Source organism: Dreissena polymorpha, chromosome 1, assembly GCF_020536995.1.
Source record: "Dreissena polymorpha isolate Duluth1 chromosome 1, UMN_Dpol_1.0, whole genome shotgun sequence".
In the NCBI taxonomy this organism is placed as follows: domain Eukaryota; kingdom Metazoa; phylum Mollusca; class Bivalvia; order Myida; family Dreissenidae; genus Dreissena; species Dreissena polymorpha.
Window position 1 is genome coordinate 8,454,995 of NC_068355.1, and position 144,179 is coordinate 8,599,173.

General features: G+C 36.6%; 2 protein-coding genes and 3 long non-coding RNA genes across 7 annotated transcripts in view; all 5 read left to right on the forward strand.

Moving 5' to 3' along the window:
- The first annotated feature begins 208 nt into the window (after positions 1-208).
- On the forward strand, positions 209-92,417 carry LOC127870323 (ubiquitin carboxyl-terminal hydrolase 32-like). Of its 2 annotated transcripts, none has more exons than XM_052412954.1 (33): positions 209-387; positions 6,127-6,254; positions 7,164-7,269; positions 10,288-10,406; positions 12,851-13,010; positions 13,675-13,806; positions 16,989-17,096; positions 17,704-17,819; positions 18,348-18,422; positions 19,583-19,666; positions 20,201-20,262; positions 27,435-27,543; positions 28,375-28,776; positions 30,012-30,152; positions 31,001-31,151; positions 32,504-32,673; positions 52,124-52,205; positions 59,015-59,089; positions 59,883-60,021; positions 60,302-60,407; positions 60,958-61,131; positions 62,526-62,700; positions 63,347-63,498; positions 73,546-73,720; positions 75,548-75,774; positions 76,164-76,354; positions 77,079-77,165; positions 87,578-87,698; positions 88,040-88,231; positions 89,967-90,225; positions 90,718-90,971; positions 91,411-91,503; positions 92,015-92,417. In XM_052412954.1, the coding sequence occupies exons 1-33, from the start codon at positions 330-332 to the stop codon at positions 92,183-92,185; spliced, it is 4,794 nt and encodes a 1,597-aa protein (XP_052268914.1). In that variant the 5' UTR covers positions 209-329; the 3' UTR covers positions 92,186-92,417. The 2 variants fall into 2 exon arrangements, with proteins under 2 accessions (XP_052268914.1, XP_052268922.1); XM_052412962.1 differs by lacking the exon at positions 209-387 and adding an exon at positions 3,416-3,552.
- Positions 44,798-45,480, forward strand: LOC127870410 (uncharacterized). Its single transcript, XR_008044805.1, has 2 exons — positions 44,798-45,140; positions 45,286-45,480. It is a non-coding gene; the product is annotated as an uncharacterized LOC127870410 (long non-coding RNA).
- Positions 92,418-99,078: 6,661 nt separating the features above from the next.
- LOC127870384 (uncharacterized) lies at positions 99,079-100,413 on the forward strand. Its single transcript, XR_008044789.1, has 2 exons — positions 99,079-99,856; positions 99,994-100,413. It is a non-coding gene; the product is annotated as an uncharacterized LOC127870384 (long non-coding RNA).
- An 8,768-nt stretch (positions 100,414-109,181) lies between these two features.
- Positions 109,182-110,855, forward strand: LOC127870418 (uncharacterized). Its single transcript, XR_008044812.1, has 2 exons — positions 109,182-109,333; positions 109,655-110,855. It is a non-coding gene; the product is annotated as an uncharacterized LOC127870418 (long non-coding RNA).
- Positions 110,856-133,929: 23,074 nt separating this feature from the next.
- Positions 133,930-144,179, forward strand: part of LOC127870341 (autism susceptibility gene 2 protein homolog) — a 254,849-nt gene continuing 244,599 nt past the window's right edge. Inside the window, exon 1 of one of the 2 annotated variants that reach the window (XM_052412969.1) lies at positions 133,930-134,061. Coding sequence is in view for 1 of the 2 variants with exons in the window: in XM_052412987.1 (XP_052268947.1) it covers positions 136,259-136,288 (30 nt within the window). In the remaining variant the exon portion in view is untranslated. Of the gene's footprint in view, positions 134,062-136,243; positions 136,289-144,179 lie in introns of those variants that run through there. The other variant, XM_052412987.1, reaches the window with a different exon arrangement.

Consider the following 144,179-nt stretch of genomic DNA (forward strand, 5'->3'; position numbering starts at 1 on the left):
TGTTATTTTGCCACGCAGTGAGAAAGACCCTTAAGGAAATGGTAAGTCTTATATTGTACCGTTAAAATCTATAGTCTTCAACGTTGTATGACATGCGTTGATAGTACATCTAGGAAGGCGATGGGGCAACTCAGAAATGATAACCGCATTAACCCTCATTTACATTTCCCATTACTGCTTACGGCCATATCGTTCATACTGAGATCTCGCAATTATGCACGAGAAAACATGGTCGCGTGATCAAATATGGCTGCCGCAGAATAATTTTGCAATGTTTACTTATTAAAAATAGTGTATTTTGCGCGTTAAAATGTAAAACAGAAAATATCATGGGCGGAAAGGACTCAAAATTATCATATATTACGCACGAGGAAGCTTTAAAACGGGGTAGGTCATATTGATATGATATTTGCCAATACAAGTTAAAAATTTCACTAAATTTTAGTCTAAAATAAATGTGGATGTCATCATTTCAGAGCTGTCAAATGTTGACACTCGAAATAACGCTTTGATAAAGTACTGTTATCAACTCATTGAGACAGTCCTGTTCAAAATGTCTCTACAGTGTATCAATATAACAGACATAATTGCTTAGCTAAACTGCTGTTTGTAAATGAAAACAAAAATCAAAACATCAGTCAAAGATTTATGGCTGTCGGTGTCAAAAGTTATAAAAGTTACAAATACTGATATTTGTTTAAATGGAAAAAATTATGTATGGGGATAAAGAGATGTTTTCACATTTTGTCTCATTAAGTTGTAAAAATAGCTGTTTCCATAAAGAGGATAAAGTCTATTTTATGGTGCCCATCCTAAAATTATTTGATATTCCAGATTGAATTTTAGATCAGTTTTGAATGAAATCAGTCATAAATATTTATCATGGCAAATTTACTTTTGACACCTCAACCAAAAAATGTTGAAAAACATTTTTTTTAGATAAACATACACTGTTCTCCATAAAAATTTGAGTTGCCAGTTATATTTTCAAAGTAGTCAGCGACTACTAAGGGTATCACGTTTAAACTGTAAACGTTTAAACGACAGTCAATATCAATATAAATCAGTTTAGTTCATTATGTTACGACGTTGCAAAGCTTGTTAACAGCTGCTGAAAAAGACTCTTATTAAAAACTATTTGTATCACGTGCACCACATGCCCCTTATTCACAATACCGTAAACATAACAATACACCATGTGCGGACGTGACGTCTTGAATATTTAACGCGCGTCATCACGTAATTCCCGCCTTTTGTTGCATGAGCATGACCCGAATCGTCTTGACCATTCGACGCTCGTCGGCACGAAGTGCACGAGGAAATTTTTCCGACGTTTCTTCATCGGCATTCATTTCAAGAGATATGGCAAACAATCTCCGTCTAGGAATATTTTTACCTAAATTGAAGTATGCATATTTTGATGTACATCATGTTAAGTAAAACATTGACAATTTTAAAATCGGTTTACTCTTAATTAGAAATGTTGGTTCGATATTAATTCGTCTTTGTTACAAAATATTACGGCATGTGAGTAGACAAAGTGTAACCCAATGGTTCGACAACGACGAGAACAGTTGGTTTTAATATTAAGTCATTGCGCTAGTGGGATATGCACTAAATGTGACTTCCGGAAATAATTGCTACTTTCAGTTTGGAGATGCGATGGCACTGATGCTTTTAAAACAGACATAGGGATACTGTTTAAACGGTAACGTTTCGTTTATTTAATTTCGTTTAAACGTTTAGAAAAATCTGTAAACGTGATACCCTTAGCGACTACTACTACTACTAGTACTAAATTGAGCCATGCTCTGGGTAAGAACTAAAGAAGTCAATTTTGTAGCACTGTTTTGATTTGACAGTTTTTTTAATCTGATTTTAGGGAAAGGGCCTGGCCTTTTTTTAAGAGGACAAAAAAATGTGAGAAACACCTAATTTGGGGGAAAAATAAGGAAAGTCTAAAATAATCAATAATAGTGCTGCAACAATACATCAAAATCCATATTGCAATATATTGTCAGTTCCAAAACCCGTATCGCAATATATTGCAATATATTGCTAGCTTGTACCAGAATTATTACTCGCCAGCTAATCATCAAAACCAACTTAATTACATGAAGTTGAACCAAAAGTTTTTTTTCATCCAAAAATCGGGTCCGGTAACCGGACCCATTCCCAATGGAATTTTTTTTATATTTTTCCCAAATGGGAGCTAAAAATTTGCAATGGAAGGTTTAAAAAAAAAAAAGATTTTTTTTTTTTTTTAGATCTCAATATTTTGTTCATCTCCCATCCATATAAGATCAACCTTAGTAAATATAATACTGGACACACTTGTATCCTCAGTCTTTAAGCATTTGTTGGCAAAACAACAACACTAATTTTCCAATTTTAGTCAAAACACTGCAAATTTTTCCCAATCCAAAGGGACCCGGCCCCATTCCCAAAATGGTGAAAAAAAACACTGTGAACATAACCTTTGTATTGTATGTTTATGTTTTAGTTATTGGCAATTCTAGCCTTTTTTACAAAATGCTTTATTTTTTTATTCTTCAATTATCTCTTTTTTTGGCTTATCAAAGCATTTTGTTATGAAAGATTATTATTGTCATTCTGTCCATTGGATATTCCCATTAAACATTAAAAATGTTGTGCAATTGTGCACTGAATACTGCATACAGCGTTCAGCGTTCGTTTCGTCTGCCATTTTGAAAAGTTGAGAACTATTATAAAAGCAGACAAGAAGAATAATAACCCAAAAGAGAATTGTGGATGTTTATAAGCCGGTTGTGTAACTTATCAGAATGCTTTTACATAAAAAAATGTTTGATCATTATTACTTCTGTTAGTAATAATATCAATTTACATTTTTATTATGTAATTAATTGTGGGTTTTTTCGTATTTCCATAACTTCATCTTAAATTTAACAGTATGACATGCAAAAGCAGATCTTGCGGACTCCCATGTTACAACGCTACTCAGTATAATAGACTTTTTAGAATGCTAAATTTACGTAACAATTTATTTTTTACTTAACACCGATTTGTTTTGTTTACCTTGATATCATTATTTCGGATGGCTTTTCTGGACAAAATGTGGATTAATTTTTGTAGAATTTTCGTACCGGTATGATGAAAGTGGTATCGCAATACAATATGCGGATTGCGTATTGCGATATATACAGATATATCGGTATATTGTTGCAGCACTAATCAATAATATATTTTACTGTTTTTCAAATTCAAGGCAACAGATAATTTAATTATGCCAAATTTGTATATTTTCTACACTGGATCAGGTTAACTTATATAATTGAAAGGTTTCCAAAAAATTTTTAGATATGTTTGTTTAGGGGAAAATCTCTGTAAGAGGGGAAAAATACGTCTTGGGGAAAGGGCTTATATTTGGCGCATCTCAAAGAAGGAATAAACAAATTTGATTGATATTATGGGGATAAAGTAGCGGGCGCAAAGATTGTAAGTGACCAGTGATATCGCCAGCTGTCGGTGCCTCCAGAGAACACTGAACATATACAGGTGGAAATTAATGAAGTGAGTTTTTAAAAAATAAACAAGCAATGCAAAAAAATTGTCAACTTTTTTCTTTAAGATCTTAGTGGAAACAGGTTTTGATTTGCATTTATGAACCTGCAGAAAAATTTTACAAATCATTAATGAGTACTAAGGAGCACAATGGTATATAAACTATCCAAATTCTTTTTTTTAACACTTGTTTATAGATTGACATATTTTTTAAGTTTCTTACTTTTGTCAAATATTCCAAGATTACATGGATAAAATAATTACCAAGAACTGTAAAACCATTTGTTTTAAGATTATCACCAAGTTATCAAGCATTAACATGAATACAATTATTTGGAATCTTTTTATAGTTATACTTAAATTGATGACACCAAGTGGATTGCTGATATATATAATGTAATTTATGTGTATATACATGTATCAAATAAAATCTCAATGGTGGCATTGTTGTTGTACTTAAACCTTTACCACTTCTAAAGAAACATATTTTGAAGTATTTGTAGACACCTAGAAAGTGAAATTAAAGTAAAGACCTTTCTTGCTAGAGTCAAGTTTTAAAGGCTTTATTTCCAGCCCTTAGATACTAATTAGCAGCAAACAGCATAAAATCTGAACAGACTGCGAGTAAGCTGTTCTGGTTTTATGCTCTTTGTACATAGCCATTTTCACTTTGCTTCTTAGTGGGAAAGGGTTAAGCTATAAATTGTTTACTGGTCTAATCCATATTCACAAACATTAACATGTATCTATTCAATGATCTGTTGCACCGCTTTAATACAACCATCCTCCTATTTTAATCACAGTGTTTGTTTTGGGAAAGCATTCAGGGATATTTTTGTGTCCCCCAGTCTATACTGGGGGACATATTGTTTTTTTCGCCCTGTCTGTTCGTTGGTTTGTTTGTTGGTTTGTTTGCGTCAAACTTTAACATTGGCCATAACTTTTGCTATATTGAAGATAGCAACTTGATATTTGGCATGCATGTGTATCTCATGGAGCTGCACATTTTGAGTGGTGAAAGGTCAAGGTCATACCTCAAGGTCAAAGGTCAAATATAGAGGGGGGACATAGTGTTTCACAAATACATCTTGTTTTATTTTGCTAACACGCACTATAAGCATTAGAACAAAAGTGATTTTCAGCTCACCATTTGATCACAATGTGCTCATGGTGAGCTTTTCTGATCGCCTTTTGTCCGCCACGCTTTCGAAAAAGATTACGGTTGTTTGAAAAACATGGCCACCAAGGGGCGGGGAATTTTTTCCTAATAATTTGCTATAGTAAAGCCTTGTTAATACTCTAGAGTAGAGGCCACATAACACAGTTTCATTTATTGTCTGATCTTCATGAAACTTGGTCAGAAGTTTTGTCCCAATGATGACTTGGATGAGTTTAAAAATGTTTTGGTTGGTTGAAGAGCATTGCCAACAAAGGGTGAGGCATTTTTGCTAATAAGGCTATAGTAAAAACTTGTTAACACTCTTAAAGTCACATTTATTGTACAATCTTCATGAAACTTGGTCAGAACATTTGTTCTTATGATATTTTGGACGAGATTGAAAATGGTTATGGTTGCTTGAAAAACATGGCCGCGATGGGGCGGGGCATTTGTCTTATATGGCTATATATTACTAAAATGAAACCTTGTTAACACTCTAGAGGCCACATTTATTGTCTGGTCTAAATGAAACTTGGATATAGGATTTGTGCCAATGATATCTTGGAGGAGTACGAAAATGGTTCCAGTTGGTTGACTAACATGGCCGCCAGTGGGAATCGCATTTTCCTTATATGGCTTAAGTAAAAACTTGTTAACAATGTAAATGTCACTTTTATAGTTCAATCTTCATGAAACTTTGTCAGGACATTTGTTCTAATGATATCTTGGGGATGCACTGTGCAGGTCCGTTCCTTTGTATCTCAGGTGAGCGACTTTAGTCCTTTCAGGCTCTATTGTTTTGTATTATATTTTCTTAAGTTCAAATCATAGAACTAGATATGCTTATAAATTGACATTTTCAATTCAATTTTAATTGTCTTTTTTGGAAATGTTAATTAAGGACTGTTGGGCAGTCATATTAGGAAAAATATTTACTTTTTGACAACAATTTGAACAAAAAACAATGCTCTATCACTTTACATACTCCTTCAAGTTGTTGTTTTAGCAGGGTTTGTATGCCCCTGGTAGAGTGGCATATAACATTTAAACTGTCTGTCCGTCCGTCCGTCAGTCTGTCCGAAAACTTTAACATTGGCCATAACTTTTGCAATATTGAAGATAGCAACTTGATATTTGGCATGCATGTGTATCTCATGGAGCTGCACATTTTGAGTGGTGAAAGGTCAAGGTCATCCATCAAGGTCAAAAGTCACAAAATACAATCCAAGGGAAGTAATTAGCTTTAAAAGGGAGATAATTTCTAAACCTGCCAAATGATATATTGAAATTTTATTTCAAAGCGGCACAATAGAGGGCATTGTGTTTCTGACAAACACATCTCTTGTTAAGTATCTAATATTATAATTCATTATTTATGAAATATAAATACACATGATGAGTATAACTAGCAGTAATATTTTCAGTGTCAGATGCAGAGTTGAAGAGGTTGAAGGATGCTTTCAAGAGGTTTTCAGTGCTCGGTGGATTTATAACAGAGAATGTCTTCTGTAGGGAGGTGTTGTGGGATTCGGTCCCACAGAAAGTGGCACAGGTACTTTGATAGGAATCGTTCTTAAAAAATCATAATTATAACACATTTAAATACTCTTTCATGTGTTATCTCGGCTCTGAAAAATGCAACATATGCTCAGAGATCACAATCAGAGTTTCAAGTAATTCACATACACTTGAATACATAATTAATTTAAGTTATCTGAACAGATAAAAAACTTTGAAGTAATGTAGCTAATAGTTAGGATTTAAAATGTTGTTATGATTTAAACTGTCAACATTACAACAGAGCATGTTTCATATGTTCATTAAATTGTGTAACTTTTCTCATGACTGTAGTTTGGAGATTTTGCTGTAAAAAATGGTTGAAACTCTTTGTCAATTGTTTATAATATAAATAGGCTAATACCCCCACCCCCCTTTCATCGCATTTAAATTAATGTGTAAAGATATATACTAGGAAAAGGCAAAGAAGTGTTAATCATTGGGTTGGGACACTATTTAAGACTTCAAAAACTAAATATTGAAGTGACAAAAGTTATCATTAAACTAGTTTATTATGATATAAAAGACAAAAAAGTAAAAAAAAAAACGTGTCAGGATCAGAAAGACATTTTAAAATAAAGCAGAGTTAAATTTATTAAACATAGTTTGAAATAACTAATTTTAAATGTACAGTCCAACCTGACTTAGCGGCCACCTGAAAAGAACTATCACCTGACTACAGTGGTTAGTCTGGATTCCCCGCAACGAAAATCCTTCAATATTACAATTTACACCTGATGATAAGATCACCTGTGTAAACCAGTCAATGGCCAGTATATGACACATATAAAACTTAATTCCTACTTTAATGAAGTGGAAATTCCGCTTTTTCTCATGTGTTTAGCATATAAAAAATGATAATGAAGCTCCACCTTTATAACCAATGTGCATGGTGTACTTGCAGCTGCTGTTCAAGGGGTTTGGGGGCACCTCCAAGGGGATCAGCTTCAAGGACCTGCTGGCAGGCATGGTGGTGCTCACCAAAGGTACCAAGGAAGAGAAAATCAAGTGTAAGTATTCTAGTGGTACAAGTTTATTTGGTTACTTCTTTCAGGTCATTTAAGTACTTACAGTTTAACTATCAACATCTACCGGTACTTTGAATTCAGGAACCACTGACAGTTCATGAAACCTTATAAGTTTGTGAAAAATGTAAAATATAAAAAATGGATTTATTTAATAAATTTTCCTTAATGTTTTATTGAAGTTATAGCATGTGGTTTAGATACATGTTTGTTCAATTAATGAGCAAGTTGATTGTTTAGTTTAATGATAATTTTAAGTGGTTTTCTTGAAATTATCATTTATTATAATTAAAGAATGACCATCCAATTATAAATATTGTAATGAATAAGCATGTTGTTTATTTAGTTTAATGATAATTTAAAGTGGTGTTCTTGAAATTATCATTTATTATAATTAAAGAATGACCATCCAATGATAAATATTGTAATGAATAAGCATGTTGTTTATTTAGTTTAATGATAATTTAAAGTGGTGTTCCTGAAATTATCATTTATTATACAGTCGAAACCAGATTGCTCGAACTCGTCGGGACCGGCAACAGCAGATCGAGCCATCTGGAATTCGAGCCATCCTATTTCTAATAAACTTTTATTTATGAACAAATCTGAAGTACATTTTTACCTCCAATTGAAGAGTACACATATTGCTTAAACTCCGTACTAATTTGTACTACTTTCTGCTTTTGCATTAATAAGAACCGAATATATACTTAATACTTGTATTTTAATACCAATATTTTAAAACAGTTACAAATACAATCAAACAAATATATATTAAATTATATCAGCACGTTTTAACGTAGCACATTTTTGGTAACACACAGCACTAAGGAACAAAACATGCATCCGCACTAAATACACATCATGTACATATGAGACAGTACTACATTTATTGATTTATTCATTTTTTTTTTAAGAATAACATTATGTCGGTCTATGACATAGACTATGTTGTGTTCCTTAGCTGTCGTCGAGAAACAAAGCCTTGTATTACATCCAGTTGAGATTGAACATGCTGTGAGTTTTGGCGCTCCTCGATATAATTTCTGATTACATTAATACAAAATGTCATCTTTTACCCAAATCAATTAATTATTTAGTTGATGACATGTTTGCAACCAGGGTTAAATCAATTATTGAGTGCCTTTAATCAAGCTGTCCTAATTGATTAACAGTCTATGCGACCCGAAGCGAGTTTGAGCCATCCGAACAAAAGAACATGTGAAAATTGTCACGGGGACCGTGAAAACAGTTCGAGCCATCCGATAATTCGAGCCTTGAGAATTCGAGCCATCCGACAAAACTTTATATGAATATATAGCAATACAAAATCGATGCTTTGGTGAGAGTTAGAGCCAACCGGAAATTCGAGCCAAGCGAGATCGAGCCATCGGGTTTCGATTGTAATTAAAGAATGAACTTCCAATTTTAAGTATCATAATAAGTCTAAGTTTTCGGACACTTAAATAATAAAAAAATTGTGTCAGAAAATTTTGATACAAAAAATATTCCAAAAAATACAGACGTCATAAAATGTAGAGACTTTCTAAAAAGATTGCATTGACAATAGGATACCAGTTTGCAGTATGCATAACGTCCTTATATATACAGGGTTCTCAATAAGAGCCGGCCGCCGGCCAAATCGGCCGTTTCAAATCAGATTTTGGCCGGTTGAAAATCGCTCAGATTAGGAAAATACATGAAGGCAATTGACTTTTTGAAATTTGCATGTCTTTTCAGTAATTTTGCTCCTATTTGCTATTAAGCAAAGACGTCGCTTCATTATCTCCCTTAACGCATTACAACAACAAAAATGAAAAGGCGTATATTGGAATCGGTCAAAAAGCAGTAAAATATTTTGACGTTCTGTTCATTACATGTTGAGTTAAAATTTTACAAAAGTAATAGAGCTTTTTCCATTTATCTTTTGTTAGTTAAAAAAGCCAAAATTCATAAAATGCACACACAAATGCTCAAATTTAAGTGCCTGGTTGACCACTAAAATAGCCATAAAATGGCCAAAATGCAGGAAATCAAGTGCTCAATTAAAAAAAATTCAGGGGGAGCATGCCCCCCGGACCCCCTAGAAGGCCTGTTGGTTTCACATTTGGACCTGTTGGCTCAAAAGTTATTGAGAACTATAATTATAATTAATTACATATAATATTATGTGCTTGTCAAATACCACGCTGTATATACGTATAAATTATTTAGATATATATGTGCACTTTATTAATCATACCTTTACAATCTTTATTTATGTACAGAATGTTAATCAACAAATATTATTTTGTTTACCGATACTCTAGTATGAACCTGAAATTTATGTAATAAAATTAAATTCTGCAAACATGGGTGCATTACGTTTTGAAGTGTTACGTATTTGTCACAGTTATCTTTCTGGGTTGCAACTATTGTTTATCACACGTAAACATGGAATATACCCAATAAGGTAAATGTTATGGTCCATTGCCTTATGACCTTAATCCGGTCATAAAATCACATGATGGCATCGCCACCAAATAATTCGAAAACTGGGAAGAAATATGGTAAAATTTGCTGTAAAATGTACTGTCCTACAATTTCTAAATATTAATAAGTACTACATTATTGACAAAAACCTGTATGTCGGAAAATTTAGAGTAAAATAAAGGATAGGTGTAGGAATGTTATATGCACTTATTCTTTTACTGTTTTTGGCCCCTACCGGTTTTACCAGAGGAGACTTATGGTTTGCGCTCTGTGCGTCTGTCTGTCTGTGAGTCTGTCTGTCATACTTTTCTAGATCCTGCAATAACTTTAAAAGTTCTTCATATCTTTTCATGAAACTTGAAAACATGGATAGATGGCAATATGGAAATTATGCACGTCATTTCATTTTGTTCCTACGTCAAAAATTTTGGTTGCTATGGCAACAAATATAAGAGAAAAAAATTCTGACATTGGTGGAACTGGTAGGGGACATATATTGCTCGGCAATAGTCTTGTTCAAATCTGTTTCAGTGATATTCGCCATGTATGCTGATGACAGTTATTCCCTTATACAGAAGGATGATATGGACAGGAAAATAGTGGCCACAGAAGATCAAGTTCCTGATGCTTTGTCTCATCTTTTTGCAGAAGTAAGCACTGTTTTTGCATTGATGAAATAAATGATATTTCCGCAGAAAAGTTCTTATTTCCTTTAAACATGCAGAAGTTAATTGTACAAGAAAAAAATAGTATTTCTTAAGTCTAATGGTACATGCACTGATCATCAGTGTGTTTTGACAACATGTCTCTAGTTTGAGCAAGATTTTGTGAAGGAGTTAAAATTAAAAGGACCCAACTGCCAATGATCCCTTTAAGAAATGTGCTTGTCCTCATTATCAGTGGGATTAATCTTGGTACTATACAGATATTTGTCTTATGTTACTAGACTGATGTAGCCTGGCATCAAGAAGAAGCTTTGCAAAAAAACTACTGTAAAACTGTTAACATTAGTAGGCTTGAAATGTCATGTGACTGTATTTGTATGCCCTCTGGGTAGGGTGGCATGTTGTAGTGGCACTGTATGTCTGTCCGTGCGGCATTCTATTTTAAGGAGATTGTTTATGCAACGCTTTAAGATATTGAGCTGATTTTTGGTATATGAGTCTACCTAGATTACCTACAGATGAAGTGTGAGTTTCGTTTTGGTCCTTTGATATTTGGCTATGTTATGGGCCTTGTTTTCTCTAAATTTGCTGCTGTGGACTTCAAAGTGCTGTAGGGGGCAAATTGTTTCACAAATGCACCTCTTGTTTATCTTTTTTGGCACTAAAATGTGTGGATTTCCAATTAAAAAAAGACTTGTTCAATAAATGCGCGTGTATTAAAGTTCCCTGCTTGTCACTCATTACTGTTCAAAATTGTTGCCTAATGACATATCAATTAACCAATTCACGCCTTGTTAGCAAACAAGGCACGTCACTGTGGGAGGTTGTGTCAGACTTCATTTGACGATAAACTTATGTTCAAACAACAAAGCCATGAACCAATTAGTGGCAATCAGTTGCAGTTATAAACATTTACTGTTCTAAATTAAGCACAACTATGTAACAATTGACAAAGGTTGGATTATCAGTTTAGTTTGTAAGCAGCACAGATTTGAATCCTCACTTAAATGTTAACTGAACAACATTGAACATGTTTACCATGAACATACATTGTTTCTGGGCTAACTAAAATAAGATGGTGTAAAAAATTCTGTGTAATTGCAACCAAGGGTAAGCAGCTGAATAGTATGTCAAGTGTCAACCAAGTACCTGTACATTGTGTGCTACCTCTTAGCAGATTACAAAAGTGACACGCAAATGAATTGGATATTTTAAAACACAAGTTTGTGATTAAAAATGCACATCCTATTTTGGGTAATGTGTTTCTATTATACACAAAACCTTATTCTTCATTTCACTGCTCAAAGCTCTTCTTATGTATTTTTGTGTTTTTATACGCCCGTCTATGACGGGACGTATTATGGTATACCCCGCGTCCGTCTGTCCGTCTGTTAATGTCGTACGCTACGTCAAATATCCTTTGACAGATTTTCTTCAAATTTTAACACAATCTTAATATTGATAAACCCTGATCCCCTTTCGTTTTTGACGGAATTCTGAATTGTCGTTCCAGAGTTATGGGACTTTGTTCGTCAAAATTTCGTGATTTCATTGAATGTCCTACTGTAGCTCAAATATCCTTCGATGGATTTTTTTCAAATTTCAACACAATCTTAATATTGATAAACCCTGATCCCCTTTCGTTTTTGACGGAATTCTGAATTGTTGTTCCAGAGTTATGGGACTTTGTTCGTCAAAATTTCGTGATTTCATTGAATGTCCTACTGTAGCTCAAATATCCTTCGATGGATTTTTTTCAAATTTCAACACAATCTTAATATTGATAAACCCTGATCCCCTTTCGTTTTTGACGGAATTCTGAATTGTCGTTCCAGAGTTATGGGACTTTGTTCGTCAAAATTTCGTTATTTCATTGAATGTCCTACCGTAGCTCAAATATCCTTTGATGGATTTTTTTCAAATTTCAACACAATCTTAATATTGGTAAACCCTGATCCCCTTTCGTTTTTGACGGAATTCTGAATTGTTGTTCCACAGTTATGGGACTTTGTTGAATGTCAAGGAGACGGCGCTCCATGCTCATGTACTTATAAAATAAACCATGTATTCAAATACAAATAAACTGAAGTAAAAAAATGATTCAAAGGGTTATTTATTACCTTACTACTTCATTGGCGAACGACGGGCGTATCATGCGCTCATGGCGCAGCTCTTTATTAGATATACATCCTAGGAAAGTTCACCTGTTGATGCTAATTTAGCCACTGTGAAAACAGCAAGCTGAGCTATTAAGCGTTGGGACTTGTGTGTACAAACAACAAAATCCAGGGAAATTAGTAACCCACAATTAGTTAATCAATGTTTTGCAGTGCAACATTATTGTGTTATACCAATGTTTGTTACATGCGAAAGATATCACATATAATTTAATGGACAATTAATGACCTCATATGGTTCCTCCATGACAGGGAGACCAGGTGAGCTATGAGCGCTTCCGTCGGTGGGTGTACTCCAATCCAGAAGCTACCATCATCACCAAGTGGCTGCTGACCGAGACCATGGCCTTCACTCTGTCTGATGACACAGAAACCCCCACCTTCTATCAGACTCTAGCCGGTGTCACACACTGTAAGAGCTCAGAAGGCAGTATGACAGTTTGGTACTGTAGAGAGTTGATTTGGAAAGAAATTTGCTTATCATTTCTTTATCTGTGCTCTGTAAAAAGGTGTTTAATACATGTGCGTCCGCACAGGCTCATCAGTGATGTCACTTTCCTCTTTTATGATATTTTTCTTTTAAAGCAAGTATCTTCTTAGTAAAAATCAATTTTAGTGATAAATTGTCATACCTGATTAGCCTGTGTAGACTGCAGAGGCTGATCTGAGACAACACTTTACGCACAAGCATTAAACCCCCTTTTCACAGAGCACGGCTCATATGGGATACAACAGCTTCACTTTCAACCCTTCATGTGTATGCTTGAATGCAAAAATGGGCGGTGATGCTACAAACATGGTACTTCTCTTCATGTGAATAAAATTTTGCTTATCAATGTTTTGTACTTACTTAACTCTGTAAATCAAGTGCCTGTGTAATTTGTCTTTTACTGTATGTCATGTACAATTGGTATCTGAAGTAAAGTTATTTTTTCCATAAAAAGTTAAAATTAGCCTCATATTTACCTTTAAGTAGCCATGTTTGATGTCAAGAATTTTGCAACCACAAACAAAGATGTTTTTTACGCCCAGTTCCTGAATAATATACATGTATTGTAAACGTTATATCTTAACAGTGGAGGAGGCTGACATCATTGATCTGGAGAGGAAGTACTGGAACTTGAAGGCACAGTCAAAGACAGGGAAGTTTGACCAGGAGACTTTCAAGTCATTTGTGTACCCAACCATCCCTGAATCACTATGTGAAGGTTTGTAGAAGAAACAATAATTGCTGGCCTATATTGACTAGCTATTTACTAACTTATTCTGGGTCCATATTGACTAACCTATTATGGATCCATATTTACTAGCCTATTCTAGGTCCATATTTACTAACCTATTCTGGGTCCATATTTAATAACCTATTGTGGGTCCATATTTTCTGACCTATTCTGAATCCATATATACTAGCCTATTCTGGGTCCATATTTAACCAGGTTTTCCGAAGGAAAAAACTGGTTATTAGATTGGCGAATGCGGGCAGGCTGGCGGGCTGGCTGGCGGGCGGGCGGAACAAGCTTGTCCGGGCCATAACTTTGTCGTTCATTGTGAGATTTTAAAATCATTTGGCACATTTGTTAACCATCATTAGACGGTGTGTCGCGCGAAAAAATTACGTCAATATCTCCATGGTCAAGGTCACACTTTCAGTTCAAAGGTAAAAAATAGCCATAAATGAGCTTGTCTGGGCTATAACTATGTCATTCATTATGAGATTTTAAAATCATTTGGCACATTTGTTCACCATCATGGGACGGTGTGTCGCACGAAAGAATCACGTCAATATCTCCAATGTCAAGGTCGCCACGACTAAAAATATATTTATTTTAAAATAAACTTACAAAGGGGGTTAATTTTGTTTGTTCATTTCAAAAGTTCAGTTTGAGTTGTCTCCCTTTATCAGATTTTTTTTCACAATGAAAACCTGGTTTTGTGACAATTTTGTCCCTTGTTACTAACCTATTCTGAGTCCATATTTACTGACCTATTCTAAATCCATATTTACTAACCTATTCTGGATCCATATTTACTAACCTATGCTGGGTCTATATTTACTGACCTATTCTGGGCACATATTTAACCAGGTTTTCCGGGCTGGCGGGCGGGCGGAACAAGCTTGTCCGGGCCATAACTATGTCGTTCATTGTCAGATTTTAAAATCATTTGGCACATTTGTTCACCATCATTGGACGGTGTGTCGCGCGAAATAATTACGTCGATATCTCCAAGGTCAAGGTCACACTTTGAGTTCAAAGGTCAAAAATGGCCATAAATGAGCTTGTCCTGGCCATAACTATGGCATTCATTGTGAGATTTTAAAATCATTTGGCACATTTGTTCACCATCATGGGACGGTGTGTCACACGAAAGAATCACGTCAATATCTCCAATGTCAAGGTCGCCACGACTAAGAATAGATTTTTTTTTAAAACAAACTTACAAAGGGGGTTAATTTTGTTTGTTCATTTCAAAAGTTCAGTTTGAGTTTTCTCCCTTTATCAGATTTTTTTTTCACAATGAAAACCTGGTTTTGTGACAATTTTGTCCCTTGTTACTAACCTATTCTGGGTCCATATTTACTGACCTATTCTGGGTCCATATTTACTAACCTATTCTGGGTCGGTATTTGCTAACCTATTCTGTATCCATATTAACTAACCTATTTTGGGTCCATATTTACAAACATATTCTGGGTCAATATTTACTAACCTTTTCTTGGTCCATATTCACTAATCTATTCACGGCAAGTATTTACTTATCTATTCTTCCCCCATGTTTATCAACCTATTGTGTGCCAAAAGTTACTTACCTATTATTGAGCCTTATTCACCTATCTATTCTAGTTTCATATTTGCTATCCTATTCTGGGTCCAAAATACCCAATCTATTCTGGGCCCATATTCATATATATATATTCTGGGTTCATATTTGATATTGTATGCTGAGTCCATATTCACCAATCTATTCTGGGTTCATATTTGATATTGTATGCTGAGTCCATATTCACCAATCTATTCTGGGTTCATATTTGATATTGTATGCTGAGTCCATATTCACCAATCTATTCTGGGTTCATATTTGATATTGTATTCTGAGTCCATATCCACCAATCAATTCTGGGTTCGTATTTGATATTGTATGCTGAGTCCATATTCACCAATCTATTCTGGGTTCGTATTTGATATTGTATGCCCAGTCCATATTCACCAATTTATTCTGGGTTCGTATTTGATATTGTATTCTGAGTCAATATTCACCAATCTATTCTGGGTTCGTATTTGATATTGTATGCCGAGTCCATATTCACCAATCCATTCTGTGTTCATATTTAGTATACTGATCTGGAATCACATTCCCTGCCTATTATGGAGCAGTTTTTGCTAACCTATTTTTAGTCAAGAATGAAGACTGGGTTTAAATATTTATGCCAACCACCCGGGTCATTTGTGTCATGATGGACAAATACTGATCATTAATAACTGTTTCAATACCTTTTATTGTTACATTGTTATCTGAGAAAAGGCTTGCGGATTCAAACACAAATCTTGAATTCAATGTTTGGGTATGTTAACAAGCATGAATAAAGTATATGTATAAATATATTTGGATTTTTGGTGAATTAATACTATTAAATCTCCTTGGTTGCTGAATGTTGAGCTCAGCAGATAATCAACCATATTTTTAGCTCACCTGAGCACAAGTTGCTCATGGTTTGTATTTTTCATCAACTTGTGTTCATGGTTTGTTGTGCATAGTCTGTCATTATTTGTAAATACTTACCTTTTGAACACTCCAGAGGCACACATTAATTGCCCAATCTTCATGAAAATTGGACAGAATGTTTGTCCCAATGATATCTCAGCCAAGTTTGAAACTGGGTTTCTTGGGGTCAAAAATGAAAGAAAGAGCTGTGAACACCCTAGAAGTCACTTGTTTTGCCCAATAGTAATAGTACTTGTTCAAAAATGTTTTTGTTGAAATCTCATTGGGGTTTGTAAAATTGTTTTAGTTTGTAAAAAACATAGGGAATGATGTGGGTAGTTTTTCATGAATGGCTTTATTTTAACCTACATGTACATGCATTGAACCCTCTATACATATTATTTTTGGCAGAGTCATCATGAAACTTCCACAGACTATAATTATGTTCTGATATCGGGGCTGAGTGATAAAAGTGTATAATTGCATTGATAAAGAGCTGTTGGGGTTGAACCTTGCCAGCTTTGATCAGTTAAGTTCCCTGTGGTCTCAGGTGATGGTCATAGGGCTATGGGCCATCTTGTCAAAGCTTATTGTTTTGTCTATGGGATAATATAGGAAGTCTTTTTTTTCCAAGAGTTTTCTTCGACAATCAATATTTATGTCTGACGTTTGTAAGGTTTATTTTCAGCTTTATTCATGGCATTTGATGAAAACCTTGACAACCACATTGACTTCAAGGAAATAGCCTGCGGAGTGTCTGCATGTTGCCGAGGTCCCTTAATGGAGAGGCAGAAATGTAAAACTAGTTAGCGTTGTAATAGTTTTAATTTTTTCAAATCAATATTAGTTGTTTGTGTTAACAAAAATTCCATTGGTTGATACTTTTATTGTCCATTTATGTTTAATACAATTAACCCTTTCCCGATTGGAAGCAAAGTGAAAAAGGCTATGTGCAAACAGCAAAATACCAGAACATCCTGCGAGTAACTCGCAGTCTGTTCAGGTTTCATGCTGTTTGCTGACCATCAGTATCTAAGGTTTGGAGATGAAGCCTTACAAACTTGAATCTAGTAAGAAAGGTCTTAAATAAAACTATAATTTTCTAAGGGACTACAAATGCGTGAAAATACGTATCTGAGTGGTAAAGGGTTAAAAGGGCATTACAATTCATGTTTGGACTCAAACACCCTGTCATAAGCAACAAGGCTATTGAAATTAACAGTAATTAAAGAAACATTGTCATGCAAACAGTTTTGCTTAGTATTTTTTCATGAAATGTTTTCACAAATTCTGTTTATCTGAAACTGGATATCATCCAATGACAAATAAATGTTCAATCGACATAATTTTTAATTCACTTAATAAAACATGCCTAAGCTTTTCAAGCCTATCATGTATTTCAGTCTGCTTCAAAATCTTTGATACAAAGCATGACAACAAGCTGGATGAGGGTGAACTCAGAGAGATGGTGGACGCGCTGGTGGCTATCAGGATGGACAACAAGGCTCCTGATGAACTGGTTCTTACATACTCTGATACTCATAGTTTGCCATCTTTTGATTTACATTGTGTTGTCATTGAATTCTATGAGCTTTTTCAATGTATTCCCTGAGGTTGTTATTAAATTCTATTTGGGTTTTTCGTTTAACTGTCTACTTTTTGTTATTGAATTCTCTGAATGTCCATTGAATTCACGGAGCTTCACTATGATGCAATCTGAATGTCCATTGAATTCACAGAGCTTCACTATGATGCAATCTGAATGTCCATTGAATTCACGGAGCTTCAATATGATGCAATCTGAATCTGTCTACTTATCAATGTTTAATGACTTGCTGAATTGTTCATATCTTGATGGAACGTACTTCATATAACATCACACTTAATTAAGGATATTCTTACATGATATCATTTTTTGTCAAGACACATTTTAAAACAAAAATGTAACCTTTATTGACAGCTTGGCATTCAATTTGACATTATTTGGATGTATGTCAGTTTTATTCACATATTTATTGATACAAAATGTAGTTGTTTCTGGCTACAGGAAAGTGACATGTACCTGAGACTGGACCCCGGCATGGTTGCCAAGGAGATCATCACCAGCCTTGACTCAGATCAGGTGGGGAAGAAATTAATGAACATTGCCATACTAATGTTTAGGGTATTTCAGTACATGTACTTATAGATTAACTTAAACTTAAAACAAGACAAATACAATAATGTAAACATAAGATGTTTGTACTATATAATGGATAATATATCAGTTAATATATAAAAAAACACACTCATGCAAATTTATTTAAACATTTTAGATCATCTTATCCCGTTTATATCCCTTACCTTACCATTTACCTGTCAAAAAAGTTGTTTTCATGTTGTTTGGATGTTTAATTGCTCTTGATGCCTGACCCCAAACTGGTTTGTGATACAGTATCACAAGATAAGCATATTGGCTGGGCTGTGTGAAAAGGGGGTTTAATGCATGTGCGTAAAGTGATGCCCCAGATGAGCCTGTGCAGTTCACACAGGCTAATCAGGGACAACACTTTCCACCTAAACTGGATTTTCGTGAAGTAGAGTCTTCCTTGACATTAAACATCCAATCAAAGTGGAACGTGTCGTTTCTAATTAGCCTGTGCAGACTGCACAGGCTAATCTCGGTCGACACTTTATGCAAATGCATTAAACCCCATTTTCACAGAGCGCGGTCCATGGCCCGTATTCACCAAACAATTCTTAGACTTAAGTCTAAGAATAAAGAAAATTCTTTAAATTAGAATATTCAAGAATTTCTTTAATTTTGAGTCAAACTCTGCAGTAAACATCTATCTATATTATTCTTCATATAGAACATGGTGTTAATGACATAATCACCAGTGGAGGCCTGTATATATTCAAACACTGAACACAATTTTCTTGGTTCAAAGTCTATTCTTTATTCTTAAGTCTAAGAATCGGTTGCTGAATACGGGCCCAAATCATTGCACACTGAAGTGCAAGGAGCGCAAGCACAGTTGTTTATGTATACGATTCCCCAGTCCATGTTGCTGATGTATTGATTGATCAGAAAATAGTTCATTTGAATATTCTCCCAGAATATAAATGGAGCACTTGTCAGTTCATTGCATAAATATTTGCTCTATGCACAGGTGAAGATAAGTAGAGCTTGTGAATTGAAAAGTTTAAATTGGTTAGCAGACAGAAAATATATGACCTAAAAACTAAAAATACATCATGACCTTCTTACAAAGACTTGTATAATATGTATACTTTATGCAGGACGGGTGTATCAGTATGGAGGAGTTCTTGGTATGGACTGTGAACAACGCCCTCTGTGAGGACTTCCTGGATCTCCTTAGTCAGGTAGCACGTTACTCTTGCTGTATGTGTCACATTCATTGCCTGTCACAATTACCATGGTTACATGGGTCACATTGAAAGTCGTAATATGTCAAACATGTTCAATCACGCATTTATATTTATATGTAAATAATTATAAATAGTATAAGCCATTTATTTGCTATTATAAGAAAATCAGTTTATTTTACCCCATTTAAAAGTGCAGAATAAAAAAGGTATTACTAACTATGACTTCATGTATTTAATAACTATTTTTGCATGTATAATCTAATTTGTATGGTTACATCAGGTTGTGTCTTATTCAGGCTTTTACCGCTATGCCTTTTAAACTTCCAAATTAATGTGTCACGATCTTCTTATCATGGTTATCCAGGGCCTGAAATTTTCACAAGTGCTTGCATGCCCTCAACGGATAGCTGTTTTCATGTTAATGTGAGGAATTAAATCACAAAAGCGCCAACCAGCTGTGCCATATGAATATGAAAATATTGTAGGTTACAGATATTCATGTGGATAAGACAATATTGTTCATTACAGATTTGCCATGTGCTGTTAGGACTGAAACCAACAAGCCCGGAAGAAGAAGGAAAAATTATTCTGTAAGTGCTTCTTTATTCTCTCCCATTATGCACAAAATATCAGTAAATATTTTTTTAGTGAAATCAGCTATTAAAAAGCTAATTCTGTTATGATCTGGGTAGGTTGCTTATTATTATACCCCCTAAAATTAATTTCGGAGGTGATATAGTAATTGGTCCTGTCCGTCTGTCCATCCGTCTATGCGTCCGTCTTTCGGTCCGAAACTTTGTCCAGAGCATAACTCCAGATCTATTCAATGGATTTACTTTAAACTTAGAATGTAAACAGATGGCAACTAGGAGAAGTGCAGTGACCAAGAACCATAACTCTATCTACCTTAGTTCTTGAATTGTTTACCTTAATTTTATTTCAAAGTAAATTTTTGTCTGGAGCATAACTCTAAATCTACTGAAGGGATTTACTTGAAACTTGAAATATTGACATATGGCAAGTAGGAGAAGTGCAGTGACTAAAAACCATAACTCCATCTACCTTAGTTTTTGAATTATCTCACTTTATATAATTTCAAAGTAAAAAAAATTCTGGAGCAAAACTCTAAATCTACTGAAGGGATGACTTGAAACTTGAAATATAAACAGATGTCAAGTAGGAGAAGTGCATTGACTAAGAACCATAACTCTATCTACCTTAGTTTTTTAATTATCTTCCTTTATTTAATTTCAAAGTAAATAATATAAATTCAAAATAACTCTAAATCTACTGAAGGGATGACTTGAAACTTGCAATATATACAGATGGCAAGTAGGAGGAGTGCAGTGACTAAGAACCATACCTCTATCTACCTAAATTTTTTAATTATCTCCCTTTATTTAATTTCAAAATAAATGTTTGTCTGGAGCATAACTTTAAATCTACTGAAGGGATTTACTTGAAACTAGAAATATAAACAGATGGCAACTAGGAGAAGTACAGTGAACATGAACCATAACTCTTTCGGCTGTAGTTTTTGAATTGTCTCCCTTTATTTTATTTTTATATATTGTTTTAATTATTTTATTGATTTATAATTTTAAATTATATTTAATTTAATTTCATAGTAAATATTGAAGCTTTTCAATTTTTTATATCTCTCTTTATCTAATTTTTCAATAATATTTTAATTTGAACACTGAATTTTTCACTGTAAAATGAATAGATGAGTTAAAGGAAAAATACAGTGGTCAAGAACAGTGACTGTTTAAAGTCTTCTTTTTTAATTACCTCCCTTTCTTTCATTTCCTGATATTGTATTCTTTACAGCATAACCCAAACACTATATAACTAATTGATCCTTGAAATATAAATAGATGACACAGATGCCATGTTTTAATATCATAAATACATACCAGTTATCTTTAGCTAATCCCTTTCCAGGGAGTTAATTATCCGGAAAACTTTGAGCGCTGGGAATCATCCACCTCTAACAAAGAAAACCAAGTCAGGTTAAACATAGTACAATGTAACCTAACTGGAAAACAAGAACAACAACTCATCTTTCCTTTCCGGACAACCACGAGTGCACGCCTATTTTGGCTCAGGACTTTTTCGTTGTTTAATCGTGTTTATTGTCGGAGTTTGAAGGAAAAAAATTTATTTATCTTTTCTGTATATTATTCGGTTTACTTTTTTATACTTTTTAATGCAGTTTTTGTTATAATTCTGCTTTTGCTGGGTATCTTTGTTAATAGTGCTCATGTACATGGGCACGTGCACCACGAGGTTTTCGTTCAATTTCCTTCTATAGGTAATCCACGAGGACTTCGTGCCTTTTTCCTCAATAAATAATTGAGGGCATTTGTACAGCGTTTGTTTATTTACTAGTTGTACTCTGCTTAAAAATAAGCGGTGTGCGATTTATGGTCTTACGACACATGGAAACAAGCTGGTCGCCGTCGGACGTCAGTCAGCCGCAAACGCCACAAACCTCTAACAGACATTGATGATCCGGTGACTTCACTGGTCACGGATGACCAGCTGACATTTCAGTCACCGGATACCGGGCACAATGGTGGTGTTGTCTGTCGGTTGTCATCTGACCGTATGACTCCCACCATACATACCGGCGACATTGATCGTGGACCTAAGGATCGATCAATGTTTGACCAAATGGCAGCCTGCCATTCTACGGTCTTTGGCCGGTGACGTAACCAGTCATGATATGATATGATATGACCGACCGGTCCGGTCCGGTCATGATATGACCGGCTGGTGTCCGGTCCGGTCATGATATGAAGGGCCAGTCACCGGTCCGGTCATGATATGACCGGCCGGTCACCGGTCCTGTCCAGTCATGATATGACCGGCCGGTCACCGGTCTGGTGATGATATGACCGGCCGGTCACCGGTCCAGTCCGGTCATGATATGACCGGCCGGTCACCGGTCCGGTCATGTTATGACCGGCTGGTCACCGGTCCGGTCCGGTAACCTTCACCGGTCCGGTCACCTTCACCGGTCTGGTCACCGGTCAACATTCAGAAGAAGGCATCAATCTTCATCATCGGATGACTCTTCTTCCAACTCATCATCGACGAAAGAATCTTCGTCATCAAGGAGTAGACATTGGACACGCTCATCTTTGTCGAGCGATTCTCATCGCCGCTACGTGCGTAAACAATCACGTCGTCGTGAGACGCTATTCCAGAAAATCCCGGTCCCATCGCAGTCGATCTACATCTTGACATCGCAGCCGATCCAGATCTCGACATCGCAGAAAATGAGGACATCGACAAACCTCACGTAGACATCGTACCTACCATTCGGATAGTCGATCACCGTCTTATTCCTTTATGGAATCACATGTTTCCTCACCACATGTGTCGGCTCCCAGCTAACAACAACTGCTACATTATCAGCAAAACGGGTGTCTTCGACCGTATCTAGTCATGTACCTTCATATGCTACCCATTCGAATCCTGATGTTCTATGGGTACAGAATGCGTCTGGTCATTTTGTACCGGTCAATACCGATAAGCATTATCAAATTGCTGACATCGTGGATGATAATTCATCTTTACCAGACAATCTGGCACAAGATAGTTACATTCCTGTTCCTGCTGTTTCTCTACACACCTCTGTTCCTGTAGAGAGTGGAGCTGAATCGGATGCGGACATTGATACTGATAAATTTTTGGCTTCCAGTAATCAAATTTACGAGCTGATATTCCAGACTCTGGGTGAAGAGTTGTGTCCACGACCTGTGGAGACTTCTTCTTATTCGACGATCTCGATCACTGAACAACTCGTTCGTACGTTTGATCCCACCATGGTTACTAAGGCGCGTTCCCGCTTGGATACACGCCTTCCGATTGGTACTACTGTCTTATCTGTTTTTCAATCGTTGGAATCAGTGAATAAAATGATTCCTAAACGAGGAGATATGTGGAAAGTACCGAAGGATTTTGCGGAGTCTAAACTTCAGGAACGTAACTACAAACCACCAGTACCCAATCCGACTTCCGGTTTAGATTTTTCTAAATTACCATTGCAGGATCCAGACATCAATAAGATTTTGCTTACGATGCCTAGTTCATCTACTTCAGTGTCACTTTCAAAATGGAGACTACTTCCTTCATACAGAACTCCATCAAATCCCTGCACTGGGGGTTGTCTTTGGAATCTCGAAGATGCGTACTTCCATTTTCATATACATCCCAACTTCCGGAAGTACCTTCGATTCGCCTTTCATGGCCAAGTCTACCAGTACCTGGCCATGCCATATGGTTTGGCGACCGCCCCACGAGTTTTTACCAAACTAATGGCTGCAGTCGGAGCTCACCTCCGAGTTCACGGGATTGTTCTTCTTCAGTATTTTGACGACTGGCTCTTACACCAGCTAGATCGTCATTTACTTCTGACCAACCAAGAATTCTCTTGGAAGGAACTCTTCTATTTAGGACTCCTTCTCAATGCAGACAAATCAGACCTCATTCCTTCTCAGGACTTCACTTTCGTGGGAATGAATTTCTTGACACACATCAATCGGGTCAGAGTGTCATGTCAACGTATATTAGACCTTCTGGTAAAGGTTAACTGGGTTTTGTTCCAATCTCATATAACAGCTCAAGAGTTCCTCTCTCTCAACGGTATCCTGACCTCAGTAACAGACTTTGTGCAGTTGGGACGTCTATTCCTACGTCCTCTTCAGCAGTATCTCTCAGCTTGTTGGAAATGGTCTCTGGGCAATCTGTTAAAACAGATTTCAATCCATCCTTCCATAGTGTCTCATCTTCAGTGGTGGCTAGACGAGGAGACTCTCTTTTAGCAGGAGTACCACCTTCTTCCTCAGCAACCGCCATTACATCTAATCACGGATGCGAGCAAGGAAGGATGGGGTGCTCTCCTGGAACCTCTCAGTCTAATAGTTTCAGGGTTGTGGTCTCATCAGGAATCTCACCTTCATATCAACAATCTAGAAATGCGAGCAGTATTTCTAGCTGTATCTCATTTCCAGTCACATCTTCGAGACTCTTGTGTGATGGTGTCAACAGACTACACATCGGTGGTGGCTTACATCCAGGCACAGGGGGTAACACATTCTCAATCCCTGTATCTGGAAACCAGGAAATTACTTGTCTTTTGCAAAACACTCAACATTTATATTCTGTCCAAATACATACCAGGTCGCCTCAACGCCCTGGCGGATGGGTTGTCTCGCAAACACCAGATACTTCCATCGGAATGGGCACTTCATCAAGAAGTGACCAACCAGATCTTTTTCAAGTTCCGTTATCCCCTGGTCAATCTATTTGCGAACAGACACAACTACAGACTACCTCTGTATGTGAGTCCAGTTTACGATCCAGCAGCCTGGGCAATAGACGCGTTTTCGTTCGCTTGGGACCAATTGGAAGCTTACGCCCATCCCCCACCCATTCTAATTCCCCAAATATTGTCGAAAATCAGGGTGAGCTCATGCCGGATACTCCTGATTGCCCCTTGGTGGCCCAGGAGATCTTGGTTCAACGATCTTCTCAGTCTCCTGTATGATTATCCCAGGAAACTTCCTCACAGGTCAGATCTTCTATCTCAAAGCGGCAGACTACATGCGGATCCAGTAATGTTCCACTTACACGTCTGGCCGTTATCAGGCAATCTTTGCAGAAGAAACATTTTTCTGTCAGGGCTTCAACCCTCGTTGCTTCTGCAAGGAGAAAATCCACCAGAGCAGTTTATGATGCAAGCTGGAAACTCTTCTCTAATTGGTGTATTTGAGGGAAAATTGATCCCATCAATCCCTCTGCTAGACGCATAGCGGATTTTCTCATCTATCTTTTTGATGATAAGAAACTTTCTCTTAGCTCTATCAAAGGATACAGATCTATGATTTCGCATACATTGGCTTTTACTAAGTCATCACAAATCTGTGCTGATCTAGCGATTTCGGAACTGATTAGAGCTATGGAACTTAAACGTCCTGTATCTCGAACACTGGCTCCTAAATGGGATTTAGCTTGTGTGCTTGGTTCGCTTACTAAGGCTCCCTATGAACCTCTTGATCAGGCTTCTTTACAGTTCCTAACCTGGAAGACCGTTTTTCTTCTTACTATGGCTTCATCCAAACGGAGAAGTGAAATTCATGCTCTTTCTATAGGAGATAACCATCTTCGTTTTGATGCTGTCGATGGATCTGTTACATTATTATGTCAGCCAGGATTTCATGCTAAAAATCAACTTCCCTCTATGGCTTCCAAATCCTTCAAAGTTCCAAGTCTTTCTAGAACTTGTGGACATGAAGATGATGATAGACTCCTTTGCCCGGTAAGGGCTTTGAAGTTCTACCTTAAGAGAGTAAAGTTTATTTGAGGTTCTCGTAAAAGACTTTTCATTCCATTAAAGGGGGGGGGGGGCGATGTGTCTGCGGCTTCTATTTCCCGTTGGATAGCCTCGACAATTAAGAAGGCTTATTCTTCTCTTTCATTCAGTGATTTATCCCTGTTTAAGATAAGACCGCATGAATTAAGAGCTCTTTCGGCTTCGTGGGCTTATATCAATTATACCCCACTGTCTGAAGTGCTTCAAGCTGCTTTCTAGAGGAATCCTACCACCTTCTCCTCTTTTTATCTTCGTTCTCTTGAGTGCCAACAAGACAATTTGTGTTGGGTCCTCTTGTTGTGGCTCAAACTGTAATTTTTTCTATGGCGTATGTACTCTAGGCCATCCGAGAATTAAGTACGTACAATATGGTACTAAAAAAGATAATCTGAGGACATGATCTGCTATCTCTGGCTGAAAACCCTAATATGGGTTCTGCTGTGATGGGAAAAAATATGCGAACCTTCCCGCCGCAGCTGCAAAATCAGCTAGAGATAACAGGTATGTATTTATGATATTAAAACAAATTTTTAAAGAAAATTTCTTTTTAATTATTAAATACTTACCTGTTATCATTAAGTCCCACCTCCCACCCCGCTCATGGACATTTTATGTTTTTGTAAAGGAAAGATGAGTTGTTGTTCTTGTTTTCCGGTTGTACTATACTACATTGTACTATGTTTAACCTGACTTGGTTTTCTTTGTAAGAGGTGGATGATTCCCAGCGCTTAAAGTTTTCCGGATAATTAACTCTCTGGAAGGGATTAGCTAGAGATAACAGGTAAGTATTTAATAATTAAAATGAATTTTACTTTAAAAATTTGTTTTACAAATATTATTCTACTCTCTGAAACAAATGTTGTCATACAAGCAAACACATTTCAGCGGGGATTTGGTACTACTGTTACAAGCTCTTTTTGTATCTACAAATTTCTGGTTTTTGGTAATAAGTTATCACATCATAGAACTACTTACAATTATGAACATGTTCAAAGTAATTATTGCAATTCAACGCAGGAAACATGTTGAACAGGTAAATTATTTGTGTCGCATTTTGAGAAAACTGGGCATTATGCATGTGCATAAAGTGTCATCTCAGATTAGCCTATGCAGTCTGCACAGGCTAATCAAGGACGACACTTTCCGCTTTTATGGTATTTTTAGTTTCAAGGAAGTCCCTTCTTACCGAAAATCAAGTTTAGGCGGAAAGTGTCGTCCCTGATTAGCCTGTGCAGACTGCACAGGCTGATCTTGGATGACATTTACGCACATGCATTATGCCCAGTTTTCTCAGAACGCGACACATTTATGTTACAAGCTCAAAATAATGATCTCTTTATAGTTTGTAGTTTCTTCAGCAGCCCTTGATGATATTTTCAGTGACTGGTTGGCTCGAGAAGAGCGTAAGAAGAAGAAAGTGGGCCAGGTTTGGTACCTGATCTCTATGCAATGGTGGTGTTCTTGGTCCTCATATGTCACCCATGACAAGGTGAGCTTACGAGTTTTGTAACTCTTCTGTTAGTTTAGGTTTATTAATGTCATATGTTTCCATTGTTGTATGAAATGGCAAAAACTGTTGTATGGTCTTTACATTTTGGAATCAGTGTTGGCAGTGCTTTGTGAAAAGGGGGTTTAATGCATGTGTGTAAAATGTCCCAGATTAGCCTGTGCAGTCTGCACAGGCTTATCAGGGACGACACTTTCCGCCTAAAATAAATTGTAAGAAGAGACTTTCTTTAAACGAAAAATCATAAAAGGGAAAAGTGTCGTCACTGATTAGCCTGTCAAACTGCACATGCTTATCTGGGATGACACTTTATGCACATGCATTAAACCTCCTTTTCACAGAGCGCTGCTCAATAAGTAAATAAGTATACATTTAGCTTCAATTTGTTAATTCTGTCAAACTTTTTTCTCACATAGCAATTGAAATTTAACCAGATATATTATATGACCACAGTGAAAATCTTGCCATTAATTGCTCATTAAAGATTCATATAAAACTGACTGAGTGCTTACCTTAATGCACTGAAAATTGAGCTCTTGCTCTTCTGTCAAGCGTATAAAACCTGACAATGAAGCCGTTTCTTCTCCCTGGTAGCCAATGTCCATGGTTGACTTGCACCTGCCATTCAATATTTGTTTTCATTAAAAAAAGCCATACGATTTGCCAAAACGTTTTATTGACATTTTGTTGAAAACGCTTGACAATTAAAGGTTAACTTATGCAGAAAATTGCCACCATAGTTTAGTTTTCCAATGTAATTTGACTTCTTTACTTACCATCAGGATTTTTGTTAATGACTTCACGCAATTTCAGCATTTAGAAGAAAATGGTGCTGTTCTTGCTATAGAATTGGATCAGCAAAGAAACTGGCATGACTCCAAGCCGAACATGCTCACTCAGTGCAGGAACCAGACGAGTTGTCTCGGATGGGACAGCGATTCAATGACTATGATCAATGTGAACAAAAGCATGGAAATACGTGAAACTCCCATTGTGGTTGGGGACTCGCGAGAACATTCCAATCATTTCAGTCCTACATTCCCCAGAACCTCACATTCCGTAACCAGTAGCCCCAGGAAATACCGGCTTTCACCTGAAACAGAAACACGCAGTGCTAGTCAAGGTGGATCCCCAAGAATCAAGAAGAGGACACTCCAGCATCAGAAGCCTGGTCAAATTGACAATTCTTCCCTAGTCATGCCAAGTCTGTACAAGGTAAGCAAGATTTCAGAGGCTGTTATACTGATTAAAGTGGGATTGGCAGGTCTGTGATTGTATGTCCTAATGTTACTTGAATTTGCTTGAAATGAAAGGAGTTATTAGAGCAGTGTTTCATTATGTCAATTTTCTGGTCATTTTAGTTACATGACCTGTAAGATTACTTACCGGTATAAAACAATCTATCTTGTTCATTCACACGTTCCCTACTTTAAATATTTTAAAGGGACCGTCAACCAGATTTACAAAAAAAAGAAAAGTGTTAAAATACCGGTTTTTTTTACAATTATTAGTTTGCATTGATTAAAATATCACGACTGGTATATAACATTACTTCATATTTTCAGTATACTGGTATTCGAAATCGAAAGTACATCTCAAAAAAAGGTGACATAACGATATACACACTATAAATAATGCAAGTAGATTGATCATTTCATAACAATTACAATTCATTACGAATGCACAATTTGCATTCCTGGGTTTACCACATGACGATGATGATTAATCTACTTGCGTTATTTATAGTTAACTGGTAGTTACCTGGTACACATACCCAGTAAAATTTTGACCAAATATACTGAAAATATGAAAACTTAACAACTTTTTTCAAGTAAAGTAATGTAATCTGGTTGACGGTCCCTTTAAAGGGATCTTTTCACGCTTTGGTAAATTGACAAAATTGAAAAAAGTTGTTTCAGATTCGCAAGTTTTCGTTTTAGTTATGATATTTGTGAGGAAACAGTAATACTGAACATTTACCATGGTCTAATATAGCCATTATATGCATCTTTTGACGACTTTAAAACCTAAAAATTATAAAGCGTTGCAACGCGAAACGATTGAATAATTTGGAGAGTTCTGTTTTTGTCGTTAAATTTTGTGAAACTACGAAGATTGCTTATATAAGGTATGAAATACGTCAAGGAAGTGTACTCGGCGGAATAGCTCAGTAGGCTAAAGCGTTTTTACTTCATGACTCTGGCAGGACTCCAGGGGTCTCTGGTTCGAAACCTGGTCCGGGCAATGTTCTTTCCTTTTTTTTATTTTATTCTTGATTTTTTACTGGAGCTTTTACGATCCAATGTTTACATTTATCGATATAAAGCATTTAATGAATAAGTTAAAAAAATGCCAAAATCTGTGAAAAGGCACCTTTAAGTGACTGGTGTTTTTGATAAATGTGTCACATTATGAAAGTTCAATTTTGATTGGTTATTATTCCACAACAGGTAATGACATTGACCAATGAGGGAGGGCGTCTCAAGCGGGATGTGATGATGGTGGATGGGACTGACTTCAAGCTAGTGTCTGAGCCGGTCTGGAAAGCTCTGTCAACGTGGTATGGGGGGTCACCAGCACTCCCAAGAACTGTGAGTGGGGAACCGGTGTCACCTTCGTAACTAAACGTACTTTTTAAAACTGGTATTAGATCAGAACAATGACATAACAATTATGAATGGTTTGAACAAATCTGTTGTGAACAGCACTTGTAATTGTCTCTCATGTCTTGTAGCGTTCCATTAATTATTTTGAAATTTAGTGTGATTGTATGCAATATATTTATTGACTTTTTTTATGTAAAAGTTCTTGATGATGAAAAAATGGATCAAATTATCTAAACTCTTACCCTATTTTCCCATGTATAGCGCGAAGTTTTTTACCTCCAAATTTCAAATTAAAAATTTGGTGCGCGTTAGACATCGAAACAAAGCTTTCCTGGTTGCTAAATTGTTAATTGTAAAAGTAGCTTTTTGTCATTTTGGTGGGAAATAATCATAGCATGAAAATAAATAGCCTTGTAAAGACCAGTGGCTATTATTTTTTGTATGCCCCTGAATCGAATGATCGGGGGTATATTGTTTTTGGCCTGTCTGTCTGTCATTGTATGTGTCTGTCTGTTATTGTATGTTTCTGTCTGTCATTGTATGTGTCCCAAATGTTTAACCTTGGTCATAATATTTGCAATATTGATGATAGCAACTTGATATTTGGCATGCATGTGTATCTCATGGAGCTGCACATTTTGAGTGGTGAAAGGTCGAGGTCATCCTTCAAGGTCAAAGGTCAAATATATGGCTTTAAAGCAGCGCTGTAGGGGGCATTGTGTTTCACTAACACAGCTCTTGTTTTTAAATAGTCTTGTAGGATGAGGCCTTGTATAATGAAACAATGCTAAAGAAGAAAAATATCAAAACCTCTGTATGTTTTGTGTGTGCAGGTGATACCAGGTATAGGTGGAGAGGTGATGGCAGAGTTGGAGCTGTACCCTGTGCTGGTACGCCTGTACAGACACCAGCTGCAGGTTCAACGCCCTGTACAGACTACCTCTTTCACCAGCATGATGTCTGGCATTGGGGGCATGGCAATCAGTATGTGGTGATACGATTCTGCTTGTAATTTCTCATGCCTGTGAGAGTGTTGCCAAGAGCTACTGGCAGCTGAAATGTTTCTAAGTTCCAATAATTTGACAATTATTTTTAGCTCGACTGATTTCGGAGAAAACTCCGAGGTATTGTCATAGTTTGTTCGTCGTCCGACGTCCGCTGTCCGGGCATCGTGCTAAAACCTTAACATTGGCTCTAAAATTAAAGTGCTTCCACCTACAACTTTGAAACTTCATATGTACATGCACCATGATGAGTTCTACACGCCACACCCATTTTTGGGTCACTGGGTCAAAGGTCAAGGTCACTGTGACCTCTAATATAAAACAGTAACTTTGCCTCTAACATCATAGTGCTTCCACCTACAACTTTGAAACTTCATAATTATTATGTACATGCACCTTGATGAGTTCTACATGCCACACCCATTTTTGGGTCACTAGGTCAAAGGTCAAGGTCACTGTGACCTCTAATATAAAACTTTAACTTTGCCTCTAACATCACAGTGCTTCCACCTACAACTTTGAAACTTCATATGTACATGCACCTTGATGAGTTCTACATGCCACTCCCATTGTTGGGTCACTAGGTCAAAGGTCAAGGTCACTGTGACCTCTAATATAAAACTTAAACTTTGCCTCTAACATCATAGTGCTTCCACCTACAACTTTGAAACTTCATATGTACATGCACCTTGATGAGTTCTACACGCCACACCCATTTTTGGGTCACTAGGTCAAAGGTCATGGTCACTGTGACCTCTAATATAAAACTTTAACTTTGCCTCTAACATCACAGTGCTTCCACCTACAACTTTGAAACTTCATATGTGAATTAACCTTGATGAGTTCTACACGCCACACCCATTTTGGGTCACTTGGTAAAAGGTCAAAGTCACTGTAACCTCTAAGGAAAAAAATATTCTGACAAGCTTTCGCAGCCGAGTGTGGCACTCGTTATGCGGTGCTCTTGTTACTGTTTCAAAAAAACATTGTTTTGTTACAAAGCTGCATGCAATGTAAAATGATTTTCAGCATAATTTTTGCAGGCATTTCTGTAACAGAAAAAAGACTATGTTTAAGAATTTTAACTCTAAATTTTCAAAATGTTTATTTAAACATATTAGTTCCTCAGTGTTGAAAAACTGTTCCAGCCCATACAAAAAAGCTCTCTCATAAACGCTTTAAATTTGGTAAAAAAAGTTTTTGAATGTTAACGTAATGAATATAGTTATGTTACATAAGTTATGCTATCTGCCTACCAACCTGAAGGTTCTTAGTAAATCCACACTCAATGCAATCGATTATATGTTTTGAATAAAAACCTTTCCGTTTCAGACACTGTTAGCACGCTGACTAATCATGTGCAGCAACCCAGGAGGATTCTGTCTTTTACCGCATGCTTTAGTCGCTGTCACACTATACAACAAATCTATGAATTCCTGTGCAATAAATTAAAACTTGCTCGAGACGATGTGAGATTGTGGAAAATTAATCCCAATGATGAGGTATTTAATATTTAATATTTACAGAATTTCTGTGCACAATTTATAAAGAAGACAACACAACAAGTGGTATTATTTGGCCTTTATTTATATTTCCTTAGTTGACCAATATTATGGTTAGAATGCCTAATATAAGTCCATCACGTTTACTTAAAAAAAGCAAGACAAAGGGTTGTTCTGTTGTTTTTAGCTCCACTGGCAAGAGGCCAGCGAGGCTTATGTCATGGTCCTGTGTCCGTCGTGCGTGCGTCCATGCGTTAACTTTTTCTTTAAACATCTTCTTCTCCTTAAGTACTGGTCCAATTCTGATGAAATTTCTCAGGAATGTTCCTTGGGTGAACCTCTTTCAAATTTGTTCAAATTATGCCCCTGGGGTCAAATTTGACCCCGCCGCGGGGGTCACAAAATTGAAAATTTGCTTATATAAGGCCTATTTTGTGAAAACTTTCAAAATCTTTTCGTCCATAACCATTGGGCCTAGGGTTATCAAATTGGTTATGTAGAGACATCTAATAGTCCTCTACCAAATTTCTTCAAATTATGCCCCTGGGGTCAAATTTGACCCTCCCCCGGGGGTCACAAAATTGAACAAATGCTTATATAAAGTCTATTTTGTGCAAACTTTAAAAATCTTTTTGTCCATAACCGTAGGGCCTAGGGCTACTAAATTCGGTGTGTAGTGACATCTTATAGTTCTCTACTTAGTTTGTTCAAATTATGCCCCTGGGGTCAAATTTGACCCTGCCCCAGGGGTCACAAAAATGAACATATGCTTAATATATCCGCGGCCCGCGAAATCTCTCCGCATTTTACACTGGTAGATTCTGCCTAAGTATTTTTAAAACGAGCGATATAATTGGCTGTCGTTTCCCAATCTTCCAATTAAAACTGGTTCATAAAATGTGTTTGGTATTTCGTATGCAAATGGCGCCGTTGTGAAAGGAAAATGAAGATTATTGAAATGACAAATATCATTCGAATTAATGACTGACATCATATAGTTTGATAGGAATAATGAAATGTGTTTGTCAACGAAAAAGACTACGTCTTAGATACAAGAAACACATATTTTGTTTAGAAATGTGCACAGTGAATTTGTGTCACGGAAACCAGTGTTTCTGTTTGCAAATTGGGAGTTCAGTCTACTCGCAAAGTAAAACAATTTAGAAGAGGATCTTTGAACATGGAAATAGACAAACATGATTTGATTTATATGATAGTGGATCTGTGTTTAATCAGATTCATATGCATATTCTGCTTTATTATGTTTGTCACGCTGTTCAGTTAATTGAAATAGCATTGAACTAAAGATGTGAAATGCAAGACATTGAAAGGTAAACAAATTATATATTAATTTAACTCGGTTTAATACATCTTTAACACAAGAAGAACACTCAAGTGTGTTTGTTTATATTTAGTCCATTAACCTTGTTTGTATATAACATTTTATAAAAAAAATTGTATTGTTTTGTTTGTTTTCACCAAATGGTTAGTATTATGCTTTTATGTAAACATTCTCAAAATTCTTGTTTTATTATAGGCCCTATTTATAAAAAAATAAAATAAATGACATCATTTTATGATTTATAAACAGATTGCAAACAATATCTGTTCAAGATAAACTTAACAACAAATTGTTACATTGAAATTATGTGATTTTAATATTCAGTTGCAAAAAAGTAAGGAGAATCCAACTTAAAAAAGATGTATCCATTAAAAGTATATTCTACCAATGCCGTGAACAATCCCCTTGTTTATAACATGACTGCCACTAAGTCTATTACTAGCAACCTATCAGAGAATAGGTCAGATACCTTATTTCAATATATGGCAATTCTAGTATTTTTAGCTCATCTATTTTTGAAAAAAAATTATGAGCTATTGTCATCACCTTGGCGTTGGCGTCGGCGTTGGCGTCGGCGTCCGGTTAAGTTTTGCGTTTAGGTCCACTTTTCTCAGAATGTATCAATGCTATTGCATTCAAACTTGGTACACTTACTAACTATCATGAGGGGACTGGGCAGGCAAAGTTAGATAACTCTGGCGTGCATTTTGACAGAATTAAGTGCCCTTTTTATACTTAGAAAATTGAAAATTTTGGTTAAGTTTTGCGTTTAGGTCCACTTTTCTCAGAAAGTATCAATGCTATGGCATTCAAACTTGGTACACTTACTTACTATCATGAGGGGACTGGGCAGGCAAAGTTAGATAACTCTGGCGTGCATTTTGACAGAATTCTTTGCCCTTTTTATACTTAGAAAATTGAAAATTTGGTTAAGTTTTGTGTTTAGGTCCACTTTATTCCTACAGTATCAAAGCTATAGCTTTCATACTTGCAACACTTATTAACTATCATAAGGGGACTGTGCAGGCAAAGTAATGTAACTCTGAATGGCATTTTGACAGAATTATGTGCCCTATTTATACTTTTTTGTTTTGGTCCACTTTACCCCTAAAGTATCATAGATATTGCTTTCATACTTGGAACACTCGCAAACTATCATAAGGGTACAGTAAAAGGACAAGTTGCATAACTCTGGTTGTCATTTTTACGGGATTATGGCCCTTTTTTGACTTAGTAACTTTGAATATATGGTTAAATTTTGTGTTTCGATCCACTTTACTTCTTAAGTATCAAGGCTATTGCTTTCAAACTTCAAATACTTTCATGCTATCATGAGGTTACTGTACCTGGCAAGTTGAATTTTACCTTGACCTCTGAATGACCTTGACTCTCAAGGTCAAATTATTAAATTTTGCTAAAATTGCCATAACTTCTTTATTTATGATTAGATTTGATTGATACTTTGACAAAACCACTCTTACCTGACATACCACAATAGACTCCACCCAAACCATCCCCTGTGCCCTTCCCCCCCCCCCCTCCCCCCCCCCTAATTTTTTTTTTTTAAAGATCATGTCGCAAATGACCACCACACCCTCACACTATACCCCCCCCCCCCCACCCCACCCCACCCCCAATTTTTTTTTTGAAACGGTTAAAAAACACAAATATTTATTTTTATTGTTTTATGTTTGAAATACCGTCCAACCATAACACCCAAGAATCCCCCCCACCCCCCCCCCCTCCCCCCCACCCGAATCCCCCCCCCCCCCCTATTTTTTTTTTTTTTTTTTTTTTTTAAGATGATCTCACAAATTACCACCACACCCTCACACTTTACCCCCCCCCCCCCCACCCAAATTTTTTTCTTTTAAACAACACAAATATTTATTTTTATTATTTTATGTTTGAAATACCGTCCAACCATCGCACCCAAAAATCCCCCACCCTCCCACCCCCGAATTGTTTTTTTTTTTGCGTTTTTTTTGGCATTTTTGGAAGATAATGTAATAAATTCCACACCCCCACATTCTACACCCCTCTTCACTCCGCTCTTCCCTCCTTTGTGATTTAAAATGAGAGTCCCTTCACCTTTAAAAAGAAAATAGATGAGCGGTCTGCACCCGCAAGGCGGTGCTCTTGTTAAAAAACAAACATGACAGGTAACCAATGTCAGATTGAAAAAGTAAAGGAAAGCTAGGTCAAGCTTATTGTTTGTCATGATATCTCTTTAAACCTCATGCCATATGCAAGTAGTGTTGCCATGATCGCAACATCTTGATGAATTATAATTCAATTGTTTGTCTCATAAACATTTACTTTGTTTAACAAACAACCTCTACAAAATTATCATTCCTACTGCCTTTCGGCACCTCATGAACCTGAAAAACTCGTTACTTTATGTTTCCTCAGTCAAATATCTTCTTTGTACAATAAACAATTTCTTCACCACGTTAACAATCCTGCTACACTCACTAATGCCCGAAGAATGAAGTAAAGTTCAGGTGATCTACGTCATTAGGTATTTTGCATATGTCATGAACTATATAAGTAACAGAAACTTTGAAACCTACAAACACTTTTGGAATTTTGGAAAAAGATATATGATTGAATGAAGGAACTTTCATTAATCTTGTAGAACATGCGTAGATTTGATCTTCAGCATCTAAAAATATGTGAAATTGAAAGAACAACAAAATGTTTTGGAGAGATAAATGTACCTAAGTTATAAGCAAAGGACCTGTGCGACAATTCCCGGACTTTTTAGTCTGTTTAGTTAACACCGTAGTAACATTTTCCATATATAAAAATGCTCACCCTTCCAACTTTAAGCGCCCAGTGGGACGAGGGATAGAAAGAGAAAGTCACATGCTTGAGTACATTTCAACCCATGCGCATTGCACGCTTTTTTCGCATAAAAAAACAGTGGAGCGATACAGGGCTACCATGGCCCTCTTGTTGATCCCATCTGATTATTTCTGAACCCAGATAGTTGGTTTTGATCACTGTTTGGTTTTTTGGTTCAACTTTGTTGAGTTTCTTATCCCAGTTTGTTGTGTGTGATTGAAGTGTGTTTTTTCGGAACCCAGTGTATTGTTTTTATTAGTTTGTTATTCAACTGATCCAATTGTGTTTTTCCTGATCCTAGTGAGTTGTTTCTGATCCCGGTGTGTTGTTTCTGATTAATTTGTTGTGCAACAGATCCTAGTTTGTTGTTTCTAAACCTGGTATGTTGTGTTTCTGATCCCAGTTGTTTGTTTTTCTGATACCAGTTTGTTGTATTTCTGTTGACACTTTTTTATATCTCTGAAACCTTTTTTCTGATCCATGTATGTTGTTTTTTTCTTATCCCATATTGTTGTTTTTGATCCCAGTTTGTTGTGTTTCTGATCCCAGTATGATGTGTTTTTGATTCCTGTATTTTATGTTTCATATCCCAGTTTTTTTTGGTTTTTGATCCAAGTTTTTATGCTGCTGGATCAAATGATCGGGGGTTATATTGTTTTTGGCCTGTCTGTCTGTCATTGTATGTGTCTGTCATTGTCTGTGTGTGTCTGTCCAAAAACTTTACCCTTGGTCATAACTTTTGCAATATTGATGATAGCAACTTGATATTTGGCATGCATGTGTATCTCATGGAGCTGCACATTTTGAGTGGTGAAAGGTCAAGGTCATCCTTCAAGGTCAAAGGTCAAATATATGGCTTTAAAGCGCCGCAGTAGGGGGCATTGTGTTGTTTCTGATCCTAGTTGTTTTTTTCTGATCACAGTACATGTATGTTCTTTCTGATTCCAGTATGTTGTGTTTCTGATCCCAGTTTGTTGTTTCTGATCCCAGTTTGTTGTTCCTGATTCCAGTGTGTTCTTTCTGATCACAGTATGTTTTTAGCTCGACTATCATATATGAAATATATATAGTGGAGCTATCCTACTCACCCCGGCGTCGGCCTTTCCGTTTCCGTTGCCGTTTCCAGGCAAATGTTAAAGTTTTCGTAGTACCCCAATTATTTTCATTGTCCCTTGCTTTATTGCTTTCATATTTTGCATACTTCTTTACCAACATGACCCCAACCTATAAACAAGAGCAGACAACTCTATCAAGCATTTTGTCATAATTATGGCCCCTTTTCCACTTAGAATATGCAGCAAATGTTAAAGTTTTTGTACTACTCCATTTATTTTTATTGTCCCTTGACATGTTGCTTTCATATTTTGCATACTTGTTAACCAACATCACCCCAACCTATAAACAAGAGCAGACAACTCTATCAAGCATTTTGTCATAATTATTGCCCCTTTTATACTTAGAATATGCATATTATTGATAAATCTATGTTAAAGTTTGCGTACTACCCCAAATATTTCCTATATCCTTTGACATATTGCTTTTATATGTTGCATACTTGTTTACCAACATGACCCCAACCTATAAACAAGAGCAGACAACTGTATCAAGCATTTTTACATAATTATGGCCCCTTTTACACTAAGATAATTGAACATTTTGCTTAAATTGCCATAACTTCTTTATTTATGATCACATTTTATTATTACTTTGACAAAACAACACTTACCTGAATACCACAATGGACTCCACCCAAACAATACCCCACGCCCCTACCCAGAATCCCTCCCCCCCCAACCTCCCCCCCTCCTAATTATTTTTTTTTAAAACATCTTATATATTACCACACCCCACATTATACCCCCCTCTCACCCCACCCTACCCCCCCCCCCCCCCCAAAAAAAATTTTTTTTTTGTCCTTTTTTTATTTTTGAAAGATCGTCTAATAAATGACCACACCGCACATTATACCCCCTCTCAACCCCCCCCCCCCCCCAAACAATTTTTTTTTTTTCCTTTTTTTATTTTTGAAAGATCATCTAATAAATTATTGAATATGAACAATTTCCCCATGATGACTTACGTTATACTGTCAAGCACTCGAATAGTCCAGCACGCTGACAGCTCTTGTTTCTGTTCCCAATTTGTTCTTTCTGATTCCAGTGTTTATTTCTGATCACAGGATGAAGTGTTTCTAATCGCAGTGCATTGTTTCTGATCTCAGTTTGTTGTTTCTAATCGCAGTGCATTGTTTCTGATCTCAGTTTGTTGTTTCTAATCGCAGTGCATTGTTTCTGATCTCAGTTTGTTGTTTCTTAACCCAGTTTGTTGTTTCTGATCACAGTTTGTTGTTTCTGATCTTAGATTGTTGTTTCTGATCACAGTATGTTGTTTCTGATCCTAAAAATTTTGGGGGGAGCATATAGTCGCCGCTTTGTCTGTCCGTCCGTGTGTCCGTCCGTGCACAATTTTTGTCCGGGCTATTTGTCAGCAACTAATGACCGGAATTCAATGAAACTTTATGAGAAGCTTCACTACCAAGAGGAGATGTGCATACAGTAGACTCTGCCAATACCGGACTCTCTGAATACCGGAACTCTCCCGATTCCGGACGGTCGGGCCAGTCCCGTATTTTCTCCTTCTTTTTCTTTGTTAAAAAATGTTGAATAAACCGAACTCTCTGAAAACCGGAAACCGGACGGGTATCTCCGTAAATTTGGTCATTTTCAACGTAAAATACATTGACTATACCGGACGGTCTAAATTCTCAAGATGCCAGAGGCGTGAAAATAACAATACCTAGTCAGCACAGCTAGTGCGGTGTCACACATTTTGCTCGCGATATTATCGATAATCGGATTAAACATACCATAAAGGTGTCAAGTCGTTACCGCGCTATGGGAGTCCGATTATACTGCAACACGGTTGACTCGCAGTACTTGAGAAGTATTCACCTGCGTCTAGAAACGATCTTCATATATCAGATAAATGATTTAAAGGACAATTATATTTAACTGAACTTTATTGGACAAAGGCCTTTTTATGGCAAAAATCCTTCAGTATTAACTGCCGTAGAAACAAATCTAACACCACTGTCCGCAATTGTTGTTTATTTTTTCTCCCGGTAGATTCGCGGTAAATAGATTAAACAGCACCAATTTTAAATTAAACATGAATTATCAAAGCTCTGACATACTCTTCAAAATAAGAATCAATAAAGTAAATCACAATTTAAATATATGGAATTTAAGGCATCAAATAAAATGAATAGCAAAGTTATTTTTAGGCAATGTCGTATTTTTTAGTTAAGACAATTTACTGAACTATACAAATTCAAATATTGTTAAAGTCTGAGTTTTACGACATTTAATTACCAAAAATCGATTCCAATCTGTAGGGAGACATGTTTTCTGTCAGATTTGACAAGTAGGTTACGCAGGATTGTTAATAAACAAAATCCAGAGGGCGCTAATGAAATACCGCGACTCAACCAGACCCGCGACTTAACCGGGTTTGAGTATAAGTAATGTAAAACAAACTGTGAACGTCTATAATAGACGTGCGGTAACACCAAAAAGTGATTGACTCGATCGTTTTATTAATTATTTATTATCGCCTATGATAAACAATTAATTAAAAAATTAATGCATGCCGTTGCGACGATCACTTTCTTGTGTTTTTGTCAGGTATTTAAAAAGATCTTATAGCCATGTTTTTAACGCTGACATGGTTGTTTGTTTGTTTGTCAGATAAACTGTTAGAAATATGACTGTTAAATATCCGTCCATCTGTATGCAAATTCATTCATTGCCGTTTTCTAATTGCGAACGCGTCTAAAATGTTGCAGCCTCCAGCTCACTTTGGGATTAATCAAAACAAGTCGGTATGGATTTGTTTTTGCTTTTAATCGATTAAAAACACATTTTTAAGAATGCAATTAACATCATCAGTATCTGCGTACAGTTATCACATGGTACATGTAAATGTATATGGTTTGTTTTATTTTTATGTACTTCTGTACACAATGCATACCATGTATATTTCGGCAATATGCATACTCTTGGTAAACCGGAACTCTCTGAAAACCGGACGATCAGGCCGGTCCCGAGACCGTCCGGTTTACAGAGAGTCTACTGTATTATCAGCGGGTTCTGGTTGGATGATTTTTCACAGAGTTATGGCCCTTTGAAATTTTCCATTAACTGTACATATAGTGCAATTCTTGTCTGGGCTATTTCTCAGCAACTAATGACCGGAATTCAATGAAACTTTATGGGAAGCTTCACTACCAAGAGGAGATGTGCATATTATCAGCGGGTTGTGGTCGGATGATTTTTTCACAGAGTTATGGCCCTTTGAAATTTTCCATTAACTGTACATATAGTGCAATTCTTGTCCGGGCTATTTCTCAGCAACTAATGACCGGAATTCAATGAAACTTTATGGGAAGCTTCACTACCAAGAGGAGATGTGCATATTATCAGCGGGTTCATGGTCGGATGATTTTTCAAAGAGTTATGGCTCTTTGAAATTTTCCTTTAACTGTACATATAGTGCAATTCTTGTCCGGGCTATTTCTCAGCAATTAATGACCGGAATTCAATGAAACTTTATGGGAAGCTTCACTACCAAGAGGAAATGTGCATATTATCCGCGGGTTCTGGTCGGATGATTTTTCACAGAGTTATGGCCATTTGGAATTTTATATAAAACAATTCTTGTCCCCCCAATTACTGTGCCCTCAAGACGTTACCTTTTATCTGAATATATAGTGCAATATTGTGACAAAAAAACATTTGGGGAGCATCACCCGTCTCCGACGGTTTCTTGTTGTTTCTAATCTCAGTACGTTCTTTCTGATCCCAGGGAAACAAAGTAAAGGGGCGTATACTGGAATTATCTTTTACATCTGTCTAAAGGCATTCTCCTACATGTGCAAACATAAAGCATTTAAATGTGCATTCATTGTTCCACATGCTATGTAGTTGTGCATGTAAGACTATCATATTAAGCATTTCTGGATAACTATAAGAGGTATACATTTTAACCTTTGTGGTAGGTATATCTTATTGAGGCGATGTGAAATTTTGGCCAATCCATATCTTGACTACCCTTTTCCCCATAAGAAGCCAAGTGAAAATGGCTTCTGCGACCAGTATAAAAACCAGAACAGCCTGCGAGTAACTTGCAGTCTGTTCAGGTTTTATGCAGTTTGCTGCTCATCATTAACTAAGAGTTGGAAATGAAGTCTTTAAATCCTTTAATTTGGTAAGAAAGGTATTTAATTTAACTTTCTATGGGACTACAAATAAGTCAAAATACGTATCTAAGTGGTGATATGAGGTATCATCATGAAACTTCATAGGTAGGAAGCTTGCATTGCTGGGAAACTAGTTCTGAAAACTCAACTGCACATGCCCTGTGACATGATGGAGTATGGGGTGTTTAAAGCGAGATTATACGATTTTTTATATGTGTTAAATTGTAATATATTGATAAAATATGTAACAATAACATAAAATAGACAAGAAAAATTATACATTGAAGACGAATTTCATAAAATGCAGCAAAGACAAATTAACGCCCCGAGCCGATTGTGAAGAAGATATTTCGTACATATTTTCCTACAATAACCGAAGCATTCGTCTTTTAAGTTAGTGTTCGTGTGTCGTATGAATAGATATTGTTGCAGGAATTTAAAATGAACAGTTAAACTAAATTTAGATTCACATTGTACATGCATGCTTTACATGCTGGCGAATTCGACTGTACAAATATTTTCGATTTCAGAATTAAATATCTGGTCTATTTCGCATTTTCCGACACATGTTCTTCTTAACTTTTATTTTAATTTATATTGAAATATATGTTTAATACGTTTTTATGCCCCCGGTAGGGTGGCATATAGCAGTTGAATTGTCCGTCAGTCCGTCTGTCAGTCTGTCTGTCAGTCTGTGCGTCCATCCGAAAACTTTAACTTTTGCAATATTGAAGATAGCAACTTGATATTTGGAATGCATGTGTATCTCATGGAGCTGCACATTTTGAGTGGTGAAAGGTCAAGGTCATCCTTCAAGGTCAAAAGTAAAAAAATACAATCCAAGGGAAGTAATAAGCTTTAAATGGAGATAATTATCTGACCTGCCAAATTATATATTTTTAACCAGGTTTTTTCGAAGAAAAAAACTGGTTATTAGATTGGCGAATGTCGGCGGGCGGGCTGGCTGGCAGGCGGGCTGGCAGGCGGAACAAGCTTGTCCGGGCCTTAACTCTGTCGTTCATTGTCAGATTTTAAAATCATTTGGCACATTTGTTCACCATCATTAGACGGTGTGTCGCGCAAGAATTACATCGATATCTCCAAGGTCAAGGTCACAATTTGAGTTTGAAGGTAAAAAACGGCCATAAATGAGCTTGTCCGGGCCATAACTTTGTCGTTCATCGTCAGATTTTAAAATCATTTGGCACATTTGTTCACCATCATTAGACGGTGTGTCGCGCGAAAGAATTACGTCGATATCTCCAAGGTCAATGTCACAATTTGAGTTTGAAGGTCAAAAATGGCCATAAATGAGCTTGTCCGGGCCATTACTTTGTGATTCATTGTGAGATTTTAAAATCATTTGGCACATTTGTTCACCATCATTAGACAGTGTGTCGCGCGAAAGAATCACATCGATATTTCCAAGGTCAAGGTCACAATTTGAGTTTGAAGGTCAAAAATGGCCATAAATGAGCTTGTCTGGGCCATTAATATGTCATTCATTGTGACATTTTAAAATCATTTGGCACATTTGTTCACCATTATTGGACGGTGTGTTGCACGAAAGAATTACGTCAATATCTCCAAGGTCAAGGTCGCCACAACTAAAAATAGATTGATTTTTAAACAAATATGTAACTATGAACAATCAGTAACAATTAGGGCTGTCACGATACGCAGTGAGCGTACCGCGGTATATCGTGGTACGGCAACACTGTATCGCGGTACGTACCACGATATTTTACAGAATATGTATCTGTGAAGAAAACAGCAGAATAACAAGTTTTACAAACTTTATTAAACTCATTAATCAGAAAACACTGGTATCATAGTATGACTAGAAACTGTAAAAGAAACTGTAATAAACTTGATAGAAGTAGTCATTGTTATTGTTATTCGCGTCTTTTTCTAAAATGTCTGCCATGTTGTTTACAATAGCTGTGACTACGATCTGTGTAAATCGAACGCTTCAAGGGCATGTTTAAAATGCGGAGTCAGCAGGCCCAGAATTGAAAATCCGCAGCGTTCTGACTCTTCCTCGACTTATTCATAATCTTAAGATAACATGATTCGGAAGTGCCATACTTTGAACGATCGATATACTAAAGAAAGAAAATAAGAAATAGAGTAAACATCTTTTGGATAATTATGAACTAATTTGCAAAGGAAATATGTCCCAAATTCCAAAAAAGGTACGGACCCATACATCGCCGTATTTTAAACGTGAAAGTTAAACATCTACCAGTGGAAGCGCTTGCTTGACCTGGATATTAATGGATTATTTATTTAGCTCTTTTGAATCGCTTCTACAGTTTTCAAAACGATATATCTATATCAAAATAATTATGTAATGTATTTATATCTGTGCTAATATAATGATATTTTAAAAAAAACGGTGCGGCAACGCCGTACCGCGGTGCGATTTTTTTCACGACATGCACCGCGATATACCGATATACCGGTGAATCGTGACAGCCCTAGTAACAATGCACATTTTGATTTTGAGTTGTCTCTCTTTATCAGACATTTTTTATTCCCCCCCCCCCCCCCCCCCCCCCCCCTTCGAAGAAGAGGGGGTATATTGTTTTGCACATGTCGGGCGGTCCGTCCGTCGGTCCGTCCACAAGATGGTTTCCGGATGATAACTCAAGAACGCTTAGGCACTAGGATCATGAAACTTCCTAGGTACATTGATCATGACTGGCAAATGACCCCTATTGATTTTCAGGTCACTAGGTCAAAGGTCAAGGTCACAGTGACTTGAAATAGTAAAATGGTTTCCGGATGATAACTCAAGAACGCTTAGGCCTAGGATCATGAAACTTCATAGGTACATTGATCATGACTGGCAGATGACCCCTCTTGATTTTCAGATCACTAGGTCAAAGGTCAAGGTCACAGTGACTTGAAATAGTAAAATGGTTTCTTGATGATAACTCAAGAATGCTTACGCCTAGAATCATGAAACTTCATAGGTACATTGATCATGACTGGCAGATGACCCCTATTGATTTTCAGGTCACTAGGTCAAAAGTCAAGGTCACAGTGACTCGAAACAGTAAAATTGTTTCCGGATGATAACTCAAGAATGCTTACACCTAGGATCATGAAACTTCATAGGAACATTGATCATGACTGGCAGATGACCCCTTTTGATTTTCAGGTCACTATGTCAAAGGTCAAGGTCACAGTGACTTGAAACAGTAAAATGGTTTCCGGATGATAACTCAAGAATGCTTACGTCTAGGATCATGAAACTTCATAGGAACATTGATCATGACTGGCAGATGACCCCTATTGATTTTCAGGTCACTAGGTCAAAGGTCAAGGTCACAGTGACTCGAAACAGTAAAATGGTTTCCGGATGATAAATCAAGAATGCTTACGCCTAGGATCATGAAACTTTATAGGTACATTGATCATGACTGGCAGATGACCCGTATCAATTTTCAGGTCACTAGGTCAAAGGTCAAGGTCACAGTGATTCGAAACAGTAAAATGGTTTCCGGATGATAACTAAAGAATAATTAGGCCTAGGATCATGAAACTTCATAGGTACATCATGACTGGCAGATGACCCCTATTGATTTGCAGGTCACCAGGTCAAAGGTCAAGGTCACAGTGACAAAAAACGTATTCACACAATGGATTCCACTACAACTGACTGAATTTTACACAAGGGGGTTAACAATACACATTTTGAATTGTCTCCCTTTATCAGACTTTTTTTCAACTGAAAACCTGGTTTTGTGACAATTTTGTCCCTTGTTTTTAAATAAATCAAAGCGGCGCAGTAGGGGTCATTGTGTTTCTGACAAGCACATCATGGTAAAAGGTCAAGGTCAAGGTCATCCTTCAAGGTCTAAGGTCGAAAATACAAATCTAAGGGAAGTAATAAACTTTAAAGGGAGATAATTATTATATATAATAATATGAAACCATTCAACTGAAGCATATAAAAAATGGCATTTTGTGGTCAAGCCAAGCACACAATGATACTTTTGGGCATACAAGTATCTTAGGTACTTTAAGGACTTTAAGGTTACTTTTGAATCTACAGTCACGGTAGTGGCTTATAATTATTATCCCCCGCCATAGGCGGAGGAATATTGTTTTGGCGTTGTCTGTCCATCCGTCCGGCCGGCCGGCACTTTTGTGTCCGGAGCCATTTCTTGGAAGTGCTTTGGCGGATTTCATTGAAACTTGGTATGAGTTTATATATGGAAAAGAGCATGATGCACGCCAAATGGCATTGTACACCATTTGTAAATAACGGAGTTATGACCCTTTGTCTCTTGAAAAAATGCTTTTTTGAGTGTCAAATATAACACTTTTGTGTCCAGAAGCATATTGGCTGGAGATATCAATTCAAAGAATTTGCTTGTTTGCTACTAAAAATAGAGATTTGTTAGAGACAATTATTTTCAAGGGAAGTAATTTATATAATTATAAATCTCAGATTATATATTACCTTACTAAGAATTGAAGTTCTTTTCACAGTTACTGTACAGATTTTGTATTTTGTTTATTTATAACTTAAATGATTGATTAGTCAAAGTTTTTTTTAAATGATATAACTACCATTTCTTTCCTGTACTATTTTGTGAATAGTAGGTTTCATGACTTACCTGTGGACTTATGTCCATAGATACATGATGAACTGTGGCTATGATCTCTTTGAAAAACTACAGTCCTTGGTAGTCAGCAAAGTCTGACTTGGTCATTTTTTCGGCGTAGCTGTTTAACGTCACTTTTGACCTTACCTGACCTTTGTAAGTGTCCAATAAAATTCAAATAAAATTTCCCGCGGCTAGACACGAATGAATACACTTCATTTATTCCATTGGCTGATTTGAGCATACCACTAGAACATTGGAAACATGAACGCGTCTTTGTAACACTGTTTAACTGCGTGTTCAGCATGAAACAATTTTATCTCTAAAATTGATAGGTATACCAGTTTTACACTCAACTCTTGACATCAATACAGTTTGTGCATGCACCTTTTATTTTCAGAGGATTGCCAGTGTCAGAGTGTTTGTACTCAAAGGCTATGTTCTCATATTTAGTAATTAAGACCATATTTCTGTCTGTGTACTAGTATATTTAAGTTCATAAAAGTATCGTTTTTCCCTATCCTGATATTCGTTTTAGCCAAACCATTTTAAATTGTTTTCGAAATTGAACATTAAACATGTAAAAGTATAAAGTTTTAATCAAGCCGTCGTTCCAGCAGTGGAAGCGTGGCCTCACTTTAATGCATTGCATTCCAACCCACAAGGTATCAGGGTCAGTTCGCGACCAGTAAAATAATCGTTATATAATATAAACGCTATCGCGTGAACTAGGTGAACTGGTATTTTTTTTAGACCAGAAATATGTTAAATAAAGATATTCAGCGATATAATTAGGTTACGCCAATAATAGATTCTTAATATGTTTTTAACAATACCATGATAAATATTATTTTTGATTAATTTAACAAGAATTATTCCACCATATTGACTAATGTATGAAGCGCGTATAAATATTTAAAATATGTACAGATAAGGGATGCAAAAGGTTACAAAAATCATTAACTGGTTAACCTTTTCCCGTAACCGGTTATTAACCGGTTAACTGAAACGCCTTATATAGTTAAAAAATGATTTAGAGTAGGTAACAAATGTCATACCTCTCGAACCCCGCTGTGGAAACTAAAGTAATTTCAAGTTTGAAATCGCTTGCGTTGATAACATGCCAGTTTCGTAATAAAATGTATTATACAATTTATTTTAATAATTTTGTAAATGCATGCTATGTTTTTAATTTATTTTTCCTGCGTAAATGCGTAACAGTAAAAAATTAAAGAACTACACAATGTTTGTTCTCACGTGTTATTAACTTAGTTTTGGTTGGGCTTCTTATATTACGTTCGTATCGCTCACAAAAATGGTGTGTTCCTTTGTTCATTCTGTTTAATTTTTAAAACTCAAATTGGCTTAATATATAAAAAAATTCTCTTTCGATTCGGCATAAAGTGGGTCATGTATGTTCAACGAATCCGCATCTCTTCTTATTTGATAATTGCATATTTTGTTGTTTGCATTTAGCGTTTGTAGCCAAAGTAGTATTGTTTGATTTTCATTATACAATTTAAAAATGTGGGTAAAATAAAGGACACGAATGCAAATTAAATTAATTTTGAACGCAATGTAAGTTGAATATTTAATATTATCAGTACATTTATTAAATAGCGAAGTAACTTAGTATTATGATCTCAAATACTGATAGTTACGTGTGTTTGTTAACATAACATAGCGCGCAAATTGTAAGCAATTACACAAATTTATACTAAATGTAACGGTTTCATTTTTTAATTAATTTTAATTGATGTTTAATTTTTTAATTAGTTAATAATTTGCTTTCTCAAATAAACCTTGCATCGGACGGTAATGATGGAATCGTTGGACGTAAATTATCATAATGATATTAATTTTTTATAAACAGAAACAACATTCACTAGTCAAGATTTTAACTATGAATGCAATTCTTGATGAAATTGTTACTTATAAACACGATATTTTTGCGAGCAATCAGTGTTGGATATTGGTTAACAAAACATCAAAATAAGCCGTCCAATGTCTCAACTGTTTTTTAATCGCAAGTTCAATAAACGTGTCAATTACGTCTTCGCTAATAGCTCCCACTCATCGCAGTTTGCTAGTTAAAGTTTGGCGAGTCACATAAACAATAGCGTCAGTTATCAAAACGTACCCCCTATTTGTTATCACAAAGGTATTGATTAATTGCTTTATTACTTTGATTGTTGACATGTTATTTATTACCGTCGATGGTGCGGCATGTTGTTCTAACTAGTCGCCAGCCCAAGTTGGCAGTATGTCAAGCGAAACAAATAAAATCGTACGAATTATTCCATGAAAAAAAACATAATCAAATATTTTTTCCAGGTTAACCTATTCCCGAAAATGTAACCGGTTAACTGGTCGTTTCGGTAGGTTAACTGGTTAACCTCTTACATCCCTAGTACAGATACTTTGCGTGTGGCCGGTTGACTCGTATGCTTTAATTTCACTTCCATTCTTCTTTTGGTTTTCTGTTTTGTATATATATGTTTATGATCAGCAATATGTAATAATGTAAAATAAGCCGGGAAAACTCCGCGTAACATCCCGTACTGCGTGTGATGCAGCTAAGAACTGCACAAAAAAAGACATTCCCTATCTTTGATCTCATTCATTGAACTCTTTACCTTTCACCAACTCCAACCACAATCAACGCCGTATATCTTTTAAGCTCACCTGAGCACAACGTGCTCATGGTGAGCTTTTGTGATCGCCTTTTGTCCGTCGTGCGTTGTGCGTTGTCCGTTGTGCGACGTCAACATTTGCCTTGTTCACTCTCTAGAGGATACATTTATTGTCCAATCTTCATGAAATTTGGTCAGAAGATTGGTTTCAATGATATCTTGGATGAGTTCGAAAATGGTCACGTTTGCTTGAAAAACATGGCTGGCAAGGGCCGGGGCATTTTTCCTTATATGGCTATATATGGCTATAGTAAAATCTTGTTAACACTCTATAGATTCATCCCAATAATATCTTGGACAAGTTCTTGGCGGGGCATTTTTCCATATATGGCTATAGTAAAACCTTGTTAACACTCTAGAGGCCACATTCATTGTCCAATCTTGATGAAATATGGTCAGAAGATTTGTCTTAATGATATCTTGGATGAGTTTGAAAATGGTTACGTTTGCTTGAATTACATGGCCGCCAAGGGGCGTGGCATTTTTCCTTATATGGCAATATAAGGCTATAGTAAAATCTTGTTAACACTCTAGAGGCCACATTTATAGTCCGATCTTCATGTAACTCGGTCAGAAGATTCATCCCAATAATATCTTCGACGAGTTTAAAAATGATGCCGGTTGGTTGAAAAACATGGCCACCACAGGGGCGGGGATATTTTCCTTATATGGCTATAATTAAACCTTGTTAACACTCTAGACGTCACATTTTTTTCCGATCATCATGAAACTTGGTCAGAAGATTTGTCCCAATGATATCTTGGATGAGTTCGAAAATGGTTTTGGTTGCTTTAAAAACATGGCCACCAGGGGCGGGGCATTTTTCTTTATATCAGGGTTCTCTCTGGGCTTTAAAAAGTTGTTGCCACTTACTTTCGCCAAATTAAAAATGTTGTCGCCACACTGGGGCTACATTTGGGCAATGAAGATCATATTATTATGATACAAACAAAAACTGAGCATTTTACAGTATGTTAAATGAATTGATTTAAATTTAATAACATAATTATTTATAATAACAACACATTTAACAGTGTTCATTTACTAAAGGCACATTCAATCAGTTGTAAGTCTTGTTGACTGACACCTTCTTAGCAGCCTGAATATGTTGCCACAGTTTGGGTGCTTCAGCAGCTTTCTGGTAATCTGAAAATACAAAAAGGAAATATAATATTAATATAATACTAATAATAATCAATCAATGTGTAGTATATAAATAATATTAATGTGTGCTAGCATAGATTGTGTGTTGGAAATCATATTGAAGGAAAGGAAATTCTGATTAACAACTGTCTTCGTTTGGTTTTTGTTTGTTAGCTGGCGAATGTTAGCGGGGGACCGTTTGCATTTTTGAATGAGTCTCAACATTATCAGAATCTTATGTTCACTTTCTAAAAGTCGTTATACACACTGAACTTGCCACGAGTAAAACAGAAATATCATGTCACTTTTCAATAGAACCAATACATGTAAAATGTTTCATTATTTTCTATAATTACACCGATTTTTCTAAAAACGATCGATACTTACCTTTTTGATTGTCATGGTTGTCAACGTAACGGTCTTGAATCGGCTACGAACACTGTGACAAACACTTCACATTTAAGCGCAAAGTCGGTATATTTCTATGTTGCCTTATCTCTGAAGCAATAAAACTGCCGACCAATTAAGATAACTTGTCACAACACCCCAGATAATCGCAATTATCACCATTGCGTGCCACTTGGCGACAGTCGCATGCTCCATTGATTTCAGCAGTGTCGCTTACATCATGGAAATCGATTGCATAAAGCGGCTGGTAAACAGAGCGTCTTATGTCATTTGAAGAAATATTAAGCAGAAAAAAAATGCGGATTTTTTTAAAAATCCCTTTTTGCGAAAATTAGTCGCCAGAATATTTATTTTGTCGCCATTGGCGCCAATGGCGATTGACAGCGGGAACCCTGCATATGGCTATAGTAAAATTTTTGTAATCACTCTAGAGGCCACATTTACTGGAAGTCCGATCTTCATGAGACTTGGTCAGAAGATTCATCCCGATAGTATCTTAGATGAGTTCAAAAATGATGCCGGTTGGTTGAAAAACATGGCTGCTAGGGGGCGGGGCATTTTTCCTTATATGGCTTTAGTAAAACCTTGTTAACACTCTGCAGGCCACATTTATTTTCCGATCTTCGTGAAACTTGGTCAGAAGATTTGTCCCAATAATATCTTGTTATCTCAGGTGAGCGACTTTGGGCTGTTCAGGCCCTCTTGTTTTAAAGATATTTCTTGTTACTGTCTACAGTAGGTAGGGTGGCAAATAGCAGTTAAACTGTCAGTCGTCCGTCCGAAAACTTTAACTTTGGCCATTACTTTTGCAATATTGAAGATAGCAACTTGATATTTGGCATGCATGTGTATCTCATGAAGCTGCACATTTTGAGTGGTGAAAGGTCAATGTCATCTTTCAATGTCAAAGGTCAAAAAACAAAATCCAAGGGAAGTGATAAGCTTTAAAGGGAGATGATTTCTATACCTGCCAAATGATAAATAGAAATTTTATTTCAAAGCGGCGCAGTAGGGGGCATTGTGTTTCTGACGAACACATTTCTTGTTTACACATGTTATATAAACTAATAAATATTTGACAAAATCGTATAATCTCGCTTTAAGACATCACATTGACATATCTAGTTGCCTCTACTTACAGAGCATCATGAGTCTGTTAGATGATGAGGCGATGACTGTAGACCAGGCTGGTGTAGAGGACTCACAACAGATCCTTATTGAAGGTAGGACCAGCAATTCTTATGTGTTATGTTGTCTTTTTAGCTCACCTGAGCACATTTTGTGAGCTTTTGTGATCGCCTTTTGGCTGTCCTGCGTTGTGCATCGTGCCGCGTCAACATTTGCCTTGTTAACACTCTAAAGGCCACATTTATTGTCCGATCTTCATGAAATTTGGTCAGAAGATTCGTCTGAATGATATTATGGACAAGTTCGAACATGGTTACGGTTGCTTGAAAAACATGGCCGCCAGGGGCCGGAGCATTTTTTCCTAACATGGCTATATATGGCTTTAGTAAAACCTTTTTAACACTCTAGAGGCAGATTTTTTATCCAATCTTCATGAAACTTGGGTTAGAAGATTTGTGCCAATCATACCTTGGAGAAATTAAAAAATCATTCCGGTTGGTTGAAAAACATGACTGTCAGGGGGCGGGCATTTGTCCTAATATGGCTATAGTAAAACCTTGTTAACACTCTAGAGGCCACATTAATTGTTGGATCTTCATGAAACTTGGTCAGAAGATTTGTCCCTATAATATCTTGGATGAGTTTAAAAATGGTTCTGGTTGGTTGAAAAACATGGCCGCCAGGGGGCGGGGTATTTTTTCTATATGGCTATATTTAGCTATAGTAAAACCTCATTACCATTCTAGAGGCCTTATTTATTGTCCGATCTTCATGAAAGGTGGTCGGAAGATTTATCCCAATGATATCTTGGACGAGTTCAAAAATGGTACTGGTTGGTTGAAGAACATGGCCACCATTAGACGGGGCATTTTTCCATATATGACTATATGGCTATAGTAAAACCTTGTGAACACCCTAGAGGCCAAATTTATGATCTGATCTTCATGAAACATGGTCAGAACATTTGTCTCAATGACATAGTAAAACCTTGTTAACACTCTAGAGGCCACACTTATTGTCCCGTTTTCATGAAACTTAGTCAGAAGATTTGTCCCTATGATATCATGGGCAAGTTCCAAAATGGTTTTGGTTGGTTGAAAAACATGGCCACCAGGGGATGGGTCATTTTTAGGTATATGGCTATATATGGCTAACCTTTTTTAACACTAGAGGAAAAATGTATTGTCAGATCTTCATGGAACTTGGTCAGAAGATTAATCCAAATAATATCTTAGACATGTTTACAAATTGGTTCAGTTGGTTGAAAAACATGGCCACCATTGGGCGGGGCATTTGTCCTTATATGGCTATAGTAAAACTTTGATAACACTCAAGAGGCCACATTTATTGTCGGATCTTTAGAAACTAGGTCAGAAAATTTGTTCCATTTATATCTTGGACGACTTCGAAAATGGTTTTGGTTGGTTGAAAAACATGGCCACTACGGGGCGGGGCATTTTTTCTAATATGGTTATATATGGCTATAGTAAAACCTCGCTAACACTCTAGAGGCCTCATTTATTGTCCGATCTTCATAATACTTGGTCAGAAGATTTATCCCTATAATATCTTGGACGAGTTCAAAAATGGTTCTGGTTGGTTGAAAAAAACATGGCCGCCATTGGGCAGGGCATTTTTCCTTATATGGCTATAATAAAACCTTATTAACTCCCTACTGGCCAAATTTATGGTCCGATCTTCATGCAACGTGGTCAGAACAAATTGCGCAATGATATCTTGGACAAGTTCAAAAATGGTTCTGGTCTTTTGAAAAACATGGCCACCAGGGGCGGGGCATTTTTCCTTATATGGCTTTATACATGTATTGCTATAGTAAAACCTTGTTAACACTCTGGAGGCAAAATTTATTATATAAGAAAATGTAAGCAAATGAAGGGAATAACAATTGACAATGAAGAATATAAGATATCACAATTTGCTGATGATACCTATTTATTAATGGACGGGTCGGAAGAAACCTTGAATACTGCATTACAATTGTTGCACTCCTTCTCACAATATTCAGGCCTGAATGTAAACTTTGAAAAAACTCATGTTGTCTGGATAGGATCTTTAAAATACAGCACACGGTCCATAAAAACAAGATGGAAACTAGTGTGGGGATGTACCCAATTTAAATTATTAGGTTTAAATTTCGATGTTGATCTACCTAAAATGATTGAGCTAAATTATAATGACAAATTAGTTAAATTAGACAATATCATTGCACATTGGAACAGAAGAGAGCTAACTCCCTTAGGTAGGATAACTGTTGTTAAGACCTTGATACTTCCAATGTTTATTCACCTGTTTGTCTCCTTGCCACAACCCGGAGAGGCTATTTGTAAAGTTTTAAATGATAAAGTACTCAAATTTGTGTGGCAAGGGCCTTCAAAAATCAAAGCAAAAGTCATAACAAAAGATTTTGATGAAGGGGGACTCAAAATGGTGGACATATGCATTTATGAAAAGTTTAAAATTATCATGGATAAGAAAAGTTATTCAAGGCCAGAACAAATTTACATCCTTGGCTAGAAAGTTAATAGATTTTAATATACTATGTAATACAGGCAGTTTATACGCAATTTCAGCTGTTAAAAATATAACCAACGCTTTTTGGATAGATGTTTTAACAATATATTCTGACTTTGTTAAGAGTATTAATATTGACTCTGTTGATAAACTTGTAGATATGCCTTTGTTTTTTAATAACTGTTTATTAATCAACAATAAATACATTTTTTGGAAATATTGGTATGATGATGGCATTCGGTTTGTTAAAGATATTATTAAAGACAGTGGGCAGATTTTGTCACTGCAAGAGCTACAAGCCAAAATGAATAAACCGGTTAACTTTTTACATTATGAAGGTATAAAAAAGGTTCTTTCCACATACATTGTCTCGGTGCAAAATGTAAAATTAAAAGATTACAAAGTACATTCATATCCCATTTTGTCGACCTATATAAAACCTATCATTCTAAATTCTTGTAATAAGTTACTATACAATATGTTAAAAGAGAACTCTGAAATCCCCACAAGCCAAACAAAATGGAATGAATACTTTGCAGATGACTCCATACAATGGAAAAATGTCCATGGACAAGTGTTTAAAAAAACGAATAATACATATATTCAATGGTTACAAACTAGAATTATCCACAGAATATTGGGAACAAACACACTCCTTTTTAAAATGGGCTTGTCCAATAGTAAAACATGCACTTTTTGCAAAATGTCAGAAGAATCAATTACCCATTTATTTTGGGATTGTAACGCAGTAAAAATACTTATTAAAGATATCTCGGATAGCTTAAAAAACGCAAATATACAAATAGTAATAAACAGCAAAATGTTCCTTCTTGGTGATACAAACGTAAATGATAACTGCTTTATTCTTTTCATGGAAGTTAAAAAGTACATTTTTGAATGCAAAAGGAAAGAAGTAATTCCACATTTTCAGGGATTTAAGGCTAGCCTAAAATTATCTTTAAATATATATGAAAACACAACTAATGAATCAAATAAAGGATTTTTTTGGATAGTTATAAGATTAATATGTAATTCATAATTGCATGAATAACAAAAATAACTGTTATTAACTCGCATTATATATGAAACCTGCAAAATGTGTTTTCTTAACTAAGTGTCACTATGTTGTTTGCATATTGATCATAAAGTTTATATTGATTGTGTTGTAAACTGCACTCTAAGTGTAAAATCAAACTTTGTTAAAAAGGTCCATTTTTAATGACACTATCAAATGTACTAGGTTTTATTTTTTTGAACACTGTAACCATAGTAGTTGTAAATATGACTCTTTTCTTGTATTACTATGTTGTTTGCAATTTGATCATAAAGTTTATATCAATTGTGTTGTAATCTGCACTAAAATTGTAAAATCAAACTTTCTTAAAAAGGTCAATTTTTAACGACATTAGCAAATGTACTATGTTTTATCTCTTTATCTCTTTGAACACTGTAGCCATAGTTGTTGTAAATCTGATCCTTTTCTTGTTTAAGAATTAACACTTAATATTATTGTGCTATACATAAATATTTATTTAAGTTAAGTAAAAAAGGTAAAAAGGTTGAAGGAAGTACGATCCTAATTCAGCTTGAGTAATGATTGTATTAAAATAGCGAAAACACATTACATATGGTAATTTAAGTATATGAACGAACATGCCATTGTAAATTGTGTGTATATGTATATTTTATGAATGAATAAAAACATTTAAACAGGAAAAAAAAAAAAAAAAAAAAAAAAAAAAAAAAATTTATTGTCCCATCTTCATAAACTTAGTCAGAAGATTTGTCCCTATGATATTGTAGATTCGTCGAAAATGGTTTTGGTTGGTTGGGAAAACATTGCCGCCAGGGGGTGGGGCATTTTTCTTATATGGCTATATATCGCTATAGTAAAACCTTGTTAACACTCGAGAGGCAACATTTATTGTCAGATCTTCATGAAACTTGGTCAGAAGATTTATTCTTATGATATTTTAGACATGTTCGTAAATGGTTCCAGTTGGTTGAAAAACATGGCCGCCATTGAGCGGGGTATTTTTCCTTATATGGCTAAAGTAAAACCTTGTTAATACCCTAGAGGCCAAATTTATAATCCGATCTTCATGAAACTTTGTCAGAACATATGTCTCAATGACATCTTGGATGAGTTGAAAAATGGTTCTGGTCTCTTGAAAAACATTGCCACCAGGGGGCGGGGCATTTTTCCTTATATGGTTATATTTGGCTATAGTAAAACCTTGTTAACACTCTAGAGGCCACGTTTATTGTCCCATCTTCATGAAACATAGTCAGAAGATTTATCCTAATGATATCTTGGACGAGTTCATAAATGGTTTGGGTTGGTAGAAAAACATAACCACTAGGGGGCGGGGCATTTTTATGCCCCCAGAACATTGGTTCTGGGGGCATATTAAAATTGCACCGTCCGTGAGTCAGTGAGTCTTTCCGTCCGGATAATTTTCCACTCAATAAGTCAAGCAATTGTCATCAGATCTTCACCAAACTTCATATAAATGTGTAAGCCAATAAGATCTAGGTCAAGCTCGATAATTGGCCAAATTGACCCAGACACTCCTGAGTTTTGGCCCTTGAATCATCGAAAAATTGTTTTTTTCTTGTTTCCACTCAAAACTCGAGCAATTGTCAACAGATCTTCACCAAACTTCATGAAAATATGTTAGGCAATAATATATAGGACAAGTTCGATATTCGGCCGAAGTGGCCCAGACAATCTTCAGTTACGCCCCTTGAATCACCGTAAAATTGTGTGTTTTTTCGTTTCCGCTCAATGACTCAAGCAATTGTCATCAAATCTTCACCAAACTTCATAGAAATGTGTAAGGCAATAAAATCTAGGTCAAGTTCGATAATCCGCCAAATTGACCTAGACACCCCTGAGTTATGGCCCTTGAATCATCGTAAAAAAAAAAAAAATTCTCCTTTCCGCTCAATAACTCGAGCAAATGTCATAGGATCTTCGCCATACTTCATGATAATGTGTAAGGTCATAAGATCTAGGTCAAGTTGATAATCGGCCAATTTGACCCAGACACTTCTGAGTTACGGCCCATGAATCATTAAAAATGAGGTGTTTTTTTTATCGTTTCTGCTCAATAACTCCAGCAATTGTCATCAGATCTTTTCCAAACTTCATAAAAATGTATAAGGCAATACAATCTAGGTTAAGGTCTATAATCAGCCAAATTTACCCAGGCACTTCTGAGTTACGGCCCTTGAATCATAAAAAAATTGTGTTTCTGCTCGAAACATGCTCATAACTTCTATGTTGCTTCAGATGTAACCTTCTAATGTGGTATGCATGTGTATATGGACAAGGCCTTTCCATACTCACACACATTTTGACCCCCTTGACCTTGAACTAAGGGTCTGCGTTTAGGTTTCGAAATCTGCGTTTAGGTTTCAAAAAAGAGTTTTTGGGGGCATATGTCTTCTGATGGAGACAGCTCTTGTTCCTTATATGGCTATAGTAAAAACTTGTTTAACACTCTTAAAGTCACATTTATTGTCCAGTCTTCATGAAACGTGGTGACAACATTTGTCCCAATGATATCTTCGACGAGTTTGAAAATGTTCCTATTGTTTGAAAAAACATGGCTGTCAGGGGGCGGGGCATTTGTCCATATATGGCTATAGTAAAAACTTGTTAACACTCTAAAACTCACATTTATTGTCCAATCTTGTTTACACTTGGTCAGAACATTTGTTTTAATGATATCTTTGATCAGTTCGAAAATAGTTCCAGTCGGTTGAAAAATAGTGCCGCCAGGGCTCAGAATAAGGCTATAGTAAAACCTTGTTAGCACTCTAAAATGTATATTTGAAGTTCACTTTTCACGAAACTTTGTCAGAACATTTGTTCTAATGATATCTCGAGGCTGCATTTAGCAGGTCAGTTCCTTTGTATCTCAGGTGAGGGACTTTGGGCCTTTCAGGCCCTTTTGTTTATGATGTTTGGGGAAAATAGTGTTCCACATAGGCACAGAAGAAAACGTGATAGAAATTTTATTGAAAATAGTTAAATGATATTTATTTAGCAGTTAACTCTCTGTTACTTGAGTTTTGTGTTTGTTAATGCTTAATCACTTTGAAACTATGTGAGGTAACCTACATGTGCTTATCTGTTGAGATTCTATAAATGTTTCTGCTCAAATAATTCAGGACTGCAATAAAAGTGGTGGAGCATTCTATTACTTGTAAAGCATTCAATAAGAGAAAACAGCTTTAGTAAAATAAGTAATAACCTATGTATGTTTCTGAAAGGTTGTAGTTATTCATTTTGTTCACATGTTTGTAGATGTAGGTATAGCATTTTTTTTGTTTTTGCCAATTATATTTTACTAAATGATTGTAGTTCGAAACAAAGACTTGACCTGGCCTGAAGAGATGTCTCAACTTGCAAAGAATAAAAGAATTACCAATGATAAAGGTATCTTCTTGCAATTTATGTTAGTGGATTATTTTCTTTATACAATAATAGGAAATACTGTTCCTTAGTGGTTGAAGGAAGAATGTAGCGGAGTGATATTGTTTTGGCTTGTCCGTCCGTCTTTCCGTCCGTCCGTCCGAAGCCATATCTTGGAAGTGCTTTGGCGGATTTCATTGAAACTTGGTATGAGTATATATATGGATAGTAGGATGATGCACGCCGAATGGCATTGTAAACCATCTGATAATAACAGAGTTATGGCCCTTTGTATCTTGAAAAAATGCTTTTTTTGTGTCCCGAGCCATATCTTGGAAGTGCTTTGGTGAATTCATTGAAACTTGATATGAGTGTCCAGAAGCATATTGGCGGGGATATCAATTCAACGAATTTGCTTGTTGTTATAGGTATTTCAAAGTAATATTATATTTAGTTAAAATTGATGTACGAATTAGTGGTGGCCAATTTTGTTACATTTGCAAAATAACCCCTTTCACTGAGAAGCAAAGTTAAAATGGCTATGTGCAAATAGCATAAAACCAGAACAGCCTGCGAGTAACTTGGAGTTTGTTTAGGTTTTATGCTGTTTGCTGCTCATTAGTATCTAAGGGTTTGAAATGAAGTCTTTAAAGCTTGAATCTAGTAAAAAAAATCTTAAATTACATATAATTTTCTAAGGGACTACAAATGCGTCAGAATACATGGTAAAGGGTTAAAGCAAGTCGTGCAGCTTTTTTCATTCTTTCTGGCTCAAAACCTCCCTCACCATCGCCTCTGTTTTGAACCCCATTCTCAGCTCCCACTGAGCCTGGTGCGACCGGTCTGAACAACCTGGGTAACACCTGCTTTATGAACGCTGCCGTCCAGTGTGTGTCCAACACCAACCCCCTCACCCAGTACTTCACCAGGGGTCTCCACCTCTACGAGATCAACAGGTAGCTACAGACGGGCATTGTCATTATAGAAACAAGAGGTCACTTTGGTCAATTTGTTCGCAACTTTGTGTCATTACACTGATGACAGATTATTAAAAATAAACACGCAGTGAATATGTAAAAGCCTTAAAATGGAGTTCGGTGTCATAAAGTGAAGGTGTCATCAGTGCAACCATGAATTTAATTATAAAGGACAGCTTAATTTGTACAATTTGTGAAAACCCAAAGAAATCTGTTAAAAGGGTGAATCCTGCACTTCTAAGTGTGTCTATCGTTACAGGACCAACCCACTTGGCATGAAGGGCCACATCGCTCAAAGGTATGGGGACCTGGTGAAGGACATGTGGAGTGGAACCACGAGGACTACAGCCCCTCTCAAACTCAGGGTATGTAACCCAGCAGGGAAACAGGAAACGGGAAAATCCTTCAGTAAACTTTGTTTTTTCCTTTAAAAACAATTGCAAAGTATAATAAAGAAGGAACATTAATTCTTCCATTTGGAAATATAAAGATTATTTTAATTTTAGGACTCTAGAAGAAACTTCATGCAATATATTATAATAATAATCTTGTTTAATAATCATCATTATTATCATGATTAAAGTTACACTAAATTGAAAAACATTTATATGATTTAGAGGATACTCAATACTTAGTTGACATTTTCAATGATTTATATATTCCTGACTTATTTGCAGTGGAATATACTGTGAGGCGCCAAGTTTTGTTGGTCTGATTTAACACAATAATCAAATGTTCAACGAACATAAACATCTTAAGTCTTTGATTAGACTTTATAACAAATCCATGAATTCAAGATTAAACAAATATGCCCGATTTTACAAATCCGCCAAATTGTGTATACATGAAATTAAATGAATCAGCAGTGACAGAGCATTGAGGGGGTATTAGTGTAATTTATTTTGTTCTTTACAGTGGACGATAGGGAAGTACGCGCCACGGTTCAATGGTTTCCAGCAGCATGACTCGCAGGAGCTGCTGAGTTTCCTGCTGGACGGACTCCATGAGGACCTGAACCGAGTGCAGGACAAGCCCTACGTGGAACTCAAGGACTCTGATGGGAGACCAGATGAGATTGTTGCTCAAGAGGTATGGACTATTGTGAGTCAAGATTCTCAATTTCAGCTCTATGGTCACAGAAAAACACTTGTCAGTTGGTCTTGCGTGGTAGGATGTAAATTGTAGATTTCAGCATGGTAGAACAAAAACACACCCATTATTGTCTCATCAGGAAGTTTAAAGATTTTTATTATTTCAGTAAATGATTGGCCTTATATGTAAACATATAAAATATAACGAATAGGACAAATTATCATACATGTAAATATATATGAATCCATTTTCGGAAATGATATTTCATTTTTTGTAGCAGACATTTTGAAATGATTTTAGTTAAAAAGGTAGAGTTTATATATGATGCATTTGATTTGACCACATTTACTCAGACCTAATGTGACACGTTTGTTTGTTACTAAAGAATGCAAAACTATATAAATAGGAATTATTGGCTTTTGACGACATTATAAAATTAACACGCTACGCGCAGATGATAAAGGTGTAATTATCGGCTTTTGACGCGCCACGCGCAGACGACAAAGATGTGAAATTACGCTCAGTGTTGTGCAGTTTTGACTTCGGATTAAAGATTGATAATGAGGTGTGAATTATAGTGTTGGGACCGACAGAATTACTTCAAATTAACAATTTCTTCAGTTTAACGAAGTTCGGATTAACAATGAAATTTTACATCAAACAAAGAAGAACCAAAATCGGGACCCGAAAAAAACTTCGAAATAACGGTGACTTCGGATTATCGGTGTTCAAAATAATGGTGTTGAAGTGTTTATTACAGTCTGTGATAGTAGACATATTCCATGCCTTGTTTCAGGCCTGGGAGAACAACCTGCTGCATAACAGTCTGTGATAGTAGACTTGTTCAATGCCTTATTTTAGGTCTGGGAGAATAACCTGCTGCATATCCAGTCTGTGATAGTAGATCTGTTCCATGCCTTGTTTCAGGCCTGGGAGAACCACCTGCTGCGTAACCAGTCTGTGATAGAAGATCTGTTCCATGCCTTGTTTCAGGCCTGGGAGAACCACCTGCTGCGTAACCAGTCTTGTCTTAGTACACCTGTTCCATGCCTTGTTTCAGGCCTGGGAGAACCACCTGCTGCGTAACCAGTCTGTGATAGTAGATCTGTTCCATGCATTGTTTCAGGCCTGGGAGAACCACCTGCTGCGTAACCAGTTTGTGATAGTGGATCTGTTCCATGCCTTGTTTCAGGCCTGGGAGAACCACCTGCTGCGTAACCAGTCTTGTCTTAGTACACCTGTTCCATGCCTTGTTTCAGGCCTGGGAGAACCACCTGCTGCGTAACCAGTCTGTGATAGTAGATCTGTTCCATGCATTGTTTCAGGCCTGGGAGAACCACCTGCTGCGTAACCAGTTTGTGATAGTGGATCTGTTCCATGCCTTGTTTCAGGCCTGGGAGAACCACCTGCTGCGTAACCAGTCTGTGATAGTAGACCTGTTCCATGGCCAGTTGAAGTCGCAGGTGCGGTGCAAGGAGTGCTGCCACATCAGCGTTCGCTTTGACCCGTTTAACTACCTCTCACTACCTCTGCCCATGGAGAGCTGCATACACCTAGAGATCATAGGTGTGTAAGGCATTCCAGGAAAAGCCCCCTACATTTTTATCAAATTAGCTATACATTTTTCTATATCCATTTTTATGTCCCCCAGTCTATACTGGGGGACATATTGTTTTTGCACTGTCTGTTTGTTGGTTGGTTTGTTTGCGTCAAACTTTAACATTGGCCATAACTTTTGCAATATTGAAGATAGCTACCTGATATTTGGCATGCATGTGTATCTCATGGAGCTGCACATTTTGTGTAGTGAAAGGTCAATGTCATCCTTCAAGGTCAAAGGTCAAATATATGAGGGGGGACATGTTGTTTCACAAACACATCTTGTTGTTGTTGTTGTTATTGTTACAACCTTTATTATTTTCAAAAGTTTTAAATTTATACATTTATTTGTATTAAGAAATTGATCATATGGGTGTGTCTCTATTCCATCAACATTGACCAGTTGCAAAACATTTAGTTTACATCTATTTATTTCTGTTAGGCTTTTCATACAGTGTGTACAAAGTTGTAAAGTACATTGTAAAGTAAGTCCATTAGCTTATGCAACCAATTGTCTTTAATACTTTATTTAAAGACAATGTCTATGAATTTTGTATGAATTTAAAGCTGTACTAGATCTATATTTACAAGCCATGTTTTCTAATGTTAACAGTGATGAGATTGAATGGAGAGGTGCCGGTAAAGTATGGGCTCCGCCTGAATATGGACGACAAGTACAAAGTGTTGAAGAAAGAGCTCAGCTCCCTCTGTGACATTCCCATTTACCAGCTACTGCTTGTCGAGATATCAGGACCTGTTGTCAAGGTGAGGCGTTGCTATGTGTTATTGGCTTTAGCGTTCTTGCAGAAAAGTGATTTTCTCTCAAAAATGTGTTTGTTTGCTGAAAAGATGTTTTTGTCAATTTAAAATGGTTATGTTTGACAATTGTTTGTGAAAGTTTGGAAGTAAGGTGTGTAAACATGCCAACAAGCATTTGTCCTGCAGGACCAGTAGCAGACAAAATCAGTTGAGGTTTATTTGCAAGGCTTAGCACAAAAAGAAAGACTATGACTAACCCCAAATGTGCAAGTATTTTTGTATTTTTGAGATGATATTGGCCTCAAGCTAAATTTTAGTGTCAGTTCTAGCAGGCCAGTAGTAATTTACACCCCTGAATGTATAGTTTCAAAACCTCTTGATAAAGTTTGAGGTCTCTGCCCTCCCCCGCCCCTAAATAAGTTTTAAGGAAAACGACAACATAGATCTTCAAACCTGAACAAAAAGGAGTAACAAAGAAATATAAAAGAGTTATAGTACTCCTTGCCAGGGGTGGCGAAATAAAATGTCCGAGTTGCCCGAGTCGTACATTTGCTTGTCTGGGCAACTGATTTTTTTCAATTAAGTTGTCCGTGGACAACAAGTTTTTTAAAAGTCGGGTCCAGGTATACAAAAAAAATACATTGTATTAAAGCTGTAATTAAGTTTTACAAAACCGGATTTTGACATGCGATTACATTGTCAGTGCTATTTGCGGAGCAATCAAGTTTTAATACGGGCACTCTCCTGCGCAGTGATCTCCCTAATTCTATAAGAGACCAGGAGCATGCCGCATTTTAAACATTCGGCCCGACTGTAAGACAGTGTACAGACTGGTTTCTTTATTTTTACAATCAGACGGAAATAAAAAGTATCAAAGTAAGATAATCAAAACACGGTCTACCTTGTTATTTAAGACGACTTTAATGGTAAAAAATGGAACTTTTTTTTTTTTAAATCTTCAACAACGGAGCAGAAACCCGAAGCTTTGAGCAGTCCACCTCCCAAAAAAACTAAGAAAGATTATGATAAAAAATATTATCTAAGTAAACGCACCAGAACTTTTCAAGAAACTTGGCTAACAGATTTTCAATGACTACACATGTACCAGTTGATGATAATCAAATTGCTACCAGTAGCGGAGCCTCAGTCTGATGAGGTCCACATATTGGACTAGTTTAATTTGTTAAGATTATGATGTACTATGTTCAACACATGTTTTAATAACACTAGCTTTGCAAGATTAAAAGTTTTAGAAAGTCTTTATATTGTTTATAATATACTGCTATAATGAATGTACTATTGAAATACAACTATAAACAAAACTAGATAATCATACTCATTTTGGTATATTCCACAGTGTTTTACATTAATCAATAAATGCGTTTATAATTTATATAAACATTAACGGACAAGTGTTGTTCAGCAACGGACAAGTTAAATTTCCTAAATGGTTGTCCGTGGACAAGTTTAGTTTTTTTAGATTTCGCCACCCCTGCTTGCTAGAGTAATTTGTGTGGGTTGATAAGTAAGACATAAATTATTTGATCAACATCTACCATTAATATTACTTAAGGTTAATATTGTAACATGCTTTCAAACTTTTGCATTAAAAAAACGTACATTTTAATGCCCATACAATAGTAAAGTGGGTGCCACTTCACAGAACACCATTCAGGCAAACATTTTTGTAATTTTAGTTATTAGAAGCCTAAGAAACAAAACTTCAATAAACGACTGTCTTGTTGGTAACTTTTTGTTTTTAGCAAGAATTCAGTCCCAGCATTCATCAGTTTTTGTTGTGAAATATTAAAACATGTTATTTTGCTGTGATTTTTTACGACCTGGTCAATTATTTACAGAATTTTACTATAATTCTGATTACACTGAAACAGAATAATTTATCAATCTTAAAATAGTGGCTCCCCTTGTTGATAGGCTAGATGACAGGTGGTGGACATTGTTTAGATGGTGTAGGCGGATAAATAAATGTTATGAATGATGCCTTTTTCATTCGCTCAATAAATGAAACTCTTGCATAGTCAACTAAATTATGTGTGCATATTGACCGCTAGGCACCTTATCAAAAGTGCTTGGCTCTATGATAACTGTGGTTTCATTAATTTTCATTGACATGAAATTAAGTTGTTAGTTAGCACTGTCCGTCAGTCTGTCACACTTTTCGAGTCCGCTCTCTAATTAAAATAATTTTCATCCGATCTTTACCAAACTTGGATAGAAGTTGTATCTAGACAATATCTAGGTCAAGTTTGAATATGGGTCATGTCGGGTCAAAAACTAGGTCACAGGGTCATTTAGTGCATTTCAAGGATTTAGCATGGTGTCCGCTCTCTAATTGAAGTAGTTTTCATCTGATCATTACCAAACTTGGTCATAAGTTGTATCAAGACAATATCTAGGTCAGGTTCAAATATGGGTCATGCCGGGTCAAAAACTAGGTCACGGGGTCACTTAGTGCATTTCAAGGATTAAGCATAGTGTCCGCTCTATAATTCAATAAGTCATTGTGATCCTAATTGGATTATTGTGATTAATTTAATTACTTTCTGGAAATAGCTGTTTGTCAATTAGCATTTTTATGCCCCCGGTAGGGTGGCATATAGCAGTTGAACTGGCGTCAGTCCGTCTGTCAGTCTGTGCATCTGTCCGAAAACTTTAACATTGGCCATAACTTTTGCAATATTGAAGATAGCAACTTGATATTTGGCATGCATGTTTATCTCATGAAGCTGCACATTTTGAGTGGTGAAAGGTCAAGGTCATCCTTCAAGGTCAAAAGTCAAAAAATACAATCCAAGGGAAGTAATAAGCTTTAAAAAGGAGATAATTTCTAAACCTGCCAAATGATATATTGAAATTTTATTTCAAAGCGGCGCAATAGGGGGCATTGTGTTTCTGACAAACACATCTCTTGTTCTATCTGGATGTTAAATTTGTCAATTTCTAATTGCCTGAAATCAAGAAAATCATTTTGTATGTTTTTTTGTCTATTATGATACTTGTTTTAGAGAGTTAATATATGGTGGAACAAAAATTTGTCAATTACCTGAATTGTCCCTTCTGCCTAGTGTAACATTTAATAGGCTTGATGATATACCAGCTATAGATGAGTTTTGCAACTAACAGTCCAATTAGTTTTTCCCGTCTTGTCTTGTCTTATTGTAAAACAAGTGTTAGTTATGATAGTGTGACACGAATCAATTGAACACACAACAATTAATGCAAAGACTTTCAACAACAATGGCTTGAAAAATAAATATATTAAATTTTATGTCGCTATAATCAGGAACATTACAGAATGATGTTTCTTTTTTGTTTAAATGTGATCTAATTAGGCACAACTCTGTTAGCGTTACATCTGAACATTTTCTTAACATCTTGTCGAAATTTGTTGTTCATGAAGGAATAAATGATGGGATTGGCAGCATTGTTTATGAAATACAAGTAGAACATAATTTCATTCCTGTCCATCACCCCATGTGTAATAAGAAACATGGGCAGAAATGCTATGAAGTACACTGTAGTGATCATGCACAGGACTTTTGTCGTTTTTATGTGCGCCGATCTGTTCCGTATCAGTGCTTGCTTTTGATTGGTTGAAATTGGCACTGAAAGGCTTTGATTGTGAGGCTTCAGGCCTGTAGCGAGGTTATTGGTCAGTTTACAGCTTAACTCTGCTGGACTGATTCCGCTCGGCCCAGGTCTGGGCTCACTGTTAGGATCCCTGGCAACTGCACTGTCAGTAGAGGCAGAAGAGTTGCCAATGATATTGATCTTGATAACTTCAGTTTTGGACCTTGACTTCTTGGCCTTGAAGATGTTTGATAACTTCTGCGGAATAATGGAATGTCTTTTATTGGACCTTTCCTGATTGACTGTCTGTTTCTTAACGGTTATTTGTCTGTCGCTCCTCGAAAACCCAACAAAAAGCAAGATTGATGCCATTTTCCCTTTATAAGCACCAGAAACTGAAAGGTTGTTTCCAACTGTTCCGTTTCTACCCGTTCCAGTAGAATGTTTGTAGACCATAAAGAAAATCAGCATGTACAGTATTATAATGGTGAGAATCAGCAGACTGAACAGACCCGTTACTATCTGCCAGTAGATTTGCAAGCTGTTGCTAGAGATCTGCAGGTTGTTAGGCATGCAGACCTGTATGTTTACCAGCCCCTGAAAGGACTCCATGTATGTCCCCATACCTAGCATGGGCATCACTCCCAGCCCAAAACTGGTCACCAAGGTAACCAGCAGCATCACTATGGTTACATGCTTACTGCCATTTTGTTTGTTGTTGCGATACACGAGGAGAAACCTGTCAAAGGCAATGGCTGCCAGTGTCATGGCTGAGGAGATGATGTCACTGTTTCGTAAAAGTTCCCACACTTTGCAAATTAGATCCAACTTGAATTTAACAAGCCATTCCTTCAGCAATGTCCCTGGGATGACTATTGAACAAGCAATAAGGTCTGTAATGCCCAAGAGTAAAACCAGATAGGTTGATGTGCGCTTTTGTACTGTTTGTGAGAAAACAATTATGACGAAAATGTTACCAATTATTCCGATGAAACTGATCAAAGATAAAATCAGCGTCAAAGGTCGTAATATCGAGAGACGATTCCTGCGCTCTCTATCCCAGATGCAGTCGACATTAAAACATTCGTCGCTTAAGTCGATAGAGCCGTAATCTGTGAAGTTTTCACTGGGGATCTTTACTTGATATGTTACATTGTATGTTGTTGCCATTGTTAACAAATTGTCTAAAATGTCCACTTTTGTAATTTTTAATGAAGATAAAGAAGCGTTACAATATGCTTCTTGAACATTTTTAACAAAACACTATTTGCATTTTATATTGTTTATGTATTGTCAATCATATGACAAACCAGTGTTCTTATTTTAAAAGTTCACTATAGTCCACCTCACGGTTTTGTAAGTTCAGACTAGCTGATGATTCCCAGAAGGATTAAGTGCACTTTCCATTGTAAATTCCATGGTTTTTAGTGTTTAACAATCATTGTATTCAAAGATGAAATGAATGTCTGGTGTAGCCTTTAGCTCTGCACAGCATCAGTCAGAAATGAATGTCTTTGAGTGCAGTGGCTGCTTTCAATGACTCTTTCACATGACAATCTCTAATTATTAAAAGGCAAAGGGAATTCATTTTAGTTGTTTCATGTTTCCACACTATTTAAATACCATGGCTGCAGTGAGTGACAGGGTTGTAGACATCCTACGAATACAATAGATTTTTAGTACCCTACCGGTTTCACCGGAGGGGACTTATGGTTTTTGCTCCGTCTGTCAGTCAGTCAGTCAGTCTGTCACACTTTTCTGGATCCTGCGATAACTTTTAAAGTTCTTAATATTTTTTCCTGAAACTTGAAACATGGATAGATGGCAATATAGACATTATGCACGTCATTTCATTTTGTTCCTACGTCAAAAATTCTGGTTGCTATGGCAACAAATTTATATATAAAAATCTGAAAATGGTGGAATTTCTGACAAAGGTGGAACCAGTAGGGGACTTATATTGCTTGGCAATAGTCTTGTTTTGTACTTAATCTGTGTATGTATTGTCTGGTACATTAGGCCTCATTAGAGTTAATGAATAACTTATTACATTACCAGATTTTTATTAATTTGCGAACAAATCTTGTTTTGCCTTCGATTTAATTTGACTTTATTGAACTTCACAACATAATGTTTATTATTGTTTAATTTGAGTTGCAATGCTATGAGGTTAAATTTAATTATGCCCCCCTTCGAAGAAGAGGGATTATATTGTTTTGCACATGTCGGTCTGTCCGTCGGTCCGTCCACCTAATGGTTTCCGGATGATAACTCAAGAACACTTAGGACTAGGATAATGAAACTTCATAGGTACATTTATCATATCTGGCAGATGACCCCTATTGATTTTCAGGTCACTAGGTCAAAGGTCAAGGTCACAGTGACTCGAAACAGTAAAATGGTTTCCGGATGATAACTAAAGAACGCTTAGGCCTAGGATAATGAAACTTCATAGGTACATTGATCATGGCTGGCAGATGACCCCTATTGATTTTCAGGTCACTAGGTCAAAGGTCAAGGTCACAGTGACTCGAAACAGTAAAATGGTTTGCGGATGATAACTCAAGAACGCTTAGGCCTAGGATCATGAAACTTCATAGGTACATTGATCATGACTGGCAGATGACCCCTCTTGATTTTCAGGCCACTAGGTCAAAGGTCAAGGTCACTGTGACTCGAAACAGTAAAATGGTTTGCGGATGATAACTCAAGAATGCTTAGGTCTAGTATTATGTTACTTCATAGGTACATTGATCATGACTGGCAGATGACCCCTATTGATTTTCAGGTCACTAGGTCAAATGTCAAGGTCACAGTGACTCGAAACAGTGAAATGGTTTCGGGATAACTCAAGAACGCTTAGGCCTAGGATCTTGAAACTTCATGGGTACATAGATCACGACTGGCAGATGACCCCTATTGATTTTCGGGTCACTAGGTCAAAGGTCAAGGTCACAGTGACTAAAAACAGTCAAATTGTTTCCAGATGATAACTCAAGAACGCTTAGGCATTGGATCATGACACTTCATAGGTACATTGATCATGACTGGCAGATGATGCAGTAAAATGGTTTCTAACGTATTCACACAATGGCTGCCACTACAACTGACAGCCCATTAGGGGGGCATGCGTGTTTTTCAAACAGCCCTTGTTTACACTTATATGTATCATTAATATTGCTGGGCCAAGTGTGAGGTTGAGCGCTCTAAAACCGGTTTTAAACCCCAAATGCTTTGCATTGACCGTTCCAAGGCGGTGACCCCAGCTTTATTCTTATATATGTTTATGTTGTTATGGATTGTGCTGTTTCGTACTGATTTGGCAATTGGTCACTTGCCTTAAATAAAGGAACAACTAATTGTTTATAATGAGAATGCAATACTGCTCCAGCAGCTGGAGTTTCACTTCTTTATATTGCACCAGACAATTTCATCATGTTACTATTGACTAATTTAAAGCAACATTGACTGTGAAGACGTGCTTAAATCAACATGGACATTAAGACATATGTAGTGGAAACAGTAGTTTTTTGTGTTGACTTCAAATAAAACACTTAGTTGATCAAAGATCTTAGAGACTTAGCTTTAATAATAAAATTTCACTAGCCTTTCTAAAATAAACACCATTCAGTGCCTCCATCAGCCAGTGGACATCCTTTGATAAGGTAATCTGAGGTTTTGAGCAACATAGAAACTAGAAAGTGTAATAATGTCATAATGTCACTCACTGGATGATAATTGACCATATTGGGAATGGGTCTCCAGCAGCTACTATCATAGTGCATGGCTTTTTTGAAGTGGAGGGCCTGATTAACTTCACCTTGGGTAGACCTGACCATATGGCTTTAACTGGTTATCAATGCCTGTTTTTGTAATTCTGTGATAGACCAGGAAAGGAACTGTGTGCTGATGTTGTTGTTGGAAAATAAGACATTGTTGCATAATAGTGACAGATTTTTGTCTGTGCTGAATGTCTCGTCTTCAGATTATTCTGACTTATTATTCTAATATTGTTGTTTCTTTTTTAACCCTTTACCACTTTTTCACGCATTTGTAGTCCCTGAGAAAGTTATATGTAATTTAAGACCTTTTTTTACTAGATTCAAGCTTTAAAGGCTTCATTTCAAACCCTCATATACTAATGAGCAGCAAACAGCATAAAACCTGAACAGACTGTGAGTTACCCGCAGGCTGTTCTGGTTTTATGCTGTTTGCACATAGCCATTTTCACTTTGCTTCTGAGTGGGAAAGGTTGAAGGAAGCAGACTACCATAGTCCTTATCTTATGTACTTGGTGTATAACTTAAGTAAACCTAACTTTGGCCTTATTAATAAGGTTGTTAAGCTCACTGGTATAAAATATATCAATAATTATGTGACACCTGTAAGATTCTCTTTCAAAAATAAGGCATATGTAATAAAATGCTTAACCTGATTTAGTAAATTAATATTTTGTAATTGTGTTAATATTACCACACAAATGGAAACATTCCTGCCTGTTAAGCAAAATATTGTGTGACTATTTGAAATCATAGCTAAGTGCAGATATTACTAGCTCTTCTGTGAAGTGCCTTTTGTCCGTCCATTGTTGTGAGTCATTGACATTTGCCTTGTGGCTGCATTTATTGTCCAAAAAAGATCTTGACCACGTTCAAAACTGGGTAAGTGGGACAAAAAACAAGGTCACTCTGCCCATTTGTCATAAAGCTGGTCAGAACATTTGTCCCATTGATACCTTACTTAAGCATGTATAACTCGCAACCATGTATAACAAGCACCCAAATATTAATCAAGAAAAGTTTATGATTGCTCCATTGGTTGATCATGTGATTGAAACATTGATTATTGTCACTTAATTAATAACCTTTATTTTGTATTCAAATAAGTGTTTGTATGATCATGAATAAAGGTTCAGGGCACAATATTTTAATTTTGACAATTGTTTGTATAATTCTCTCAAGAATAGGAATTGTGCCGTATAAAGGACCCTTTTGGCCAGTCTGTTAATGTGTACTTTTGTCATCGGCTTTGACTAAGAGAGTTTCCCCAATCAATATTGCATGTTGAAACCACCTGAAATTATCCACTTAAACCTGAGTAATGTGTTCTTGAACTTAGCAATGGAACCTGAGTAATGTTTTCTTGAACTTAGCCATGGGACATGTGTAATGTGTTCTTGCACTTAGCCATGGGACCTGAGTTATTTGTTCTTGAACTTAGCCATGGAACCTGAATAATGTGTTCTTGAACTTAGCCATGGAACCTGAGTAATGTGTTCTTGAACTAGGCCATTGAACCTGAGTAATGTGTTCTTGAACTTAGCCATGGAACCTGAGTAGTGTGTTCTTGAACTTAGCCATGGAACCTGAGTAATGTTTTCTTGAACTTAGCAATGGAACCAGAGTAATGTGTTCTGAACTCAGCCATGGAACCTGAGAAATGTGTTCTTGAACTCAGCCATGGAACCTGAGTAATATGTTCTTGAATTTAGCCATGGAACCTTAATAATGTGTTCTAAACTCATCCATGGAACCTGAGTTATGTGTTCTTGAACTAAGCCATGGAACCTGAATAATGTGTTCTGAACTCAGCCATGGAACCTGATTAATGCATTCTTGAACTTAGCCATGGAACCTGAGTAATGCGTTCTTGAACCTAGCCATGGAAACTGAGTAATATGTTCTTGAACTTGGCCATGTAACCTGAGTAATGTGTTCTTGAACTTAGCCATGGAACCTTAGTAATGTGTTCTGGAACCTAGCCATGGAACCTTAGTAATGTGTTCTTGAACATAGCCATGGAACCTGAGTAATGTGTTCTTGAACTTAACATGGAACCTGAGTAATGTGTTCTTGAACCTAGCCATGGAACCTGAGTAATGTGTTTTTGAACTTGGCCATGGAACCTGAGTAATGTGTTCTTGAACTTAGCCATGAAACCTGAGCAATGTATTCTTGAACTTAGCAATGGAACCTGAGTACTGTGTTCTTGAACCTAGCCATGGGCATCGCTGCCATGCCTGTGACAAAGCAATGTGATGGCATTTTAGTCATGTTTTTGACAAAGCTATTGTTACAATAGGATTCTTTTTCTGAAATAGCTTTATAAATCATCAAATCATTTTGTCATCATTTGTCAGGTATGATATACATTATGAATCTATGTGTTGATGCAAGGAACAGGTCCCTTGGTCCAGGGCGAAGGTAACATTTTAATTTAAATAAAAAAATTATAGCTGAATAAGTTATTGTCAAGTGCAGTATTGGGTTTTTCAAATACCTAACGTAGTAATTGTGGGTTCACAGTTGGATTCCCACTATTGTACGCGTCTTTGATGTATCACCAAGGGCCAGAAAGTGAACTCAGATGTTTCTTCATTAGACATGGAGCGGTAGGGGAATAGAAACTAAATAAAACTAAATTTTCTAACATTCTTCATTCCTCTCTCATTTTCCATTTCAGACTCTTCCGCAGGACAATCAAAAGATTCGTAACCTTGTTGGCACGCTTTACGCCTATGAGCTGTGTTCAGAGGAGAAGATTGAGCCTATCTCTCAGGATGAGGAGCTTGCAGAGAAAAAATCCTGTGTGGGTCTGAGTGAGATCCAGAGGGGAGTCACGTCCACTGCCTCACCAAGTAGGTGTAACATTGGTGAACATCTTTGCAGTTGCATACTTCTTGTGTAAAGCTTTGTTTTAGGCTCAAATGGAACTTGTTTTAAGTGAGACTTAAAGTTTACAAGGGTTTGGTAATGTTTGATTTTAATAGACATTATAGTATTTGATGTTTATTTTGTAACTTTGCTTGAAACAGATATATTTATTTAAGATTGCTATAAAAGATACAATAGTTTTTAGCTCACCTGTCACGGAGTGACATGGTGAGCTTATGTGACCGTGTGATGTCCGGCGTCCGTATGTGCGTGTGTGCGTGCGTGCGTGTGTCCCTCAACTATTTGTTTGTGTAGACAGTAGAGGTCACAGTTTTCATCCAATCTTTATGAAATTTGGTCAGAATGTTTATCTTGATAAAATCTGGGTTGGGATTGTATTTGGGTCATCTGGGGGTCAAAAACTAGGTCACTAGGTCAAAAACTGGGTCACATAATAGGTCAAATAATAGAAAAACCTTGTGTAGACAATAGAGGTGGCAGTTTTCATCCAATCTTTATGAAATTTGGTCAGAATGTTTTTCTTGATGAAATCTGGGTTGGGATTGTATTTGGGTCATCTAGGGTCAAAAACTAGGTCACTAGGTCAAAAACTAGGTCAAATAATAGAAAAACATAGTGTAGACAGTAGAGGTCACAGTTTTCATCCAATCTTTATGAAATTTGGTCAGATTGTTTATCTTGTTAAAATCTGGGTTGGGATTGTATTTTGGTCATCTGGGGGTGAACAACTAGGTCACTAGGTCAAAAACTAGGTCAAATAATAGAAAAACCTTGTGTAGACAATAGAGGTCGCAGTTTTCATCCAATCTTCATGAAATTTGGTCAGAATGTTTATCTTGATAAAATCTGGGTTGGGATTGTATTTGGGTCATCTGAGGTCAAAAACTAGGTCACTAGGTCAAATAATAGAAAAACCGTCAACAATTTGTTTGTGTAGACAGTAGAGGTCTTAGTTTTCATCCAATCTTTATGAAATTTGGTCAGAATATTTATCTTGATGAAATCTGGGTTGGGATTGAATTTGGGTCATCTGGGGTCAAAAACTAGGTCACTAGGTCAAAAACTTGGTCACTAGGTCAGATAATAGAAAAACCTTGTATAGACAATAGAGGTCACAGTTTTCATCCAATCTTTATGAAATTTGGTCAGAATGTTTATCTTGATGAAATCTTGGTTGGGATTGTATTTGGGTCATCTTGGGTCAAAAACTAGGTCACAAGGTCAATTAATAGGAAAACCTTGTGTAGACAATAGAGGTATAAGTTTTCATCCAATCTTTATCAAATTTGATCAGAATGTTTATCTTGATGAAATCTGGGTTGGGATTGTATTTGGGTCCCCATGGGGTTAAAAACTGGGTCACTAGGTCATATCATAGAAAAACCTTGTGTAGACAATAGAGGTAACAGTTTTCATCTTTATGAAATTTGGTCAGAATGTTTATCTTGATGAAATCTGGGTTAGGATTGTATTTGGTTAGTCAGGTGAGCGATTCAGGGCCATCATGGCCCTCTTGTTTACTAAACCCTCAATACCAAATAGTTAAACACTGTATCTACTTATATTCTCAGATAAATAGAGTTGGAAAGATTTCAGTTTTTGTTCATAGCTGTTAATTTTTTTTTTATAAGGCGTTATTGATTTAATCTTTATTTTATTCAAATCAAAATTTCATTATTTGTTCTAAGTTTTTTTTGATTGGTATTATATCTCTTTGAATTAAATCTTACTTTTATTAAATACTAAATAACTTAAGAAAAAATATATAGTAACCTTTATATTTATTTCAGAGAAGCCAATTGCAAACGGCACCATATTGCGGCTGCAGAAGGAGCCGTTGTCCCTCAATGGAGAGCTTCTCAATGGCTCTCCATCCAGCACTCCTAGTCACTCTCGCAACAACAGCAGCACCAGCCTCAACATCAGCATCAATGGCAGCTCCAGCACAGAGTCCCACCTGCCCAAGTCTGTCGGGGACGTGTTCAATGGCTTCGTCATAGCCGTCCATAGGAAAATGGTAATTATAGTGTGAGGTTTAGTGATTGTTGGTGGTGATGTGGTCAATATGTTATGTTTGAGGCAGTGATTGTGATGCTTCCTTAGGGAGGTGTATAGAGATGTATGCATCTTGGGCTCATTGTCTTGTTATCTGTTCAAATTACACCAATGTGCTGGTTTTATTTAGTTGTATTCGTAAGTGAATTAAGGAGCTTGCAGGATTTGTTGAAAAAAAGAGCTTGTGGTATATATTTCAGATCGTCAGTGTTTTCTAAAATCATACGTAGATATAATACGAGTGGAATGTTTTCATATTTGCATGCATATTTGTAAACTTTACGTTGAACTTTTATCATTTGTTTACCTTCATTAGAGAAAATTCTATGAAGCTTCTGTTGTTTGTTTCAGACATTGATGGACCTGTACTTCCTGTCCACACAGAAGACCCGTCCCAGCCTGTTTGGTACGCCCATCATTCTGCCATGCGATGAGAAGTCCACCAATCAGGAGCTATACGGCTTCATTTGGCATCAGGTTGCACGCATTGTCAGTCCCCTCCCACCATCAGAGGCCAGGCTGTCCAATCATGCTTTAGACTGGTATGGGACTTCTGTCATGGTTCATTTAGGCATTTTTCATGCCTATTACATTTCCTTATAACTTAGCTCATAAGAGAAAGAACTCATATCAGTATTTCAGCCTTTGCAGCAAGTTTTGATTCAGTCTGTTTGATTGTGCATGGAGATTTTAATGTTTAGGCAACGTACCCACCAATTTTTTGCTGGGCTGTTTTCGGAGAAAACCGAGGTATTGTCATAGCCAGCTCGTCGTGTCATGTAGTGTCGTCCGCGTAGTGCTAAAACCTAAACATTTTGTCAATGTTTTGAACATTGGCTCTAAAATCAAAGTGCTTCAACCTACAACTTTGAAACTTCATATGTAGCTGCACCTTGATAAGTTCTACATGCACACCATTTTTTGGGTCACTAGGTCAAAGGTCAAGGTCACTGTGACCTCTAAAAAAAAAAAAAAAATCTGACAAGCTTTCATTTATTCAAAACTGCACCCGCAGCCGAGCGTGGCACCCGTTATGGGGTGCTATTGTTATATGAAATATCTTGAGAAGTGAATGATTTATATCAATTTCAGTATGATATCAGTCTGTTAAAAAATGTAAATATTAATCTAGAGCTTTACAATTAATTACTCATTATGAACACATTCCTTGAAATGAAACTTTACATTTACATTTTTATCTTCAAAATAAACGTAATAATATTCCCAGTCGTTTTCTCCTTATACCCTGCTGGTTCACAATTGCAGTGATGATAGCCTGGGCTATGAATACCCGTTCACACTGAAGGTCGTACAGAAGGACGGTTTCACATGTGCCTGGTGTCCCTGGTACAGGTACGGTTGTCATAGAAACATCAGACAGAATAAGTCCAATAAACTGATATTATGACTGCTGGTTATTATTGTTTTCTCTTTCCCTCTTTCAGTTTGATTCTAATAAGTGTTAACTGTACATTTACGATGTATTGGTAACAGTAAACAAAAATAAACAAGCAAACACATTTTTGTATTTTTAGCTCACCTGTCACGAAGTGACATGGTGAGCTTATGTGACCGTGTGATGTCCGGCATCCATATGTGCGTGTGTGCATGCGTGCGTGTGTCCGTCAACAATTTGTTTGTGTAGACAGTAGAGGTCACAGTTTTCATCCAATCTTTATGAAATTTGGTCAGAATGTTTATCTTGATAAAATCTGGGTTGGGATTGTATTTGGGTCTTCTGGGGTCAAAAACTAGGTCACTAGGTCAAAAACTGGGTCACATAATAGGTAAAATAATAGAAAAACCTTGTGTAGACAGTAGAGGTCGCAGTTTTCATCCAATCTTTATGAAATTTGGTCAGAATGTTTATCTTGAGGAAATCTGGGTTGGGATTGTATTTGGGTCATCTGGGGTCAAAAACTAGGTCACTAGGTCAAAAACTAGGTCAAATAATGGAAAAACCTTGTGTAGACAGTAGAGGTCACAGTTTTCATCCAATCTTTATGAAATGTGGTCAGAATGTTTATCTTGATGAAATCTGGGTTGGGATTGTATTTGGGTCATCTGGGGTCAAAACCTAGGTCACTAGGTCAAAAACTAGGTCAAATAGTAGAAAAACATTGTGTAGACAGTAGAGGTCACAGTTTTCATCCAATCTTTATGAAATTTGGTCAGAATGTTTATCTTGATGAAATCTGGGTTGGGATTGTACTTGGGTCATCTGGGGTCAAAAACTAGGTCACTAGGTCAAAAACTAGGTCAAATAATAGAAAAACCTTGTGTAGACAATAGAGGTCGCAGTTTTATCCAATCTTTATGAAATTTGGTCAGAATGTTTATCTTGATAAAATTTGGGTTGGGATTGTATTTGGGTCATCTGGGGTCAAAAACTAGGTCACTAGGTCAAAAACTGGGTCACATAATAGGTAAAATAATAGAAAAACCTTGTGTAGACAGTAGAGGTCGCAGTTTTCATCCAATCTTTATGAAATTTGGTCAGAATGTTTATCTTGAGGAAATCTGGGTTGGGATTGTATTTGGGTCATCTGGGGTCAAAAACTAGGTCACTAGGTCAAAAACTGGGTCACATAATAGGTAAAATAATAGAAAAACCTTGTGTAGACAGTAGAGGTCGCAGTTTTCATCCAATCTTTATGAAATTTGGTCAGAATGTTTATCTTGAGGAAATCTGGGTTGGGATTGTATTTGGGTCATCTGGGGTCAAAAACTAGGTCACTAGGTCAAAAACTAGGTCAAATAATGGAAAAACTTTGTGTAGACAGTAGAGGTCACAGTTTTCATCCAATCTTTATGAAATGTGGTCAGAATGTTTATCTTGATGAAATCTGGGTTGGGATTGTATTTGGGTCATCTGGGGTCAAAAACTAGGTCACTAGGTCAAAAACTAGGTCAAATAGTAGAAAAACATTGTGTAGACAGTAGAGGTCACAGTTTTCATCCAATCTTTATGAAATTTGGTCAGAATGTTTATCTTGATGAAATCTGGGTTGGGATTGTATTTGGGTCATCTGGGGTCAAAAACTAGGTCACTAGGTCAAAAACTAGGTCAAATAATAGAAAAAACCTTGTGTAGACAATAGAGGTCGCAGTTTTATCCAATCTTTATGAAATTTGGTCAGGATGTTTATCTTGATGAAATCTGGGTTGGGATTGTATTTGGGTCATCTGAGGTAAATAAATAGGTCACTAGGTCAAATAATAGAAAAACCGTCAACAATTTGTTTGTGTAGACAGTAGAGGTCACAGTTTTCATCCAATCTTTATGAAATTTGGTCAGAATGTTTATCTTGATCAAATCTGGGTTGGGATTGAATTTGGGTCATCTGAGGTCAAAAACTAGGTCACTAGGTCAAAAACTAGGTCACTAGGTCAAATAATAGAAAAACCTTGTATAGACAATAGAGGTCACAGTTTTCATCCAATCTTTATGAAAATTGGTCAGAATGTTTATCTTGATGAAATCTGGGTTGTGATTGTATTTGGGTCATCTGGGGTCAAAAACTAGGTAACAAGGTCAAATAATAGAAAAACCTTGTGTAGACAATAGAGGTAACAGTTTTCATCCAATCTTTATAAAATTTGATCAGAATGTTTATCTTGATGAAATCTGGGTTGGGATTGTATTTGGGTCACCTGGGGTCAAAAACTAGGTCACAAGGTCAAATAATAGAAAAACCTTGTGTAGACAATAGAGGTCACAGTTTTCATCTAATCTTTATGAAATTTGGTCAGAATATAGTGAAAACATGTGAACACTCTAGAAGTCACATCTTTGGCCAAATTTTCATGAAATTTGGTCAGAGCATTTGTTTCCTTGGTATGAGAGTTGAGTTCCAAAATGGTTCCGGTCAGTTGAATAACATGGCTGCCAGGGGGGGGGTCAGTTTTCCTTATTTGGCTTAGAGAAACCTTGTAAACACTCTAGAAGTCACAATTTTTGCCCAATCATCATGACAGTTGGTCAAAACATTGGTTTTATTGATATCTTGGACGAGTTCGAAAATGGTCTAGATCGGTGAAAAAACATGGCCTCCAGTGGGCGGGGCATTTTAATATCATAAATACGTTACCTGTTATCTCTAGCTTACCCCTTTCCAAGGGAGTTATTTCATCCGGAAAATATTCAAGCGCTGGGAATCGTCCACCTCTATAAAGAATCCAAATCAGGTTAAACATAGTACAATGCAACCTAACAGGAAATCAAGAACCACAACTCATCTTTCCTTTCCGGATAAAACCATGTGCACGCCTATTTTAGGCTCAGGACTTATGTGTTCTTTTCACTGTGTTTTTGTCGGAGTTTAAAAGGATAAAGTTTATTTATCTTTTATTTGTATCATTCGGTTTATATTTCTATACTTTTTGTTGCAGTAATTGTCATATTTCTGCTTTTGCTGGGTTTCTTTGTTTGTAGCGTCGCTCATGTACATGACGTCATGAGCACGTGAACCACGAGGAATTCGTGCCTATTCCCCAATAAGTAATTGCGGTCAATTGGACAGCTTTCTTTGTGTTTACATTTTGTGGTTTAAATTTTTATTTGAATTTATAATTATTAATTTGTCTTTTGTAGGTTCTTTCTGTTTCTTTTATTTCAGAATGAACTTACAGGATAGAGGTTCTTGTGGTCATATCAAGGCAAGGTGGGATTCCCACGATACTTGCCTGGCATGTACCGGTTGCACATTAATAACAAATGTGCGGTTTGCGATTTGTGGGCTTACGACGTATGGACGAAAGCAGGTCGCCGGAGGACGTCGATCAGCCGCAAACGCAACGAACCTCCATCCGACGTTGATTACCCGCTGACTCCACTTGTCAGTCACTGGGTACCGGGCAAGATGGTGTTGTTGTCAGTCGATCGTCATCAGATCTTATGACTCACACCATGCATACCGGCGACATTGATCATGGAACGACTGGATCAATGTCAGACCACATGGCAGCCGCCATTCTACGGTCTTTGTCCGGTGACGTAACCGGTCATGATATGACCGGCCGGTCACCGGTCCGGTCACCGGTCATGTCAGCAGTCCGGTCATGTCACTGGTCCGGTCACCGGTCCGGCCGGTCACCGCTCCGGTCCGGTCATTGATCACCGGTCAACAGTCATCAGTTAGGCCTGCCACCGATAACACCAATCGCCGGTCAAGAAGAACTCGGTCTTCATCATCGGCTTATTCTTCTACATCTGATTCGTCGTCGAATACATCGTCTTCATCAAGGAGTGGACATCGGACACGCTCTTCTTCGTCGAGCAGTTATCATCGTCGCGGCGCACATAAGTGATCACGTCGTCACTCACGGAGACGGTATTAAAAAAAATCTCGATCTCATCGCAGCCGATCCACATCTCGACAGCGCAGCCGATCCAGATCTCAACATTGCAGGAAACAAGGACGTCGGCAACGTTCACGTAGACAGCATCGGACCTACCATTCGTATAGTCGTTCACCATCATATTCCGTTATGGAATCGCATGTTTCCATGCCGAATGTGTCGGTTCCAACGTTGACTGCCACACGTATTGCATCTTCAGGAGCTCATCTCACCACTACGACGTCAGTGTCAACACCACGGTATCGTCTACCGTATCTAGTCGTGTACCCCCTACAGCTACCCTGTCGAATCCTGATACACTATGGATACAGAATTTGGCGGGACATTTTGTACCGGTCAATGCTGATAATTTACCATCTTCCGGTTTACATTATCAGTTTACTGACGTCGGGGATGATCATTCGCTGTTACCAGACAATTACAATCCGGTACAAGATATTCTCACTTCTGTTCCTGCTGATTCTATACAAACCGCTGGTGTTGTAGAGAGTGAGGCTGATTCAGATGCAGAATCTAATGTTGAGACGGATCAATATTTAGCTCCGATTGGTCAGATCTATGAACTGATGTTTCGTACTCTTGGTGAAGATTACTGTCCAAGACCTGCTGAACTGTCTTCAAATGCGACGATTTCTGTGACAGAACAACTTTTTCGTACATTTGATCCCAACAGGGTTATTAAGTCGACGGCTCGTCCTGACCCGCGACTTCCCATTGGTTCTACTGTTCTATCTGTTCTTCAATCATTGGAATCAGCTAATAAGACTATTCCAAAACGAGGAGAAACATGGAAAATTCCTAAGGAACTAGCTGATCCAAAACACCAGGAAGGTAGTAAAAGTTACAAACCTCCTGTACCACATGCAACATCTGGGTTGGATTTTTCAAAACTTCCGGTTCCAGATCCGGACATTAGCAAGCTATCTCTTGTAATGCCAAGTGGTTCCAATTCAGTTTCTGTTCCGTTTTCAATGTTGGAAACTTGGGAAATGAGGGAACGTAGATCATTAGGTTTGACTAACCAAATTGACTTTATGCTAGCGACAATTTTACAAATGGTGTGTGATTGGTCGGAATCTGTTCCGGAGGAACTCCGTGATTTGTTAATTCATCTCTCACAGACCACACTGGCCTTATCTCACACTTCTGCTTCTTCAATGTCCGAGATGCTAAGGATTCGTAGAGATCTTATCCTTACTTCTTTACCTAAAGATTTTCTGTTGGAACCTGGTATGAACTCGCTCAGAACAGCTCCTCTCACATCAGGGTTCCTTTTTGGTGGAAGGATACAAGAAGCAATCACAGCTGACAAGGATGACCAACTTCATGCTTCTTTAGCTAGAAACAACTCTGGACAACGCCAAGGGGTCTTTAAGCATCCTGCTTCTAGGCCACCAGCAGTTCCAGCATTCAAGACGGCTAAGAGAAATAACCTTTTCTCTAAAAAGCCTTCTTTTAACCCACGTTCAGGTCCTAATAGGCAGTCTTCCTATAACAGACCTTCTTTGTCACACAAGTCTTCTAATAAAGATTCTGGGAAAAAAGGGCAAACCCAATCCGGTACAGAGGAATTTCAAACCTTCTACCGGCAGGGGCGCACCTCCTGCTTATCAGCCCTAGGTCCCTTCCCTTTCTACCGCCACAACCTCCGATGCTGGAAATACCAGTCGGGGCCAGACTTTTCCACTTCTCAAATCGATGGCTTCAAATTACTTCAGACGCATGGGTTCATTCTCTTGTGACAAAAGGCCTGACTTTTCAATTCGAAAAAAGGCCTCCACTTTCTCGCGTCCCTATAGAGCTGATATCTCGGCATCCACATATTCCAGAGTCCATTCTCGGGCTCTTGGAAAAACAAGCGGTAGAAAGGGTTCAAGATCCTTATTCTCCAGGATTTTACAGTCGTCTTTTTCTTGTTCAAAAGAAAAATGGTTCCTGGAGACCAGTAATAGATTTAAAAGTGTTCAACATGTATCTCCTCAAACCAACTTTCAAAATGGAGACTCCTTCTTTCATACGGGAATCCATCAAACCCCTGCACTGGGGGGTGTCTTTGGATCTGGAAGATGCTTACTTCCATGTTCCTATACATCCCAACTACCGGAAGTACTTGCGATTCGCCTTTCAAGGCCAAGTCTACCAGTTCCGGTCTATGCCTTTCGGGTTGGCGACAGCCCCACGAGTTTTTACCAAACTAATGTCGGCAGTCGGATCACACCTCAGAGTTCACGGGATTATTCTTCTTCAGTATTTCGACGACTGGCTCTTACACCAGCTCGATCGTCAATTGCTTCTGTACAACCTAGAATTCTCTTGGAAGGAACTCCTCTCGTTAGGGCTCCTTCTCAATGCAGACAAATCAGACCTCATTCCTTCACAGGACTTTACGTTTGTGGGAATGAATTTCTTGACCCACATCAATCGGGTCAGAGTGTCTATTCAACGTATATCAGACCTTCTGATGAAGGTCAACTGGGTTTTGTCCCAATCTCATATAACAGCTCAAGAATTCCTCTCTCTCAACGGTATCCTGAGCTCAGTAGCAGACTTTGTGCAGTTGGGACGTCTCTTCCTACGTCCTCTTCAGCACTATCTCTCAGCTTGTTGGAAATGGTCTCCAGGCAATCTATTAACACAGATTCCAATCCTTCCCTCCTTAAGGTCTCATCTTCAGTGGTGGCTAGACGAGGAGACTCTGTTGGCAGGAGTACCCCTTCTTCCTCCGCAACCGTCATTATATCTAATAACGGATGCGAGCAAGGAAGGGTGGGGTGCTCACCTGGAACCTCTCAGTCTGATAATTTCAGGGTTGTGGTCTCATCAGGAATCTCACCTACATATCAACAATCTAGAAATGCGAGCAGTATTTCTAGCTGTATCTCATTTCCAATCACATCTTCGAGACTCTTGTGTGATGGTGTCAACAGACAACACATCTGTGGTGGCTTACATCCAGGCACAGGGGGGAACACATTCTCAATCCCTGTATCTGGAAACCAGAAAATTACTTGTTCTTTGCAAAACACTCAACATTCATCTGCTGGCAAAATATATACCAGGTCGCCTCAACGCCCTGGCGGATGGTTTGTCTCGCAAACACCAGTTACTTCCATCGGAGTGGACACTTCATCAAGAAGTGACCAACCAGATCTTTTTCAAGTTCGATTATCCCCTGGTCGATCTATTTGTGACCAGACACAATCACAGACTTTCTCTGTATGTGAGTCCAGTTTACGATCCAGCAGCGTGGGCAATCGACGCGCTTTCGTTCGCGTGGGACCAACTGGACGCTTACGCCTATCCCCCACCCATTCTAATTCCCCAAATATTGAGGAAAATCAGGGTGAGCTCTTGCAGGATACTCCTGATTGCCCCTTGGTGGCCCAGAAGATCTTGGTTCAACGATCTTCTCAGTCTCCTGTACGATTATCCCAGGAATCTTCCTCACAGGTCAGATCTTCTGTCTCAAAGGGGCAGACTACATGCGGACCCAAAAATGTTCCACTTACACGTCTGGCCGTTATCAGGCAATCTTTGCAGAAGAAATGTTTTTCTGTCAGGGCTTCAACCCTCGTTGCTTCGGCAAGGAGAAAATCCACCAGAGCAGTCTATGATGCTCGTTGGAAACTCTTCTCCAATTGGTGTTTTCGAAGGAAAATTAATCCCCTCAATCCCTCTGCTAGACGAATAGCGGATTTTCTCATTTATCTTTTTGATGATAAGAAACTTTCTCTTAGTTCCATCAAAGGATACAGATCTATGATTTCGCATACATTGGCTTTCACTAAGTCTTCACAAATCTGTGCTGATCCAGCTATTTCAGAACTTGTTCGAGCTATGGAACTTAGTCGTCCTGTATCTCGTACACTTGCTCCTAAATGGGATTTAGCTTGTGTGCTAGGTTCGCTTATTAAGGCTCCCTATGAACATCTTGATCAGGCTTCATTACAATTCCTAACATGGAAGACCGTTTTCCTTCTTACTATGGCTTCAGCCAAACGGAGAAGTGAAATACATGCTCTTTCTATCGAGGATAGTCATCTTCGTTTTGACTCTTCTGATGGATCCGTTACATTGTTATGTCAGTCAGGATTCCTTGCTAAAAATCAACTCCCCTCTATGGCTTCCAAACCCTTCAAAGTTCCAAGTCTATCTAGAACTTGTGGACATGAAGATGATGATAGACTCCTTTGCCCGGTCAGGGCTTTGAAGTTCTACCTTAAAAAGGTAAAGTCTATTCGAGGTTCTCGCAAGAGACTTTTCATTCCATTAAAAGGGGGGGGGGGCGATGTGTCTGCGGCTTCTATTTCTCGTTGGATAGCCTCGACTATAAGGAAAGCTTATTCTTCTCTTTCATCGAGGGATTTATCCCTGTTTAAGATAAGACCGCATGAATTAAGAGCTTTTTCGGCTTCGTGGGCTTATATTAATCAGACCCCACTATCTGAAGTGCTTCAAGCTGCTTTCTGGAGGAATCCGACCACCTTCTTCTCTTTTTATCTTCATTCTCTTGAGTGCCAACAAGACAATTTGTATAAGTTGGATCCTCTTGTAGTGGCTCAAACTGTAGTTTCTTCTATGGCGTAAGTACACTGGTGCCATCCGAGAATTAAGTACTATACTGTACTAACAAAGATTATAAGAGGACGTGATTCTACTATCTCTGGCTGTAAACCCTCTATATGGGTTCTGCTGTGATGGGAAAAAATATGCGAACCTTCCCGCCGCAGCTGCAAAATCAGCTAGAGATAACAGGTAACGTATTTATCATATTAAAACAAATTTTCTTAAAGTAAAATTCATTTTAATTATTAAATACTTACCTGTTATCGGTAAGTCCCACCCCGCTCATCGCCTTTTTATGTTTACGTAAAGGAAAGATGAGTTGTGGTTCTTGATTTCCTGTTAGGTTGCATTGTACTATGTTTAACCTGATTTGGATTCTTTATAGAGGTGGACGATTCCCAGCGCTTGAATATTTTCCGGATGAAATAACTCCCTTGGAAAGGGGTAAGCTAGAGATAACAGGTAAGTATTTAATAATTAATATGAATTTTACTTTAAGAAAATTTGTTTTTCTCTATATGTATATAGTGAAAACATGTGAACACTCTAAAAGTCACATTTTTGGCCCAATTTTCATGAAATTTGGTCAGAACGTTTGTTTCCTTGATATGAGAGTTGAGTTTGAAAATGGTTCCAGTCAGTTGAATAACATGGCTGCCGGGGGGGGGCCATTTTTCCTTATTTGGCTATAGAGAAACCTTGTTAACACTCTAGAAGTCACAATTTTTGCCCAATCATCATGAAAGTTGGTCAAAACATTGGTTTTATTGATATCTCAGACGAGTTCGAAAATGGTTCAGATCGGTGAAAAAACATTGCCGTCTGTGGGCAGGGCATTTTTCTCTATATGTATATAGTGAAAACATGTGGACACTCTAGAAGTCACATTTTAAGCCCAATTTTCATGAAATTTGGTCAGAACATTTGTTTTCTTGATATGAGAGTTGAATTTGAAAATGGTTCCGGTCAGTTTAATAACATGGCTGCCAGGGGGGGGGGGGGGGGGCAGTTTTCTTATATTTATATAGTAAAAAAAGCTTTGAACACTCTAGAAGTCACATTTTTGGCCCAATCATCATGAAACTTGGTGAAAAGATTGGTTTTATATATATATCACTTAATTAATGCCATAATTATTGCTCTTATATTGTCCAAATTTTCATTATATTGTACACAATCCTTGTAAACACACTAGAGGTCACAATTTTGTTTCAGATTTTATGAATCTTGGTCATAATATTTATTTTTGTAAGCAAAGTTTGATGTTTGGTAAGGGGGTCTACTCAAAATATAGGTCACCAGGTCAAATCTTACAAAAACAAAATCACTCCATATGCCACAGTTTTGGTTCAATAATGATGAAACTTGACCAGGATGTTTGTCTGGACAATATCTAGGTCAAGTTTGACGTTTGGTAAAGATTGAATGAACAGACTTCTTTCAGGTGAGCGAACTAGGGCCATCTTTGCCCTCTTGTTTTTTATGGTTTTCTCTCTTTTTTTCTAATGTCAATTATAGTGACATGCTACTTAGAAGGGATTTAACATGTAAATGATATTCATAAGTGAAATGTTACTTGTACAGCGGGCCTAGATCTGGGAAAACAGAGTTAAGTGCATCTGCATAAAGTGTCATCAAAGATTAGCCTGTGCAGTCTGCAGAAAAGAATCCGGTCGACACTTTCTTCTTACACTGGATTTTTGCTCAAAAGAGACTTTGTTTGAACACAAAATTACATAAAAGCAGAAAGTGTCAACCCTAATAGGCCTGTGCAGACTGATAATCTGGGACAACATTTTATGCCTATCTATGAAGCACCATGTTTTTATTTGTTGCAGGTTTTGCAGAGGCTGCAGTTTGGAGTGCAACAGTGAGACCTTCAATTTTGGGAGTTCGTTTATTGCAATTGACTGGGAACCTACAGCTCTCCATCTTAGATATCAGACCTCTTGTGAACGGGTTGGTAACAATGAATATGCCTTTCATTTTCATAATCTAGCACATGTACATCAAGAAAATTTTAACATTAAGCTTTAAAATACCACTATTGCTATCTGTTTCAATCTTTAATAAAATGGGCTCTATTGTCATTAAAAACTAATAAATGTCTTTCTGTTCAGATGAGATATGAGTTTTCTCAAAAATCTTGGGCTCTATGTTAGATTGAAGGGGCCATTGGCTAGTGGCTAGTTGACCAATTATTTCCATCCCTTCCCCTTTCTGTTTACTTCAGTTATTTGCTGAGAAACACCAAACTAAAGCAAGAAATCATTATTTTTGAACATCTATCCCCCTTGCAGTTTGTTGAGGATCACGCCAGCGTGGCAGAGAGCCGTACTCGTCAGAGTGAGCCAATAGACCTGGACACGTGCCTGCGTGCATTCACCAAGGAGGAGGAGTTAGGGGACGAGGAGCTCTACTACTGCTCCAAGTGCAAAAAACATTGCCTTGCAGCCAAGAAACTTGACATCTGGAGGCTACCCCCCGTACTGGTGAGTTCTGGCTTCAACAGCATTCATGTTTGAATTGTTTACTGCGTAGTCATTAAGCCTGTATGTTTTCATAAAATAATCCAAACTTTTCTTCCATCAACTTTTCCTCCTTTGAAATTAGACTCAAAATATGACTCAAAATGTATGTGTTCTGGTCTTGAACAGCAAAGAAAGAATGGTTACATCATCATACATTGTATGATCAAGGTCACTTTAACAACGTTTGTCTGGTGACTACTATTTTTGCTGGTTTTTATACGCCCGTCTATGACGGGACGTATTATGGTATACCCCGCGTCCGTCTGTCCGTCTGTTAATGTCGTACGCTACGTCAAATATCCTTTGACAGATTTTCTTCAAATTTTAACACAATCTTAATATTGATAAACCCTGATCCCCTTTCGTTTTTGACGGAATTCTGAATTGTCGTTCCAGAGTTATGGGACTTTGTTCGTCAAAATTTCGTGATTTCATTGAATGTCCTACTGTAGCTCAAATATCCTTCGATGGATTTTTTTCAAATTTCAACACAATCTTAATATTGATAAACCCTGATCCCCTTTCGTTTTGACGGAATTCTGAATTGTTGTTCCAGAGTTATGGGACTTTGTTCGTCAAAATTTCGTGATTTCATTGAATGTCCTACTGTAGCTCAAATATCCTTCGATGGATTTTTTTCAAATTTCAACACAATCTTAATATTGATAAACCCTGATCCCCTTTCGTTTTTGACGGAATTCTGAATTGTCGTTCCAGAGTTATGGGACTTTGTTCGTCAAAATTTCGTTATTTCATTGAATGTCCTACCGTAGCTCAAATATCCTTCGATGGATTTTTTTCAAATTTCAACACAATCTTAATATTGATAAACCCTGATCCCCTTTCGTTTTTGACGGAATTCTGAATTGTTGTTCCACAGTTATGGGACTTTGTTGAATGTCAAGGAGACGGCGCTCCATGCTCATGTACTTATAAAATAAACCATGTATTCAAATACAAATAAACTGAAGTAAAAAAATGATTCAAAGGGTTATTTATTACCTTACTACTTCATTGGCGAACGACGGGCGTATCATGCGCTCATGGCGCAGCTCTTTATTGTCAAGTATTATACCCCCTGGATATGAAAATAACCGGGATATTCTGGCCTCACCATAAATGTCTGTTAATGCAAAATTTCATCAGCAGAAGTTCTTTTAAACTTTAACAAACAGCATTTAAACGTCCTCTGATAAAGCTTTAACCTGATAGTCTTCAACACAAATACATATTGCTGAAACAAAAACATGTTGCTGTGTCATATTTGACATGTAACAATGTGTACATGCATTGTTCCTCTACCATATCATCAAATCGTCTCCCTGGAAGCAAACTAGACTCACCCTAGATTCTGATTTTCATTGATGCAACTTGCAGCACATTACTACATGTCCCATTGGAGTTGTAAATCCTTTTTTTAACAAATTCATATTTTTCATAGAAAGTTACACAATATCTTTTTGTAGCAATTTGCTACATTTAAATAGCAGCTTGATATTTTGTATTTAAAAATATTGCAGGCATTATTGCAGACATTAAGTAGTTTTTCTTCAAAATAATGACTTCATTTCACCAGTTTCAGTCATACATTATTAATTTTCTGTTTCATTATCTGCAATCGGGGATCTGATTTGTACTACCACTAATCAGATAGAGTTCGTACTACACCTACTCTGATAATGCTTCTAACTTTCAGATTGTTAATTTGAAGAGGTTTCAATTCCTGAATGGTAGATGGGTCAAGTCACACAAAATAGTCAACTTTCCATTGTTAGACTTTGACCCTTCCTGCTATTTAGCTCCAAGGAAACATTCCATATGCAACTGTGGTCCCCCTGGAAATGAGCAAGAACACCCTAGCAACAATATAGAGAATGGTCACCATGGGGATGGGCCAGAACATTCAAAAACTGAAGACTGCTCGATAGGCATCAACTGTGATAAAAAGATGGACAGTATGTATATGAATCACATTGATACTTACAAAGGAAACATCATGATTTTTTTTACAATTTCACTCAATGTATGTAAACATGCACCCAAAATTGACCAAAAAAAAATGGTATGCAAAAAAGGTTCTTATACCATCAAGGTCACTGTGACCTCTAATATTAAACTTTAACATAGGCTCTAAAATCAAAATGCTTCCACATACAACTTTGAAACTTTGTATGTAGATGCACCTTGATCAGTTCAATACCCCACACCTATTTTAGGGTCACTAGGTCAAAGGTCAAGGTCACTGTGACCTAAAATTTCTTCTAACAAGCTTTCATTTATTAAAAACTGCACCCACAGCCGAGCGTTGGCACCCGCTATGTGGTGCTCTTGTTGTGTTAAAGTTATCATGAATAGTAGAGGAGACGGATTAGTTATATATTATAATTAATCACACAGTATTTGATCTCTATAGTTTTTGATTTTCAATTCATACTGTAATGTTACAGGCTCTACAAGGGACGGTACAGATGTAATGACAACTTCAAACAGTTCGCTGGACTCTAGCAAAGCAACATCAAGTGAGTGTTCACACATGGAGCCAACGTCATTAAGTGAGTGGGCAACCAGCCAATCAATGTCAACAAGTGAACATGTGGCCAATCAATCCTCCAACACAGCCGGGAATATCCAGTGCAACAACAATGCTACCTGCTCACCAATGGATAGTCAGCCTGCTAAATATGATCTCTTCTCCATGTCTGTGAGTAGAAATGAGGCATGCTGTGAGAAAAGGATTTAATGCATGTTCATAGATTAGCCTGTGCATGCAGCACAGGCTAATTAGCGTAGAAATTTTCCGCCTAAACTTTATTTCGTCAAGAAGAGTCTTTCTTAAAATGAAAATGTAAAAGTGGAAAGTGTCATCCCTGATTATCCTGTGCGTACTTCACAGGCTAGTCTGGGACAACACTTTATGCACATGCATTAAACCCCCTTATCAAAGAGCAAGACTCAAATGTATACAACAGTGTGTGCATGGCATGTATTCCGTAAACCCCCAGAGATTTAAGATGAAAGAGTTAACAATGTTGCGCTCAATCCTGTTTTTAACCCAATTTCTCCTGATACTATGATTTGTTCTCGACATATCTGTGAAGTTGATTTCTCTGATTGACCCCTGCCATGTCTGTCTTCACCAGTGTCACACGGGTATCCTGGGAGGTGGCCATTATGTCGCGTTTGCTCGCAACCCGAATGGCAAGTGGTACTGCTATAACGACAGCAGTTGCAAGGTATGATCCAAACAGGGTAGGCAATTTGTCTCAGAGAATCTGTAATCAGAATAAAGCATGGCTCTCTAATCTCTTATAAATCTAATCCTTGTATTCACTCTATTAGTTGTCCACAGTCAGTTGATTGTACGGAAGCAATAATGTTAACCCTTTCTCCCATCAGAAGCAAAGTGAAAATGGCTTTTGCAACCAGCATAAGACCAGAACAGCTTGCCAGTAACTCTCAGTCTGTTCAGGTTTTATGCTGTTTGCTGCTATCAGTATCTAAGGGTTAAAAATGAAACTTTTAAAACTTTAATCTAGTAACAAAGGTCTTTTATTAAACCTTACTTTCTAAGGGACTACAAATGTATCACAATACAAATCTAAGTGGTAAAGGGTTAATGAGATTGATTGGAGTTCCACATTTGCCAATTAAACTACATAGAGCAGTGTGTGTGAAAGGTTGCTACCTTCCAAGTTTAACTCAGAAATTAGAAACATCTTAATTTAATCATTTCTGCCCCTGCAGGAGGTAAAAGAAAGCCAGCTGGATTCCAATGCTGCGTACATTCTGTTCTACCAACGCAAGGACATTGATCCCGCCACATTCCTGCCAGAGGTTGCTGGAAAGAGTCCCGATATGCAAGAAATAGATGATGAGTTTGAATCAGACTTCAAGAAGATGTGTGTGATTCAATGAAAAATTAAGTTATAGTGAACAAGCAGAAAATCTGTAACACACATAAAACTGAGGATTTAGCACACAACTGTTTCATATCTTCTGAAATGTTTCCATTTTTGATAAAATAAAATTGTGCTCATCCCTGGACATTTTGTTAATCAAGTACATCAGATCCCAAGTATTTTGCAATATAATCTTTGTGCACCCCTTACTCAGGTTAGTTTATTGAAATAAAAAAAATATATGTGGAGGTTTCAGACACCGTTCTTTATCTGTTGCAATTCACAACGGATTTGGTTGGTTCTTGATACAAAATATGGTTTAAACTGAAATAAATTATTATGTGAAAAATCAAAACGAATTTATGCAAATTGTGAACTACTTTAAATATACATGTGTGTTGTGGTGTTGGTTCCTTTTTCGAGGGTAAAGTGCCAGAAGGTCGTAATTGCAATTTTCATAAAACTGAGAAAATGGCAAAATAAGGTTTTCAACATGCACATTTTTGGTTCTATCATAGTTACGTTATTGAAATTTGTTACATGTATAAAGTAGTGATATAGTATTTAAATGTCATATTGTCAGTGAATGCAATTGTCAATGACACAATGATTACTAGGATACTGATTATTTCATCTATTAGACAGACAACTGACATATTCATATCGCAAACAGTTAATTTGCATCTGAATCCACATCATCTATGATATCTGGATCGGGCAACTGTCTCTAATTGTGTTGCTGTCTGGAAGAGTTTTTATGTACGCATGGAACTCAGAAGGTATTGTTCCATCACTGCAAAGAGACACCAAATCTGCCTTTTTGGCACTTGAAATTGACAGCTTTGTAAGGTACAACTGTGGCACTGGTGCTGTCACAGCTTTTGTTTTCCTTGATGACTTTATTTTCATACTGTGAAAGTCGCCATCAAATTGATACTTGAAGAAGATATCATTTGGCTCTGACTTCCTAAACCTAAGCCATCTGATCTTCATCCATTGAACTCTTTGACCTTTAGCATCTACCGCATTTGCAGATAATAGAGAGTTAGTCAGCTGTTTCAAATTAAGAAAGTCAAAATACTTCAATGGTACTACAGTGTATGGGCGCCTTTTTCTAGCCAATCTAATGACAGTGTTCCACTGACTTGGAACAAAAACTTCTGTACATTTTTTTTGCAGTTTCTATCGCAGCATGGATAGAATCACTCTCCATCTGTGTGTGGCCAGACTCGAGAAATTTATGATCTATGGTTTGGATGTTGATGTACTATTCACGGCATGCAGTAATGCGATTGCCACACATCTATTTCTATTTTGACCCGTGCAACAGTCGGAATAAAACGTCACTTGGTCAATGTTAGTTGGCAATGACTTAATGTAAGTAAGAAGGCACGTTGCAATCTCACATGACCCTCTTTGGCCTTCTGTTTCGTTCCACAAATAGCATCTTGCTTGTGAATCTTTTAGGGAGTAAAATGATAGGTTGTTACAACTTAATTTGCGTGTGTAGTATACCTGGCTGACCAATGAACAAGGTATTTGTAAAACCTTCTGCAAATCAAATGTTGCAATGTGATAGTTTGAGTTTTCCACAGCTTTTACTTTATCCAAACGCTTTTCTTCCCGTGCTCTCTCCTTGTTCTTACAATGATGTTCATACTCCTTCATTTCTTCCGTATATATTTCTGTTTGTATACTACGCATGTTGCACACTGATCTTTCTTTGGCACATGAAACGCATAATTATATTCATTGCAAAATATTGCTCTATATTTTGACTCAGACGTATGTCTTTTTCCTTTGTTCTTACATTCTTCTTTATACAATGACTACTTTTTTTCATATATTCAAGTCCTGGCCGAGAAATTTTCTGTAGGTGTCTTTTCGTGTGTTGTGGGCTTCAAGTACTGGGAATGATTCTATATGTTTTCAAATGTCCTCAACCATACTGTCTGGTGTAATGTTATGAGGGATGTGTTTACCTCTTTTGTCTGTTGTTGCAAAAGTACCTGAACGCTTTGATCTAAATGAACGGTCAACAGTTCTCTCTCCAATATCTAAAGTGTTCAAGAAAAATGATTTACAGACACGTTTCTGAACAAAGAAATTAGTCCTTGACAATCTCTTTCTTCTTTTCGCATCTGTCCTTATTCTTTCCGGCTAACCATCAGTAATATTAGCACAAATGAAATCTCTCTGATGTTCATAAGAATTCAGGTTCCAGTAAGCCGTAAAATATTCCAGTCTTTCTTACAAAAATTGTAGGTAAGAATCTTCTGCAGTCAAATTCTATAATTTCTGTCCACTGATTAGCCTTATAACACTCACAAAGAGACTTTTCTGAATGAATTCAAAGGTCTTATTAATTCTATTGAAACATTATTCTGCTTATCAGCACCTGTTTGTAGTCAGGAATACACAACAGGCATTACACTGCTCTAAGGTACAATATGATACTGCAGATATCCTTTCTCAGCTAAACTCAAGATAGCAAGTTGATTTATTACAGTGAAGTCTTGCAATACAAAAACCTTAAACTTTCTTAATAAGTTAATTAGTTTACATGTATATTAAGTAGTAAGTAAACTCACAACATGTAATACCTATTGATACAAGCAGTTCTGTTGTGTTTCAGATTTCTGTATATATACTTAAAGCATTTTGGTTTCAAATTACAGTCATAATATATCTTTTCTAAGATGCAACAAGTATACTTAAAACATTATCACCCTGAATAATTAACACTACATGTTTATTCTATAATGTTGTAAGTACACATACCTCAAAATGGCGTATAGAATATATCTGTTTTCAAGAAAATATTTACTGTGCCAAAGTGAAGTAAGTACACTTGCCCCTCTTTGGCACTTAGTGTAAGTTACTTAATACCTTCTGGCAAAAACGGGACCAAGTCAAACGGACTTACGACAAGTGGTCATTATCAAATAACACCGCTAAATATAGGATTATAATAACCAAAGTAAGGGCAAAAGTTAGATAAATATATAACAACTTGTTTTTTGTTAAAATGTCAATTTTGACAAAATCTGTACTTACGACCTTCTGGCACTATACCCTCGTTTTATTGATCTTACAGAATTAACTTGCTTAGAATATTCTATTATGATACATGCGTTAGCTGTTCACTCCTTAAATCACATGAGTGACTTGTTTTAAGCCCAACTTTCAAAATAATCGATAAATAATTTATAGGGACTTGGTCACAGTTTTATTTGTAAGTTTGTCACAAAGGTATATTGTATTGTGCGTATTTTGGCTTAAAGGCTTGTAAAAGGTGACAAATCTAATTAATATGCATACAAACTGGTAATTTTTACCGGATTTCAGTTACTCTTGCATAAAAAATGATAATAACACAGCTTAGGTGCAACGTTGTCAAGAATTATGGAAGATATACCCGTTTCATAATTTGAACAAATGTTTACGACCAATCAAAATTTTGTTATCGGAAAACACGCTTGAAATCGCTCGGCATCATTGAGTTAACAGTGATGTAAATAAACTGATTGTTTGTAAGCACAATTGACTTGGAGGACACTGTATTTTGAGCTCAAAACAAGTTGTAATGCTCATTATTTATAATGATGTCCAATAGCATATATATATTATATTTTGTTGACCTTTATAAATAAAATATGCAAAAAATATTTAAAAATCGGTAATAATTACGCATCGTCACCTTTTACGGGGCCTTTGAATTAAGCGATTCAGTTATCATTTCAAGCTTCATTTTATCAATTTCATATGAAGATTATTCAGTCACAATTTCATATGAAGATTATTCAGTCACAATTATTTTCAGTAGATGTCTATGCTTGCAACTATATGACACTCCATTGTGTACACTGTTCTTTTATTTTTATGCCCCCCTTCGAAGAAGAGGGGGTATATTATTTTGCACATGTCGGTCCGACCATCCGTATGTCCGTCCACCAGATGGTTTCCGGATGATAACTCAAGAACGCTTAAGCCTAGGATCATGAAACTTCATAGGTGCATTGATCATAACTGGCAGATGACCCCTATTGATTTTGAGGTCACTAGGTCAAAGGTCAAGGTCACAGTGACTCGTTCTTGGATGCAGTTTAGGACCACATTTGCAGATTATATTATGGACTGGTGTCGTGGGGTCTCCGTCCCCACCAGATTGTTTCCGGATGATAACTCAAGAACGCTCACCCCTAGGTTCATGAAACTTCATAGGTACATTGATCATGACTGGCAGATGACCCCTATTGATTTTCAGGTCACTAGGTCAAAGGTCAAGGTCAAAGTGACTCGAAATAGTAAAATGGTTTCCGGATTATAACTCAACAATACTTACGCCTAGGATCATGAAACTTTATAGGTACATTGATCATGACTGGCAGATGACCCCTATTGATTTTCAGGTCACTAGGTCAAAGGTCAAGGTCACAGTGACTTGAAACAGTAAAATGGCTTCCGGATGATAACTCAAGAATGCTTACGCCTAGGATCATGAAACTTCATAGGGACATTGATTATGACTGGCAGATGACCCCTATTGATTTCAGGTCACTAGGTCAAAGGTCAAGGTCACAGTGACTCGAAAGAGTAAAATGGCTAAAACACAGGCTAATCAAGGACAACACGTTCCGTTTAATGGTATTTTTCGTTTACAGTAAGTCTCTTCTTCACAAATATTCAGGTCATGCGGAAAGCGTCGTCCCAGATAAGCCTGTGCAGTCCACACAGGCTAATCTGGGACGACACTTTACGCACATGCATTAAACCCCCGTTTACAGAGTGCGGCTCAAATATATACAGAATCAATGATAATCAATTGCGCTTGTATCTTTACATGATACTATACAATCGTTTAAGTGTGTCTAGTTATGTGTTCTAGTATAGGGACCTACAATTTACTTTACAAATGGTATTTAGTGTAAAACACTTCTGTGGGTTTTATCTGTCCCACTTAAGTTGTATAGTTCTTGAAGTAGATTATAAATTAAGATCATTGTCGTAATAACTTTTTCGGTTTTTGAAATTATATCTTTCAGTGGTACTTATACATGAAGTATTTTCATAAAGTGCAGGTCTGTTGTGTTTTTTCATATGCAACAATAGTTTTATTTGCACAATTTACTGGAAATTGTCAGAGACAAGTAAAGGATGTTGCATATGGATACATGATGTTATCATTTGGTAAATTAGACATGACGTCGCTGTCGTTCTCAAACCTCGTAGCTACAAAATGCCAACTTTTCAGGAGAGAGAAAAAACCGTCTCATTTTTTTTATAGGAAACCTCGTAGTTGCAAATAAAAAAATATATAAAAACGTTTTTGTCAAATTTGTCCAAACGAAACGACGTACCTATAGGTGAAATGGCGTCGCTACGACTTTTCGCCGGGAAAAAAGCCAACAATCATTCTACAACATTTCGTCACGTCATGTGGCTTTTTCAAGGGCTCTGATTGGCGTAGAACTACGAGATATAGCACAAAACACGCGCCAGACTTCATATATTCGGAAAAGACGAAAAAAATATTTTGAAAATTTTGGAGCTACAAGGTTTGAGAACGACAGCGACGATGATGTTATCATTTGGTAAATAAGACATGATATTATCAGTTGGTAAATTAAATTTTATTTGTTCAATTCATCTAAAATTGGCTTCAATTGAAGTTCTAATGTTATGCGGCTTTTGGCTTTAATGGACCATTAACTCAGAATTAGTGGTAACAGAACATTGAAACTCGCATTGGATTTTATTAGATAGGAAATAAGATACAGGCATCCATCTTTGTAAGTTGGATCTTTCCCACTAGGTAAACATTTCATATACATATGTTTCATTATTCCAAATAAGGTCAATACCCTTGCATGACTTGATAGCGGATTTTATTATCAGTATTGTTTCGTGAATGTTTTATGTGGAATCATACATGAATTGACTGTTATCAGTTGAAAAAGTTCTACCCCTGTCAGTCATTAGGGTTTCCTAGTAGTTCTACCCCTGTCAGTCATTAGGGTTTCCTAGTAGTTCTACCCCTGTCAGTCATTAGGGTTTCCTAGTAGTTCTACCCCTGTCAGTCATTAGGGTTTCCTAGTAGTTCTACCCCTGTCAGTCATTAGGGTTTCCTAGTAGTTCTACCCCTGTCAGTCATTAGGGTTTCCTAGTAGTTCTGTTTCAGTATAGACACTAGTTGTTAGATGTGCCTTTGATAGCATTTTCAATGCTCCATCTTTTAAGCAGTCTATTAAGTTGTTGTTATTGTAATTATATATAGTTGATAGTTTCTATTTTTGTTGTTAAAGTATGTTTGAATAATACACAGTTTCTAAGGTGATCATTGATTACATAATGGATTTTTTCTGAAATGTTGTTAGAACATATCTGATCATTAAAAAAAAACAGCATTGTTTAAACTGAACAAAGAACATTTTAAACTTAAAAAATGGCATACTGTTTGTCAAACATAGGTTTGTAGTTACAAAAACCTGACATTCATGTGCAGGCACTTACAAATAAAGGAAGTAATAGAACAAAAAGGTTTGGTTTCTGAGCTTGACTAGGAAAAATCAAAACTGTATGTCTACTTTGATGTGTAATTTGTTTGTGTTGAACAAATGCTTCTTCTAAATGAGTATTGTACTTGGTGCAATCTTTACATTATCATTAATGTCTATATGTCCTTTCAGCTGCAAAATACATTATTTCTTGTTTGGTCTGAGCTTTTATTTATAAGCTCAGGTAAAAAAAATATAATTGAATTTTATTAAAATTAATTTGTCTAAGTCTATGTGATTTTCATTGATTGTTATATTGATATTTTAGAGTTTTGTTATTGTAATGTGTGCTTTAAAATCGTACTTTTGTGAACAGGAATTTTATCTTTAAAAAGTTTGTACTTGAAATGTTGATTTCTTTTTTGCTAAGAGCAAAGTCGACTTATTTATTCCCAGCCCAAATTCTGTTCACATCCCAGAGGAAGAGGCCACGTTTGTTCTACTGTTGTCACTGTAAATCCAATATAACACGCTCCGTAATTACGCTGAAACAAATATAATTCGGATGGCTTGGCTCACATTTTTTCTCCAACCTATTTAGGTCTAGAGCCTTTTCTTCAAATAAAATATGGCGGCGTCTGATGTGCTGATAACATAATGTCTCAATTATAATTGTATACGCCGTTTATTATAACTCTCTTTTTGTTACCTGCATGTCTTATTATGCCTCCCTTCGAAGAAGAGGGGGTATATTGCTTTGCTCATGTCGGTCTGTCGGTCGGTCTGTCGGTCGGTCCGTCCACCAGGTGGTTGTCAGACGATAACTCAAGAACGCTTGGGCCTAGGATCATGAAACTTCATAGGTACATTGATCATGACTCGCAGATGACCCCTATTGATTTTGAGGTCACTAGGTCAAAGGTCACGGTGACCAGAAATAGTAAAATGGTTTTTGAATGATAACTCAAGAACGCATATGCCTAGGATCATGAAACTTCATGGGTAGATTGATCATGACTTGCAGATGACCCCTATTGATTTTGAGGTCACTAGGTCAAAGGTCAAGGTCACGGTGACCCGAAATAGTAAAATGGTTTCCGGATGATAACTCAAGAACGCATACGCCTAGGATCATGAAACTTCATGGGTAGATTGATCATGACTCGCAGATGACCCCTATTGATTTTGAGGTCAAAGGTCAAGGTCACGGTGACCCGAAATAGTAAAATGATTTTCGGATGATAACTCAAGAACGCATACGCCTAGGATCATGAAACTTCATAGGTAGATTGATCATGACTGGCAGATTACCCCTATTGATTGTGAGGTCACAAGGTCAAAGGTCAAGGTCACGGTGACCCGAAATAGTAAAATGATTTTCGGATGATAACTCAAGAACGCTTTTGCCTAGGATCATGACACTTCATAGGTACATTGATTGTGACCCGCAGATGACCCCTATTGATTTTCAGGTCACTAGGTCAAAGGTCAAGGTCACAGTGACAAAAATCGTATTCACACAATGGCTGCCACTACAACGGACAGCCCATATGGGGGGCATGCATGTTTTACAAACAGCCCTTGTTTTATATTTTGTTGTTATGATACACATATTATGCTGATTATTTCAAGAGATAATCTACAAAGTGTGAGCATGAGATTTTATATTATGTTGTTACTGTTAAATTTCATCGTGATTATAGCAATGTACTAACTTAAAAATCATTAAAAAATATTATAATTTGAACTTCGTTTTTTTGGTATGCCTCCCATCAAAGGATAAAAGACCATTTGTTTCTGCATGACATATATAGAATGTCATACAGGTTCAATGTCACTATTACTAAGGTAAAAAAAATGGTTTCCACTCAATGACTTGAGGTTTGATGGAGAATATGTACAATCAAGGTCAATGTCACTTTTGTATAAAATGTATACACTTTAATAACTTTAATTTGGATTGATGTATTGCGCTGAAATGTTGTTTGTATTTAATTAACATGCATATCTAGATTGGACTTTCATAATTATTTAAACAATATATACTTGTATTACAAGAACTCACACAGACTTAAAACAAAGTTGTCATTGTGATCTACCTAGATATTTTGATTTGAAAATCATCAGGGGACATCCTTTATCAAGAAAAACCAACATAGATCATTCTTAAGTTCTTATAAATTAGTATAATTTTTTAAACAAGTCTCTAAGACCTTGACCTTTTGAACTCATTTTTAACATGCATATTACTTTCCATCCAAGTAAGCATGTTAAGGCATTCTCAATGAATTGTGTGGAAACAAGCTCCCTGTCACAAGCCATTGTAAACTTGACCTATGGCCTATCGCCCTCAAATTCAATATTTCCCAATTTCCTCCCGAGTAACTGGCATACCAATTTATATAATCTTAGGTCAAAGCATTCTCTAGATATAAGGAAAAAACCGATGTTTTATAAACCACGTGCAGGGATGGAAAATTAGTGGTTGCCCGTGAGCCCGGGGCTTAGTAGATTTTAGCCTGGGCAACTTAAATTCAAAAGTTGGTAGTCCAGCTGGGCAACTAGCTTTTTTAAGCTTGAAACATTCAAGTACATTTAAACATTTAATAAAATTGGCCACTGTTGATTAATAATTTTAATAATATTTATTCATAAAGGCCAAGGATATTATTCAACTCAGACTCATATTAAGACATTATACACAGAAAGAGTGTAATGTAAGCAATTTTGTTCAGTTATCTTTTATTTAAAGAAAGTATTAGATACACATGACAATACATGTACATTGTACTGGGCTCGTTAGTATTTAGCTGGGCAACCAAAATAGTAAAGATGGTTTCCCGTGTGGGCAACCAATTGTAAAACGTAAGTTTCCATCCCTGACGTGTGTCATTTTACCTGGTGACCTCAGAATCAAAATGCACCATTTTCCACCCATTTAACCTCTGCCATTCGGCATGATCGCAGGTTAATGCGTTCTTAATAACTTGGTGCTGAAAGTATTTCCTATCACATGACATTGACTTTGACCTGGTAACATCAAACTCAAGTTGTGTCATTCCTGTCTCAGAGGTTATCATTGTACCAATTTTCATTATAGTAGTTAAAAGCATTCTCAATATATCTGTTACCTTGCCCGTTGACCTGCTAACCTAAAATCGATAGGGGTTTTCCTCCTAAGTGACCATCATACCAATTTGAATGGTTGCAGATCAAAACGTTTTCCAGTATAGCGCGGAAACAAAGGGCTACGGACGGACATATCAATTGACTGATTGACGGACACATGCTTAGAACTATGCCCCACTTCTTCGTAGGGGAGCAAAATATCATTAATATCTGAGCGTTGAAAACCTGGCTTTTTGGCATGTTTCTTGTTTTACTTCTGAGCTTTTAAGATTAACTCGAACATCTTGAATATAAACATTACATGTTTATTGATACGCCCCTCTGTTAAATCAATAGTCTACTGTCACAAACCTCATTATCCCAAAGGACCTCTTTGCATCAAACATGGTTACAGTTGTCATTGCTCTCTTCAATCTATTGTTTTTGTGCAAATATAACCATGTCAATGACACCAGATCGATCTGTTTGAAATCATCGCCATCCATAGATTCCATTATATATCCCATTATTTCTCACAGTTAGATTTCTATTTATTACCCGATTCAATTTTATATCACTATGGGTCACAATTAAATTACTATTAATATTGGGGGCATTGATTCCAATGAACGCTTTTAAAACCAAATACTCATGCAATAAGGCATTCTTGGTGCACAATGCAATAAAACCTTCATGCCTTAACATTTTTCGCCCCACCCCCACCCCCACCACACACACATAGAAACGCAACATCATACGTTCGTTTCGGTCATCGACCTCTTCGCTTGCAGAAAATGCGGAACAGTAAAAGACTAAGCCGATATTGATACATCAGGCTTTACAGCCAATATAAAACTTGATATTACCAAGGATGAATACATCAGCCAAAATATTTCATACACAAACATTTCTTTAAGATTTGATCATCTGCGTGGTGTTTTCGTCGGCACATATTTAATGTATTACCGGGAAACACAGCATTCTTCTAAGTAACCCAAACCCTGATAATATCAAATGTTATATCAGCGTGATAAGTTGTAAGAATTTCCCGTAGGTTGCTATCCTTTTAGAAAATCGTTTGGTTGTTCATGATAGGCCTTATGTTCAACAATGAAATGGTACTTTCTTAAATCGTCCTGAGATTTACAGGAAAAGGCACTTATATGGAGGTCATTAATTATGACGTCACATGTTTTGCCAACCAAACATCCACTAGCTATGACACTTATTTTTAATGGAGTGTTAACATATTTATTTATTATCTGAAAAGTACTTAATATGAACTATATCCGGTTGTACCCATTACTGCGAACTACGCTTCACTGACAGGAACCGGATAGCATGCCTTGTTTTCAGATATGATAATCAATTAAAAGTGTGTGACTTACATAAAATGTTCCTCATACATAGTTACTTAAAACCATTCGTTTTAAGGTCTTAATAATTACCTATCTAAGATAATTAGTTACCTAAAGTAATATGTAGTTGGCAGATGGGGGTACAAAGGAATAAAAGAGTTCTATGATCCAGATAATAAATGAATATGTGAAAAGTTTTCAAAAAAATCGGCGTAGCTATAGAGAATAATAGGTTGATGACGTGAATGGAGAATGATTATCTGGCAAGTCGGAGGAATTTATCGGGTTCGCCGAAGATCCTCCGACGAGCCAGATGACCATTCTCCATCCACGTCACCAACCTATTATTCTATTTATCCTGTCACATTTACAACATTCGTTGGAATGTTTCTTAAATATCTAGTTTTCGAGTATTTTGTGTTTACATATTAAATATGGGAAAAACCACGTGCGAACAAAAACATTGTGACGTAACGTCGTGCAAAGCGCTTAGGTTACCTTCCATCTTGTTAAACAACACAGCAGTCGAGTTAATCGTTATTAATTTAATACACAAAGACGGAATTATGCTGTTTAAATAATAATGTTTAAACAAACATTACTTTACAATTATTTGGGGGTTTTTTAATAGAAAAAAGTATATTTTATTAATAGAAAATAATAAAGACATGCGCATGCGCGGAGAGCAACTGACGGATATTCGAGGTCAAGTGGTCATCTAGCCTAATATCTTTTGGGATATTAGGTTACCTGGTTATCGGGCTGATTTTAAGGCATGTGACAGGATAAAAGTTGATATTTGGTTAGCAGATATCCGGATGCCACCATATGTCAAAACACGAAGACATGTTCATGGTGCCTTATCACATGCATTAAACCCTTTTTTCACAAAGCACGGCCCAAATTTGATCCATAACTAAAACAAAACGCAAGATCAAAATTACTATTACACATTATAGATAGAAGTTTCGCAAAATTAAGATCCTTAAAAACAATACGAACAAATACAAATATATTGTTTCATTTGCTGGCAACTCTTATAAAATATGATGAATATAAGTAACGACACATATAATTATAGCTCTCAAATCTTATTCCCAAGACATTCCATAGGCAAATCCCACAACGGATTACTGCCGAATTTCAATACAGATTACGTATGTTTGTTCGTTTTTGTTGTTTTTTTTCTCCAGTCAAATGATATTGTACATATATACGTAGGGACAACTCTCTGTATTATCTGTTTATATATATTATGTATACATGATGTATTATGGGCCGGAGGCCTTTGTTTACAATAAACTTACTTACTTACGTCTAATACCGTCAGTGCATAATCCTATGCGTATATTTCAGTTTATTATCCTGTCTATAACGAATTGATGTGTAAAAGCGTGCAACAGAGTGTAAATATTTGTTTCGTACATTTCTGGTTGCGTTGATATTTCAATACTGGCGAATCTTGCAGAGATTTAAAGACAAAACGATTCCGGAAATATTTGTTAAAAAGTGTGATAGGATGTTGCACTACCACTTCAACGATTTTATAAATATAATAGCATGATCAAATAACATGATGACAAAAATAGGGCAAATTGATACGCATTCCAATGCATTCACTAATAGTCAATTTCCGTTACTATTGCACACCGATGTCACACTTTCTAACAGTAACAGTCATCGATATTTCGTTCGTAGGTCATTGGTCTCCATTGCATATAAGTGTCCATAAAAACATTATACCAGATCGAAATTATTATTTTTACACGAAAGGTCAATGTTGACAACAATTATCCGGTTACTTCCGCCGTCGCGGACAACAACAATGTCGATTACATTGTTTCTTTAATCTGCGCAACTCCACTCCAACGAAATTTGACACAGCTTGGTGCAGGTGGTAATAAGTTTGGAATTAAACCGGATCGAGATCCGTAAGACCATAATGCGAACAAACGTTGAGTGACAGGCCTCGCTTGAGTCAGTGCCATCACGTGTTGTACTTTTACTAAATGCCAATATACACAGAATAGTATACCTTTATATCCATGGAAAACTCCGTTGCATGCACATTGTACATGGCCGAGTGAACAAGTGTTTGTCCATCACGAAAAATGTAACTATTCTGTACAGAACGACATGTACTGAGAGACAAGTATGGATGATGATGTTGGACGTGATGATGATCGTAGTTGCGGTTATTATGACTGAATCTGCTGTTGCTTATGATGATAATGATTAAAATGGAGGTGACAATAGTCAAGACGAGCAGGAGGAGTTAGATGGTAATAAAACGATACATCAAATGTTGAACCTATTCCATGCTATTACCAATTATCAAAATATTATTAGTTCGTTTGGCTACAAAAGACCCAAATTGCGTAAATTGAAAGTGGTCAATGACTTGGTTACAAGTGAGATATTGTCCATGAAAGTCGATGGTATATCAATATATTATGAATTTGATGTAACACATATAAATTATTCGTTATTATAAGAAATAGCAATAATACAATTACGAACTGGCGCATTTTAAGTGAGAGTATACTGGAACAGGTGACTGAACTTGTCGAATATGCTTTCATGACTACTAGTAACGCTTGATTGGTAATTGCCGGCTTGGATACTACTTAAATGTACACCGGTACTTCTTAGAATACTAAAATGTACCCCGGGTACAGAAAATATACCAACACGTACCCGGACTATATTATTCAGACTGTACCCAAGTTTTATTCCCGCCCAAAATCCGATGTCGTAAAACGCGCAACGGAATACATCAAAAATTCTATTTGAACATAACCTGCCTCGACATGCTTTTTTGAGTAGGAGTTTCGATAATATCGGGCCATTTTAAGAATAAAGACATCAATATGAGCATATTAATTTGAAAAAAAAATCATAAAAAGCCGACAACGACCAATTTTGCGTAAGAATTACCGGGTGCGTTAAGAATACTTAAGAGTACCCGGGGAAAATTTAAGTACTACCGAGCCGACAATGACCAATCGAGCGTTAGTGGCTGCAAAGTAATTGCGTATAGTGAATCACTCTGCAATATATTTTTTTGCGTCGCGCAGCGCAACTGACAAAATGACAAAATATTGAGAAAAGGCAATCGCAAATCTTTGATTAAAGGCGTGCGTATCGATGTATGTTCAGTATTGTTACAGAATTAGTTGCTTTTCCAATGTTTCCTTCTTCGCTCCCATTTTCGCTCATTTGCCCTATCAGTAAATAACATTAACCCATTTATGCCTAGCATCTAGAAAAAAGGCCTTGGCAAACAGCGTAGACCCAGATTAGACGCCGCATGATGCGGCGTCTCATCAGGGTCTGCGCTGTTCGCTAAAAGGAATTTCTGTAAGAAATATTCTAAATATAGAAATAAATATATTAGACATCCCTAATTTTTGAAATAACTTGATCCAATTTAGAAGGATGGGAGAGTCCACTAGGCATTAATGGGTTAAACATGCTCGTAAACATACGCGAAGATGGTAACACACAAGGACTTCCATGCACGTTAAATTTTCGGATATTCGAGCACTGGATATTACGGCATACATGTATTCAAATCTTTCAAATTTCTTGCAAGCGCATAATCGGTGAATATTTAACTGAAATGTCCTGGTCCATTGTTTGTGCACTTATATTTCAATTTCATTTGGCTTGGATAAGTCATGGAAATAAACGAAACCAATGTGTGAAATACTCTGATCTCATACAGTGTATATAGATACTTCAGAATACCCGAGCGCTGCCTGGCAATTCCCGAGTGGTTCAATAACACTGCAGCTATTGGCACTGACAGTATAACAATAGTAGATAAAGTACATACACGAACGATCTCTCGCTGTAGCTCAGAACTAATAAGTACGGATAAGCGGTGATCTATCTAAGTTCATTTATTGAATTATCAGAAAAAGTTAACATCTAAAAACATTAAGGGGTACACTACAGCTTAAATTGCTCAAAGGAGCAAGGGATGGTCCCAATATTGATTTAGCACGTCTTAGTTCCATACAGCAAATTAATACACGCTTGTATTACCATTATACAAATATGCATTACGTGTGTATGAACGTGCTATGTGAAGAGATTGTTTAATGCATATGCGTTATGTGTGTATTGCCAGATTAGCCTGTGCAGTCCGCACAGGATAATCAGGGTCGACACTTTCCGCCTAAACAGGACTTTTGCTAAGAAAAGACAATCTTAAAAAAAATACGATAAAAGCGGAAAGTGTCCATGTATTAAGCCCTCTATTAACAGAGCTCGGTCTATTTATTTTAACCAAACGAGTCATTTCACAGTGTCGACATGTGTATTGCTGCAGTTTGTAGAAACCAAATACAATGAGACAGGTACTCCAACCTGCTGAGTGGCTCCTATTACTCGAATACTTTACTCTCGGAACGTTTCGTGTTTGGTTTATTTGCATGAAACTGGTTAAAATATGGCTAATATTTTAGTTTTCGTTCCTTACTAATAAATATACGTTGTTTTATTACACGGGGAAATAGTGTAATAGCAGTTCAACTTAACTCTTTGTTTACTTGTTGAACCCATAGGCGTCCAAAAAATCTTAGATATCTTGAAGCGTCAAATCTTTCCCAATTGCGAATTCTATGTGATATTCCAAACATAGAAGCTTGTGGTACGTATCTTCAGACATCTTGGGCTATGCATTCTTAAATTCAGGATTTCATGTTTGGTTTATTTGCATTAAAGGGATCTTTTCACGCTTTGGTAAATTGACAAAATTGAAAAAAGTTGTTTCAGATTCGCACATTTTCGTTTTAGTTATGATATTTGTGAGGAAACAGTAATACTGAACATTTTCCATGATCTAATATAGCCATTATATGCATCTTTTGGCGATTTTAAAACCTAAAAATTATAAAGCGTTGCAACGCGAAACGATTGAATAATTTGGAGAGTTCTGTTTTTGTCGTTAAATTTTGTGAAACTACGAAGATTGCTTATATAAGGTATAAAATACGTCAAGTATGTGTAATCGGCGGAATAGCTCAGTAGGCTAAAGCGTTTTCCAGTCTTCTTCCCAACGTACACAGCATTGTACACAAACATCTAAACGTGCTATATAGATCGGACAGGATGCGCGAGGTTTTCAGTAAACCGCCTTTAGTAGCATACCGTAGGGACAGAAACCTCTGTGATACCCTGGTACACAACAAGACAAACAAGGCTACCTTCATCACACACGTATGTGAGGCAAACTGCACGTGCTGTAACAAACTGACAACAAGTGACATTCAAGATACAGACGGCAAAATTACTTACAACACGTGCAAAAATGTTACTTGTCGCACGAGAAACGTGATATACGGTATAGGATGCAACAAGTGCGAGTGTGTTGTTTATGTTGGGGAGACGGAGAGGCAAATCCGAGAACGGATGAGTGAACACTTGCGAGACGTCCGCCTACATAAAGAAAAGCCCATCACTACCCACTTCGATTCGAGCCACTGCAATGACAATATGTACTTCTCGGTCCTGGAGACGCTAAATATCGCAGGACGCCAAGAACGTGTAATTAGAGAAGCGTTGTGGATAAAGAGACTAAAAACTATGAAACCGTTCGGGTGTAATGTAAAAGACAGTGTGTTCCAGTCGGCAACATTAATAGACAGCATATAAGGCTTATAATAAATAATAATATTTATGTTTATTTTATAAACATTATATATATTTTGTATATGTATATTATGAACATGTATATGTGTATGTGTATATGTATATATGTGTGTATGTGTATATGTATGTGTGTATATGTATGTATGTGTTTATGTACATATGTGTATATATGTATATGTGTTTTTATATATATATATATGTATGTGTATATGTATGTATGTGTATGTGTATATATGTATGTATATGTGGGTATATATGTATAATATCTATATAATAATATATACACAGCATACAATTCATAATATGTAGCGACTTCCGAGTATTGGCGCGTAACGTCACGTTCACGTCGGGTAACGTTACGTCATTTATTTATATTTTTGTATTGACTTCCGTTATGATCGACAGAAGAAAACGCTATGTAAAGTTGTCTTAATAATCGTTTACTGAAGAAGGCCTTTGGCCGAAATATTTAATAAAAGAGTAAATGTATGAAGTTTTAAAGCGTTTTACTTCAGGACTCTGGCAGGACTCCAGGGGTCACTGGTTCGAAACCTGCTCCGGGCAATGTTCTTTTCCTTTTTTTAATTTTATTCTTGATTTTTTACTGGAGCTTTTACGATCCAATGTTTACATTTATCAATATAAAGCATTTAATGAATAAGTTAAAAAATGCCAAAATCTGTGAAAAGGCCCCTTTACACAATTAAGAAGCGAAACTGTCCTTTGTAATATATTCTCAAGAAAAGAAGGTTATGTATGCTCTAGGTGTATGAATATTATTTTCAATAAACTTAATTGCAATACCTATATAATATATATATATAACGAGGCTATAATATAATATAATGAGCTGTTTTTTTGTAGAAACCCGTCACCATGAAGAATTTCATGTGTAAATACTGTGACTCTGAGTTTGATGTCCACAAAGACACTGTACAATACCTCATAGAACACCACGAACCTTCAACCATTAAGTACAGGGAGCTGGAACTGAATGAGAAAACGGGTCGTAACGGCTACAGAACAAAGGATGATGACCATATGTTAAAAATATATGTGACCATAAATCACAGTGGTATACACTGTATTTGATATTTATTATAATGATGCGGTATGAACTTAAAATGTTTACTAGTACCTTATTTATCATAACAAGTGTTTGTGTTGAATCATGATTTCGTATACAGTATACGCAAGTAATCCAAATGGCCATGTTCGTCGACATAATATTGTCCACCTCTCAGAACTATCTTTATAAGATTTTTTGAGTTTTAAGAAATCTTTTTGTTTATTATCAAATGTTTAATTGTATTTCATTGTTAATGTTCTTTTGAAGCTTGTCACACTGTTTTAAACTCCGACAAGTCATATTAGTATACCAGTCAGTCCTGTATGTCCGTGTTATAACCATTACAATTTGTAAGTGAAAAAAACAACAACACATAAAATGATTTAAAATTTAATGATAACAATTGTATTTCTAAGATGATAATTATCTAATATTGCTTTTATTTAACAAGTACGTTTAAAAATATAAATACAAGTCAAACGTATTGTGATGGAGATGGTAAGTCATCTAGAGGCTTTGTTTTGTATGTTTTACTTGTAACTTATACGTATGATGTATGTTATTTTTTCCATCGGGCGTTTCTTGTTAAGTCGTCTGGAAACCCAGCGATATAGATAAAACTAAAAGTTTTGGACTCGAAAACACGCTGATAAAAATAAAATAAAATAATTCGTAGAAGTAACAATTTAAATGTACAATATAAACCTCTTTAACATTATACGTTTTCACAGACATGCCATTCTAACACAAACAAAGATGTCTCTAACAACATACACGTAATTTTTCATCTCAGAATTTTAAAGTCGCAGTATACGTTATCTAGGAAAAATGACAAACCCTATAGTGTATGATATGTAACAATAATGTTAAACTGTCCATATTCGACGTTTGTTTTGTGAATAATGTAACACAGTTGTACCAGGGAGATTGCAGATTTTATGTTTTTGTTTACATGTTTTTACTGTTACAGTTCTAAATAAAGTTTTATCAGATTAATTGTGATGTGTTGTTGAATATCTTTAAGACCTTTGCGGATATGGGCTAAAATCTTGGATTCATCCCATGCATGAAATTGTCTCACGCCCCTTTGTCCGTGCGCAGGTTGACCTGGAGCTGATATCTGTCCTTTCTTTCGTTTTGCTTCTTGCGGGTTCTTTCTGTAGTGCAAAAGAAGTGGTCTCTGAAAATTTAAATATGCTTTTCTATATAACACGTATGGGCAGTTACATGATTGCGATACATAGTTAATATTTTAATATCACTAAATATGATTCCAACTATCATTAAATACATGTACTTATTCATTTTTATTGTTACATATCTTAGAACTAGGGATGGCAACGGTTATTCGGTTAACCGGTTATCCGTAACTTACGGAGGTTAACCGGTTACAAAATTGAGATTCGGTTACTCTTACAGAAAACACATTTTTGGTTAAACGTAATAAATGCTCAAATCTTTAGTTTTGTTTTACTTCATTTCACTGTATTGTCTAATCCGCTTATCTTATCGCAACTTATCGGAAATTACCATCACGCGATGCCCCCCCCCCCCCCCCCCCCCTTGAAACAAAAGCGATTAGAATTGTAAACATAACTTCTGCATTTATTCACCAATTGACTTCAATTTAATACTGAACATTTCTTATGGACAACACGGTCTATCTCGACCATCCATGTCCACATTCACCACCCCTGGGGCACAGGGCTATTGATAAAGGTAAAGGAAGCTTGGGTCCCGTCCTCTTTCAAATGTATCGAGAGGTCCACGGGTACTACTTCCCCGTACCCCCTAATTTGTTTTCGAACCCGTGTGTGTAATACAGCGGTGTCACTGCATCAGTCACCAACATCATCAGCCAGGATCCACCCATCAACAAGGGTTTCGACCCTTTAATCCTGGTACACTCTCCGGGTGGCGGGTCCGCAAATTATTTTAAGTACCCTAATTTTTTAAGTACCCAAATTATTTTCCTATCCATTTTTTTTCCTACCCAAATTTTTTCGCAGCCAAATTTTTTTCGTACCCACATTTTATTTCGTACCCATTGTTTTTGTACCCAAATATGTTCGTACCGATTTTTTTTTTATTTTCTCGTACCCAAATTTTCTTCTTACCAAAATTTTGGTTCGTACCCAATGTTTGTTTGCATAATTTTTTCGTACCCCAAATTTTCGTACCCAATTTTTGTTTCGTAACCCATTTTTTTAAACATAACTTCTTCATTTATTCACCAATCGACTTCAAATTAATACTGAACATCTCTTATGACAACACGGTCTATCTCGACAATCCATGTCTACATTACCCACCCCGGGGCCCAACCAACATAGGCCTTGCCCACCCAAAATTGCCTTTTAATATAACAATAAACATCTATGCGGCGTGGCGATACACGTTGGCCTCTGCCGCGCCACTTCTAGATGACAATTGTTATTAATCAGCAAACTGTTAATGCACGTTATTCTTAAAGGATAATGACATAAGACGGAACACTCTGCCGGAATAATATCATAATCCTTTGTTCAGAAGCCGTGACGACACATTTTCTCATTCAGTTCCAGCTCCCTGTACTTAATGGTTGAAGGTTCGGTGTTCTATGAGGTATTGTACAGTGTCTTTGTGGACATCAAACTCAGAGTCACAGTATTAACACCTGAACTTCTTCATGGTGACGGTTTTCTACAAAAAACACCCTCATTATATAATATTATAGCCTCGTTATATATATAATATATATATTATATATATATATAGATATCACAATCAAGTTTATTGAACATAATATTCATACACTTACTGCATACATAACCTTCTTTTCTGTATAATATATTACTAAGGACAGTTGCGCTTCTCAATTGTGTATAAAAGTACAAAAAGAAGAGAGAAATCAATAAAATAGTTATTTTGACCATCTGTCATCTACGTTAGCATTTTCTAGAGCGTTTCTGTCATCAGCGGCATCATTTAAAATACATATCTGCCAACTACGGCACCAATTTTTTTTCGACGGGGTCAGTTTGGACGCCTGTAACATGTTCATTAAACAACTCAAAGGGCGGATATTTGGCTTACGTATCCCTAAGGGATAAATGCGTATGTATATAAAACCAAATCCAGTCATTTATTTCAAATTTGAGATATTTTCAACAAAAATCAGTCATTTTCAATGATTTTTCGGAAACTGTCACTTTTAACTCGTTCACATTTCTTTAAAAACTTGAACTACGAGTCCAAAATTACCTTGTGGCGTCCTCAGTCAATGGACAATATGTTCGTAGCAACGATTTTGGCCTTACTTGCGTTATAAAATTATATCAAACGAATTTGTAACCTACCTGTTGTACGCGGTCGAGTAAAGCTATCTGTCATCGACGGAACATTCTGCCATCGACGTGACGCGTAATACGGTGTGAATAAGGGACCAGAGACTTAGGTCCAATCGATACTCATGTCGCTTTCATTGAAATTGGCACGATTATGTTGGCTCATTCATTCAACATATTTAAACCTACTTTGTTGTGCTCTGTAAACGTTTTTTTGTTTATTTGTTTTTGTTGTTTTTTTTAAATTATCGCCTTTAAGTAAAATATTATTTTGTTATTAATTGTCTCTTGACAAATGTAACAGACGATATGCCAGTAGACGTTATTTTTCGTGTTTTATGTGGTCTTCGTTCTTAGAATATTCTAAGCGCAACGGATCACAAATTTTATGTGCTGGACATTTAAAATGCAAAGATTTGAAACAGAACACCACTATAACTGATGCTCTATTCAGATAATACCTCAGATAAAGAACAATGCAAAATGATACTATTACACATCAATGAGGTCATAATTAAAATCATTAAGGTCATGTGTCAATATATACACACATTGGTGCTATTTTAATGGCAGTCATGTATGAACCGACGAATTATTAATTAGCTTAAAATGGGTTGTGCTTGTTTATATTTCCCTGCTGCAAAATTGGGACATGACAATTTCATCCCATGGTAAATATAGTTTAGTTTTCAATCAAGAAACACATTTGGGTACACTAACACGAAACACTGCGCATTCGATTCGAACTTTATAGGCAGAAGTGTTCCTTTTCTTGTAAAACGTTAACAATAACCAACCATTTCAATGCATATCAATTTATTATTAAAACAACAACGTACCAGTTCATTGAAAGCATTGACATTTAATGTATGTAGAATATATAAGTGGCATACATTCGTGTCCCCTACGATACTCGTGATGTTCGTGAAGATCGCTGGCGATGCGAGCCCTATATCTCCGCCACTAATCAATGGCTCTCCATTAAGCGTCCTGAAACTCTCATAGAATTGATTCCACGATGAACGCTGCATCAATTTAAGTGGCATGATGCCACAATGAGAAACTTTGCTTCCTGTCATCTACTGCTATTAATATTCAAACATAAATAAACTACGTGTGTATGTATTTATATAAATTATGTTAATGTAAACTTTAAATACAGAATGGTCATACAATCAATGAAGCCATGTTCATTGCATAGTCATTGCATGCTAAAATTCATGGATTATATGTCACTAATAGCGTAAAACACTGACTGCACATTTATATATAAAATAAAAAAGAAACACAATATACGAGTAGGTAAATATACATACAACACTTGAGAGCAAATGGTCATTTCGACATATATTTAATATGGTAAGGTGGAAATCTATGAGTAAGTATGACATATGTTGCATCAAATAGCCTGTTCATTTTGATATATAATCGTCGGCTTTATTATGGAAAACGATTATTATATAACTCATCTCATTGTCACTGATCCCATTTTAATATGTGATTGTTGACGTACCGGTAGCTGTGATACTTTGAGAGTAGCTTATCCAGACAGCGTCATGGGAGGTCTAGATATTATGATAATTGAGCCGAGTAATGCGAACATATATCTAATGCCTTTGCGTTGCGTTATGGTCTCCCCTGTCACAAGCTATTGCAGACAGGGTTGCTCCTGACCAGTCTGGGTGGATGCGCAAGCTGATCTGGAGCTACGCTGGCGGCGTATATGGCATAAGGCATATTTTCGCATGACGGGGCTGGTATGTGTGTTAATTAATTCAGTAGCTGTAACGTGCACAATAAGTTATACAATGCTTAGAGTTCACAGGTAAGTAGCGCTTACAAGTTACCAATCTTAACGATGGTGTTACTGCATACAAATCCGAGACCATTCGCGTGGTAATCAATTACCAGTATAACAAACTCTCTTGTAGTGCTGCCGCGTGATGGGATAATGGGACTCAAGACTGACTTTTGGAGACAAAGATAAGTTATGTCATCCGGTGATTAATTCGAAATTGAAGTCAATAAACAAAATGATCTTAATGTTCGGTTTTATTTATCCTGCTTTAATGCAATATTCAAAAATGATTGCTCGCGCCCTAAAAACTTTCCGGTTTGTTCTAAAAACGAGGACATGGTATATGGTGCAACAGAATAATGGCTTTGCCACAGACTCGTAATAATAAGGACATTTAATGTGCACAGCAGTTAATTAAATCCATCGCAAAAAGTGTCATTATCCACATACCGGTTATCATCATACTATTGCGTATAGCATCGAGGGTAGGTTTTCCCTCTCCGAGCATCAAACAAAACTCACAGTACTTAGAGAGCATGGTTATGCATTATATTACCAGTAGCCTCTTGACAATCGCAGTACTGGGTAGCATGGTTATGCATGGCAAGACTAGTAACCTATTGACAATCGCAGTACTTGGAGAGCATGGGTATGTATTACATGACTAGTAGCCCATTGACAATCGCAGTACTTGGAGAGCATGAATATGTATTATATGACTAGTAACCTATTAACAATCATAGTACTTGGAGAGCATGGGTATGTATTACATGACTAGTAGCCCATTGACAATCGCAGTACTTGGAATGCATGAATATGTATTATATGACTAGTAACCTATTAACAATCATAGTACTTGGAGAGCGTGGTTATGTATTATATGACTTGTAGCTCATTGACATTCGAAGTACTTGGAGTGCATTGATATGTATTATATGACTAGTAACCTATTAACAATCACAGTACTTGGAGAGCGTGGTTATGTATTATATGACTAGTAGCTAATTGACAATCGCAGTGCTTGGAATGCATGGATATGTATTATATGACTAGTAACCTATTAACAATCACAGTACTTGGAGAACGTGGTTATGTATTATATGACTAGTAGCTCATTGACAATCGCAGTACTTGGAGAACGTAGTTATGTATTATATGACTAGTAGCTTATTGACAATCGCAGTACTTGGAGAGCATGGTTATGCATTATATGAATAGTAGCTCATTGACATTCGAAGTACTTGGAGAGCATGCTTATGTATTATGTGATTAGTAACCAATTAACAATCACAGTACTTGGAGAGCATGGTTATGTATTATATGACTAGTAGCTTATTGACAATCGCAGTACTTGGAGAGCATGGTTATGCATTATATTACTAGTAGCTCATTTACAATCGCATTACTTGGAGAGCATAGTAATGCCTCAAATGACTAGTAGCTTATTGACAATCGCAGTACTTGGAGAGCATGGTTATGCATTATATGACTAGTAGCTCATTGACAATCGCAGTACTTCGAGAGCATAGTAATGCCGTAAATGACTAGTAGCTTATTGACAATCGCAATACTTGGAGAGCATGGGTATGTATTATATGACTAGTAGTCCATTGACAATCGCAGTACTTGGAATGCATGGATATGTATTATATGACTAGTAACCTATTAACAATCACAGTACTTGGAGAGCGTGGTTATGTATTATATGACTAGTAGCTTATTGACAATCGCAGTACTTGGAGAGCATGAATATGTATTATATGACTAGTAACCTTTTAACAATCACAGTACTTGAAGATCGTGGTTATGCATTATATGACTAGTAGCTCATTGACAATCGCATTACTTGGAGAGCATAGTAATGCCTTAAACGACTAGTAGCTTATTGGCAATCGCAGTACTTGGAGAGCATGGTTATGCATTATATGACTAGTAGCTCATTGACAATCGCAGTCTTTGGAGAGCATAGTAATACCTTAAAACTAGTAGCTTATTGACAATCGCAGTATTTGGAGAGCATGGCTATGTATTGTATGACTAGTAGCTTATTGACAATCGCAGTACTTGGAGAGCATGGATATGTATTATATGACTAGTAACCTATTAACAATCACAGTACTTGGAGATCGTGGTTATGCATTATATGACTAGTAGCTCATTTGCAATCGCAGTACTTGGAGAGCATAGTAATGCCTTAAATGACTAGTAGCTTATTGGCAATCACAATACTTGGAGAGCATGGCTATGTATTATGTGACTAGTAACGTTTTAACAATCACAGTACTTGGAGAGCATGGTTTTGTATTATATGACTAGTAGCTTATTGACAATCGCAGTACTTGGAGAGCCTGGTCATGCATTATATGACTAGTAGCTCATTGAAAATCGCAGTACTTGGAGAGCATAGTAATGCCTTAAATGACTAGTAGCTTATTGACAATCGCAGTACTTGGAGAGCATGGTTATGCATTATATGACTAGTAGCTCATTGACAATCGCAGTACTTGGACAGCATAGTAATGCCGTAAATGACTAGTAGCTTATTGACAATCGCAATACTTGGAGAGCAGGGGTATGTATTATATGACTAGTAGTCCATTGACAATCGAAGTACTTGGAATGCATAGATATGTATTATATGACTAATCACCTATTAACAATCACAGTACTTGGAGAGCGTGGTTATGTATTATATGACTAGTAGCTTATTGACAATCGCAGTTCTTGACAGCATGGATATGTATTATATGACTAGTAACCTATTAACAATCACAGTACTTGGAGATCGTGGTTATGTATTATATGACTAGTAGCTCATTGACAATCACAGTACTTGGAGTGCATGGTTATGCATTATATGACTAGTAGCTCATTGACAATCGCAGTACTTGGAGAGCATAGTAATGCCTTAAATGACTAGTATCTCATTGACAATCGCAGTACTTGGAGAGCATGGCTATGTATTATATGACTAGTAGCTTATTGACAATCGCAGTACTTGGAGAGCATGGCTATGTATTATATGACTAGTAGCTTATTGACAATCGCAGTACTTGGAGAGCATAGTAATGCCTCAAATGACTAGTAGCTTATTGACAATCGCAATACTTGGAGAGCATGAGTATGTATTATATGACTAGTAGCTTATTGACAATCGCAGTACTTGGAGAGCATGAATATGTATTATATGACTAGTAACCTATTAACAATCACAGAACTTGGATATCGTGGTTATTATATGACTAGTAGCTCATTGGCAATCGCAGTACTTGGAGAGCATAGTAATGCCATAAATGACTAGTTGCTTATTGGCAATCGCAATACTTGGAGAGCATGGCTATGTATAATGTTACTAGTAGTCCATTGACAATCGCAGTACTTAAAGAGCATAGTAATGCCTTAAATGACTAGTAGCTCATTGACAATCGCAGTATTTGGAGAGCATGGTTATGTATTATATGACTAGTAGCCCATCGACAATCGCAGTACTTGGAGAGCATGGCTATGTATTATACGACTAGTAACCAATTTAAAATCGAAGTACTCGGAGAGCAGTACATGGTACATGCAAGTATACTTAAGAGTACCCGGGGTACATGTTAGGAGTACCCGAGCCGACAATGACCAATCAAGCGTCAATAAGTATTTTAATATATATCGTTATGCATTTCTCGAACATTTCTCCCTGTTTAGCGATTGTTATCTTTAGCTTTCGAAAAACAGTTACAGTAACAAAATGTTAGCAGGTTTAGTAAAGAAGATAATAAAATTTTATATTTCATTCATGGTTTCATCTGTTTGATTCCTGTGACAAAAATATAGTATAAGACTTCACCATAGCTCATATGCATCAACTACACGGTAAGATTTGCCGATAGTTGTGCGCTACCTTCAAGATTGACAATCGAGCGGTAATGACTTCGTCGCACTCAGGCCCTGTATAAGCGATTGTATTATCTTGTTCACACCTGCGTGTGAATAAGCAGGATTAAAAATTTAAATACAGTCTAATCCTGTTTTAAAAATAAACACACATTACACCCATTCCGGTGCATTATCATTACAATACCAAAACGGTGTTTAACCCCTTTGGAGTGTTTCTGACAATGCCGCTAAAAGATGCAACAACTTTTCAAGTGCCGTTCACAATAATGGTCGCATTTGGTCCGCGGAACAAAAGCGACATATGTGCATTGACAAACGGTCTCAAATCATGTATATAACAGATTACATTAATAAGTCCATTAACACTATGTATGAGAAATACTTCGAAAAGCAATTTGAATTGTAATTCAAGTATGGTACTTATTTAGGCATTCATTCCAGAACCTTTATATTTTGTTATGCAATATAAGCCATTATGAGCGTTCGTTTGAGAATAAGTTAAATGTAGGTCATCAGTTAGAAGAATGAAATCAAAATCCATAATAATAAAAACTGCCTTGTGATATATTGATCTCTTAGTGTTGTCAAACCTGGAAAAGGGTAACATTCACAATGTTCACATTCAAACTCTTATATTTTCAGTGAAGCCACTTTGTGTAAATGCAATTACAGTCGAAACCCGATGGCTCGAACTCGTCGGAAACGACAACAAAAGTACGAGTCAACCGGAATTCGAGCCAACCGATTTATTATATACCGTTGCTTATGTTCACTAACATGAATCTGCAATAGATATGCATCTCCAGTTGAAGAGTATTTCATATTGCATAAACTCCATAGTACTTTCTGCTATTGAATTAACAAAAACTAAACATATACTAGTAATATTAATACTTTTATGTCATACTACCTAAACTTCGTAGTAGTTTCTGCTGTTGAATTAACAAGACCTTAACAAATAACATTAATACTTTTATTAATAAATATTTTAAAACAGTTACACAAACAATCAAACAATGTATATAATTTACTCATGTAATGGTATCGCGTTTTTACGTAGCACATTTACTGGTACATGTAAGAAACAGCGCTTAGAAACAAAACACGAATTTGCACTAAATACACATCATATGCATGCTATCTGATACGTTTGTGAATTTCATACACTTGCGTGGTCAATAACATATACTGAATATGGGTCACTTGTAGGTATAATTAACTTCGATATAAAATATTCATCAGATGACCTGTCCGCCCTATATTAAGATATCTATAAGTCAACGACCAACCTATATAATTCTGATTTTCGATTTTTCGCCAGGACGGGAAAATTAAGCAATGATCAATGACTTTACCCAATTATCATGGCCAAATAATCATCCATACAGCTGGGGTTACTATATTACGCTGATTTTCCACAGGTAAGAGCAATGAGTAACAACAAAAACCTGATAACTTGTGAAAATACTAGAGGTATCATCCGCGCCAGTTAATAGTTCCTTTTAAGAGGTAAATACCCTCTGCGAGCCGCGCTTGATACGGTTAACAAACACTAAAGAGAATTATTGATAGAAGCGAATGACCGCTGGTCAGTAACGATTGGTGGCGATCCTGTGCCTATATATATCAACGATTGGAAAACGGTGGACATTACAAGTCAAGCATTCAAAGGAATCGTAGCTTCAACTGTTAGTTGAATACAGCGTAATATTACTAGATGAATATCGCGATATCGTTGAGGCTGTGAACATTACTTTCTATATAATTCCATTAAATACTTACTAAAACGAGACTTATTATTTGTGTTTTTTTCGGTTGAAGAACGAGTAAACGGACATAGAAATGCAGTACAAAATTAGCAAAAAGCTTACCCTCGCTTTGAAGATGGAAGTCTGTCTGACAACAGAACACACGACCGCGCCGTGTGAGGCATGTGCAAAACGGACACCGGAAATCGATGTAAATGGCGTCACTGGTGTGTGTGACACCACCGTTCAAGACATTGCAGCTAAACTAAGAAAGATTGGCGACGAAATCAATGTTCGTTATTGTGGACAATCAACACGTGATGGGTTGGCTACAATATTTAGTGCAAAATCAATCTGGGCTCGTTTGGCGACAAATATTTCAAAGTATTAAGGTGAGAGTCTATTTTGTATGTTTGAACAACGGATATGTGATTATTTATCATTATTATAACGTATTTTACGATCATAGTCATTGAAAAATTTGGATCGCTAAATTTGATGTAAAGTCGAACATAAAACATTAACCGGGTACATGTTAACTTTATTTCCTAAAGTAACATCTAAACTTGCTGTGCATTACTAAAAAAGTCATATTGCAATTTTAACATGTGTAAAATAAGTCTAAATCCAAATTCTTCACAATTGCCCTTTTATATTTCCAGTAAGCCTCATACCAGCCATATTCCTACTCAAACATTCCGACAGACATTGCAATTGGTGCTACGTCTACATTCTCCAATTGGACTCTACATGAACTATTATCAACTTCACTTCAAGTGCCTTGTGTATACTTAGTTTTGTTTCCATTAAAAACGCATACAAAAGAACGACACACTAGACGACGTTGTACATAACGATCAGAGAATTGACGGGTTGAGTTGAGCTTCGCAAACTGACATGACTGATTCCAAACAAATCAACCTCAAATTGTATCTTATTCAAATCCTCAACCATGCCAACGATGGCATGACGCCATTTTCAGCTAATGCTCGACACATTTAAATGGCGGACAAAAAAACAAGTCGGGAAATAACATGCATGTGGTTCTAAGTGATGGACACAACGTCGGTTTCCCCTCAGCACGACATGACGGCTTTTGCATGTTTGAGGAGATTGTCAGCGTGGCCCTATAAATATCCTAATTGTAGACATCAATTAAGTGTTCATTAAATCTACTTAATAATTGCAGTGTTCATGTATGATGCAATCTAAATGTCGTTAAATGCAAGTCCACCATTAAATATGTTCTATATCAGTAAATATATTTGATACATGATTAGATCTCGTAGTATGACACCAGGTCAAATTCTCATGTATGGGGTTTCTTTCAAAGACGTATTAAAGCATAGGGGTATAGATAAGGCCGATATCCTAATTTACGTATAATGCTTGTACTTGTAATTATATTATTTATCTTCAGCAAAACATGATTTTGTATATAATGCATGGGGATGTGCTGAGAATAAGGACCGCTTTATGGACATTTATTGACATTCTTTTCTTCATTTATTCCTGTTTGTATTTTCTTTCTATGCTTAACTTGCTCATTTTTATTGGTGCAATACACATTGATTTTATAATTTATAATGTATTTTAAAAATGTTTATACAATTTGTGCAATAAAAGATACAACTGTTACGTCCCTGTTGAATTTTGATGCATTTACAAAATTACATATATTGAAATACACCGTTTTCATGAGTTATGATAACGTCATACGTGCATATAACTTTTTCCAGTTTACAGATCAATTCGTTATGTTTTTCATTTTAACATATCATTCAAGTCCACAAACAAACACACGTCAGTTGTATTACATAAAAATTCCAAAACCCAAAACTAAATAGTTGTAGTTGCCGTTTATAAAACATAGTAAATGCTTCGCCATGGAAAACACAAAATGTGTCATCCTAATCAGCACAGGCATTCGAATCGGAATCTCTATGTATCAAAATACATCAATGTTCATTTGGTGCGTAAGCGTTTTTGTTAATTGTACAAAGTGAACTTTTAAAATTTAAATTATTTGGTCTTATATTTCCCTTAAATTGTATGTAAATATAAAAGTTAACTGAATTTGACAGACACGAATGATTTATATTTAACAATTGACGTATTCACACATATGATTCTTAACAGGTCAGTTTAATAGAGGCCTGCTTAGCCTGCCTGTAACACCCACTTTGAGTTACAACTGATCACTTAATGCTGACTTTGATCTCATGACTATCAAACAGTTCATCCTTCATGATCAATACCATAGGCGGATCCAGGGGGGGGGGGGGGGGGGCGGACGCGGCGTACGCCCCCCCACCCCCTAAAATCTCCAAAGTAAAGTAAATTCATTTGATGTTTTACACTTAACTTGATCTAAATTACCTATTTAAACTTGTCAAAGCTTTAACAATCACTGAAATCGTGGAGCTTCCGGGGGGCTTAGCCCCCCTGGACACCCAAAACTATAAACTATGCAATTTTTTGGCATTAGTAGAAGGTACTTTGATGAAAGTATATAAGGCGTGACATGCTCGAGAAGTGGTTGTCAAAGCCTTCAAAATCACTAAAATCGTGAAGCTTCCAGGGGGCTTCGCCCCTCTAGACCCGCTAAACGATAAACTATTCATTTATTGGCATTATACGAAGGTACTTTGATGAAAGTATATAATGCGTGACATGCTCGAGAAGTGGTTGTCAAAGCCTTCAAAATTACTAAAATCGTGGAGCTTCCGGGTGGCTTCGCCCCCCTGGACCCCCAAAACTATAAACTATGCATTTTTTGGCATTATAAGAAAGTACTTTGATGAAAGTATATAAGGCGTGACATGGTCGAGAAGTGGTTGTCAAAGCCTTCAAAATCATTAAAATCGTGAAGCTTCCGGGGGGCTTCGCCTCCCTGGACCCCCTAAACGACAAACTATGCACTTTTTTTGGCATTAAAAGAAGGTACTTTGATGAAAGTATATAAGGCGTGACATGCTCGAGAAGTGATTGTCAAAGCCTTCAAAATGATTAAAATCGTGAAGCTTCCGGGGGGCTTCGCCCCCTGGACCCCCTAAACGACAAAACTATGCACTTTTTTGGCATTATAAAAAGGTACTTTGATGAAAGTATAAGGCGCGACATGCTCGAGAAGTGGTTGTCAAAGCCTTCGAAATCACTAAAATCGTGAAGCTTACGGTGGGCATCGCCCCCCTGGACTCCCTAGCAGAGCTTTGCCCTGCACCCGCCAGGGGCCCTAGCGGCCCCTTGATCACCAGCAAATCTTTCAGTATCCCGCCCCTCCCCCTAACCAGAAATCCTGGATCCGCCCCTGAATACTGTAGTATTAGTAGTAATAACCAAACATGAATTCGTTCTTTAGAGGTTCGATGGTCTTCAATAGTAACCGGCTGAAGTCTAATACAGGCAGTATATATAATGGATACCATGCATGCATAGCGATAACCAAATTCATAAAAAAACCATTAAAGTCATAAACAGAAAAAATGACATCTTACATTATCTTAAAATTAACGGTCGTTTTATGAGACTTTTATTATCCGATAAAAAATGATGCAATGAAGCATCTCGATTCAAATGTAAACATACCATCACATTTTGTTTGAGTTTTGCTACTCATTTTGATCTATGTTTCTATTTTTTTATTGAAGATTTAACAAGGGAACAACCGATTGTTGTATGTCTATAGTCTAGAAACCCCTCTGCGTGCCATATAGTGCCATACAGCTTTATACTAAGATTCTTGCTAATTTAGAGGAAAGCGATTACATTTAATGTGGACGCGCTCTTATTGGAACATCTACAGGAAGGCAGAATGCTAGTAGGGCTTTGTAATGCAGTAGCACACACTCATGTGAATTTGTTGCAATAATTACGACTATAATCAACTTACTTAAATATATAAACCTTGACAAATACATCGCGCACTTCTGTTCACCAGTTTCAAACTTCGAGTAGGACGGACATAATTATATTATCAGTCTGTATAATTACCGTGCACATAATTGTATAAACTTCTACGAAAATGAAATAATTACTTCTAAAACAAATAAAGCCAGACACATGCAGAACTATATTGGTCACAATGTTCAAAAGACAAACAGACAAATGGCCATTTAGGGGGAAAGCTAGACTGCATTTGTATACGATTGGAAACGAAATGTAAAGAAAATTGAAGCAATTATCACAGCGATGGCTAATTTGCAGTCGCAGTGCGTTGAAAGCTTTGATGAGACGCTCATAAAACTAAATGTTACATCCATAACCACTTCCTCTTCACGGAAACGGCGACTTAAAAGTCTTGATAATGAATGTCTACATGTATGCTTTATCGATTTGAGTGAAAACAACGGGCTTGTGTGGTGGCGAGTTTGAACGGCGACACAATTACAACATGTCGTTACGAAATAACGACACATACCATAAGTGTTGTTTCGGTGGGTACAGTATAGCCGCCATATGTTAATAATATGACACTGATGAGTAATAGTATCATGTTATGATGTAGGAACGTAAAGTTATCAAGGTATCAAGTCGAACTTGGTATTTAACTAGTAACATATGTATATGTAAATGGTTATTTAGTGCCCGGGGAACGGACTTAGAACCAAGAACAAGGTATTCAGCATTTGAATATATACAGGCTACAGATGTTTAAAATGTCATAAATTAATGGTAATGAAGGAAAAGAAATTTGTAGTTACAGCTGGCTCACAATGAGAACACAACAGTAGTTACAGCTGGCTCACAATGAGAACACAACAGTAGTTACAGCTGGCTCACAATGAGAACACAACAGTCTTAAGTTTAAGAAGCGTATTGGCAAGGCTCGTATCTACAAACATTTTTATAGACTTAAGACTAAAACTCATAAAATGTTCTATAATATCATATAATAATTAATTATAGTATTGTTTCGTGCTAAATGTAATCGTATTGTTTCTCTGTAATGAAAATACTCTTAAAGATGTACCCACATTTTTGGTTACAATGCTTACTATAAAATGTAATTGTATTGCTTTTATTTCTCTGTCATGAAAATAAAGTAAAAATTTATACACACATTATGTAATAATGCTTAAGTATACTATATTACTATACATTATATAACTTAAACTTAAATTAAGAAAACACATATAAACGTTTCAAATTATAATGAATATACACAAATTTCTAAATTTAATTTAGAAAACCTGCGATACCAAATATATTTATGTCTAAAGTTTAGGGCAATTTATCTTGCACTGTTTCTACACTATGTATGCTTTATTCCACACACACTTTTTTGCAATTGTTTATATTTTTCTGTTGATTTTTGTATGTTCGCCATGCTGTGTGTTAAGCTTAGGATGGCTTTCCGAACTTAAGCTCATGTTTATTGGTACATCGTTGGTGTTAATATTTTTCTTGTTCCAGTGGTTTTATTGTGTAGTATAAACAAATATGAATAATTTAAACATTATCTCATATAATTGAAGAGGCTTACATGACCACCAGAAACGATCAGATCTTTTTCATTTTTTGAAAGAAACGAATGCACATATATTTTGCTTACAAGATTTGCACTTCTTATCAGACATGGAGAAACATTTATATTCAATGTGGAATGCCGAAGCTTTTTTCAGGTTTTCGAAATCTAATTCTCGAGGGGTTGGGATTCTATTTTTAAAAGGATTAGATGTGAAGGTTAACTTTTTTTTCAAATGAGAATGGTAACAATATTGTCTTAAACCTTTCTTTACAGGGGAAACTGTTTACTCATATAAATGTGTATTGACCAAATAATGAAAGCCCCGCTTTCTATCAAAATATATTTTCTCTTATTGAAAATATTGGGAACGAATCATTAATGTGTTGTGGTAATTTTGATTAAGTGTTAAATAAAAATCTAGATTTTTGTAATTACAAATCAAAAAATAATAATGCAAAAGCAAGAAACACTATAAACTTTATCAATGATAAAAATGCATGATCCGTACAGAGAAATACATGCGGAACGAAAGCAATTCTCTATGGCGTAGAGCGAATCCTATGCAACAGGCAAGGCATTATTTTTTTTCTTGTTTACCCATGACTTCTCTTACCCCATATCAGAGATTGCAAAATTGGAATTAGTTATCGTTCTGACCAATCGGTGTTTAATTTAACTTTGGACTTTGAAAATATTCCACATGGTAAAGTGCTTTGCAAATCTAACAACTATCTTCTTTTAGACAAAGACTATCTAACTTACATTAATGATTAAATTAAAATAAATAAAATACAAAATGTATTTACCAGTGTATAATTTCAAAAAATATTTCATCATTCTGTAGTGCGAATATAGAATTTTAAATAAACGACCAGCTTTTCTTAGAAACACTTTTGATGGAAGGCAGAGGCTCTACAATTTCATATTCATCTCATAAAAGGAAATGTCGAATTAATAGAGAACATGTGTTAATTTAACAAATTGAAGCTATTGAGAATAATTTGAATCAGGATAATGAAATGTTATTGGTAAATCTCCAAAATGAATTACAATTATTTTATAAGAACGAATAAACTTATTCAGCAGTAATAAAATACATTGACATTGGAAGCTTTTTTGAGAATGCTACTACTAATACATTACGCTCAGGGTAATCTTTATCATTGGAAGATCTTCTATTATTTTCAGAGGTCTCTAACACATAAAAAATATGAAACACGACAAAAGTCCCGGTTCTGATGGATCTACTTCTTTTTTTTTCAGAGTTTTCTAAGGAAAACTGGGTCATTTTGTATTGAGAGCCTTGAACTTTTCGTTTATAAAAAGAAAACTGTCTATAACACAAACGCAAGGAATTATCACATTTATTCCGAAAGAAATCAGACCAAAACAGTTTTAACAAAAATATTGCTGCTAGACTAAAGTCAGTTTCGGATCATCTGATAAACAAAGATCCAACAGGGTTTGTAACGGGAAGATCTATAAGAGAAAACATTCGCCTCGTATATGATATTGTAAATTTTAATGGAAAACATAATATACCTGGATTATTGATGATGATAGAATTTAAAAAAGCCTTTGATTCTCTATCTTTTGATTTCATTTGTAAAACGCTAAATTTCTTAATTTTAGTCCAAGTTTCATTAAATGGATATCACTTTTTTATCATAATACTGCTGCTGTGAAGTTGAATGGTTTTCTTTTCGAATTCTTTAACATAGGCCGTGGCTGTAGACATGAGTCCATATTTATTCATTTTATGTGCTGCAATAAGAGATAATAGGAATATCAAAGGTAATTGTATTAATGGCATAGAATATAAATTATCACAATTTGTAGTTGATACAACACTACTGCTAGATGAAAGTGAAGACACAATAAATAAAAACCTCGATATCCGTCATTACTTTTCTCATTTTTCTGTTTTAAAAGTAAATTTCGATAAAACCCATGTCACGTGGATAGGTTCTTTAAAATATAGCACTCGTTCGATAAAAAAGAAATGGAAGTTGGATTGGGGAAACAATTATGTTATCCTTCTTGGCATACAAATTCAAATTGACTTTGAAAAACTTGGTGTCTTAAAATTTTTATGATAAAATACAAAGCATTGAAAAATGTAACAAATTATGGAATAGAAGAGCGCTAACGCCAATTGGTAGAATGACAGTTGTCAAATCTCTTTTATTACCGCTCCTAACAAATTCATTTTCCACATTACCAACTCAAAATCAACAAATATTAAATAAAATAATAATATGTTTTACGGATTTGTTTGGCAAGGTCAGCCAAGAATAAAAAGTAAAGAATATGACAATGTTGGTTTAAACATTGTTGATATTTCTGAGTATGTTGAAAGTTAAAAATTATAGGGTTAAACAGACTTATTACATGTGTTAGTAGTGCATGCCATGGATATGCACTTAAAAATATACTTACATTAGAAAAAACTTCGGAAAATACTGTTTTGAGTCATGTGTCAGAGAGATGTTTCTTATACTGATTGCATTATGCATGCTTTATGTATACTGTGTTTGCCAAAAGAAATAAATCTGTTTAAACTAGAAAGATGATTAATCCATTTTGGAAAGACGTCGAGGAGTCTTTCGCAGATTTTATCGACCATTTTCAAATATTCAATATCACGAAATTTCTGGAACTTCCATTATACTTTAATCATAAGTTTTGAATTGGACACGAACATTTTTATGTTTCTTATGTTTCTAGTTGGTATAACAAAGAAATACGATTTGTTAAAGATATCACGAATTACAATGGAACATTTTTTGTTATAATGGAAATTGAACAAAAACTTGGCGCTAGTGGAAACTTTCTACAATTTGAAGGAATAATACAAGCGATCAAACAATACTTAGGATTGCTTTAACTTGATGAAATATCATCTTTGTGATGCTATATTCTTAAATCTTTTTGTATATAGAATGGATGTAGTTGACACGTGTTCGTAATATCATTTCATCGTTCCTCAAAAGGTTGTAACTCTGTTGCTCTGGTATCCTTCTTACCATTGAGTAATTAAATGATAATTAAACTGAATGCGTTTTTATTCCCTTTGATTATTGTTTAATTTGAGTTGCAATGCTATGAGGTTAAATTCTATTTACACTAACCGGTATATGTTTCATGCATATTGCTCGGCCAATTGTGAGGTTGAGCGCTCTAAAACCGGTTTAAACCCCCAGTGCTTTGCATTGACCGTTCCAAGGCGGTGATCCCAGCTTTATGTGTTTATGTTGTTTCGTATTGTGCCGTACTGTTTTGGCAATTGGTCACTTGCCATAAATAAAGGACCACGAGCGTATGTATAATATGAATGTAGTACTGCTGGAGCAGTTGGAGTTTCACTTCTTTATATTAATAAAATCTCAACAATGAATAATGATTATTATTTCCCAATCATTCCGGGATACATTTAACCTATATCGTTGCACAACAAAAACAGCGCACATATATATAACATATTAATACACAACAATAAAATTCCAACAAGCCAAGTAAAAGGGAACAGCCTTTTCAGTATTTAAAGCTCAGAATGGGAAAGTCTTCATTCATGGGTATTTAAATCACGTAAGATTCATACAACCAAAGGTTCCAAGTGAGACTGACTCACGACATACTAGCCATAAATAATTTGTTTAAGAAAAAAAAAAAGAGACTAAGACAAATGTTCTTTCTGTAAAACAGAAACAAAGACTCGTGTTCATTTTTTTGGAGTTGCAATGACATACAAATGTTTTTACATCACATCACATCTGCTATTAAAACATTGATAGCAATTTCAGCTTTGATTGTAAAACATATATAGTGGGATCAGTTGGTAACCAATCTAACAAAGTATAACATTTAATGTCTCGAAATAAAACGCTTAATTTATTACTGTAGACGTAGAATGGTAACCTATATAATTCATGGTCTCCGAAGAAGCTGCAAAATAGCCTATACAGTTATATAAAAAAAACACGTAACAAATATTTATAAAAGTTCGTCGGAATTGGTCGAATCTCTTTGTATTAATACTAATTTACCTTAATATGTATTTGTACTTTTGTGTTATATTTGTATAGCCTTGGCATACATTATTGTAACATGACTGATTGTACTGTAGTTTCTTAGTATTCCAGTGATGTTTGTATGCAACTGTACAATGCATATTGGCGAATAAATTGTATTTTTAAAAAATCGTGCAAGCCGATATATTTTATTTACCGATACTCGATTACTCTTGCATATATAAAAGGTATAATTAAATAAAAAAAACTTAGTTCTCAGACATCAATACTGTATGAAGTTATTACAAAAAATGTGTGCGCAGGGTAAATTATTTCAACGAATACGACTGCACGTCTCCGTATATCTAATTTATGCTTTATGTGCTAGTATAAACAATTTGAAATACTTTTTTCACGATAATACGAATATCGATCGAGTTTTTAATTTCAGATTTTATTGACAGCTTCGCATTAAGTATACCTAGCTTTCTGGTGAAAGGGAGATAACGGCAATATGCCTCAAAAATGCCATTATAGGGATTCAATATCCGACCTGATTGAGATCTGAAGCGCGGTAGAATTGTTTGTGTGCATCCTTTATATTCAATTACTAATTTCAGTGTCGTTAAACCTTGTTGCGTATTAATGCATCCAACAGGCGGTAATATGCTGTTAATTATATAAGAATAGCAACATTTCGACCAGGTTTACTGGAATACTTTTTTACACAATGGCCATGTGTAACTTACATTTGCAGATATGTTCCTAAACAAAACACCTCCAAAAAAGCATTTGATAAAGTTTTCAGTTCAAGTTTGTTTTAAACAGCAAAATATATGATATGCATATTTCATATTTGAGTATACTCTAACAAAAACTGTATTAATAGTTTTAGACTGATAAGAAAGTTAATATTTGTGTATGCTTTTAGTTCAGTATTGTTAACTGAATGATATATACTTGCTTTTTAAAAATGTTTTTCGGTGCATAACATTCATCTTGTATTCATATTATATTTCTTCTTAATCTTTATATTAACCGACATTCTAGGCGGTTTGTTTTTTTCTTTTCCAGTATGTACGGATTCTACATACGTTGCACTTTTACGGTGTATAAGGCTCTTACGTGCATATTACATAGACACCATGGATTCTTCATGAAAGCTTCATTGACAGTTTGCATACATTGAAAGCAGACGTTAATTTGACAGTTTGTGATGAGTCTACGAGAAAGTTTCTTTGACATTGATTTGAATCTACTTATGATCCTGCGTGAATGTTACTTTGAAAGTATGTATGGATTCTATATGAATAATGCAGTGCAAGCTATGATTTGAAAAGGTTATGGTGCACTTTTTAAAAAAAGAGATATTTAAGGCGCGAGGTCATTGAATCCCTCAAGCATTTTTTTCAGCATAGCATGTGTATATATATATCTCCCGTTTCCCCTATGTATATATAGATGTCTTGCAGGTAACCTCGTTCCGCACATTGTAGGTTTTGACGGTGGTATCGCTGAACTTTTCGGCCCCCGTCATGTACGGGCAGATTGCGCACCTCTGTGCCCCACAAGGTCCGCTCCTGTTTGGAACCCGGAAAAAACATGCGGTTGTGTTTTTTATGTATCAATATGTCTTCCAGGTTGCATTATCTTCTGAATGCTGCTAACGTGGATTCAGGAAATACGTTTTTCATCCGATCGGAAGAGTGGAGTGTGGGCAGGTGTTTCCGGAAGATATGGCCGACATTTGGAAGCGCTCTGAAGAAAGTGATAACGAGCGGTACCCTGGAAGTACTTTCTGAAGGCACCTTCGTACGTAGCAGATCTTCTCGCTTCTTGCTATCAACCTTATTCAGTTCTGTCTCGACGAATCGGCCATTGTATCCTCGCTTCAGTAGTTGCTCGTTCATCTCACCTCTGTGTTTTTTGTAGTCCGTCTCTTTCGAACATAGTTTCAACCTCACACCTAAGCCGTACTGAATGGCCTTCTTCGTAGACTCGGTATGAGACGAGTCCTTGTGCAGGTAGAGGTGCCTATCTGTTGGTTTGGTGACTTTTTATTTAAAACATATATATATATATATAAACAAAAACGCTGTATTTATTTTATGCCGAAGCTTTCGACCTCACGGTCTTCATCAAGATGGTTTATGTTTTACATAAGCCAGGAATGCCGTTACGCACCATTGTGAATGGTAGAAGCCACCCGACAGAGAAAATGGCGGAAATTGTTGAGGACCAGTTGCGAAGCCATGTGACGTCACTACCGTCGTTTGTAAGAGACACTATGGACTTCTTAAACAAAATACAAAAATTACAACAACCTCTTCCGGAAGGTACGCTAATATTCTGTTAAGATGTGAAGGCCCTGTATCCAAGTGTCCCGAGAGATGAGGCCCGTGCTGCTGCTATAGACGCTTTAAACAGGCGAACGGACCCGGAAATTCCTACAGAGGACGTCATCGTGATGATGGACACTGTGTTGGAGAACAACACATTCTCATTCAACGACGAACACTTTATACAGACAGAAGGGACGGCTATTGGCTCACGCCTCGGGCTGAACTATGCATCAACCTACATGGGTGCTTGGGAAGAGGAACTGTTCCGGCGGTCAGAAAAGCAACCACTCGCATACTTCCGGTTTGTGGATGATGTGTGGGGCTTATGGACGCATGGTATCGAGGCACTTAAAACTTTCCACACACAAGGAAATGGAATCAACCCTCGCATTAAACTCGAGCTCCGCTATTCTTCAGAAAAACTAGAGTTCCTGGACACGGTGACATCAATACGGAACGGGCGCCTTCAAACCGACCTATATACTAAGCCTACCGATAAACACCTGTACTTACACAGGGATTCTTCGCACCCGGAGTCTACAAAAAAAGCAATACCATATGATCTGGGTGTGCATGCGAAAAGAATCTGTTCAGGGGAGATGGCCTACCGGAATCACAGACAGGCAGTGAAAACACAGCTCGTGAACCGTGGATATGACGGGGCGTTTGTGGAGACCGAATTGATAAAGGTCGACAATAAAAAGAGAGAGGACCTTTTACCCGAAAAGACAAACTCGGAGCATAATACAAGGATTCCGCTGGTGATAACGTTTTCGCGCGCACTACCCAACATCGGCCGTATCATCCGTAGACACCTACACACGCTGCACACGTCTGATAGAATGAAGGAAGTGTTCTCTGAGCCCCCATTAGTAGCCTTCAGACGGGATTGCAACCTGCAAGACATCCTGGTGCACAAAAACACAATAGGATGTTCTTCCGAAAACCCAATATGAGCGGGCCCTGTGGGGCGCAGAGATGCGCCATTTGCCCGTACATGATGAAGGCGGAATATTTCACAGATCCCAGCGGCAGGAAGTACAGCGTCAGAAACAATGTTGACTGCAAATCATCCAATGTTGTGTATGCGGTCAACTGTCGTCGCTGTCGCAGGTTCGTGTATGTGGGAGAGACCGGCGGAACTCTGTACCAGCGACATCTATTGAATCTGTCACGTATTCGCACACAGCACAGTGACCCGGTAGCTGAACATTTCTACACCGACGGACATTCCATGGATGATTTCCAAATAATGGGACTCGAAAAACTCAGCGGGTCGGACGAGTACCGCAAAACTATGGAGCAATTGTGGAAGTAAAAACTAAGGACATACCGACCATATAGCATCAACGTTCAAGAATAAACGTTAATAAAAGGGCGCGTAAACAACGTTGACGCCGGAAATGCACGACGTCATTTCCGTTCATAATAAAACATCTGAAAATAAAAAATGGCCGCTGATGAAGACCGTGAGGTCGAAAGCTTCGGCAAAAAATAATTACAGCGTTTTTGTTTATATATGTGTGTGTGTGTGTGTGTGTGTATATATATTCACAGGGAAAATTAAGTGAATTTATTCTTGCTGTATAAAGATTTGGATTCTATGCGGCGGTTACTTTACAAGTAAGTACGGATTAAAGACGGTTGTTACTCTAAAGGTAAGTACGGATTAAATGCGGTTGTTACTTTAAAGGTGAGTACGGGTTCTTGGCGGCTTTTACTTGAAAGATATGTACGGATTTTACGCGGCTGTTACTTGGAATGTAAGTACGGATTCTATTTGGCAGTTACTTTAAAGATTGGTACGGATTACGGGCGGCTGTTACTAAAAAGGTAGGTACGGATTCTCACGGCTGTTAATTAAGATGTATTTACAGTTTTCTATGCGGTTGTTACTTTAAAGGTATGTGCGGATTCTAGGTAGCTGTTACTTTAAAGGTAGGTACGGATTCTGGACAGCATTTACTTTAAAATTTAAAGTTTAAATGTATGTACTGATTTATTTACGGCTGTTAAAGGGGCCTTTAGTAATGTTCAGTATTACTGTTTCCACACAAATATCATAACTAAAACGAAACTTTGTGAATCTGAAACATTTTTTTCCAATTTTGTCAATTAACACAAACGTGAAAAGGCCCCTTTAATGTAAAGAAATGTACGGATCCTGAACGGCTTTTACTTTAAAGGTAGGTACGGATTCTACGCGGCTTTACTTTAAAGCCATGTACGCATTTCTATGCGGCTGTTACTTTAAAGGTATGAACGGATTCTATGCAGCTGTTACTTTAAAGATAGGTACGGATTACACGCGGCTGTTACTTTAAAAGTAAGTGCGGATTCTCTGCGGCTGTTATTTTAAAGGCATGAATGGATTCTAGGCGGCTGTTACTTTAAAGTCAGGAACGCATTCTGCTATTACTTTTAAGGTATGTACGGATTTATATGCGGCTGTTTCTTTAAATGTATGCACGGATTCTAGGCAGCTGTTACTATAAAGGTAGGTACGGGTTCTAAGCAGCTGCTACTTTAAAGGTATGTACGGAGTCTTAGGCAGCTGTTACTATAAGGTAGGTACGGGCTACTGTAAAGGTAGGACCGATTTCTACGCGGCGGTTACTTTCAAATTATGTTCGGATTTCTACGCGGCTGTTACTTTACATGTATTTACGGATTCTATGCAGCTGTTTCTTTAAAGGTAGGTACGGATTTTACGCGGCGGTTTATTATACGGTATGAACGTTTTTTACGCGGCTGTTACTTTGACGATATGTATGGTTCTTATGCGCCTTTTACTTTGACGGCGTTGAAGGATTTAACGCGACTGTTACTTTAAGCTATCTACGATGTGACGTTGATGTAAGGCTCACGGTTTGCCCGGATTCTAAGGGCCCTTACATTTACAGTATGTACGGGTACTAAATGAACATTACTTGGATGGCACATATTGATTTTACGTGAATAGTTTTTACTGCATGTACACATTTGAGATGAATGTAATTTTGTCTTTGACGCTGTATACGGATTCTGCATAGATGTTAAGTGAATGGTATGTTTAGAATCTATATGGATGTTACTTGCATTGAAGGTACAGATTCGTAGATGTAATTTTGATGGTATGTTCAGATTTTGTGTGGATCTTAATTTAATGATATACTAAGATTATAATGATGTGCACAGATTACACGTTACATTGACGCTATCTACGAATTATAAATGGATGTTACTTTGACTACGGATTGTACGTGAATATTACTTTGATTGTATGTACGGATGAATATTTCTAAAGCGTTATGTACGGATTATACATGAATATAACTTTGATGGTATGCACGGGTTCTACGTGAATATTACTTTTACGGTATGTACGGATTATACATGAATATAAATTTGACAGTATGTAAGGATTATATGTGAATGCATGGATTCCATGGTGAGTGTTGACGCAATCTACTGTTCTACATGGATGATCATTTGAATGTATGCACAGATGGAGGCCTCTGCGTGATACTTGCGTGTGTGCATGCGCGTGTACGTGCATCTGATTATTGTGCACGTGTCCGCTGTCTAGGGCAGGGTACCATCACCACTGCCATGATCCTCTTTTTCGACCTCTGAACTACGAGAACAAAACCCCGATGGAAGGGCTGCTACGACATAACGATGTGAGAAAACAAGACGCAAAAAGGAATATCGAAATTGAATTCACGATCTCGCATTGTGATATCTCGTATCCAAGCAAGTGTTTTCATCCATGTATATCCACAAACGACGGCTACATGAAATTCACGAGAGAATACAAAATGAGAAAACACGATGCAAAATGGCGATATTTACCTCGTTATCTCAACACGTATTTTCCAACTTCGTGATCTTATGTTGCTTTATGCCTTAAAACATGCTTAGTGCGTGTTTGCATTCGTCTTGTTTAACGTTCAATGTTGAAAGCGTAAACCAGACTAGCTATTAATTTAGTATGTATTTTTTGTATTTAAGTTGGGTACTTGAGCCGTTATCAACATATCACTGCAGTCAGTTCTCCAACTCAGACTTTCCGTGAATAAGCCCTTTCACACTTGGAAGCAAAATTAAAATGGCTTTTGCAACCAGCATAAAACCAAAACTGCCTACAAAGAACTCGCAGTCTGTTCAGATTGTATGCTGTTTGCCTCTCATCCGTATATTTAGCATTTAGGTTGGAAAAGAAGCCTTTAAAATTTGACTCTTGTCAAGAGGATTTTAAATTTTATTAAATTTTGCAAGGGACTACAGACGCGTCAAAGTGCGATTTTAAGGTGTAAAGGGTTAGCTGGTTTACCACTACTACGTGCACATAGTTATGTACGAAATACCGTAAGTACCATCGTGGTTACACATTTAAATCCAGAGGGCGACAATGCGATAGTACGATGGCGACAATGCGATAGTCCGATTGCGACAATGTGACAATGCGACAGTACGATGTCGACAATGCGAAAGTGCGACAAAACGATGGCGGCAGTGCGATAGAACGATTGCGACAATACGATAATACGATGACGACAGTGCGACAATACGATGGCGACAGTGCGATAGTACGATGGCGACAATTCGACAGTACGATGACGACAATGCGACAATACAATGGCGACAGTGCGATAGTACGATGGAGACAATGCGATAATACGATGACGATTGTATGTTGACTATCGCATTGTCGCCATCGTACTATCGCGTTGTCGCATTTTCGCCATCGTACTATCGCATTGTCGCCATCGTACTATCGCATTGTCGCCCTCTGGATTTTAATGTGTAACACAGATTGCACTATATTCCGTAGTTGTGTCAGTAACGAACAACTACCTGACTTGAATAAGGGGCAGGTAATAATTGCAGTGGAAACAATTGCGTGACCAATGCCCGAAGCCAATCGAACCCGCGATCCTCAGATTTGAAGACAAGCATTCTAACGACTGAGCTTGTCATAAGAACAGAACAGAATAGTGTATTTTGCATGTAAAACTAATAGCCATTAACATACATATAAAATAACAGCATACGTTGAAGTACATACAAAACACACAACATTTTAAAGGGGCATTTTCTCAGATTTAATGAAGTTTGTCATTAAATGCTTTTTATTGATAAATGTAAACATTGGATCTCAAAAGCTCCAGTAAAAAACAATAATAAAGTTTATAGAAATAAAAAAGTAACCCTCAACTGGGCTCGAAACACCAACCACTGTAGCCCTGGAGTAAAAGTATATCGCTTAGACCACTCGGCCATCCGTGCTTATACAATAAATAATGTATTTTATACTTTATGTAAGCAATCCGCGTAGTACCACAAACTATTAACGACAACAACAGACCTCTCCAAATTATTCAATCGTTTCGCTTTGCAACGCTTTATAATTTTTAGGTTTATAAAGCGTCAAAAGATGCATGTAATTGATATTTTAGAACATGGTAATTGTTCAGTATTACTATTTCATCAGAAATATCATAATTACAACGAAAATTTGCGATTAAGAAACCATTTTTTTTAATTCGTCAATTTACCTAAACGTGAAAAGACCCCTTTAAAGAACAGTTAATATAAATAAACAGGAAAAAACACATATTTCGTGAACATATTTCGTGAGAATGTCACATGGATGAGTTTAATATATAGTGATTACACAATTGTAGCAATAATTACATATTTCTGACCTTATTTTCTTTGTAAAAAATATGTATTATAATTTAACACTACATATACATGACATTGTCTCTTATTTGACAGCATTGATTAGCTAAACATTGCCGGCTTTCTTAGTACAGTTTCGTTTGAACTATTTAATAGTTTAATAAACTTAAACATATTTGGCCGGGTTCTTTAATATTTTGGAATTTATGCATTAATTATGCCATCGCTAGTGTAATTACTAATGTTACATTGTAATCAATAAACAATTGAAGCAAGAAGCACTTCAATAAAGATGATACTATATGGATGCGTTCTCATTTGCACGCAATAATAAGGGCTTTATATTGATCAGGTAACGACAGATGCAATTGAGCTTCTAGTATGTGCCACCAGCTGATGTAATGGAGCACAAAGGCGCACGGAAGATGCAGTACGAGTATGTTCGTAATGAATAACTCAGTGTAATAGGCATTTGTATAATACCAACTTGCAAGTGCAATATGTCACGATTTAATTTTTATTAAGCAATATAAAATTGTCATTTAGCAGTATGCAATTGTCGTTCAGCAACATGAATGGACTGGTGGACATTTCCTTCAAGGCTTGTTTTTGCTGTCAGCAGATTCTAAGTAGATGTTTCTTAAACGGTTTGCACGAAATCAACTTGGATATTGATTGACCGGCTAGTGCATTGGTTGGTTCTCTCGCTTCTTACCTAGGCGGCCCGGGTTCAATGCCCGTTCCCGACAGTATGTGAGTTTAGTTGGTGGTCACCATACCGGACAGGTGGGGTTTACTTCGGTTACTCCGTCTTCCCCCCACTGCAAAAGACAACATCACATTTGAAAAAAACATCTTTCAGTAAACACGCTGGAAATTGCATTGCAGCTATAATTCAATGTTCGTCCTCACGTTCGCGACTCTAGTAAGTTTATTTGGACGGAGTGCTGGGGCACACTCCGGGTTCGTACATATTGTTTCCGCTGGCTCAGAAAGGACTTAATAAACTTCCAAATACACACACTAAACCTGGCCATTCTAGCCCAAATCCGAATCAGAACGTGGAGGGATGGAGGGTTGGCACTATCATTCGGAGAGGAAATATTCCATAATTATGTACCACGACGGGAACACAATGCGTTTAAGAAAGACGTGCGGTAATACCTCTCGCCACATGGTATGGACTACTGGAAACGCATGTCGCTTCTGCTCACAGGTGAGGTCCTTCGACAATGAGCTAAGGACGAGGTAACCTTGACAGAAACTCTGAGTCCTGAAGACAGAGGTACCAGGTTGCGAACTCTAACAAACTGATACTTGACCATATACGTATTCTACAATATGCCTTTGAAGGTTGTATGGAGTCTGTACGAACATAACGTAGATGTACTGCTCAAGCACACTTGTGTATAGTATCAACGTCTGTAAAGGAGTCACCACAACAGGGTAGTAATGTCCAACACCTTGGGTTCGTGGTCGGGCTTTTTTGGAGTTTGATTGTTCGAAATGTTTAATCAGGATTTTCCTATGATGTCTAGTTTTGTCCTTCTTTACAAATGACCCACCTCTAAATAGCTAATGTACTTGCCACCTACTGTAGTAAAAGAGCAACATACCCCTTTCACGTAAGATAAAAATTACTGCTGAAACTGTGTCTTAGTCTCCTGAGAAAAATGAAGGCTGATTGATCGCCTATTCAACTAAATTGTGGACACTGTGTCTCAATAGTCAGATAATAGCATCGCACACAGAAACGTGCTACTACAGCAAGTCACCGTGACCTATTGCGTATAATTCGCTATACATACCGGTAGATAATCCAATATTCTGAATATAGCTATCATTTTATATGAAGACTTACAAATACTATATTTATTAACAATTAAAAAAAAAATTCTGTCAAAGGAAATTTCAATCCGCTGTGTCAAGAAACCGCCATAGAAACAAAAGGACTTATACCTTCAAGGACTTAATAATAATTAGCATATTATTTCGTCCTGATAATACATTATATAGAATATATTGCCGCATGCACTCCGCTAGTGTATTGTTATCAAATGGTGATGTGACAACACAACATGTTGCTAATACGATATAGTGCACATGTTGGAAGTGGTTGGGGAAAGGGTTGGTGTGGAGATTCTTTCAATGGCAGCGGACTTCACACATGTATTTTACAGATACCTATACACACATACAGTTTGTACAGATTCATGTTTCTTGTAAAACTGCGAAACAACCGAGTTCGTATCAAGGATGGTAAGCGCTGAACACAAAAGTATATTAAAGGGGCCTTTTCACGTTTCGTTATATTGACAAAATATAAAAAAATGTTTCAGATTCGCAAATTTTCGTTGTAGTTATGATATTTGTGAGGAAACGGTAATACTGAACATTTACCATGCACTAAAATATCCATTATATGCATCTTTTGAAGATTTAAAAACCTCCGAATTATAAAGCTCTGCAACGCAAAACGATTGAATAATTTGGCGAGTTTTGTTTTGTCGTTATATTTTGTAATACTACGAAAATTGCTTATATATAGTATAAAATTAATTACTCATTGTATGAGCGTGGATGGCCGAGTGGTCCAAGCGAAAGACTTTTACTCCAGGGATCAGAGGTTCGAGCCCAGTTGAGGGTTACTTTTTTTATTCTTTAATTGTATTTCTATTTTTTATTTTTTACTGGAGCTTTTGATATCCAATGTTTACATTTATCAATATAAAGCATTTAATGACAAACTTCAATACATGCCAAAATATGTGCAAATGCCCCTTTAATATAGCTGAAAAGGTCACCAGCAAATACATATGCAGAAGAATCTTGCTTTTGTATTGGTTCACCCCAGTTATCACAGTTAAGTATTATACGTCAAATAAAGAAGTGATACATTAATAATCCTTAAAAGATATCTACATCAAATGTTATTGACGTCATTGATAACTAGTTGGTTCAGTAGTTGTCTTCAACGCAGAGATTTTGTCGCCAGAAGTAAGACGCAAATATAACACGGACACTGTGTGAGTGATCAGGTAACAGGTGATTACGGAATCCGGATAGTGCCATCTATAATCTCGCCCTTCTTTCATCAAGGGCGACACTAGACACACGAGGCGATACACGATATGTTTCGCAACAGTCGCGGCGACGCACGATATTTTTCGCGAAGTCGCGGCGACGCACGATATATTTAACACGATATATCGCCCTTGTGTAGGTAGCCCAAAAGTCGAAGTATTGCATTGGTTGAAATCACTTTCTACACCATTTCGGTGTTGTTGTATCACATTTACTCATGAAATTGATCACTTTAATTGCCTTTTATTTGTTGGTCGAATCTTACACCTTTGTCTTATTATAAAAATCCTTATAAACAACATTTGAGACTTTTTTTCGAAAAGTGTCCAATCAATTGGAATCAATTAGTACATGTGTTATGTATTAGTGCAAAACGAGTTTATTGCGCAACGCGTTTTTATTTCTTTTTTTAACATCGCATTTACCTTTACTCATGAAATTGGTCACTTTCAATGTCTCATAATTTTTGGTCGAATCTTACACCTCTGTCTTATTATGTGAATACAAACTCCCTAAATACGACATTTGAATCTTTCTTTTCAGAGTTTCAAATCAATTTAAATCAATAAGTTCATGTGTAATGAGTTTAGTGCAAAAAGAGTTTAGTGCACAACGGGTTGTTATAAATAAATGCACATTACAATAAAACACTGCAACCCGTGTTGCATTAAAATTATGCACTTCTGGTATTCTTCACTTACTTCCCAAATTGGTGAACATCACTTCATATAAACATTCAGCCTTGTTTTATCATATTTACGTTAGGGACGACACAATTATAAAACCTCCTTTATACCGTTTCAAAGCAATATGAAACAATTAGTATGTATGATTTTATTGCGAAACGGGTTGTTACACAAAATTCACATTGCAATAAGACATTTCAACTCGTTTTTCCATAAATTATTGCATTTTTGAGTTATCTAAACTTTAGTACTAAATAGTTTAAAATCACTTTCGATACAAATTCTGTTTTGTTTCATCGAATTAAATCTAGAAATTCATCAGCTTCCTTGCATTTTAAGTCTAAACTCACAGTTATGTCTATTTTTCATAACAATTTTAATTAAATACAACACTTTAAACTCCCTTTGAACTATTCTAATCCATTTGAAATATATAATACAAGATTGATGATTTCATTGTAAAACGGGTTTATTGCAAAGCGGGTTGTTATGAAAATTTCAAATTGCAATAAGACACTCCAACCCGTTTTGCAATAAAAATATTGCTCGTCGGGTTTATTGCAAAACGGGTTGTTATAACACTATCAAATTGCAATAAGACACTCTAACCCGTTTTGCAATAAAATTATTGCATTTCTCGGTTTTCTTCAATTAAGTATTACAATGGTTGTAATCACTTTATACACCAATTTGGTGTTGTTGCATCACATTTACTCATGAAATTGATCACTTTAGCTGCCTTTTATTTGTTGGTCGAATCGTACACCTCTGTCTTTTTTGAAAAAAAGGCCTGATAAACAACATTTTAGACTTTCTTCGAAAAGTGCCCAATCAATTGGAATCAATTAGTACATGTGTGATGTATTAGTGCAAAACGAGTTTATTGCGAAACGGGCTTTTATTTCTTTTTTTACATCGCAATAAGACACTGCAACCCGTTTTGCAATAACATTATTGGATTTCTGAGTTCAATTGAAGTCGCTTAATGATGAAAGTGTCAAGATCACTGTTTATATACATTCTGTGTTTGTTTATCACATTTACTCATGAAATTGGCCACTTTCAATGTCTCATAATTTTTGGTCGAATCTTACACCTCTGTCTTATTATATGTATACAAACTCCATATATACGACATTTGAATCTTTCTTTTCCGCGTTTCTAATCAATTTGAATCAATAAGTTCATGTGTAATGAGTTTAGTGCAAAAAGAGTTTAATGCACAACGGGTTGTTATAAAAAAATGCACATTGCAATAAAACACTGCAACCCGTTTTGCAATAAAATTATGGACTTGTGGGTATTCTTCACTTAATTCCCAAATTGGTGAACATCACTTCATATAAACATTCAGCCTTGTTTATCATATTCACGTTAGAGACGACATTTAAAACTTCCTTTATACCGTTTCAAATCAATATGAAACAATTAGTATATATATGATGATTTTATTGCGAAACGGATTGTTACACAAAATTCACATTGCAATAAGACATTTCAACACGTTTTTCCCTAAATATTTGCATTTTTGCGTTATCTTACTAAATAATAAATTCTTTGAAATCACTTTCGAAACACATTCTGTGTTGTTTTATCGTATTAAATCTCGAAATTCATCACCTTCCATGCATTTTAAATCTAAACTCACAGTTTTGTCTATTTTTATAATAATTTTATTTAAATACAACACTTCAAACTCCCTTTTAACTCTTCCAATCCATTTAAATTAATTAATACAAGAGAGATGATTTGATTGCAAAACGGGTTTATTGCAAAACGGGTTATTATAAAATGTTCACATTGCAATAAGACACTCCAACCCATTTTGCAATAAAATCATTGCAAATAAATGTGCGATGATTTTACTGCAAAACGGGTTTATTGCAAAACGGGTTAATTGTTGTAAAAAAATTCAAAATGCAATAAGACACTCCAACCCGTTTTGCAATAAATTTATTGCAAAACGGGTTTATTGCACAACGGGTTGTTACAGAGCGCTCCTGCTTACCCACAACAGTTTCCTTCACTTCACCCTTACACCATTCAGACACAAGTTCTGGTCACGTAGCTCTTTTGGGGTTCATATTTATCTATAATTATTTTTTTACAAATAGAAATAAGACTCCTGATTATTTCTGATAATCTTTTCACGCCACTCAGTTTAATAATTATTTCACGCAATATATAGATGGTCACGAGTGATTGACTTTACGGTCCCCTTGATTTAAAACTTAACGATTACTACGCCTACATAACACAACATACTTTTAGCTTGAAAAATATTCTACGTAAAATTGATTGACG

Excerpts from the sequence above, each read along its gene's own strand:
- LOC127870323 (XM_052412954.1), top strand. The coding sequence starts at position 330 with ATGGGCGGAAAGGACTCAAAATTATCATATATTACGCACGAGGAAGCT. Across the intron at positions 60,408-60,957 it reads CAGCCCCTCTCAAACTCAGG|TGGACGATAGGGAAGTACGC; the intron begins GTATGTAACCCA and ends TGTTCTTTACAG. Across the intron at positions 62,701-63,346 it reads CATACACCTAGAGATCATAG|TGATGAGATTGAATGGAGAG; the intron begins GTGTGTAAGGCA and ends TAATGTTAACAG.